Here is a 144,179-nt window from a genome sequence, read left to right as displayed (position 1 = left end):
TGGCAGTGTACATATGAGTACTAAGGCTTAAACAATACAATTATCCGTCTTTTGTTGGAAAATCTATCCATAGTATAGTAGGATTTTACATGAATAACAAAAAAATGTCCGCAGTATGAAACCGATAAAAATTATAGAGTATAGAATCTTACTCATTAAACTTTTATCTCAGTTTAGATAAATTAAAGGAATATGATACCTACTCCATGTCCATTTTTTTTAATTTGATTAAAACAAAACCATATTTTTTGTACACAAACATGCAAATAAACAGACCATAACACATTATCTGTAAAACACAGGTTTTTCTTGGCAAATTTTGACTCGAATCGACTCTGATCTCCGACCGGAATCAAGGCGAATCAAGCTTATTTAAACTCGATTCAGGTATATAAAGAATTTAGGCGAGTTTTAAGCTTTCTTCAACACCACATGTTAATGAAGTAGTCTACGAACAAACCCCCTCCTTGAAGCAATTGTTAAACGAACTTTTTTTTATAGAATCTCAACTTCCAGATGTTTTCTTACCATTTCTTCTTGAAAATTGTCTATTTTATTAGTTTTATTCAGTTTTTTTTTATTATTATTCTGAGAGATCTTCTTTCAGTTGTACCAGTTTTTAAATACAAAAATCTGGCTTCCGCGAATCGTTTTGTTGGGAAATTCTCACTGTACTATATACCAAAAAACAGCACTTATCATTGATGGGACAAATTTTTGAAGTAAATGAAAGTGTATGAAAGTTTTTTCCATGCATACAATTTTTTACTGACTGCCATCGCTTACAAGATGATATTTCGAAATTATCCCATTTAAATCTCGGTGTTTTTTCTTTTTGTCGCAACTTTTATGACATTATCTTTGACTACAAAATAGACAACCAACTTTGTTAAGCACATTGAATTTAGCCTATCCTCAGTAACCCAGTAGCTCAGAATTCCAACACCCTTTTGTTCTCAAATCGCGTTTTACCTCATATGTAAGACCAATCTTGGAATACTGATCCATAATCACTTACCCTTTTTATAACATTCATTCTAAGAGAATTGAAATGGTTCAAGAAAAGTTGTTCTCAAATCGCGTTTTACCTCATATGTAAGACCAATCTTGGAATACTGATCCATAATCACTTACCCTTTTTATAACATTCATTCTAAGAGAATTGAAATGGTTCAAGAAAAGTTTACAAAGTTCACTATTCAGAAATTGTTAACTTTTAGGAATTCAATCACTTGAAAATAGACTCTAAATGTATTTTGTGAATATTATAAGTAAAATATTATCTTATCATACCAATACACTCTTTTGTTGTCTTTAATGAATTTGTATGCTCCATCGCGACAACTTCGAGTTTGTTGTTTATTTCTAAGAAAATGTACATAGAGTTAATTTAGCGAAAAATAAACCCATAACTTGCTTGTTAAAGAAATAAACATAATTTTAAATTTTATTGATTTTGACTTTAAAAAAAAATAGATAAACATAATCTTAGCCTCAAATTAAATTTAATTTGAACAAACTTTCATTCAGGCTTAAAATCACCGTCGAAAGTAATGGACATTGCTTAAAAGACAATATCAGAGTATATAGGTAAAAATAGCTAACTTTTCAAAAAAACAATCCCAAAACTTTGAGTACTGATCTATAGTATGAACATCAAACAAATTAATCAGCTTGATTACTCATTTTGAAGAACGTATATCTAAGTTCTTAAAAAATCAATTGTAGAAATCTTCGGGTCTATATACTGAATGAAATTTCAGATTCAATTCTACATACAAATATCTTCTTTTTTTGTAATTAGGTATAGGTACGCATTAATTTGTATAAATGTACCTTAAAACCATAAAATACAATAAGCTATATACTCCCAGTGTTGAATCATTCAACAAAAATGCAACCTTTGAAAATTAAAAATGCATAGCAAACATTTTGTATCTCAAACATTTTGTATCTGAATGAATTTATCTAAATGGAAATAACTAAAATGTATGCACTTCAGGTATACAAAGAAAAACAATAAGCAAAAAGTCAAATATACTCGTATTTCGTATAAGGTAATTAGTCAACCCAAAACGAATAGAAAAGCAATTGTTAGATTGCCAATGACGCCTATATAATTACATAGGTGTGTTACACCTACTCCTACATATTATAACACAGACCGAGAGCACTCAACGCGCACCTCACTTTAGCCTTCAAATAAACAAACAGGACATGGTCTGAGCATAATAATTACCTATAGGGGAAGGAAGTAAACAAGATAGGAATGTACATGTATACTTCCCGGGTATAGTGTAATTTCCGTGGATTTTTTTGTTTTTGCAAAAACAGGATATGTTTGAGTATTTCCTGTCCTTTTGAGAATTGGGTTTTTTAACACCAAATTTCATAGACTGTTTACTCTTATTGGCGTCATACTTAATCGAAAGTAAAAACAATTAGCAGAACTTTTCTTGAAAAAATACCAGTTGTATATCAAAAGGGACATTTAAATTTAATTGATTGATAAGTCGAAAGAAGACTCATCGTTTTATTGCTTCAATTTTGATTCAATATTTAATACAATCTGTGCAAAATTATAATTAACAAGAACTTAATAAGAGGAGTTTTCTTATTTTTGCTGCATTTAAAGGGGATCCAACGAAAGTTCTAAAATTCTCTTTAGATAAGTGCAACTTTTGTTTAAAATGCACAAGACTAAATCTCGTGCAGAACAAATGTAACTTAATTGATAACTCTTAACAAGCCTCACAGAAATAAATTAAACCTACATTTTGAGTCCTTTATTCAACACATTCATCTTCGTTGCTCAGAAGAATATGATATGTTCAATCCGAGACATTGAAGCGAACAGAATTTTAAATATAAGTAGAGATTTCAGAAACTTTTTAATTTACCTACCTAAGTAAAGGGTGATTTTTTAAAAGCTATATGAAAGTTTAAAAAAAAAAACACTTACAAGTCAGAAAAATGGATGAAATCTTTATTTGAATCTATAGTACGGTCCATATAATTTAATGTTTTAAGATTATTTCATGCAATTGTTGACCTTGAATCTCCCTCAAATGGTCAATCCGCTTAGTCCAATTTTGGCATACTCTTTCCAACATTTCGGCCGGTATATCTTACAAATAAATATTTCAATGTGTCAATTGAAGCCAGCTTGCCTGTATAGACATGAGCTTTAACAGAGCCAACAAAAATAGTCTAAAGGCGTTAAATCGCTCGATCCAGGCCGGTCTCGAACGTGAAATAAAATGTTCACCGAACTCGCCTTTCAATAAGTCCATTGTTGGGCGTGCTGTGTGGATTGTCGCACCGTCTAGTTGAAACTACATGTCATGCAAGTCAAGCTCTTGCATTTTGGGTAACAAAAAGTTGGATATCATCTCACGGTAGCGCTCACCATTCACAGTTACGTTACGATTCGCATCATGTTTGAAGAAGTACGGTCCAATAATGCCACCTGCCCAAACTGTGACTAGATGCATTGTTAGCTCTCGCAATGATTTTCGTTCCAAAATTAACAATTCTGTTTATTTACATTACGTACCCATTGAGAAAAAAAATGAGCTTCGTTGCTGAAGACAATTTTTCGGTAAAAAAGTGGATCTCCGGTCAACTTTCCAAGAGCCCATTAACCAAAAATTTTACGTTGCAGTAGATCGTTCGGCTTACAAACAAACTAATAAAACATATATTGTATTATTACATTTTAAAGTTTGAGATGTGAAAAGTACAGGTAGACCTATTGGTTTTGTACGTGAGTACCATTTTTTTATTTTAGTTACTTTATTTATTTACACCAATTATATAAACATTAGTATATTTTCATTATGTAAGTAATAACAAGAATTTTAATTATTTGAATGAGCTTAAAAATATAAACTTAACAACAACTTATTTGTATCATCCAAGTATGTTAAAGCACTGGAAAAACTTTACAATCAAAAGACAGCTAGCGTTCATAATAGATGTGGCTAATCAAAAGAGATCCAAATAAATCGAGGACTACGTCAAGGATGCAATCTCAGCCCACTGTTATTTGCGTTATTTCTTGATGACTTGGTTGATTGGCTTCCTTGTGGAGTTTGAGAGCTTAAAAATAAAAGTTATTATGTATGCTGATGACATTGTCATTTAGGCAGAGTCTTCAGCTTCTCTGCAGCTCTTGGGGACTTTAAGTAAATTCTGCAAAAAGATAATGGTATTCCAAAATGGTGCAGTACGGACCGCAAGATTAGAAAGCTGGAGATATGATGGAGTAGTGTTGGAAGTAGTCAAGGATTATGTTTATCTGGGAATGACTCTCACGTTTAATTTGAATAGGGACAAACACCTCAAAGCCAAAGCTGATGCTGCTAGAACGGCCATTTTCTCGAATTGGAAGAAAATATTAATAATAACAACATATCAACAAACGTCAAATATGAAGTTTTTAACGCAACTGCAAAAATAGTTCTGTTTTATAGAGCACATATCTGGGGTGTTCGGAAATACGAAATTGTTGAAAATTTGATTCGATTCTTCCTTAGAAAAGTATTTCTCCTCCCTCTAAGTACGACAAAGTACATGTATCATTTGGAAACAGGGCTTTCGACACTCTTTGTATCAACATTGAATCTGAGCGAACACTATTTGATTAAGGTGATTAATATGGACCAAAACAGATTGCCAAATATTATGTTGAGAAGTGTCATGCGTCGAAAAACTGGATTTTACAAGGATTGGATTGATCTTGCTGCAAATTGTGGTATTATTCTAGAACTGAATGGATGTACTGGTCTCCAGATGAAAAAAACACATAAATTGTATGCCACGCAGAAACGATTTGGTTAATTTTTGCTCCTTATGCAATATGGGAGTGAACGAAAGAGTGAAGAGCACCTTGCTCTTTATATTATTTATAAATGATATCGTTGAAGCTATTGGAGTAGGAATTGAGCTTGGTCAAATATGGGTGCCATGTGTGTTATTTGCCGACGACATAGTCTTCCTGGCGGAGTCTTTTGATGGAATGCAGAGAATGATTAACCGACTCGAAAGCTATTGCGGTCTTTGGAATCTTTCAGTTGATTTGGAAAAATCGAAGATGATGATCTTCAGAAATGGTGGCGGCAGATGTTCTCGGAATGAAAAGTGGAAATAACAAGGTCAAAATATTGAAAGGTATGTTGATCACCCCGAACCTTAATATGAAAAAACACTTTCAGTTATCGGAGGCGAAAAGAAAAATCTCAGCAGTTTGGGGTCGTTACATCGATAGTAAAAACGTCGACCATAGCGCGAAGATCAAACATTTCCGATCAAATGCAGTCTCTATTTTGCTGTATGGTGCGCAAGTATGGGGATATTCCAAATTCGATGATGTAGAAAGGTTTCTGAGATTCTTCTTTTCTAAATTACATTTTGATTATGTAATGAAAATCTTGGAGATGGAAGAGGGAAGACTACCTTAGCTGATCCTGGAAAACATCATTTTATGAAATGGGAATCTTGTCAGAAAGTGTAAGGAACTAGGAAAAGGATTTGGGGAAAATGTGCGCATTCATTCTTATATTAGCCCGGGTGGCTTGAGGAGCTGTTTTCAGAATTTATTGGAAGGAGCAAGTCGCTCTATGTATAATAGTTGTTTATTGGAAGCGCAATCTTCGCAACACCGGATGATTTACAGCCAGTGAAACTTTAATCTTTATGAAAACACATACTTTCTAAACAGATTTCCACTAAGCCTGATAACTTTAATATTAAAACTAAGAGGAGAAATAATTAAGCTCAAGTACATTCCACATCGGCCTGAATTGACAATTTTGTGCGACCTTTGTAATCTTAAGGAGAGAGAAGATGTATACCATCCCATTGGAAAGTGTCTCATTCTAAGAGAATTCCGGGTAAGACACTTTGGAAACACTTCTATGGATTTAAACGAAGTCCTGTGCGTTTTGAATGGCGAATTAGGCTGGGAAGTTTTATATAGATATGCAGTATCGGCGCTTAGATATAGATCACAAATTATAGAAAGCAGTTTTTAAAGCAAAATAAAAAAAAAAACAGCAATTAAAGCTATGAAATCTTAAATTGTATTAAAAATATTAAGTATAATTAAAAAGAAGTGTCAATCTGGTAGACGGCCTGAGGCCAAACCATATTAATCTTATGTTAAAAACAATGGTTATATTATATTATGCAATCAATAAAAATGTCTACTACTACTACTTATACACAATCCACTTCGTCCAATATTAAAGGAGATAAGGAGACGCTTTTTTGGAGAAAGCGTTCTAAGTGATAATAAAACAATAATCTACCTAAAAGAAGATTAGTTGCTGACCACCGAGCCAATGATCTATAGAAGAAGAATCATAGATGAACATTTTTAAACTACCTCTTTTGTATTTTTGTGTCTACTAAAATTCAAGGCTAATTGAAAGCATAATTTACCCTAAGATAACTTTCACGGAACAAGATATCATTTCTTAGTTCTCGAAAGGAAACATATAGATCTAAAAGAAATAAAAGAAAAAGGAAATCAATATGATATCCTTTATATAAGTAATAGCAAACATCTTCCGTCGGTTTATAATGTCTGATTGCCAATAACCTGACAACCAACATTGTACGAAGGCATTTCAATGTTCCATCCTAGTTTGCTTACTACAAATCTTGTAAATTCTTTCCAGGATGTTCCAGGATGGGCCTAACATATGAAACGTAAAGGGATTTAAGTGTGAAAGGATCCTTTAAACCGAAAGAATTCTGTGAGACGACGTGTATTCGTTAAATTAATTAAATTCTAAACGCAAAAGTTCTGCTTTTCCTAGCTCTATGGAGCTTGATGGAGAGACCTCCCATAGTACTGAAGCTACATGCAATCTTTTTGCTAAGTTTTTTTCAGGCGAATTATAATATAGATATTATACCTAATAGTGAAAACCTGTATAATGCTATTAGTTCTCAAGTTGATTTTAATGTGTTTTCTCTATCTGATCAAGAGGTATTTGAAGGCTTAGTTTCTCTTGATGTTAATATAAAAGCTGGAGTAGATTTGATTCCTCCTCTTTTGATATCGGCATGTGCTGTTTCGCTTTGTAAAGGTCTAAAAATTATTTTTAATAAATCGCTCCATTCTGGTGTTTTTCTAGAAGAGTGGAAAATATCATCCATCAGCCCTATTTATAAAAGTGGTCTCAAGCACTTAATTAAGAACTATAGACCAGTCTCAAAACTTTCAGCGATTCCAAAACTTTTTGAAAAATTGGTGTTCAATAGACTTAGTTTCACGGTGAAAGACATAATATCTTCGAGACAGCATGGATTTTGTAGTGGTCGCTCCACTACTACGAATTTGTGTCTGTTAACAACTGTTTTGTTTATCTAAATAAAAAATAAAAATTGGGTGGCGCGACAGTCTGTTGAGAACCAAGGCCTAGTGACTTACAACTCCCAACCATTCCTGTGTGCGAGTAATGTTATCAGTTTTATATGCCGACTCCGAACGACTAATTTCGAGAAAGCACTTTTTCATGACAATAGTTACTCTTGGAGAATTTGTCAATTCCTCGCAAGAGGCAGTAACCGTGAAAAGACTTTAGATGGCATAGGCAGGGATCGAACCCAAGACCTCTAGCATGACAGTCCAACGCACTAACCATCATGCCACGGGTACTTACTTTTGTTTATCTGCTTTGGAAAAAAGAATGCAGGTCGATGTTTTGTACACGGATTTTGTGAAAGCGTTCGATGGAGTCCATCGTAGACTTCTATTAAGAAAGTTGGAGAGGATGGGATTCAGATTCGGTTTTCTTTAATGGTTAGAATCTTATTTGTCAAATCGAAAACAGATTGTTAAAATCGAAGGCAATCAATCCTTTTTTATTGAAGTCTTATCAGGACTGCCTCAGGGAAGTCATTTGGGACCCCTCCTTTTCAATATTTTCATCAATGACATTCCGAACTGTCTACAATTCTCTATTTGTTTGATGTTTGCAGATGACTTGAAACTATATTCCCAAATTTCTTCAGTTGAAAACTGTGTTAACTTTCAAAAAGATATAGATGCGTTTTTTAATTGTTGTAAATATAATCATCTCGAGCTTAATATCTCTAAATGTAAAATATTTAGAGCTTCTCGTACAACACCTAAAGTGCTGTTCAGTTACAGTTTTGGCAATAAAAGTCTTTCAACCGTGAGTGAAATAAAGGACCTTGGTGTTATTTTTGACACTAAGTTTTCTTTTTCTGAACACATACATTTTATTATTTCAAAAGCGAAACAACACGGAGTTATTTAAAGATAGTTATACTCTGAAAACGATTTACATATCTTTAATATTACCCATACTGGAATACTGTTGTGTTATTTGGTCTCCTTTTTATCAAAATTCTTCAGACAGGATCGAAAATATTCAAAGAAGATTCACTTGTAATTCAAATATATTCATGATAAACTATAATTTAATTGTAGTCAACAGATTATGTATCCATTGATGAATAAAGAAATAAATAATAGTAAAAAAAAAAGTTTGCTTACTACAAATCTTGTAAATTTTTTCCAGAAATTTAAGTGTGTAAGGATCCTTTAAACCAAAAGAATTCTGTGAGACGACGTGTATTCGAAAACATTTTAAGTAGAATAGGTGGAATTCCATCAAGGCCAGTATTCGAATCTTCATTTAGGCTAGATAGCGCAGCTTTAGATTCCGATATTAAAATCACACAATTTACATATTGATCAATCGGGCAGTTTCAAAAATTGTTGGAGTCAATAAAATTAGATTTGAAAAACTCAGCAAAAGCGTTGCAAATTTGCTTTACCAGTCAGGCTAAGTTTGAAGAAGAAAATTTAAAACTACGCAGTATCTTATAAAACTTAAGTTGTGTTAATTTTGTTTGATAATTTCACAAGAGCTTAATGGCTCAACACATCGTACAATCGTAATATCCTCCTGCATTCTATACAAAATTAATTCACAGACAGCTGGTACAAGGAATATATGTTAATCGTGCATACATAATATCCCAAATAATGCTAAGCACTGTAATTCAATCCTCAACAATCAACATAAAGAACAAAAATAGAATAATCAACAAAAATATATCCGATCCGAATCGATACTTATGAATGCATCCACTTATACGAAAAATTAGTTAAAATCAAAGTGCATTTTCGAAAATACACACCAAACCAAAATGAAATAGAATATCATTTACAATTCATTTAACCATCACCATTGTTTATAAATATCCTCCCTCCCAGACTAATTCAGGATCAGGATCTACCAATCGTGCATTTTCAAAAACCGAATCGAACCAAACTGCCAGCAGCTAGCAGTCAGCAGCCAGCACCCAGTCCATGTCCCAGCTCTTAAGTAGGTAAAGATAAGCAATAAATTTGAACTACTGACCTAAGTTAGGCGCCGTGTCTTAATGCACTGTGTACTCAGTCATAAAGAGCGAAACATTTTTAGGCGACACAACAACTTATGATGTAGTGATGGCGGTACGGGCATTGGGTACCTGTTCGATATTCGAATGACTTGAATAATTGAATAGTTTCACACTCTGAAACCGCACTTGAAAAAGGAAACAGCGCAGGGTAGCGTCTGAACTGTGGTCCTTTTTACAGCACTAGCACAGCCTCTGTCTGACGGTGATGGCCCTCTCTCTCATCTTTCCGTCTGTGACGACTAACGACTGACGAGGCACTTGTCATCAAGCTGGGTTTATACGATTGTCGATTGTCTCATGGTGACAAGTGCATACATTCCATTGTCTCGATGTCTGAAACCTCTTTTCGAACATGTTTTATTTGTTAAAAAAACAAGGGTATTTTCGCAAGATTGACTTGATAGTGTTTGTTACACTGATAGTTACGCAACTACCTGATTCTGATCGAAGGAATATCATGGATCATCTTAGGCGAGGTTGTTCTTTGAAATGTTTGTTCAAGGAGAAGGTGCATGTCCTTTTGAGTGTGTTCTTTTGCCGACAGCAATAAAAAAGATATAAAGGATGTGAAATTCTTTGTTTGTGGTATCGAGAATCAAAAGGAACTTTTATATTTTGTCCACTTCCTTTTTTCGTATTTAAGGAATCCTGTAGAATGAAACTATCGCCTTGGTCGTATGTACTTGCCTTTAATATGTGAGATTTGCATGAGGGCGGTTTGTTCGCAATTGTATTTACAAATTTGTTTTTTTTTGTTTTAAAAATTCTTTATTCTATTCCATAAACATAAATTTCCATTGACCAACTTTTTAACTTCCCGTAGGATGTGTACTTTTTTAACACACCTCGTATATGTACGTTCGTACGTCCGCATGTCTGGAAATCTGCTTTCCTTGTCCATATCTCAAGAAATAGTGGAGATGTCGACTCCAAATGCATTTTTTCTTGTTATACCGATAATAATGCACAAATATGCATAAAGGATTTGTCTTTCTTAAAAGTTTGTAGGTTTTCATGTTGGGTTAAAAAGTTATCAGTTGAAGTATTCTTAAACATTTTTAAATTACCAACAATATTTTTCATATAATGAATTAGTTTAGTTTTAAAATCTATTTTTGTTAAATAGATTTTTAGTCGAATACAAATAATTACCAATTTTAGTAGCATCCTTAAATTTTTACAAGTTGGATGAATTAAATTAATTTGGGAGACATCAAAAACCTAACATCAATTTTAATAAAACTTTATGAAATAACGGAGTGTCGGATTTTTATACAAAAAAACTACTGAATATCGAAAACAATATTTTCTGTGAAATAAAAAAGTTTGAAGACAACATTTTTAATTTTTGAAAAGCTATTTGAGTTGAAAGTAAATTTTTACCAAATTGTAGTACTGTTTTTTTTTTAGGTTTTTATTTTTTGTAAAAAAAAACTCTCAATTAGATTTTTCTCAAAATTTTACTAAATGTTGAAAATAATATTTCTTAAAAGATAAAAGAAGTTTAAATCGAATATTTCAGAGTTTTGAAAAGATATTTGAGTCGAAAATCAATTTTGACAACTTTTATTAATTATTTTGTTTAGGTTTTTATTTTTTGTAAAAAACTTTCAATTCGATTTTTCTAAAAATTGTTCTCAATGTTGAAAACAATATTTATTTTAAGTTAAAATGAGTTGGAGGCCATAATCTTTCAGTTTTTACCAAGTTTTAGTTCCGTTTTTTTAGGTTTTTATTTTTTGTAAAAAAACTGCCCATTCGATTTTTCTCAAAATTTTATCAGATGTTGAAAACGTTATTTTTCTTTGCACAAAATTGTTTTGGTGCTAAAATCATTTTGTATTCCTAAAATTTTTGAGGTGACAAATTTTTATTTTAAGTTTTTTTGATTTATAAAAAACCGTTAATTGGATTTAAAAAAAAAAAATTGTTGTTTGGTATAACGTTATAATACATTATCTAAAATTTAATTCAAGTTTCTAGCGTTTTTAGTTCGTAAGACATTTAGGGTTAACCAAAATGTTCACCTTTTTTTAAACTGCTATGGTAAAAAAACCACCCACGCAATTTTCTTGAAAGTCCTCTCTGCATCTTTCTGCCTATTACTTGTATAATAAAATTTATATGAAGTCGATACCTCTTCTGGTTCTTGAACTATGGACGCCGAAAAAACGTCGCGAACTTACAGACGTACGGACATACGGACGTACGAACGTACGCACACTCGCACGCACAGACAGCTTTCTTAAAATCTTTTATTTCGTCTCTAGGGACCTTGAAACGTCGAGAAATGTCAAAATTTTCAATTTGACAAATGGGACCCATTACAATAACTTCCTATAGGAAGTTAATAAATCAAAAAACGATTTTATTTTCGAAATAATTTTATGCAACTAAGAATAACTTTTTTGACATCTCGTAAAATTTTGAGACAAATCGAATTGTTAGTTTTTTTTACAAAAACCTAAAAAAACATTACTAAAATTTAAAAAAATTCATTTTCTACTTAAATAACTTTTCAAAAATTTAAGATATGGATTTAAAATTCATTTCATGTTATAGAAAATACTACGTTCGATTTTTTTATAAAAATCTAAGTTTCAGTTTTTCTTTTCATACAAATTTTGATCTACAAAAAATAGTACTTAAAATTTTTAAAAATTGATAGTGAAAAATCTGATCTGTATTTGTTTATATAAGAAGTAAAAACATCCAAAAAATGCTACTAAAATTTGGTAGAAATTGGTTTGAGACTATAAATTTCGTTAACACAAATATATGTTGGAATCAAATTGTTTCATCAAATGCAGAATATTGTTTATAATTTTTTATTTATTTTTTAGACAAAATTCAACTGACAACATTTTTAACAGAACACGAAAACCAAATCATTTTTAAAGGCAATGACAATGTTGGATTTTGGACTATAGCCAACGAGACGAGAGGCGCACTAAATGTTAAGGATCCGCAGCTATAGTATCTTTCGGTTTCGGTAGGCTTTATTTTTAAGTAAAGTTTTTTTTGTTTCAATTCGCAAGCATTGGTTAATCTACAATGAGAAGGTTCAGTTTCCTTGTTACTATGATAAGTCTTTAGTCAAAATTGGGTCAATTGTTAATGAGTCTTTTATATTGCTACTGATAAAAGTCGTAGCAAATTTAATTTTATTTGTTTTTTTTATATATCGAAAATTTGGTCTTTAAAATGCTTTCAAAATTTCATCTTTTATAGTCTAGGAGTACTTTATCCCTTATTACCACTTTTTAAGATAGTTTTCATTTAAATATTCACTGATAATCTTGAGGCCAAACCAAAATCTTATGGCTTAAAGTAATTCGTATGCTATAAAGGTAAATCAATTGCGCAATTGTCAACATAATTCATTTTCATTGATTTATTTAAGCTATTTAATGTAAGTGATTGGAACAAAATTGCAAGAAAAGTAAATTAAGTCAAAACCTTAAATTTGTACATTACCTTCAAATAAAATTTACTTTTAAGATGTCTCAAAACTTGCAATTCAAATATATCCTAAGAAGAGTTAAAATTATTGTGTTAACTTGCGACCACCTTGTACATTTCAATCAATCTGTAATGGGAATGTTTTGGCATTTTCGAGTTCTTTATTTCTATGTCTTAACCCAGATGTCAACATAATATTCAAGTCCGAAAAAATTGTAAACTTAATGAATTCATCTCATTTTTTTGTAACATATTTTCCATATTATGCAGATCACATTAATTTTTTAGTTACATACAAATAAACTTACAAAATCCCTAACAATCTTAATTAAATTAGATTAACCCAAGTAAAGATAAGAAAATAAAGCGTTTTAAGATGAGATCAAGTTTACAAACTTAAGAAATCTAAATGCAAAAACATAATTTAACAAAATCTATTGGTCTCGAGACACTAAGACTATTTTGTTTTTTTGAAGCTCTTTGCGCAGCACTTAATTAAAATTAAGTCCATTTCTTAATTTTTTCAATCAACCTTAATTCCAAAAAATAAAAAAAAAAACTGACTCCTCCCCAAAATTCTCATAATGTCAATTTTATCGTTGATTGTGTTTTTTTTTTTTGAAAATCCAGACATCGTCCACTCCATTACTTCATCTTTGGTATCACCCTGAACCAAGTTAGAAAAAAAATATCAATTAAAGATGATATTGAAATTTCGAAATCCGACAAAAAAACTTTTTGGGGTTATTTTGGATACATTTCTTAAATCATTATCACTAAGGTCAAATTTAAATAACTAGTAATAGAAATTCGAAATAAAAATGTAAAACGTTTCTATTTACAATAATTTTATTAAAAGTACTAAGGTTCGGTTTTGAGAATTTTTACGGCTTGTGTATCAAGACCAGATCAAGAGTTTATATTTTTAATAAAGTCATTATTTACACAAAGTTGCTTAAGACAAAGGGGAAACGAAATAAATATGCCCCCCACTCGTCTGGTTCTGTTTCTAATAAAGCTGTCGTTGCGGTAGGCGAAAGTAAAAAGGTTGTTGATGAAAGGCGCGCTGATGATGGAAATGCTGTTGCTTCTAATACTGATGTTGCTTTTGATGCTAGTGTTACTGCTGGTGTTGTTGTTGTGGAGGGAAAAAAATCTCTTGACTCTGATGGTGTCGTTGCTGCTACTGTAGTCGGTGTTCATACTGGTGGTGTTGTTGCTAATACTATGCAGCAAAGAAAGGAACTAAATGTCAAAACAATTCGTGTTGTTGGTACAGATTGTATTGATGATACAAATGCTGAGATTGATGTGATAAATCCTTATAAATGGTTACATATTTCAAAATTCAGTGCTTTAACTAGCGAAGAATCAATTAAGAAGTATGTGGCTGCAAAAATAAATTGCGATAAAGGTGAAATAAAATGTTTTAAGCTGGTGAAACAAGATACGAATGTAAATGATTTGGCGTATGTTACATTTAAAATTGGATTTCCTGTTCATTTATTTGATGTTGCCCTAAATCCATTGAACTGGCCGAAGAATGTGTTGGTAAGGCAATTTGTTAACTTTCCAAGAAACTTCAAAGTCAAAAAATTACAACAAATGGAGATGCATCTGGATCAATCTACTCTACAAACTTAAGCATTTCAAATAACTTAGATCTTATTAATGTTTACTACCAAAATGCTGGTGGCCTTCGAACAAAAACTAACGAATTATATATTTCTAGCTCTATGTATGAATATGATGTAATTATTATTACAGAGACATGGTTAAATGCGAGTTATTCGTCTTCTGAAATATTTCACTCTAATTATAATGTATATCGTTTAGATAGATCATATACAGAATTTTTAAAAAGAGGTGGTGGAATTTTAGTGGCAGTTAAATCCACTTACCCAAGCAAAAGTATTGTTTTATGTAAGACTGGAGAAAATATTGAACAATTATGTATTAATGTTAGCTTTTTTGGTAAAGATATTTTATTTATTGTAAGTTATATACCTCCAAAGAGTACAACAGATATATATGAAAGTCATATTTATAACATAGAAAATATCGTAGGTAATTTATTGGAAAATCAATACCCATTTATTGTTGGGGATTTTAATTTAGGAGATATTATATGGAATTATTCAAATGAAGATAAGTGTCTTATTCCATTTAATATGAAAAAAGATTATGAATATAATTTTATCGATTCTATGTATTCTTTAAATATTTCTCAAGTTAATCATATTTATAATTCACTTAATAGAATGTTAGATTTAGTTTTTGTAGATAATATTAATATTGAAATTATTCAAGTGCAATTTCCACTTTTAAAAAATTCAATTCATCATGTTGCAATATGTTCTATTTTAAAATTTGAAAACTGTGTTAAAAACTCTGTACTTTTGTCTAATGATGATTTTTTTGATTTCAACAAAGGAGATTTCGTTGCACTTAACAATTACCTTCAGTCCATTGACTGGATGCATGATCTTTCCGGTTTATCACTTCAAGGTGCTTATGAAAAGTTTATAGATATTTTTTCGGTTGGTTTAAGACAATATATTCCAAAAAGGAAATGTTTGAAATCATTTAAAACACCTTGGTCTAATAAACGATTAATTAATTTAAAAAATGTTAAGAATAAAGCTTCTAACAAATTTAGAAAATCAAATTCCGAAGCTGACAGAAAGCTTTTCTGCCGATTTCGTAAAGAATATGATTTTCTAAACAAGTATTTGCACAAGCAATACATATTGAACATCCAAACCAGTATTTCTTCGGATTCCAAAGCCTTTTGGACTTTCTTAAATGAAAAGAAACGTTCTTTAACTCTTCAAGAAAATATGGAATTTGATGGTAGTATTTCTTCTGATTTACAGAGTTCATGTGAACTTTTCTCAAAATTTTTTAAGTCGGTTTATATTCAACATACCAAGTTAAATCTTCGTCAAACAGAAAATGTATGCATTAACAATGCTAATATCTCAAAACTTCATCTCTTTGATTCGGACATTCTTAATGGTATCTCAAAATTAAAATCTAGCTCAAATCCTGGTCCAGATGGAATTCCATCTCTGGTTCTGAAGCAATGTCAATTCACATTAGTGTTCCCACTACTAATAATTTTTAATAAATCTCTCTGTACTGGCGTATTTCTTGATGAGTGGAAGTTCTCATACATAAGTCCTATTTACAAAGCTGGTCCGAAAAATCTTGTAACAAATTACCGCGCTATAACTAAGCTCTCTGCAATACCTAAATTATTTGAGCTGATAGTAAAAGATCGTTTGTATTTTAGTATAAAAGAGCATATTTGCATTGAACAACATGGATTTATGTCAGGCAAGTCTACTTCAACAAATCTCATGCTTTATTGTAAATATGTCGTCGATTCATTAGAATCTGGTTATCAGGTAGATACTATCTACACTGACTTTATAAAAGCATTTGATTCTATTTGTCATGAAATTCTTTTAGTTAAACTTCGAGCTTTCGGCATTCGCGGATTGCTTCTGAAATGGATTTCCAGCTACCTTTATAAAAGAACACAATGTGTGAAATTGGGGAAATTCTTCTCTAATATCATACAAGCTTCATCAGGAGTTCCCCAAGGTAGCCATTTGGGCCCACTTCTTTTTAATATATTTGTAAATGATATCCCCTCTCTTCTTAAAAATGCATCTTGTTTGATGTATGCTGATGACATGAAAATTTTTCTTTGTATCAAAAATAGAATTGATCAGCAAAATCTTCAAAATGATTTAAATGTTTTATCTGATTGGTGTGATAGGAATATCCTTCCATTAAATATCACAAAGTGTAATGTGTTTACGGCACATCGTATTTTAGTTCCTATGATCCACAACTACCATATGTTCAACCAGATTCTTGATCGCAAATCTGAGATTCGTGATCTTGGAGTCATTTTTGATCCGAAGTTGTCTTTTTCGTTACATATTGATTATGTAATTGCAAGGGCTAATTCAATGCTTGGTTTCGTCAAGCGAAACTGCAACGAGTTTTCTAACCCTTATGCTCTGAAATCAGTGTACATGTCATTAGTTCGTCCGATCCTTGAGTACTGTTCAATTGTTTGGTGTCCTTCTACTTCCATTGGCATAACTCGTATTGAAAGAGTTCAAAAGGCTTTCACAAGATTTGTTGTTAGGCAACTAAAATGGAGAATTGATACTCCTTCATATCCGTCAAGATGTGCTTTGATTGGACTTGATTCTTTACAAAAAAGGCGTTCTGTTCAATGTGTACTGTTTGTCCATGATGTATTTTCATACCGTATCAAATGCCCACAAATCATTTATAATTTTGAAATCTATATTCCGGAAAGAAGATTGCGTCTTCGTCATTTCTTTAACAATCCTAAACATAGATGTAATTATGGTTGCAACGAACCATTTACTAGATGCATAAAATTTTTCAACACTATATGTAATGAACTTGATCTTTCTACAAACAGATGTGAATTTAAAATCCAATTGCAAAGTATATTATAAATTAGCTTTAAGTATTTAATTATATTTTTATATCAAAATTGTCAGTAATCTGTAAGACTTATATCTGTAGATGAATAAATAAATAAATAAATAAATAAATAAATAAATGAGTTTAACCGTTGTTTCCGTTAAGCTAAGTGAGAATGTTAAAAGAAGGTTTTTGCTACTCAAATTGTCGAACATCTTTTTTTCGTTTTTGAAAAATATGACCAAATGGAATAAAGAATGACCATTTGCCCAAGTGAAAAAATAATGCCCAATTTTGGTCACAGGTGACCAATGTGGCAACTGAGATCTCAACAATTTAAGATTTGCAAACGATGTTGTTTTTATTTGTACAAAAGCTACACAAATTCAAGACATGTTGACGGAACTAACCACTTTGTGTACAAGTTATCGACTTCAAATAATCAAATCGAAAACTAAAGTCATGACAAATCACACAAAAGATGATATAATATTGGAGGAGGAAAAAAACTTAATGCGAAATAGATTTTATATATTTGAAACAGCTTACATAATTCAAAGACACTAAAGAAGTGAACAGACGCATCACAAATAGCTGGAAACAATTCTGGAGCTTTAAACATTTTTTACAATTGGACCAAAGTGCAGACACAATAATATATATCTTCAAATCTACTATTCTACTGATCCTTACTTATATGGACTATAAGAATGAGTTAGATTGCAAAAACACTTGCCAAGCTGAGGATAATCGTATGTCAGACCAAAATGGATAGGAATACTTTGAGCATACGACCTAGTCAAAGGGTACAAAATGAAGATATTCCCATTGGAACAAATAGAACAAGAGGGCGGGAATGGAGCTGGGCAGGTCATGTATTTAGACTTCAGGGCCCGAGATGGAAAAAAATGACAACGAAGTTGAGACCAGGCCAGCGGGACGACCCAATAGAAGATGGAGTGATAATCTAATAAAGTGTTAGATTATCATAATTTTTGCTTCCAAATGTTTTTTAAAACATAGAAATTCATTTTTAAATTAAAAAAAAATGAAATCAAAATACTTGAGGAAATTAAAGCTTATAATAATAATGTAGTAATATCAAGTATTCAAACAAAAACACAAGCAGAAAATTGTATGGCTTAGGACTGGACCATAGTAGTTTTATATGCAGATGTGTTCATAAAAATAGCAGTGCTGGTCGCACTTTTTTAGATTGTCTTTTATTTAAATAACGGAAATTCTTACAATAAAATTAACTTGTTACTTGCATCTAACGGTCTTTCATTTTCATATTAGAGACTTTTAGTCTGAACTGAAGTTATAATCTACTCTTCCCGGTGAACACACATAACACATTATTTTAAACTCCCTGAATATAGAGTGTTCATAAAAATAGCAATGTCTTTTATTTTATAATTAAAAAGTGTTGAAAATTCAATTTCTTTTATTTTTCGGTAAGTACCTAAATATTTTATTAATTAAAGTTTTAAGTGTTTGCAACATACTAGAATATACAAAATTAATAAATATTATTTCGAAGAAATTCGAAAACTAATTAGAAAACTGCGTTTGTAGGGGAAAACTTACCAAAATATTCAAGACATCCTAAATTGTTTAAAAAATAAACCGGAAACGAGAGGCTCAAAAAGGGTGACTACTGACAAAAATTGACAGAACACATTTTTCAGTTAGCAAAACAGAAACCTTCCATAAGCTCTAGGGAAATAAGAAATGGACTTCTTACAATACGAAGACGTCTTTTGGAAGCGAAGTTAATAGCTCGAAGTCGACGCAAGGTACCAATCATGACGAAAAGGCATGTGGCAAAGAGAATCTAGTTGGCCAAATGCATAGAGATTGACCAAAAGAGAAATGGATTAATATTCTATGGAGCGATGCCATCAAAGTCGTTGTTTGTGGGTCCAAGGGTCGCCGAGGGTAACAGAAAAGACAACAAAATGCAGTACACTTTAAACACAGTGAAGCAAGGTGAAGCAAAAATTATTATATGGGCTTGCTTTTCATATGACGGGGTCTGGGCTATTTATCCCATATCGGGGGTATAATGGATGCAACCGAGTAGGTTATGTTACCCTGTGCTGAAGAGGAAATGCCGTTGGTTTGGGTATACCAACAAAACAATGACCCAAAGCGTACCGTCAAAAAGCAAAAATCATGGTTTGCTCAGAAGAAGTTATTTTTTTATGGAGTGGCCAGCTCAATCCTTCGACCTTAACCCCATAGACGGGATTCTTGGAACGCAGTAACAGTCGAGAGGTGCAGTATTTAGTGGACTCTATGCCACGTAGATGCGATGCATTGGTTATGCAACAAAATACTGAATTGAAGCTAACATTACTCATATAGTTTCATATAACTTATTTCTTACTTCTTACGTTATAGATCTAGTACTTTTACTGTGATAACGCTAACGGTACAAAATCGATTGTACTTATTTTCTGTTATTATGAATAAAATATTTTAGTTTGTTATAAGAAGTTTAATGAAATATATTATGACGTTGATATTGAAAGACTTTTTGAATTGGAGACCACTTCTTTTCTTATGAACCCAAATGTATGTATGCCTGACTTATAAAAGCAAATTAAGTGACGTATAGCAACATCAATGACAAAATTTAGAAAACTAAAATATACACTTTTCGACGTTAAGTATATAACAAAAATAATATCTAAATTTTCCCACAGGCATCAAACATTATCACTTCGCTGTTAAATCACCTCCATGAAATACGATTTACAAAGGACAACCGCCTCCTGTTTGCGATGCCGAAGTCGTAGTCTGTAGCCGGCCGGTCGGGAAGGCCGGTTGTTTCTCGACTTATTGCGCTTGTTATTTGCAGACATGTCAAGATACAACCAGCAAATTACAAAGAAATGTTTCTAGGTATGTTGTTGTTGTTGTTGTCGTTGTTTTTGTTGTTGCTGCATGTATAATGACCGTGCCAAGAAGATATATATGTACTCGTATATTTTGTTTTTATATTTTTGAGGATTTGGCTTCTGTTCTTTCCTCGCAGCTCGCAGGTCAAGTCGGGTAATCGATATCGAAACTTATCTGATTGTATCTCATGAAAAGTTTTGTGCAGATGCCGGCGATAAAATCGCGGGCGTCTCTTTGTTTTTTTTTTGTGTTTAATTTGTTTGCCGTTTGCGTTTTATGCTTGTCTGTATGTCTGTATGTCGGCAGGAGGTTACTTGTCAATATGAACGACAGTACTACACAATTAGCTTATTTAAAATCTTTTTACTGATTTAGTGATAAAAGCACCAATGCAAGTGGTCAATGTGTCGGATGCAACGAAAAACTTGCTTTAATTAAAACCGCACTTGGATGCATACAAAATATTGCAAAATATCTCTAAGATTACTTATGTTTAAGGTTATATGAAAAAATAATAAATGTACGTTTTAAAATCATTAAATGAGCTCTAGACTTCATAACAAGTATTTTGAATTTACAAAACAAGGAATTAAGAAACAACATCCAAGAAAAAAACAAAAAATATATTCAAAACTAAGAATAAACAAAAATTCAAAATGAACCCCTCTTACTTAAGAGGGGTTTTTGAGGCTGACAAAATTTAAATAACATGATGTGTATCTTACATATTTCAAAGGCTGCTAGGTTTTTGGTGCATTTCACGCACATTTTAAAAAATTGTGTTAAAACGTAGCATTTTTCCAAAAATAATAGTTTCTGTTTTTATTGGCATTTCTATATATTCGAGACCGCTACAAAAATATAGATGCAGAAACCCAAAACAATGAAATCTTTTTTCGTAGAAAATAAAACATTATTAGATAAAAAGATTTTTCTGGCTTTTTTGACGTATTTTCGGGAGTGTATTATTACTATCGTTATCAGTCTGCTTAGTCGTAGATTAAAGATGATGCTAGAAGACAAATTCTAGAACAAAACTGTTTAGCGTGAACTTTTTGAAAATATTTTTATTTTCAAGGAGTCAACAAAAAATAAAAATTGTAGAGTGAAAAATGTTTGGTTCTAGAATTATTTTAGAAAATAGATGCAAATAAGTACATACCTTTTCAAAAATTAAAAAAGAGGCTGGGATGCGACCCACATTGATAACTTCCCATCTTGTTTGTCTTGCTTAAAAGGCTTGTAGGTTTTCGGGTTTTGTTCAAAAAGTTGTTAGTTGAATTATTCTTACAAATTTTAAAATTATCAACAATATTGTTCATATAAAGAAATAGTTCAGTTTGAAAATCTAGATTTGTTAAATAGATTTTTAGTCGACACATTTCTTTTACCAATTTCTTAAATTTTTACAAATTGGATGAATGAAATTAATTTGAGGACCGAACAACAATTTTTACCAAATTTGCGTACTATTTTTTGTAGATTTTATTTTTTATGACAAAACGTCTGTTGGATTTTTATAAAAAAAACTATTGAATATCGTGAAATAAAAAAAGGTTGACGACAATATTATAAATTTTTAAAATTTAAAAAAAAAATTTACTTAGTTTTAGTATTGTTTTTTTGTTAGGTTTTTATTTTTTGTAAAAAAATAGATTTTCCTCAAAATTTTATTGAGTGTTGACAACAATATTTTTTAGTAGATAAAAGTAGTATAGTAGTAGATAAAAGCCAATATCCAAAGTTTTGAAAAGATATTTGATTCGAAAATGACTTTTTACCAACTTTTATTAATTTTTTTGTTTAGGTTTTTATTTTTTTAGAAAAACTGTCTAAATATACTTGATTGGTATCACGTTACAATATATTACATTAAAATTAATTCAAGTTTCAAGCATTTTTAGTTCCTTTGATATTTAGGGTTAACCAAAATTGTGACCTTTTTTAAAACTGCTATGGAAAAAAAACTTACTTACTTACTTAAGGTGGCGCTACAGTCCGGGGCGGACCTGGGCCTTAACCAACAAGCGTCTCCAGCCAGCTCGGTCCCTAGCTAGCTGTCTCCAGTTTCGCACGCCAAGTTGGTTGAGGTCCTCTCACACCTGGGTGCGCCACCTGAGTCGCGGTCTTCCTCTACTGCGCCGTCACTCGGAATTGGATTCGAAGACCTTCCGGGCTGGAGCGTTGATGTCCATCCGCTCTACATGACCTAGCCATCTAAGCCGTTGGACTTTAATTCTGCTAACTAGGTCAGTGTCGCTGTACAGCCCGTACAGTTCGTCGTTATATCTTCTCCTCCATTCTCCATCTATGCGTACGGGACCAAAAATCACCCGAAGAATTTTTCTCTCGAAGACGCTCTCATCTTTCTTTGACAGGGTCCAGGCCTCAGCGCCATAAATAAGAACCGGGATGAAGAGTGTCTTATAAATGGTGATTTTACATGCTCGAGAGAGGACTTTACTTCTCAATTGCCTTCTAAGTCCAAAGAAGCAGCGATTTGCAAGAGTTATTCTTCCTTTGATTTCAGCGCTGGTGTCGTTGCCTGCATTAATAGCGGTGCCTAGTTAGACAAATTCCTTAACTACCTCAAAATTATAGCTGTCCATGGTGACGGTTTGTCCAAGACGTCGTCGTTCAGTGGCCTTTTTTGATGACAGCATATACTTGGTCTTGCCCTAATTGACCACTAAACCCATCTTCTTCGCTTCCGTCGCAATGCTCAAAAACGCTCCACTGACAACACGCTTTGTTCTTCCAATTATGTCAATATCATCTGCTTATCCGAGTAATTGGATGGATTTTTGGAAGATTGTGCCTCTAGTGTTGACGGTTGAGTTTTGCACAATTCTTTCCAGAACGATGTTGAAAAAGTCGTATGACAGTGCATCGCCTTGTCTAAAACCTTTTTTGACATCAAATGCATCGGTAAGATCTTTTCCGACCTTGATAGAGCAGCGTGCATTCTCCATCGTCATTCTGCACAAACGGATAAGTTTGACAGGGATGGCAAAACTAGACATTGCTCGGTAGAGCTCTTCTCTATAGATGCTGTCATACGCGGCTTTAAAATCGATAAAGAGATGGTGGGTATCGATTTGAAGCTCCTGGGTATTTTTCAAGATCTGCCGTAGTGTGAATATTTGGTCGATAGTGGACTTTCCCGGTCTAAAGCCACACTGATAAGGACCAATCAGATTGTTGACGAATGGCTTCAGACGTTCACATAATACGGCAGAGTGGATCTTATACGCAATGTTAAGGAGACTGAGCCTCTGTAGTTGGTGCAGTTTAGAGGGTCTCCTTTCTTATGTATCGGGCATAACACCCACTCAATTTTCTTGAATCTTTTCGCCTTATTATCTGTATAACAAAATTTATTTGAAGTCGATATCTCTTCTGGTTCTTGAGCTATGGACGACGAAAAAACGTCGCGAACATACGGACGTACGAACGTACTTAAAATCTCACAGACATCTTTTTTAAAAATCTTTTATTTCGACTTAAAATGTTCAATTGAACAAATCGGACCCAAATAAGTTGGGAAGAAGCTATAGCATGGCACTCACAACTCACAAGTTGCAGAATCTCTTTTCAAAAAGCAGATTTCTTTGATTTTGTAAGATCTTAAAACTTTTTTTATTAAATAAAAAATCAAGTTTGAAAACAAAAAAAAAACATTCCAATTGTGTGAAAAGATCGATTTTAGTTGTTTTTTAAATTAAACCGATTTTTGGTGAATATCTTTAAATTGATAATAAATCTTTAAATGAAATTTTAACTTATACGACTAAACTGTATAAGCCTTATGACCACTTCGACCCCCCCCCTCCATTACATCCGACGGTTTTTACTTTTGAAGTTGCAGACCTTAGAATTTATCAATGATATTGAAAAATTTCAAACAGCAAATTATGGACAAAATGGCCATTTCTAATTACTTTTTAAAAACTGAATGTTGTAATAATTTGTAGCTATAGGTAATTTTTGGCCAAATACCCTTAGTATACACAATTTAAAAAGAGGCTGGGATGCGACCCACACTGATAACCTCCTGCTCATCTGTCGATGTTTCTATAAGTATTATGTATATACAAAGAAGTATATATGTTACCGGAAGTGTATGTTATCCGTCGTTATATAAAATTCCTAGAAGATGTAACAATGCAATGAATTAATTTTTTCTACACACATTGCTTAGAATTTCTATACATCTCCTAAGCAGCAATAGGAATTAAATATAAATTCTAGGAGCTAAACTACCTAAAGAGGTGGCGTATATAACTTTAGATATATTTGCTCCACTGGATGCTCCAGACTCCAGAGGTTTCCAACAAAGTAATCGAAAATTTAAAAACATATTGGCCTACCTTAAAAATTATCCATGGTAAGTCCAGGCATTCGCAAAGCCAGGGAAGTGTGGAAAAGGCGAATCAGGATATCGAAGCCCGTTTTGCATGTAAAATTAAGGTAGGTATACAGTTACCACATGATTTCACGCTAAGCATCTAAACTGAAGAAGATTTAGAGAAAATCATTGAAACCCTTCAACAGAATGATGAAGAAGATCCCAAGGCATCAACGGCTAAACTTGATGTAAATATGATAGAACCAATTTCAGTCTGTAATAATTTATATCGGTGTAAGAACAGCACAGTAAAGATTCAACGATAATACAAGGGTACTGCTTTGTCTATTGTGTTCAAAAAATTTAGTAGTTCAAAAAATCGTCATTCTGCTAAGCAAAACCTGCAACAAAAGCAGGAACTTCTGTAAGGGTTTTCGTGCCAAAAGTCGACCGGGGACGTGGTTACGACGCTCGAAAAATAATAGGTGTAATCTTAAATAATACAAATAACAAATTTTATCAGATTGGAACAAAGAATGGAATCATAAAACAATTGTCTTCTAGATATGAATTCAGTGTATTCAGTATTCCGAATACCAAAAAAGTACCTAGTACCGAAATTTCCATACGCACAGTTGCGAATATACAATCAACTGGGACTGGACAAGGATTCTAAAAATGTCTTTTTAAGAAGGGTTGTAGCTCATCAATATGGATTTGCTTCAAAATAAAATATTATGTAATTCTAAGTGCCACTCCAGCTTACCCTGTAAAAATAAATAAGTTCTTTCATTTAAAAATAAAGTAATACAAAATTAAGAAAAAAAACTTTTTATTTCATTTTTAGTAGGTATGTTTTATTTTTCCAGATTTTTGATATACGAGTACATAATATTAATTTAACACATTTCCTATAGCGTTGTTAAGCAGTTGTATACAATTGCTAGGAAATATATACATCTCATAGGAAATATGTGTTTTAAATAATCTTTTGTAAGTCTGTTTATACATTTCCTAAATAGACTTGTCACTGTATAAATTTCCTATTCATAGTCATATCTTAAATCAAAGTTTAAAGTTAAGACCCCGCTTAAAAACTGGTGATATTCATAACCAATTTAGCAGCTCTGTTCAGTTAGAAACGGGTTAAATTATATTCTACTACAATCTTAATTCAATTTGAATTTGCCAAACAAATAAATTAACAGCGATATTATTTAAAAACAGTATTTTGTTGGTATTGTCTTTTTGATCGATGCGGTGTGGCATGCGACCCACACGGAAAGCTTTCCATTCCGTTTGTAGCTTGGCTTTAAACTTTAACATAAAAATCAGGACAATACTTTGTGTGAGATATATAAATTAAAGTCAATATTTTTCTTTGCCCTCTTAATACTTTAGTCGAAAACCATTTCTTATCAGTTTTTTGTTGTTTTTGTTGGTTTTCGTGTTTTGTTAAAAATGTTGTCAGTTGAATTTTTCTAAGAAATTAACAGTTTGATTAAACGATATTTCTAACGATTTAACTTGCATTTCTTAAAAGTTTTAATTTTTATATAAACAAATACGTATTAGATTTTTCTTAGAAAATTTAACACAGAATGAAATCAATTTGAAGTCAATAACTTCATTTATTCACGAGTGACGGAGAATCGAGTATACATTTTTACCAATTTTGAGAACTATTTTGTGTAGATCTTAATTTTTATGAAAAAAACTGGCTGTAGGATTTCTATACAAATTTTACTGAATGTCGAACACAACATATTCTATAAGATGAAATTAGTTTAAAGCCAATATCTTATATTTTTGATGTTTGCCAACATTAAGTAATGTTTTTTAGGTTTTATTTTTTTGCAAAAAAAATGACAATACGATTTTTCTCTAAATTTTAGCAGTTTTCAAAAACTTTATACATTGTTTAATACAATGGTTTTTTAGATAAAATCATCGGATATTCTTCTTCTTTTTTAGACGGTCACCATCAATCTTAATTCGAAATCGGCTTTCTAGAGTTTAAGCGTAGGAACTTATGTCACTTACGTATTATGTACATATATACGTACATAAACAAGTTCATATATTAATTTATTCCTTGTTTGAAAACTGTTTTTAACAGATAGTCTGTATAGGCTTCAGCTATACCAGCATACAGAAAAATGTTCCATGTAAATAATCATATTTTCAACAAAGTCGTGCTAACAAGTGACAAAAAGTACATTGAATCAACAACAAACAGCCTGATGTATTTAAAGTGAAATACAATTCCAAGAAAAAAGACCAGCAGCACTCATTCAAGCAGCTCTCGACCTCTCGAGCTCTCATCTTCAAGGGCTTTCGACACTTAAATAAAAATCGTGAAGAAAATAATTGAAAGGTGTTTAATCGGGATTTATGTGTAAATATAAAATATTTTATATATCTCATACTACGATGCATGTAGCAAGTCTCATGGACTTGAATATTAACATTATGTCAATAAATGAAACCTGAAACTCTCAAGAAGAACTTGAACCATAAGACACATCCACCTGATAAGCTGGTACGTTATGGCGATGAATATTCAAAGTGTCTACAACTGTGTATGCATAAAATTAAGTTAGAACTTATAAAAGGTAAGAACACTTCTTCATTTTATTAACATCTTCAAGATTGTCTATATTTGTTTGAGCTAGCGCCCCATCATTTGCATGATTTACTGCAATGTACTTTGTGTATGGTTTTCTTTAACACTTCTTATACTCGTAGCTTAACTTTGATGGATTTATCAGCTCAATAAGTTTGTTTTCTTTAATAAATTGTAATGACTGCATAGATGCAATAAATTAAATAAAATAAATATTAGTGTTGTAGATATAAAGCAGTTCAATAGTCGAGTCGTGGGCTCTGGATTTTTTTTGGTGGGTTATGTGAATTCCCTGGGCTACCCAGAGAAGTCTACTTGCTTGAAATCTCTTTTAAAACAAAATGGAAATTTATTTATAATAAAGCTACAACCCAAATTAATTCAATCATGATATTGAAGATATTTTGAAAACATTACATAATCAGTTTTTTTAATTCAAATCAATTTAGACCAATATTTGTTTTTATTTTATAAAACATATTTCCGTAGTACAAAAATAAATATCTTGTCACACTATTATAGACAACATTATGTTTCCTTGTGTGCTTGAAATCGCAATTTATAAATAGTTCACACCAAATTATAAAAGCTTAATAAGCAGCGACTTAGCAAGTGTACGAGCAAAGCTTTTTTTACTTGCTCTGCTTAGATTTTAATCGCGAATGATCTGATTAGCAAATCTCCACAGATAGTTATTCTTACTTACTTCAAAACTGAAAGTCTTCGAAAAATTCGACCGAAAAAAAGAGCGATTCAAGAAAAAACTCGCAAAAACAAAGTTAAACTTTATGGTACGGTGGTCTGAGCTTGAATGCCAGATCCTTCTTTTATTTTCTTCTTTCTCTTTCTTGTTTTTAATTGTACATTTTTGTTACATTAAAAGATGGCCGATGATTTTTAGTGGCGGCAAATTTGAAAGTTTAAGAATTTCAGTACGAATTTAGGATCTGGACATTTTAAGCTATAATGGCAATGATTTTTTATTTACATTTTAGAATTTTTAGTTCAAATTTAGGTTTTAAGTTTTAATTCAAGTTTAGACTTTAAATTTTATATTTAAATTAAAGTTTAAGTATTCAAAATATCAAATTATAAATAAATGTAGTTTTAAGTCAAAAGTTAATTTAAATATAGATTTTAAGTGAATTCAAAAAGTGAGTTTAAGAAAATTCAATAATAGGTTGATGAACTGCTTGTGATTCAACAGCAAGTATCATTCTTGGTTTTATTGGAGTGATTCTCCTATGATAAGTTGTTTATGATTTGTCTAAGTGAGTGTCTTATTGAATACTATTCCAAGATTCTTGGCTGAGTCAACAAACTAAATAGGGTTATCATTGATTAATATTGGAGAACAGCAAAATGTGTCTGTAGGGTCTAGGAGTCTAGGACTAAGCATTTTGATTTAGTAGGATTTAAACAAAGTACGTTTGATCGAGACCAGAGCAATGTCTTAACAAGATCTTCGTCAACTGTACATAAGCTGTACATAATCGGCATATATATGTATGGATGAGTTAATGCTTAGAGACAAGAGCTCATTAACATGCATTGTAAAAAGTAGTGGGCCAAAAATGGACCCTTCGGGAACACCTCGATTTAGCGGAAGAAAACTTGAAGTTTGGTTGTTAGCAAATACTGCTTGGTGTCGAGAACAGAGATATGAGAAAATAAGTCTGACTGATTATGGCGTAAATTGAAACCCATCCCTTAATTTTATGCATAAATTACGGTGGTTGATAATGTCAAAGGCTTTGGAAAAATCCAAAAGAGTGAGAAAAGACACGAAGTTCTTATGTACACCTTCTCTTATTTCTTTGACCACATTTATAAGGGCAGTAATGTAACATTTCGAGTTTTTAAAACAGGAACAATTTTAACACGTTTCCAGACGGTAGGAAAAACTCCAGGTTTTTAGAACAACTTCATCATCAATTGCTTTGCTGAGAAGCTAAAGCCCCTTGTAGAAAAGATGTCAGTTTCTAAAAATTTAGAAAAGTCTGCGCTATCATTGAACTCAAATGATGACAGAGATGTGAAATTGGTATTTAGCTCATCACAATCAATGATAGTAGAAACACTGTTTAAGCGATTACCTACCCTAATCTCAAGTACAACTTTATTTCTTAAGTCAGTTTATAGGTAGACCTTATGAAGTTCGTCGAGTCTAAAACGTTTCAAAACGGTGTAAGCTAGATTGCACTTACAAAAATTTTGTTGTTGAACTAAGAATGGTCAATGCATTTAAAAGTTTTTATTTTGTATAGAAAGTGAATGTTGAAAAAAGGAAGCTAATGTTTCCTTCAATAAAAGAAACTTGGTCGTCGACAAGCTCTATAAAGAAAACTAGAGACCATTTAAGAAGGTTATAATAAATGCTTTTAAAATCTTTACAGCAATAACAGTGCTGCTTGAAACAAAAGGTTCGCACTCACTGGTAAGTTAAGTTCAATAGGTTATGGTGTGAAAAACAGGATGCAGAAAGTTAGTTAAAGTGAATAACTTTGCTCAAAAATCCATCAAGAAGGCTACTAGTGTCCTTGGTAAAGTGAGTAGGAGTGAATGTGTTTACTGGATGTAAGTTAAAAGCTTTCATGTCATCAGAAAAAGTGGATTCTAAAAAAAAGGTTGCTATTAAAATCTCCACTTAAAATGATATAATCATGGTCATTTAAAATTTACTACCAAAAGACACTCTGCGCTGGCGAAAATATTTGTAAGTCTCTGTTTATTTTTACTTACAACTTAATACTTGGGGCATATTTTGCACAGTTTCTATTGAATATATTTTGTTATGTTGTACAATAGTGTTTTTTAATTATTTTTCTTAAAAAAGGGTGCATTTTTCCAAATTCAGAAGATAAAGTATACTTATACAGGGCTGCCTATGGTGATCACCTTAGACAATACCATTCATTGTTCTAGTTTTTATTAAAAAGGAAATAATAAAAACACGTCCTTTACGTTTGCGTTTTTTGGGCGAATTAATTTTTCATATCATTCGGGGCCACCGTTGATTTTTTTTGGCGCCCGCGTGCCAGAGACCAAAATACTGCCTTACCTTTTGTCAGGGAGGGAGGTTGGTGGTAGATACTCTTGCAAATCCGAATATCAAATCGAAGATTAAGGATGCATTTGTTAATTTATGGTGAAAAACATATTTTTGTACTTGTGTGCGAGTTTTGGTCTTCTTTTTGATTGGAGATTTCAGCAATACATTTATTGGGACTTGCCATCACGGCACGTAGCAGTCAGAGTTAGAAACTCGGCAATGATATTATTTTTTAGGTTTGCAAGAAAATGTATTTCTTGTAAGGGAAAACTAAAACGGAGTCTGAATTCATAAGACTGGGAAGTCATATATTTATTTCACAAACATTATGAAATGTGTATCTTTGTGAATCTTGAAAAAAATATACCAAACCATCTTTTATTTATTCTACATTTAACTGCTGAAAATTTTGATTTTGCTCAAACTGTTGACATTAAAGTTATTTATCAATTCAATTCTAAAATTAGTAAAAAAAACTATTCGTAAGCCCTTATTTAATAATAAACATAAATGTTTGTTGCCATAACTTATTGGCGCTCATAAATATTTTTTTTATATGTGGCTTAACAGCTTTAGAGCCGTCATCAGCGCTCAAAAACTATGAGCGCTTGGTGAATACTTTACTTAAAGACACAAACCATTTTTTCTCCTTTCATCTGCGCCCTTGGCGATGATTTTCTCAACTGTGTATTTTTGCTGTTCTTTTAAGTTGTAAAGGTAGTTTGTTTACGTTTTTCATCGCTAAAATAAGTAATGTTGAAAAAAATATTCAGATTTTTAGTAAATTGTGTGAGCACTACACTAAACAAGTTGGATTAGATTAGATTGAGTTAGATCGATCTCTTAATTTTCCGCTTCTAGGCGGTTGGCGCCCCTGTGCCCCGCACATTTCTCACAAATGGTAGCTGCGGCCCTGGTAATCATTTACCATCTTCAGTTCCCGATTGAAGATCTTTCCACAATTTACTATCACAATTATTATCTATTGCTAAAGAATTAAAATAAACTCATTTGTTGTAGCTATAACCATAAGAAAGAAATCACTCAAAAAACCATACAAAATTTCAAAATCAAAAAGGAAGTAAAAACGGGAAAATTACTTCATAAGAGTTTCAAATTGAACATAGTACTTAGAAACTAACGAGTATATGATGGCTTTGTCTGGGTCGGTTACTTTCAGACACCCTGTATTTTGGACGACCGACGGCCATATATTTCAAGAAATATTAAAAAATTATATGAAAACAATTATTAATTATTATAATAACAATTCGACTTAATTATACACCGCAATTGGTATTTTCGACTAGTTTTTAAGATAACGACGTCGTAGAAATATATTTATTAGCGCTCCGTGCGCCAAACTTATAGACCACTTTATCTTCAGAGGTGAGGCACAATTCTGACGTTGTTGTTTTCAGAGTGAGCACAATCCTCATAAGACTACGTTACATCTCACAATATTAACTTAAATAATGTTTACTGGAGACGAAAAGAATCCCAAAAACAAAAATCGTGAAAACCAAGGTCCCGGAAAAACAAAATCCTGAAAATCCAAAATCATGAAACTCCAAAATTCCGTGAAGCACAAGTCCCGAAGCTCTGAAATCCCAAAAATGATGATGTTATGAGTTCTTATTTATATCGCAAATAAGACTTTAATGATAAATTAAATTTAAATTTAACACAGAGTCCTGAATTGTGCAGCGAAACAGTTGTGTCCTCTTAAAAATATAATATCCATCGCGTTTAACACGAAGACAAAATTGTACTTTTATATTGTTTTGCTTATTTTGTACCAACCATTAAATTTTGGTTAAACTATATTGAAAGCTTACTGAAAAGTCGCTATTAAAAAACAATTACCTTTTGTAGAATAGTACATTTGGATTTTACTTATGCCAAAAAATGTAAAATTCGATTTGATTTAAAACCAACAGAAAAAGAAATCCCAATAATAAAATTTGTTAGGATTTTGAAATTTTGGTATTTTAATTTTTCGGGATTCTGGAAATTCGGAAGACTAGAGTTATTAACTACTTTATTTTTAAAATCTAAACCAAAGCTATTGTGAATGGTGAACGGATGATATACAGTGATGCGCAAAATAATAGAAACGATGTACGTTTCATCTACGTGTATTTCGAATACAAATTTAGATTGAATTAACAGTTTCTGGATCGTCTATTTAGAAAAACAAAGACAAATTTGTTCAGATAAATTAAAGGGTGGTTTTTTTGGTTATAATCTTTTTGGAAACACTGGTTTAAACAGTTGACGTTCGTTTCGTGTTTTGTTTCACTGTCAAACATCTTCGGTTTGATCTATAATTTAATTGTCTTGCAAATGAATCGTCTTACAAACGGACAACTCTTGCAAAATATTGAATTTCATTATCAAAATGTGTGCTACCCTAATCTCAAGTACAACTTTATTTCTTAAGTCAGTTTATAGGTAGACCTTATGAAGTTCGTCGAGTCTAAAACGTTTCAAAACGGTGTAAGCTAGATTGCACTTACAAAAATTTTGTTGTTGAACTAAGAATGGTCAATGCATTTAAAAGTTTTTATTTTGTATAGAAAGTGAATGTTGAAAAAAGGAAGCTAATGTTTCCTTCAATAAAAGAAACTTGGTCGTCGACAAGCTCTATAAAGAAAACTAGAGACCATTTAAGAAGGTTATAATAAATGCTTTTAAAATCTTTACAGCAATAACAGTGCTGCTTGAAACAAAAGGTTCGCACTCACTGGTAAGTTAAGTTCAATAGGTTATGGTGTGAAAAACAGGATGCAGAAAGTTAGTTAAAGTGAATAACTTTGCTCAAAAATCCATCAAGAAGGCTACTAGTGTCCTTGGTAAAGTGAGTAGGAGTGAATGTGTTTACTGGATGTAAGTTAAAAGCTTTCATGTCATCAGAAAAAGTGGATTCTAAAAAAAAGGTTGCTATTAAAATCTCCACTTAAAATGATATAATCATGGTCATTTAAAATTTACTACCAAAAGACACTCTGCGCTGGCGAAAATATTTGTAAGTCTCTGTTTATTTTTACTTACAACTTAATACTTGGGGCATATTTTGCACAGTTTCTATTGAATATATTTTGTTATGTTGTACAATAGTGTTTTTTAATTATTTTTCTTAAAAAAGGGTGCATTTTTCCAAATTCAGAAGATAAAGTATACTTATACAGGGCTGCCTATGGTGATCACCTTAGACAATACCATTCATTGTTCTAGTTTTTATTAAAAAGGAAATAATAAAAACACGTCCTTTACGTTTGCGTTTTTTGGGCGAATTAATTTTTCATATCATTCGGGGCCACCGTTGATTTTTTTTGGCGCCCGCGTGCCAGAGACCAAAATACTGCCTTACCTTTTGTCAGGGAGGGAGGTTGGTGGTAGATACTCTTGCAAATCCGAATATCAAATCGAAGATTAAGGATGCATTTGTTAATTTATGGTGAAAAACATATTTTTGTACTTGTGTGCGAGTTTTGGTCTTCTTTTTGATTGGAGATTTCAGCAATACATTTATTGGGACTTGCCATCACGGCACGTAGCAGTCAGAGTTAGAAACTCGGCAATGATATTATTTTTTAGGTTTGCAAGAAAATGTATTTCTTGTAAGGGAAAACTAAAACGGAGTCTGAATTCATAAGACTGGGAAGTCATATATTTATTTCACAAACATTATGAAATGTGTATCTTTGTGAATCTTGAAAAAAATATACCAAACCATCTTTTATTTATTCTACATTTAACTGCTGAAAATTTTGATTTTGCTCAAACTGTTGACATTAAAGTTATTTATCAATTCAATTCTAAAATTAGTAAAAAAAACTATTCGTAAGCCCTTATTTAATAATAAACATAAATGTTTGTTGCCATAACTTATTGGCGCTCATAAATATTTTTTTTATATGTGGCTTAACAGCTTTAGAGCCGTCATCAGCGCTCAAAAACTATGAGCGCTTGGTGAATACTTTACTTAAAGACACAAACCATTTTTTCTCCTTTCATCTGCGCCCTTGGCGATGATTTTCTCAACTGTGTATTTTTGCTGTTCTTTTAAGTTGTAAAGGTAGTTTGTTTACGTTTTTCATCGCTAAAATAAGTAATGTTGAAAAAAATATTCAGATTTTTAGTAAATTGTGTGAGCACTACACTAAACAAGTTGGATTAGATTAGATTGAGTTAGATCGATCTCTTAATTTTCCGCTTCTAGGCGGTTGGCGCCCCTGTGCCCCGCACATTTCTCACAAATGGTAGCTGCGGCCCTGGTAATCATTTACCATCTTCAGTTCCCGATTGAAGATCTTTCCACAATTTACTATCACAATTATTATCTATTGCTAAAGAATTAAAATAAACTCATTTGTTGTAGCTATAACCATAAGAAAGAAATCACTCAAAAAACCATACAAAATTTCAAAATCAAAAAGGAAGTAAAAACGGGAAAATTACTTCATAAGAGTTTCAAATTGAACATAGTACTTAGAAACTAACGAGTATATGATGGCTTTGTCTGGGTCGGTTACTTTCAGACACCCTGTATTTTGGACGACCGACGGCCATATATTTCAAGAAATATTAAAAAATTATATGAAAACAATTATTAATTATTATAATAACAATTCGACTTAATTATACACCGCAATTGGTATTTTCGACTAGTTTTTAAGATAACGACGTCGTAGAAATATATTTATTAGCGCTCCGTGCGCCAAACTTATAGACCACTTTATCTTCAGAGGTGAGGCACAATTCTGACGTTGTTGTTTTCAGAGTGAGCACAATCCTCATAAGACTACGTTACATCTCACAATATTAACTTAAATAATGTTTACTGGAGACGAAAAGAATCCCAAAAACAAAAATCGTGAAAACCAAGGTCCCGGAAAAACAAAATCCTGAAAATCCAAAATCATGAAACTCCAAAATTCCGTGAAGCACAAGTCCCGAAGCTCTGAAATCCCAAAAATGATGATGTTATGAGTTCTTATTTATATCGCAAATAAGACTTTAATGATAAATTAAATTTAAATTTAACACAGAGTCCTGAATTGTGCAGCGAAACAGTTGTGTCCTCTTAAAAATATAATATCCATCGCGTTTAACACGAAGACAAAATTGTACTTTTATATTGTTTTGCTTATTTTGTACCAACCATTAAATTTTGGTTAAACTATATTGAAAGCTTACTGAAAAGTCGCTATTAAAAAACAATTACCTTTTGTAGAATAGTACATTTGGATTTTACTTATGCCAAAAAATGTAAAATTCGATTTGATTTAAAACCAACAGAAAAAGAAATCCCAATAATAAAATTTGTTAGGATTTTGAAATTTTGGTATTTTAATTTTTCGGGATTCTGGAAATTCGGAAGACTAGAGTTATTAACTACTTTATTTTTAAAATCTAAACCAAAGCTATTGTGAATGGTGAACGGATGATATACAGTGATGCGCAAAATAATAGAAACGATGTACGTTTCATCTACGTGTATTTCGAATACAAATTTAGATTGAATTAACAGTTTCTGGATCGTCTATTTAGAAAAACAAAGACAAATTTGTTCAGATAAATTAAAGGGTGGTTTTTTTGGTTATAATCTTTTTGGAAACACTGGTTTAAACAGTTGACGTTCGTTTCGTGTTTTGTTTCACTGTCAAACATCTTCGGTTTGATCTATAATTTAATTGTCTTGCAAATGAATCGTCTTACAAACGGACAACTCTTGCAAAATATTGAATTTCATTATCAAAATGTGTGCTCTGTTAAAAAAGTTAATTGCGCGATTCTTCCATTTTATGGTCAGTTTAATCGACCCTATTTTGGGCTATTGTGAGAAAATTTCGCACCAAATTTAATTTCTTCGACATTAAACCACCAACACGCTTACGTAGAGTGTGAACTGAAGAAAATATCGCAGCTGTGTCGGTCAGTGTTAATGCTGACCATCAATTATCGATTCGTCGCCGTTCGCAACAATTGGGCCTCTGTTACTCAACAACGTGTACAATTTTTCGGAAGGATTTAGGTGTGATGCCTTTCAAAATACAGCTGGTGCAAGAATTTTTGGTGAATGGGCTCATGAAAAGTGTGCCGAAGATCCACTTTTTTACTGAAAAATTGTGTCCAGCGACGAAGCTCATTTTTGGCACAATGGGTACGTAAATAAGCAGAATTTTCGATTTTGAAATGAATATCAGCCAGACAGTGCCGGATTAGCCTCAAGGCAAACTAGGCAGCTGCCTAGGGGCCCCGCTTGAGCTAGGGGCCCCTCGCTCTGACTACGAACAAAAAATTTATTCATGGACGAATTGACACCTCTTTGGAAATTTCCATCAACAAAGAAAGAGAATATTGGATACAAATTTTACAAAGACTAGTATCGGTTATCAAATTTGTATCATCTCGTGGATTGCCATTTCGTGGGGATGATGAAATTCTTGGTTCTCGGCATAATGGTAACTATTTGGGAATTTTAGAATTACTCGCCGAGTATGATCCTTTTCTTAGTGCTCATTTAGCTAAATATGGCAATAAAGGAAAAGGAAGACCATCATATTTGTCTTCAACAATTTGCGAGGAATTGATTGAAATATTGGGAAACCGGGTTTTAGAATTTATTGTGAACGAAATTATCGAAGCTAAATATTTCTCCATAAGTGTCGATTCCACACCAGACATTTCTCATACAGACCAGTTGACTGTAGTGCTGAGATATGTCAAGTCAAACGGAGAAGTAGCAGAACGTTTTCTGGCCTTTATTCCAATGGCCAATCATAAAGGGGAAGAACTAGCAGAAGCAATTTTGAAATTTTTAAATAAATATCATATTAACATCAAAAATGCGAGAGGGCAGTCATACGATAACGCTTTAAATATGTCAGGTTGCTATAATGGCCTACAGGCGCATATTAAAAAAATTAATCCTCTCGCACATTACGTTCCATGTGCAGCGCATTCCATAAATTTGGTGGGAGTGCGTGCTGCAGAGTGTTGCATTGGTGCAATAAGTTTTTTTGGATTTGTGCAGACCTTGTATAACTTTTTCTCCGCATCAACTCATCGCTGGGGAATAATGCAAAATAACATTGAAAACGGATTAGTTCTAAAAAAAAGTATCTTTTACAAGGTGGTGTGCTAGAGCCGACGCAACGAAAGCTTTATCAAAAGGTTTCCTCGATTTTCAGAAAGCTTTGCAGTCTATTATTGAAGACAAAACACAAACAACACAAACAATTCACGAGGCTCGTTGTTTGATCAAAGAATTTGAAAAAAAAGAAAATGTAATGACACTTTTCTGGAATGCCATACTGGATCGAATAAATGCAGTAAGCAAATCCCTACAACATCCAGCCATCGAACTTACAACAGCAGTCGATCTTTTAAAATCGCTCTTACATTTTTTGGCATCGCAGCGGGAATTGTTTGATGAGTATGAAATGCAGGCAAACCAAAAAACCAACATCGAATACAGTGATGAAAATCAGAGGGTTAGAAGAAGAAAAAAGTATCATGATGAAGGAAGTGGAGAAGAAGTCTTACTGAATGGAAAACAAAAGTTTAAAATTGAAACGTATTTGCCAATATTAGATATGCTGTACGGAGAATTATCGCGAAGATTAAAAGCCTATATGAGGAAATTAATTCTCTCTTCGGATTTTTAACAGATTTCATGACAAAGACGAACCAAGAGATCAAAGACGCATGTATAAAATTCATTGAATATTATTCTGACGACATCGAGCCACAGTTTACTAATGAGATGGTGCAGTTCAAGTTTTTTATGTTGCAATCAGAGGATGCACCAGAAAAATCTAAAATTGTGGATGCCGAGAAGTTACTCAAAATAATTTCAGATAAAATTATCCAATCAACGTTCCCAAATGTTATGATAGCCTTAAAAATATATAGAAGTTTGATGATTTCTAACGCGACGGGTGAACGTCATTTTTCAAGACTAAAACTTATAAAAAATTGTCTGCGTTCATCAATGTCCCAAAAGCGATTGAATTCGTTAGCAATAATGGCGATAAAAAACGATGTTCTGGATGAGGTCAATTTTCAAGACATAATAAGCAATTTTGTTTCAAAAAAAAATTAGAAAAGTCAATATTAAAACTTAACTTGGAAAAAACATTTTTCTTTCTTTTATTACATAATAATAAAACCAAAATTGAAACTTTTGCGTATGATTTAACTCTCCAGTTTTATAATGAAACCGTAAGTATACTTATACCTTATGAATGCAAGATAATTTCTAATAACTTGTAGTTAATCGAAATTGTCTGAGAACCATGAAGTTGTTATACATATATGCTTTGTTGAGATATCACTGCATATATTTACTACAGTTATTAATTTATATATCAACTGCAGACTGTTGTCTAAGATGTTTCAAATGTTTTAGTTAAGATTTATAAAATGACAGATTATAGCTGATTATTCCTCAGGAGGTTAACTACACCTTCTAACCTAGCTCAAAAAGAGCTTATAATATCGAAAAACCATCGGAAAAGGGCCCAAGAATTACTCTGCCTAGGGGCCCATGACATGGTTAATCCGGCTCTGCAGCCAGAACATTGCAAGAGCTAGCAACGCATCCAGAAAAAGTCACAATTAGCTGCGGTTTATAGGCTGGTGGCACCATTAGACCGCACTTCTTCAAAAATGATGCGAATCATAACGTAATTGTGAATAGAGAGCGCAACCGTGTGATGATATCCAATTTTTTTTTGAGAGCTTGACTTGCATGACATGTGATTTCAACAAGATGGTGCCACATGCCACACAGCACGCGCAACAATGGACTTAGATCGTCCGATTTAACACCTATAGACTATTTTTTGTGGGGCTATGTTAAAGCTCATGTCTATACAGACAAGCCCGCTTTAATTGACATATTGGAAGACAGCATTGAAGCATTTATTCGTGAGATACCGGCCGAAATGTTGGAAAGAGTATGCCAAAATTGGACTAAGCGGATGAACCATTTGAGGCGCAGTCAAGGTCAACATTTGCATGAAATAATCTTTAAACATTAAATTATATGGACCGTACTATCGATTCAAATAAAGTTTTCATGCATTTTTTTTAATTTCATGCGTTTTTTTTTGAAAAACTTTTCTTCCTATAGCTTTTAAAAAATCAGTCAATTAAGGAACTTTAAATTCAATCCCAAATGCACGGAGAATATATTTAAGGATTTTGTTGGAAACACTATTAGTTTTCGTTAGTTTCTTTCACCATCTGAAACAAGGCCAATTTTTGAAATAAATGAAAAAAAAAAACATGTGAGGCGGACTGATTTTGGACTCTAAGCATCGAAATGATGATGATCAAAGAGGACATGCCAATTAATGAGGATAAAAGTTGTAGAAACAATATCTCGGTATGTGTGTCACCAACCACCTCTTGTGGAATGATCACATACGCGATGTCGCCAAAAATGCCGAAAGGTGTTTGAGTTTAATTAAGCGATGCAAGAAATATTTCACCCCTTCTGATCTGGCTATTATCTACAAGACTTACATACGTCCAAAGCTTGAGTATAACTCCCATCTCTGGGCTGGTGCTCCTGCAACTTACTTAAGCCTCTTGGATAGTATTGAACGTAGAGCATTTAAATTGATAGATGATAATATCATCATAAGTTCATTTACTTCGCTTGAACATCGCCGTAAGGTCTTTAGTCTGACCTTTTTTTACCGTTATTTTAACGGCTTATGCTCTAGTGAAATAGCCAGTTGCATTCCTCCCCTTAAACAGTTCAACCGTAATACTTGCGCTTCAAGGAATGCTCATCAGTATACCTTCTAGCCCAACTTCGGCGGTACTGTCAAATACAGAGATTCGTTCTTTACCCGTACTACGTTCTTTACCCGTAGATGCGAGTATGCGTTTTAAATTAAATGCCCAACGACCATGTTTTTAAGGATTAGCAATTATTTAAACTATAAGATAATTATATTACAAAAATACCGTACCATTCGTAATTCTTTACTATTATATTTGTTTTAAATCAAAAAAGGTTAATATAAGGTCCGCCATCTAACGTTTTTCAACTAGTGTTTATCCCGCTGAGCGAATGTGGTTGTTAATACACTTGAACGACGCTAGAAACAACGCTTAGAGAAGATGCCGATTTTGCCAAAAAAAAAAGTCATCTTTTCAGCTGAAGCTCATTTTGATCTTGACGGGTTTGTAAACAAGCTAAATTGTCACATTTGGGGCACAGAAAACCCGCACGCATACATTGCAAAGCCTATAGACATAAAACGAGTCACTTTTTGATGGGGATTTTGTACCAGAGGCATAATTGGGCCATTTTTCTCGAAAATGAAAAGGTGTGTCCGTCACAGTCAATGGCAGTCATTATTGGGCCATATTGAACGAATTGTCGTTTTAATTATGGTTTTAAATTTGTTGTGTTTTATTTAAAAATGAAAATTATTTGCCAACACCAAACATATACTTCCAAATTGTATAATAAAAAAACAAAACAAACAGTGTCCTTTTTTTAATTAATATTGTAAGATTCAATTGTCTTTGAAAGCATATCTGAGTTCAGTTCACTTAGACATTTTAATTGAATTATATTCAATCGATCGTACAATTTTCTTTCCTCGTCCATCTTTCACCTTACTCTCGAGTACTTCGATCTTTGTATATGACAACAAATCGTTGACAAAAAATAAAATAACATAATAAAGCATGGGAATTTAATTTGAAATTATGGTAAGACATCTGTGGAAATACTTTGATTCACAAACAATGATTAAAAATTCCACTTGCTTCAAACCGTAACCGAAACAGAAAAAGATACAACAACAAAAAGCAAGAAAAAGCAACGAAAAATGATTGATATGCCAAGGGCTAAAACAAAATGAGCTGAGAAACAAGGCGTACAGATATATTTTACACATCAGCAGGAGGTGAGATGGCGCCAGTGATTTTCTGACCTCCCATATGATAATGACCCATTATTTCACTTTGACCAGCAGAAAGCCTAAGATCCTCCAAACTGATAAATATTTTATGGACCATCCACCGAAAGAAAAAAAACTGAAATTTTCGATGTATCTATCTTTTGATTTTATTTCTTCTTTTGTTTAACAGAAAATGGTTCTAATTTGCTAAGCGAGAGAGCGAGATTACTTTTTATTCAGTTGTTATATTTGGAATATTAAAAAATGTGTGGACTGTTTGCAAAACAATTTTTTAATTATACGATCTTGACGAATAACTTGGGAAAAGGCTCGTACCTTACCTACATCATGCGTCTGATGATATTTTGCCATAAGAAGGTGATACAAGAAATGCCGCAAGACTGTCGTCAGAAGTTTATTTAATTTAAAATGCCACACACATTGCATAGCAGTTCTATAAATATTAATGTTTTTCGAATTTTCAAGAAACGTCATTAAAAATGTACATTTTTAATTAGAGTAAACTCCTTTTTTTTTCTTCTTTTATTAAATTATTTGGTTTGAAAGAATTAATCGTTATTTTAATACCAATGTATATAAAGGGTATATAAAACAAATTACCAAATCATGCTACTTCTTGTGCTTTTTATCGCCTTATGGCAATTAAATTTTCTATAAGATAAAATCATATTAAATGGATTTTCAATTTTGTTTGATTATTTATTTTGTTCTTAATTTCAATCAAAAATTAAGGCACTGCGTCCATGATATTAAATGTGTGTGTAGATTTATAAGCTTTGTTGACTTTTTGAAAGAAAAAAATATCAGTGAAATATTGGCAGCGTTTTAAAGTACGTCTTCTATTAATTTATTAATTTACTTGGAGCCCTTTATTTTGTTTTTAGTTGTTTGATTAAAAAAATACAACCAAATATAGAGGCGAAAAGTGTGATATTTTACAACTATACCTATACACATTTTGGAACCTTTACAAGACTTACACTTTTATTATTATAACATTTTAAATGGAGTATTAATTTTAAAAGACTTTTGGATATTTCATTATAAACGGTGGTTTTTTAAGAGCTTGAGAACTTTAAAAAAAAAAAACGCATAAAATTTGCAAAATCTCATCGATTCTTTATTTGAAACGTTAGATTGGTCCATGACATTTACTTTTTGAAGATAATTTCATTTAAATGTGGTGGTCCATTTGGAAAGTCCAATTTTGGATAACTTTTTCGAGCATTTCGGCCGGAATAGACCGAATTTCTTCGGAAATGTTGTCTTGCAAAGCTGGAATAGTTGCTGGCTTATTTGTGTAGACTTTAGACTTGACGTAGCCCCACAAAAAATAGTCTAAAGGCGTCAAATCGCATGATCTTGGTGGCCAACTTACCTGTCCATTCCTTGAGATGAATTGTTCTCCGAAGTTTTCCCTCAAAATGGCCATAGAATCGCGAGCTGTGTGGCATGTAGCGCCATCTTGTTGAAACCACATGTCAACCAAGTTCAGTTCTTCCATTTTTGGCAACAAAAAGTTTGTTAGCATTGAACGATAGCGATCGCTATTCACCGTAACGTTGCGTCCAACAGCATCTTTGAAAAAATACGGTCCAATGATTCCACCAGCGTACAAACCACACCAAACAGTGCATTTTTCGGGATGCATGGGCAGTTCTTGAACGGCTTCTGGTTGCTCTTCACTCCAAATTCGGCAATTTTGCTTATTTACGTAGCCATTCAACCAGAAATGAGCCTCATCGCTGAACCAAAATTGTCGATAAAAAACGGATTTTCTGCCAACTTTTCTAGGGCACATTCACTGAAAATTCGACGTTGTGGCAGATCGTTCGGCTTCAGTTCTTGCACGAGCTGTATTTTATACGGTTTTACACCAAGATCTTTGCGTAAAATCTTCCATGTGGTCGAATAACACAAACCCAATTGCTGCGAACGGCGACGAATCGACATTTCACGGTCTTCAGCAACACTCTCAGAAACAGACGAAATATTCTCTTCTGTACGCACTGTACGCATTCGTGTGGTTGGTTTAATGTCCAATAAAGTAAACTGAGTGCGAAACTTGGTCACAATCGCATTAATTGTTTGCTCACTTGGTCGATTATGTAGACCATAAATCGGACGTAAAGCGCGAAACACATTTCGAACCAAACACTGATTTTGGTAATAAAATTCAATGATTTGCAAGCGTTGCTCGTTAGTAAGTCTATTCATGATGAAATGTCAAAGCATACTGAGCATCTTTCTGTTTGACACCATGTCTGAAATCAAGCGTGATCTGTCAAATACTAATGCATTAAAATCCTAACCTCAAAAAAATCACCTTTTACTTACAATAGCCGTGTTTTTTTTTGGTATTCTATATATAGTACAGTGAGAAATTGCTAAAATAAAAATAAATAAATTGCAACAGTCCGTAGAGAACCAGGGCCTAGTGACTTTCAACTCTCAACCATTCCTGTGTGCGAGTAATTGCAGGGATGGAGGGGACCTACAGTTTATACGCCGAATCCGAACGGCTAATTTGAGAAAGCATTTTTTCATGACAAGAATTACTCTTGGAGAATTTGCCGATTCCTCGCAAGAGGCAGTACCCGTGAAAAAAACCTTAAGTGGCACACTCAGGGATCAAACCCAAGACCTTTGGCATGACAATCCAACGCACCAACCATCATGACAGAATAATTCATCCAAAATTAAAAAAAAAAAATAGCCAAATTCAGACCAGATGTAATATCTGTTAAGCTGATTTTTAATAGTTGACTATCAAAATCAAGAAAATAAGTCTGTTTAAGTTGATAGTCGATTTCAGAGTTTTAACCAAACAATTTCACATAAAATAAAAACTTCAAGAAGAGGGTTTGTTCGTAGACTACTACATAAACATGTGGTGTTGAATCGAGCTCCATTCCCGACCGAAATCGAGTCAAAATTTGTGAAAAAAAGATTGTGTATACTGTATAGTTTTGTTTTATTCAAATCAAATTTTAAGAAAATATGGTGCTGAACTATTCAGTTCTTAATTGTTTAACACGAATCAAACTCATTCAATTACACTTCATAAGAAACATCGAAACACCATTTACCAAAAAGATTTATTAGATCTTAACTGATATTAACCTTTGGTGGAAACATAGCAAAACTTAATTATCTTTTCTATTGTTTTCTCTTACAAAAAACCCAGTTGGTGCATTTACATTAACAAAACTAAGTAATATCATCAGTAACAGATCGCTTTTTTTTCCCAATGGAAAAAATTCCAAATGCCATCGAGATACAAATGCAATATCAAAAGTACCAACATTTCAGAACGAAATCACATTACATCTATTCGAGACTCGTAGAAATGTCAAAAACCTATCTGTAGTAAGGTTCTACTTTTATTTATTTATTTATTATTTATTCATCAAGCAGCTCTTAAAGACTACTTAAAAATATTTAACAATATAGGTAAAAATATAACAAAATAAGTACATAAATACTAACCACCGAGATTGAGACTTAGTAACAACCTTTTTTTAAAACAATCTCTACTCATATATTAATTAATTAAAATCAATGGCATTACATAAAGAGTAAGCTTATCTTAAACAGCGAGTTAAGGGTTCATTGGTTCCATAGTAAACCCTATGAAAAGGAACATAAAATAAACGATTATTTCGTAAGGTACAATTTGGAACGTGAAAACTCACTAACGAAAGTAAATCAGGACAATTTATTTTATAATTAATTAAATCGCTTACAAAACAAGACATCAAAATATTTAGGGTGTGTTTCCAAGGATTGAATGCCTAATAACAGACACATCTTTGTTTATGATGGCATGTCGACATTCCATCGTAAAATCGGGATTGCTGTTCTAGTGAAGCGTTTCTGTATTCTTTCAATTCTATTAGCATGAGCAGCATACAAAGGATTCCATATAGGAGAGCAGTATTCTAATATTGATCGTACATAACAAAAATATAGAGATATTAAAGTAAAAGGATCTGAGAACTTTTAGAATTCCTTGAAATAAAAACGAGCATTGAATTGGCCTTAGAAATGATGTAACGGATATGGTTACAAAACTTGAGTTTTAAGTCAACGATCGCACCCAAATCTTTTTTTTTTCTGAAACCTTGGACAGAGCATAATATTTATTTTGTAGGAAAACAATATTGGAGACATATCAAGGTGAAACATCATACTATGACATTTAGAAACGTTCAAATGTAGATCGTTATTGGTACAACAAGCAACTAAATTATTAAGATCGTTTTTTTTTTGAAGTTTTATACAATCCGCTATAGATTTAACACGTAAGAACAGATTAAGGTCGTCTTCGTACATTAAACAAAAACTATTGCTCAAAACATTTGGAATATCGTTTATAAATAAGAGAAAGAGAAGGCGTCCTAATTGACTCCCTTGGGGAACAACAGAAGTTACAACAATCGGGTTCTAGGTGACGTTGTTAATACGAACGTATTGAACTCTATACCAGTAAGATATGAATCGAAACAATTTAATAAGTTAGAGCGAAAGCCTAACTTATGAAGTTTAGCAATTAATATTGAGTGATCGACCCTGTCAAAGGCTTTTGAGAAATCAGTTTAAACGACATCACATTGATATCCCTGTTCAAGAACACTCAATACATAATTACTAAAAATCGCGAGATTATTGTAAACTATTTTTTCAAATACTTTTGGGATAACTGATAACTTACAGATAGGACGATAATTAATGACATAATTTTTTGATCCAGATTTAAATATAAGGTAGACGTAATATATAGGTAGAGGTTTCAAGAAAAACCTTCATGGAGAGGGCGATTAAAGATAATTTCACGATTGCTTTTCATCTTTTAATTTCAATAGTTCATTGAGTTAGTCAATTACATGTACAGAAAAATGTGTACATATAATTGACTAACATTGAAAGAATCAGAACAACACATAAACAGAGGTCTTGTTTGCTGGCATGTTGGTTTAAAGACTGAACGAAAAAAGTCAGCAAGGAAATTACAGATACTAGACAGGTCACTAGAAATTTGTCCCATATATGTAACTGAATTTGGAATTCCAGCAGAACTTTTTTTTGCTATTAATAAATTTCCAAAACGATTTGCTATTTTTTTTTATTTACTTTACATACTTAATAAATAATTTTTAAGAAGGAATTTATTAAAAAAATTAAATTCACGGTTAATTCGAAGGCAATACTTTAACTTTTATCGGTAGTATACATACTGCGGATATTGTTTTGTTTTCGTGTAAAATCTTACTATACTATTGATAGATTTTCCAACAAAACACGGGTAATATTAAAATTTGCAGTAAAATTATAATAAGAAAAATGATATCAGAAGTTACCGTAGCTGGTTACTGTGGTATCTGAATATCAAGCTTGCTGTCTAATTACTAAGAAATCTTGTCGTACAAATTTCAAATCTCAATCGCCAGAAGTTACGTCAAATTTTCTGGGAAACGAACCTATTTTTCTTTCTAAAAGTTATAAGTGATATACATCACAGTTTTTTTTCAAACGTCTCAGAAGCTAGTCATAAAGGAAATATTTTGTTAAACCTAAGAATTTTGAAAAGTGCTGTTTCACAAGTGATTGCCAGGGGCCAGTTATAGCAATCATTGAAATAAATCAGGACGGAATAGATATTTGAATGAGTTTGAAATAAAAATTAAATATTGATCGATCGGGAATCCCAAAAATAATTATTTTTAAGAAAAAAAAAAGTTTAATTGAACATTTATATTTGCTCAAAATGTATTTTTCAATTTTATGGAAAGAAATGTTAATAAATCAGTTTTAAATATTAATTAAAAAGCACTACGTTGGACGAAAAATCATTATTGATTTATCTTTGTCGGTCCTGTGGTGGAAATTTAAAATTCGTCAATAAAAAAAACTTTTTATAAATCGAAAAAAACTCAACAAAAAAATTGTCACGTCGAAAATTTTACGGATTAAAAATGATTTCATCTCCAAAATAATTTTGTGCAACGAAAAATAACGTTTCTAACACCTGGTAAAATTTTGAGAAAAATCAAATTGACAGTTTTTCTTACAAAAAATAAAAACCTAATACTAAAACTTGGTAAAAATTAACTTCCGACTCAAATAGCTTTTCAAAAATTAAAAATATTGTGTTCAAACTTTATTTTATTTCACAGAAAATATTGTTTTCGATATTCAGTAGTTTTTTTTGAAGTTCGGTTCTTGATATCTCTCAAATTAATTTCATTTATCCAATTTGTAAACATTTAAGAAATGCTACTTAAATTGGTAAAAATTTGTTTCCGACTAAAAATCTATTTAACAAAACTAGATTTTCAAAATAAATTTTTTCTTGATATGAAAAATATTGTTGGTTATTTAAAAACGTTTAAGAATAATTCAACTGACAACTTTTTTAACCCAACACGAAAACCTAAAAACTTTTAAGCAAAACAAATCGAGAGACGGGATGGGAAGTTATCAGTGTGGGTCGCATCCGAGCCTCTTTTTTTAATTTAAAGTTCTATACGTATTGAAAACATTCCGGTATATTGATGGGAGTAAACGAGTGCACACTTTTGCTAACCGTTCAATTCCAAGAAAAACTAGCCGATACTAAAAAAAACCTTAGGTCTATAGAAATTCGGAGAAAAAAGCTCAGACTGTACATATAAATCGTATGGGATAACTATAAATCCCTTAGGCGAATACTAGGACTCAAATTTCAGGGAACAAATTTCCCCATGGCAAAAGAAAGCGCTTAATTTGTATATATTCAGTATCACTTTTAATCACAACCTAATTTTTTTTAGTATTTTTTTTTTCAGAAGTCCTTCCGTCGTGTCCATTTGAGGAATAAGTACCTAGATATATTTTACCCACTTAAAAAATACTTTTACGCGTGACTTCTGTATTCGAACAATATAATATAAAATGCGGCAAGATCACACAACCTACGCTATAACAAAAATATCATACTTTACCTGATACTGATGCGCTCACAAGAGATAGGCTTTCATCTAGGATTATGATTATGGTCTAGACCTATTGAGGATAAGTGTCCCTTCTGTGTTTATGAGAATTTGAGAGGAGTGCAATATGTACTCGACTCGATATATGTACCAAAATCCGCATAATGTGCAATAGGGCGTTAAATGGTTATACACCTTTTTCAAAAGGAAACAAACCGTCGTCGTCGTCGCTCGTCGCGTCGGCACAATTACTCAAATACCAATTACTTTTAAAGAAAACCAATGATGTGAAGTTGTCTTAATATATATTCTGTTTTATAATACTTGCGACCAGCCAGCAGCAGCGGTTAAAGCGGCATCGACATCGGCGTCAGAGAGAGAGCGGCTGATGAGTGTAAGAAAATGAAATGCTGCAACTAAGATTATCCTTTCTTAATCTGCACCTGAAGAGGAATTTTCGTCCGTTCAGCGATTAAATTGGATCACGAAATAACGCCTTATTCGTAACATTCTTAGGCTAACGTTAAAGTGTAAAACAAAATATTTAGAGCTATCGCTTCAATAAATCTATTATACAGTTAGGTATGGACCAAACGAGCTTGCGAGTCTCAAAATGATTTTTAAAGATTTCATAAACTAAACAATTTAAGGAACAGGTCTTAACTTCAAAAATCTGTTCATTTCGAAACAATATTTTGTTTTCATTATTTGTTGTTCTTAATAAAGAAATTGCAGTATGTTAATTACATTATAAACAATTTCGGGAAACAAGTTTGATGTCGAATATTTCATAAGTTTCTGAATAAAGTTATTTTATATTGCTATACATTTTTAAAAAGGTTGTGTCTTCTTATTTTCAAAACAGTTGTTTTATTTTAGATTCCAATGCAACAATAAATTTAAAAAAGAAAACATTTTTTATGTTTGTGTTGTTTTCCATTAAAGTTTTCTCTGTTATCTCCAGCTGGCCCCACTGACTTAATGATTGTTTGTATTGAGTTTTTAATGTTACTGCAACGACCATATTTGACGGACCAAATTTTTGCATGACCAAAAGTTACGGCAAAAAATACTGCCATGTCCCAAAGGCAGTAAAATTTGTTGGTCATTTGTAAAAAACATGAGGAATTCTTCCTCTTCTTCGGTTCTTAAGTTCGGCTCATAAGTCATAAGCATATCTAATGACAGTTTCCAAAAACAATGTTTTATTGAGAGATATTTTGAGATTTAACTTAGCCTCGAAAACCCCATTTTTGATTGTTTTTAACATTGGAAATTAGGTTTAACAATTTAAAATAGCATTTTGTTTGTGGGATAGAAAAAAAACGTAATTTTGTCAACAGTGTTATTCATTGCTTCTCAAACAAATTTAAAATAATAGTTGCATTTTCAGTTTGGATTTTGTATGTTTTACTTAACAAGTTTGAATATAAAATTAAAACTCTGAACCAACCTCATTATATTCAAATTTCTAGTAAGAAATGTTTAGTTTTCGAAATCAAAATAAAAATGAATAATATATATTATTACTATTTTATTTGTTCACTTTAAAGGAAAATCTTATATTTAAGTAATAAATAATTTTCTATTTTACTTAAATTAAATATTTTATGCAATTATATTTTAACACTTTGAAAATTGTTTGTCGAAGAAAAGTAAGCGTTACGGAGTTTTGAAAATACATATTTGAATTCGTTATTTAAAAAACAAAGTTCAGGAAAATATCTCAGATGGCAACATTAGGACAGATACCCTTTTGTGGGGTTGAGCAAACCCAGATGTTGCTTTTTGTATGTTCTTCTCAATGATAACATTCGATAAAAACCTATCTCTGAAACTCACTAGTTACTGTGGGCACATTTTTTGTTCTCTGAAAGCTTTATACAACGAAATAATTTGTTTAGAGCAATGTTGAAATTAAAATGGAAAGCAAGCTGCACGGGATAAATATCGAATGGTTATTTAAAAAAGTTATACTTTGCACACAAATAAAACCATAAATATTTAAAACTAAGTGCTAAAAAACAAATTTAGCTTTCAATTTAATTTCAAACATTTAATCGTCTGTCAAACTTGTTGCCTTACTTGGCTTTGAACTATTAACTAAACAAATAGGTACTTATTTTTCTTACGTTTTTAGGCATCGGAATTATAAAGAGTATAATAGAAATGTCTGTGCTCTACTTTTTGTAACTAGTTAAAAACTTGACACTTAGGAAATTGGCAAATTTGTACTTTTTACTTTCGATAGGAAGTTATTGTAATGGGTCCGATTTTTCAAATTGAGAATTTTGACATTTCTCGACGTTTCAAGGTCCCTAAAATCGAAGTAAAAGATTTTTATGAAGATGTCTGTGCGTGCGTGTGTACGTACGTTCGTACGTCCGTACGTCCGTACGTCCGTAGCTCAAAAACCAGTAAAGAAATTGACTTTAAATAAATTTTGTTATACAGATAATAATGCATAAAGATGCAGAAAGGGCTCTCAAGAAAATTGCGTGTATGGTTTTTTTACCTTTGCAGTTTTAAAAAATGAAAAATGCAGAACCATCAAGACGCTAAAGACTTGAATTAAATTTTATATTATATATTGTAACGTGATACCAGACCAGCATATTTTTGGAAAAAATCCAATTAACGGTTTTTTATAAATCAAAAAAAATGTGTCACTTTGGAAATTTTACAAATACAAATGACTTAATCTCCAAAACAATTTTGTGCAACGAAAAATACCGTTTTTAACATCTGGTAAAATATTGAGAAAAATCGAATTGACAATTTATTTTTATTAAAAATAAAAATCTAAAAAAAAGCATTACTCAAAGTTGGTAAAAATTGAATTTCGACACAAATGTCTTAAAAAAAACTTGAAATTATGGCTTCAAACTTATTTTATCTCATAATTAAAAGAAAATTTAACAAAAGTTATTAAAAGTTTATTTTCGACAGAAATATCTTTTCATAAATTTGAGATAATGGCTTTCAACTAATTTTAACTTATAAGAAATATTGATTTCAACATTTGGACATTTTTTTTTAGAAAAATCGTATTGACAGTTTTTTTACAATAAATATAAACATAAACAAAAAAATCAATAAAAGTTGGGAAAAATTGATTTTCGACTCATATATCTTTTCGTAACTTTGAGAAATTGACTTTAATCTTCTTTTATCTTTTGAAAAATATTGTTCTCAAAATTCAATAAAATTTTGAGAAAAATCGAATTGACAGTGATAAAAACCTAAAAAAAAACAATACTAAAGCTTGGTAAAAATTTACTTTCGAATCAAAAAGCTTTTCAAAAAAAATTTCATAGAAAATAGTTTTTTATAAGAATATAGTTTTTTTTTTATAAAAATCCAACAGTCCGTTTTTTCATAAAAAAAATAAAATCTACAAATTTGGTAAAAATTGAAGTTCGGTTCTTGAAATCTCTCAAATTAATTTCATTCATCCAATTTGTAAAAATTTAAGAAATGTTACTTAAATTGGTAAACATTTGTTTTTGTTTTAAACTACTTCTTGATATGAAAAATATTGTTGGTAATTTTAAAATTTTTAAGAATAATTCAACTGACAACTTTCTTAACCCAACACAAAAAACCTACAAAGTTTTAAGCAAGACAAATCGACAAACGGGATGAGAAGTTATCAGTGTTGGTCGCATCCCAGCCTCTTTTCTTATTTATTATTGGACCGCAGTAATTACGGTTCGGTGATCTAGCAAGCCATTTGGGAACTTTAATTTCTGTGTCTCAAACCAAGCCCAAGTCGTTATATCGCTAAAACGTCTAAGTCAAAAACATGTTACATGCATGGGCGTCTGTAGTGTCCTTAATTTAAAATAAAACTCCTGTAACGCAGTAGTAAAAAAATTCATCGGTTCTTGCCACTTAACCTCCTTAAGTATCCTCTTCGACCTATTGAACACTAAATATTTTTCTATTCACAAAGTGAGGGTTGTATAGCTTTTTTTTAGATCAATAAGAGCTGCTACTATTTTAAACACAGGTGTATGCAGAAATTTGGACGTTCAACTTGTAAATTTCAGTTTGTATGACTCCTACGGCCAATTTCTTGACAAAGTTCTAGTCTCTAAAACTCGGTTTATTGATAAATAATAAACTCATTTCTTCATCAAGTTCTCAAGTGTTAGAACTCTGATTTACATCTCTGTTTCAGGTAGAACTTCGATTAATCAGACCCTCAAATTTGGGGGTCTATGATATAGCTTGGTTTAGCAATAATGCTACTTCTTCAAGAGACCTAATTTTTAGATTAATTCCAGTTTTGGAATTAATTTCAGACCGCAAGGACATTTTATGTGTAATAGCCAATAATTAAATATTTTTAGAAAACACATAATGTTATATGGACGCTGACAGTTTCAAGTGTAAAATTTTCATATCTAAGCATTTAAACTCATTAAACTATTTAGGTGGGAAGACATCATATAAAATTATTATCATTTACAATGGCACACATTGAGTGTGTTCAGACTTTTTGAGTCTGAACGGATAGAGCTTTTTAAAATATGCCATAAAATAACATCTATTCTTTAATTTTGTTCGTAAAAAGTCAGAATTTTGAGTCAGAACTATCCATGGGGTGCTACAAAAAACACGTAAGTACTCAGTTCTACGAGTATTTAAGCGATATCTTAAATTTGTAGAATTTAAAAATGACTTCAAATCGAATCTTACAGACCTGATTAGATGTGAAGAAATGCTCGTGTTCTAACTATTTTTAAAATGGCGCTACTTAAATAAACCGAGAACTACTAGATCGAGTTTTTATTTTGTTTTAGACCTTCGTCGGGTAATTGGTCGTTAAATCAAATTAAATTTTACACTCAAGCTTAATCAATCCGAGGAAAATAATCTAAGAATGTACTATCGTTCTCTGTTAACCATATAAGTGCAACTCCTGTAACTTGCAAATTGTCCAAATTATAAAATCAAGTCTATACCTACTTCTCCCACAAATGTGGACCACAATTATTTGAATAAATCAAGATGGCTTCCAACTAATGCAATGCCTTGGTATGATCATTTTTCGATATGATATGTCTTTCTACCCCAACTATAACATAAATCGGTCACAGGTCGCTGTGCTGCTAAGAAGGAATTCATATGTCTCATATGACAGCCATTTGTGAATCTACTTATGAATAATTTATGATTCAAAAAAGAGCTCTATTGACCATAGTTTAATGAATTCACGCCTCACGAACTATTATATTTTGTTTTTATTTACAAAAGTACCAACTGCTAATTTAATGTAACACAATATTCCTCATAACTCAGACGTTGTACTTTAACTCGAACCTGCAGGAGTTCACCTGACAAATGATATATTGAAAAATACCATGTTATTCACGACACTTCAGTAGGTGAGAAATTAAATTTGCATAATAACTTATGTATTTAAGACGAAATTTACATTTAAGAATGAGAAGTCACGATCAATTTAAGGTGCTAAATTTAGCCTTTCACTTAAATGTTTGTGTGTTATTCTTGTTGGAATTAGTTAATAGTGTGAAGTAAATAAGATACATATATGTATGTACCTACTTAATGCGTAAAACCTTTAAAGTAAGGATAAGATTGTGGGGAAAATAGTAAGGTGCCTATAAACATATAGAAAATATTAGTACATTATAATGCAAGGTTAAATGGTGAATAAATTTTAGGAAATTTTCAACGACAGGTGGAAATGAACCACAAACAAAAATAAGCTTATATAAAATTCCAAAATAAGAGGAAAATTTGTATTTATTTAAAATTCGAAATTATAAAAAATTTGAACTTTTATAAAATCAAGTCAGTACCGTATGTAGTACCGTTGGCATGGTGGTTAGTGCGTTGGACTGTCATGCCAGAGGTCTTGGGTTTGATCACTGCCTATACCATCTAAAGTCGTTTCACGGGTACTGCCTCTTGCGAGGAATTGACAAATTCTCCAAGAGTAACTCTTGTCATGAAAAAATACTTTCTCAAATTAGCCGTTCGGATTCGGCATATAAACTGTAGGTCCCCTCCATTCCTGACAACATTACCCGCACACAGGAATGGTTGAGAGCTGTATATCACTAGGCCCTAGTTCTCAACGGACTGTAGCGCCACCCAATTTATTTATTTTTAAAATGAAGTCAAGTCGAAGGTATTGAGAAAGGAATGTTCCTAATTTGCCTTAAGGCACCCTTTTTTTATTCAAATAAACTGAATGAGGAACGGTTTATGCCTACGATCTCTTTGTAAGGAACGAAAAATATAGTCCACGTTAAATCAAGTTCAGTTGATCTTTGTTTCTTAATTTACAATCTCTTTTTTTTAGTACTTTAGCTAAAAGCAATCTTATAATTATAAGCATGACATTGTCGTTTGCCCGATTGACAATTATAACTTTTAAATTTTAAAAATATATACAAATATTATAATCTTTTAAAGAAAAAAGCAAAACGAAATAAATTACACTTAAAATCGTGTGTTTATGAAGTTTTTCTAAAAAGTTTTATTAAAAATTGTATTATTTAGATTCCTTAAACCATAGCTGTTCTATAAAAATGGTAAAGATTCATTCTGTTTCGCTCGCAGTTAGGAAGCCCATCATCATCATGGATCTCATTCCGCCTTCTTAATTTTTTTAATATTTGATTTTTTTTTTTGTATTTTTATCGAACACTAAAAGGGAGTATCTTGTATTTGAATTCGTGAACATTGCAACTATAGGGAAAGATAGAGCGTGGCAAGGCATTCCACATTCGTGTAGTACGGCTACAAAATTAATCTTTGTACTTCATAGTACGGCATGTCCTCACGATGCGGCATGGAGTTCAATAATATAAGCTCGCCTCCCATTTTGAAAACCGCAGATATTATTAACTTCCCATAGGTCTGATTTGACGAATTGTTAATTTTGACATTTCTCGACGTTTAAAGTTCCCTAGAGTCGAAATAAAAGATTTTTAGAAAGATGACTGTGCGTGTGTACGTAAATCCGTGCGTTAGCGACGTTTTTTTTCGTCGTCCATAGCTCAAGAACCATTGGAGATATCGACTTAAATAATAAATGAATAAATGTTGTTATACGAATTGTTATATAATGCAGGAATGCTTATTAATGTACCCTCGATCTCAACTTCGGTCGTACTGTCAAGTAATGCCTTGCCACACTCTGTCTTTCTCTGTCATTGCAATATTCAAGAATTCAAAACCAATGTGCACCGACACCTCCCTTCAAGCCCTCTCTCCATTTCCAAGCGCTCACACTGTATCTACATTATAAGGGTAGTACTATCGCCTTGGGTGTGCGCTTATTATAAAAAAAGAGGCTGGGGTGTGACCCACACTGATAACTTCCCATCCCGTTTGTCTATTTGTCTTGCTCAAAAGTTTGTAGGTTTTATGTTGGGTTAAAAAAGTTGTAAGTTGAATTATTCTTAAACATTTTTAAATAACAAACAATATGTTTCATATAAAGAAATAGTTAAATTTGAAAATATAGTTTTCTTACGAGTACATAGATTTTTAGTCGTAGCATTTGTATCATTTCTTAAATTTATACAAATTGGATGAATAAAATTAATTTGAAAGATATGAAGAACCGAGCATCAATTTTTTCGAAATTTGCGTACTATTTTTGTATAGGTATTTTATTTTTTTGAATAATCGAACTGTTGGATTTTTATGAAAAAAAAACACTGAATATATTTTTCTGTGAAATGGTTTTTGTTAAGGTTTTAATTTTTGGTAAAAAAACTGTAAATTTGATTTTTCTCAATTTTTTCCAAATGTTGAAAATAATATTAAATATTAATTCAAATTAGCTGGAAACCATAGTTTCAAAGTTTTGAAAAGATATTTGTGTTTAAAATCAATACCAACTTTCGTTAAATTTTCCTTTAAGTTTTTATTTTTTGTAAAAAAAAACTGTCAATTGGATTTTCTCAAAATCTTACAAGATGTTAAAAACCTTATTTTTCCTTGCACAAAATTGTTTTAGAGATAAAAGCATTTTGTATTCGTTAAATTTTCGATGTGACAATTTTTTTTTGTTTTTTTTGTTATTTATAAGAAAACCGTTAATTGGATTTTATTCAAAAAATATACTTGTTTGGTATCACGTTACAATATATTATATAAAATTGAATTAAAGCCTCTAGCGTTTTTGGTTTATGATATATTTAGGGTTGACCAAAATTTTGACCTTTTTTTAAACTGCTTTGTTAAAAAAAAAACACCCACGCAATTTTCTTAAGAACACAAAATTTATTTGAAGTCGATATCTCTTCTGGTTCTTGAGCTATGGACGACGAAAAAACGTCGCGAACGTACGGACGTACAGACATACGCACGCACAGACATCTTTCTAAAAATCTTTTATTTCGATCTCAAAATTTTCAATTTGACAAATCGGACCCATTACAATAACTTCTATTGGAAGTTAAAAAGAAATGACGCTCAAGAAAATTGAGTGGGTGTTTTTTTTACCATAGTAATTTTAAAAAAGGGTAAACATTTTGGTTAACCCAAAATATATCACGAACCAATAACACTAGAGGCTTTAATTAAATTTTGTGTTATGTATTGTAACGTAATACTAAACAAATATATATTTTTGGAAAAAAAAAGTCAATTAACGTTTTTTTTATAAATCAAAAACAATTTTATGCAATGAAGAATAACGTCTTTGTCATCTGGTTAAATTTTGAAAAAAAATTGATGTTTATATAAGCTTCAATCTTATATTGTTTCGACATTCAGTTAATTTTTTATAAAAATCCAACAGTCAGTTTTTTCATCATTATTAAATTAAAATTAAAATCTACAAAAAATAGTTCTTAATATTGGTAACAATTAATATTCGGTTCTCGATATCTCGTGAATAATAGAATATATCAAATTTCATTTATTCAATTTGTATGTAACAAACATAAGAACTAAAATGTTGACTACAAAAAAAATAGATTTAAAATCAAACTATTTCATCATATGCAAAATATTGTTGGTAATTTAAATTTTTTTAGAATAATTCAACTGCCAACTTTTTTAGCAAAACACGAAAACCTACAAACCTTTTAAGAAAGACAAATCAACAGACGGGATGGGAAGTTATCAGTGTGGGTCGCACCCCAGACTCTTTTTATTTATTAAAATTGATATTAAAATAATTTATTTCACAAAGATTATGTTCAAGAATGCTATTCGTAGCTCTATGAACTGAAGGAGTTGTTTGTGCGATACATTAGAGTCTACTTTTTTCATCAGTTTAAGGCGTTTTGATAAAAAGTGGTGATCACCTTGTTTTAATAATTATCATGTAGTATGGTGAATTTTTCGGAAGTTGGAAACATCTTTTTACGTAGAATTTGAATAGATTGTTTAACGATTTAAAATTACGTTACAATATATTATATAAAATTGAATTAAAGCCTCTAGCGTTTTTGGTTTATGATATATTTAGGGTTGACCAAAATTTTGACCTTTTTTTTAAACTGCTTTGTTAAAAAAAAAACACCCACGCAATTTTCTTAAGAACACAAAATTTATTTGAAGTCGATATCTCTTCTGGTTCTTGAGCTATGGACGACGAAAAAACGTCGCGAACGTACGGACGTACAGACATACGCACGCACAGACATCTTTCTAAAAATCTTTTATTTCGATCTCAAAATTTTCAATTTGACAAATCGGACCCATTACAATAACTTCTATTGGAAGTTAAAAAGAAATGACGCTCAAGAAAATTGAGTGGGTGTTTTTTTTACCATAGTAATTTTAAAAAAGGGTAAACATTTTGGTTAACCCAAAATATATCACGAACCAATAACACTAGAGGCTTTAATTAAATTTTGTGTTATGTATTGTAACGTAATACTAAACAAATATATATTTTTGGAAAAAAAAAGTCAATTAACGTTTTTTTTATAAATCAAAAACAATTTTATGCAATGAAGAATAACGTCTTTGTCATCTGGTTAAATTTTGAAAAAAAATTGATGTTTATATAAGCTTCAATCTTATATTGTTTCGACATTCAGTTAATTTTTTATAAAAATCCAACAGTCAGTTGTTTCATCATTATTAAATTAAAATTAAAATCTACAAAAAATAGTTCTTAATATTGGTAACAATTAATATTCGGTTCTCGATATCTCGTGAATAATAGAATATATCAAATTTCATTTATTCAATTTGTATGTAACAAACATAAGAACTAAAATGTTGACTACAAAAAAAATAGATTTAAAATCAAACTATTTCATCATATGCAAAATATTGTTGGTAATTTAAATTTTTTTAGAATAATTCAACTGCCAACTTTTTTAGCAAAACACGAAAACCTACAAACCTTTTAAGAAAGACAAATCAACAGACGGGATGGGAAGTTATCAGTGTGGGTCGCACCCCAGACTCTTTTTATTTATTAAAATTGATATTAAAATAATTTATTTCACAAAGATTATGTTCAAGAATGCTATTCGTAGCTCTATGAACTGAAGGAGTTGTTTGTGCGATACATTAGAGTCTACTTTTTTCATCAGTTTAAGGCGTTTTGATAAAAAGTGGTGATCACCTTGTTTTAATAATTATCATGTAGTATGGTGAATTTTTCGGAAGTTGGAAACATCTTTTTACGTAGAATTTGAATAGATTGTTTAACGATTTAAAATTACATACATTATTACAGATTCTGGTTCTGTAGTTATTGAATAATTGGAGTCGTTTAAAAAAAAAAAAACAATTTTTTCCATGACGAAGTAATGGCACTTTTCGCTTTGATCAATTTGTCTTTAAAATGGCTTTTTATACTCAGGTTCCTTGCTATAAATACACCCAGTTTTTGATATATTTTCATAACTTCGATAGGTTCATGGTTGAAATGCCATTTTTATTTCTATCTGCCAGATCCGTTTTTTTTTTATATATATCGTTAGATTCCACAACTTGCAGTAAACTTCGTGACTGGTTGATCATTAGTTGAAGGGTTTTTGGAGAGTAAGCAAAAAGAACATCATCGTCTGCAAATAGAAGGGTTTCAATTGAAATGAAGCAAACTCTATTCCTCCCGATAAATTTTCAATGACATCAATTAATAAAGAAAATAAATGAGAATTCAAGGGGCATCCCGGTTTACACCCATTGGTGTTTTAAACCAGTCAGTTCTTTCATCACCATTCCACACCGTTGCTTTATTCCCATCATACATGTTTTCTTACACTCTTCCTATAAATGCTTTGCTGTAGGGTTTGTTAAACAAGGCTTTTCTATCGATTGTATCGAATACAGCCTTGAAATCGACAGAAATTAAATAAAGTTTTGTTTTCTGCTCCAAAAGAGTTTATCGAAATTGGAAGCGTGAATAATGACAAAACCATCCCTTGCAATTTGTTTATACTTAAAATTTAGTTTCTTATTTCAAACTGTTAAGGTATGAGATTACACAGAAAATTATAGAATAATGAACAAATTTCTAATGAATTGAAAAAATTCTTTGCACTGTTAATATAGATATTTTTTGACACACAAACTACTTGACTTGATAAAGGGAGATTTTACTTGATACAACTGAAATTTAGATCTTTTTAAAGACTTTTATGTCTTTAAAACACATGTATTTCAAAAATTGCTTGAATACAGTTTCTAGGTTAGGTTAGGTTAAAGTGGCTGTCCATTATGGAATCAGACACACTTAGGCCAGTTTAATGGCCCATTGTGATACCATATGAATCTTGGAGGTTCCTCAATGAAACCAGTTTAAGACCTTTACGAAACTTTAGAGGCTGATTATAATGCTAATATGATTTAAATCGTTTAGATTGTTAAAAAAGAATTCTCCTAGGTAATTTTTCCGTTTTTGAGATAGAACAGGCATGTACAGAGAAGATGAAGAACTGTTTCCTCCTCATCCTCGTCTATGTTGTTTCACCTGGTGTTTGTACTGTACCGGTACTGGCGAGTTCATCCGCCTTACAGTTACCTGAAATGCCCTATCCTCCGAGAAAGATCTGAATCTGGAAGTTCTTCTGAATTTATTCTAAATACCTAAGAATTACGGAGTGGCCAATGTTGTTGTTAATCCACTGCGAAGAAGCGAAGGCGAATAGTAGAGCTTGCAGCTATTTGTTTGCTAAATGTATCAAGAGGTAGTAGGTAGAGTAAGGAGTTCAGATGGGGTCATGCGAACGATCCGCTTATACATAGGCTAGCTGAACGTTGGACTTTATTTAATTTGTCGCGGTTTATAGCTTTCTGTAAAGCTGGCGACCATGGTGCCACATCGTACATTAAAATCGGTCTAATTACCGATGTGTACAGCCAATGAGTGATTCTGGGTTGAAAGCCCCATTTATTGCCAATAGCTTTTTTGCAAGAGAGCTACAGTAGCTCTTTTGAATCTTTCCTGTACATTGCGTTCCCAATTTAGGTTTGTATCTAAAATTAGACCCAGGGATCTAGCCTTGTCTAAGAACTTTACTTAAATAAAGAAGAACTTTAATTGGATTCCTTTAATATAGGGAGGTTGACAAATGGAATTTTGTATCTCCTCGAAAATAAGACTAAATCGGTTTTGTGTTAACACGTCCGCACCGATCAGCCCAAAGTATTAGTCTGTCTAAGGCATTTTGTAAGAGTTCTTTTAAGGTGTTAAGATGCACATCCAGACTAGCTGGGATTTGAGTCACCACTAGGGTCCAGAGAGAGAGACTAATTATAGGTACAAAACCGAGTGTCGTTTATAAGTTTATTTTTTCTTAAATTTTGATGTCGAGTAATTTTTCACGCCTAAATTTAATAAAGAAAATAAGTATTAAAAATATGATTTATTTTATTTATAAGAAATAGATATTTATAAACATTATACATTTTACTTATATAATTATATGCATGTGTTCCTAAATTTTATTAACTTTTACAAACATATTTGTAATTGTGTTTTTTTTTTGTTTATATACATTCAATATAATAATACAATTTAATCTATCACAGATACATAACCAATATATGTACATTCATATTTTAATAAATAAATTTATGCATAGGTTATGTCTTACCAACAAAATATCCAGTATCTTTTTTGTAAGACTCAAAACATTCTTTCCAATTGCTGCTAGTTGGAAATAAAAAATAAATTAAAATGTAATTGATTTAAATTTGTTTTAAATTATTTATTTTTTTGGATTTACCTCTTTTGTGTGACTATGAGAGTTCAAATCCAGTATTACTGCATACTGCATAACGTAATTTGTCTCTAAGTGTTGATTTCTTTTGATAGTTTGGTAATTTTAGCAAATTAAAACATGTCGAAGAAGTTGGGAGTCGGTTGAGTGGATCCTTTTTGCGAATCGTAAAGAATCCACGAATAACACTTCCAATAGTATCACCAGTGTCTTCATCGTCACCTACTTCAACGCAGCGTATTGAAAATGGTGGTTCCAGATGTGCAAAGCCCAGCAAAGGTGGTTTCGAACAACTTGTTACGAACTTGAATAGAAAGAACAACAATACAAGTTTTCTTTTTAATACAGTTATAATACTTTTGAACTGAAATTAATATTAAAACAACAATTTTCCTTTTTGCTTTGTGTTTGTATGATATGCTAAATAACTCAAGGCCAATAAACAATAAGGAAGTGTAGTTATGAAGATAAAAGAAGTATGATAAATGGGCTACGAGGTTATTGTTTAAAATGAAAAACCATGGTTTTTCGAAAAGGAACAGGCCCTTGGCTACAAATGAGAAATGGGTTTTTGGGGAGGACACCATTAACACAGTAATAGAATAGCAACACTTATTATTCACTATTGCGAGCAACCTTAATATTTAATGACACCTTTTAAAAAAACTATCTGCTTCGAAGAATGCGATTTTGACTGTTTGGAACAATTTCTATGAAATAACTCTCATTTATGATAAGAAATCTTATTTAGCTCAAAACATCGAGTATTTCTCGCAACATCCAAAGCAATAATGTTATATGCTGCAGAATCCTGTGGCTGGCGTTAATTTGAATTTGCCGAAAAAACTCCTGAGGTACTTCTTAAAACCTCAATTTCGGCTGCCAAACACAACTCTAAATTACAGGCTCCTTACTGAAACTTATAAACTTCGTTTTAACCTTACTTTGAAAACCTAGCAGAATGGAAACCATTTTTAAACAACCTTCTTGAAAGGCTGGATTATAAGCTTAGAAATGATTATGTAGACAATGCAAAGAACTCACTCTTTAGAGAGACAAATTAAAATCTTCTGTATGATCTAGGCGAAATAAATTACTTTAAAGGAGGTTTCGAAATAGAGACACTATCTATTATTTTCTGAGCAAGAGGAGAACTAAATGAATAAATTAGGTGGCGCAACAGTGCGCTAAGAACTAGGGCCTAGTGACTTACAACGCTCAACCATCCCTGTGGCGATGCAATGACAAATTTTTCAAAAAAATTTGTTGGAGAAAAACGAAAGAACATCAATCTGGAACGGAAGTGATTGTCAAAGATATCTTAAACTCAATTTACATAACAATTTAAAAGTTGTAAATTTTTTAAGCTTGTCTATGATCTAGCAAGTATATAAAAATAACAAATCAGAAGTAATGTATGTGATTGGAAACTTTAACGCTAAGCTTGGAAAGAGACAAAATGAAGAAGAAAAGAAAACAATAGGACCCTACGGATATGGAGAAAGAAACGAAAGAGGAGAAAGTGTAATACGATGGATCGAAGAGATGAATTTGAAATTTGGTAACTCGTTTTTCAAGAAAAAGGACAACAAAAAATGGACGTGGATATCACCGAATGGTAAAATAAAAAATGAAATAGACCTTATTCTGACGAACAAAATTGAGACAGTCAAAGACATAACCGTGATCAACAACGTAAAGTTGGACAGTGACCACAGATTCATAAGACACTGAAAAAGAAACCGACAAGTTCATTTCATCCCCTAAATAATTCCCGACCAAAAATAGTAGATTATAACCAAACATTGACAGCAAAGATAAATAAATTATCAACCTCAAATCGTGACATACAAAACACAGAAAATCATAAAAAAAATCTGCAAAACTATCAATTATGCACACCAAAACATTAAATGATAAATTATACAACAACACAAAAATCTTAATCTCAAGAAGACATACACTATGAACTAATCAACAATTACTTGACCAAGAAAAAACTGAACTAGAAGAATTAAGAAAAACTATCAAACTAGAAATAAGGAAAAATATCAACAAGTTCAACGAAACAATAGCTAGAGATACGATTAGAGAAACAAAATCAATAAGAAGAACAAAATCATCACTTAACAGTCAACAGGAATGGATTATTAGCTTAAAAAGCCAAAATGCAAGCAACATAACAAATAGAAAAGAGTTAGACGAAAATGCTACTAAGTTCTTCGAAAAACTATTCTCCTCGACCAAGCATATAACTGAAGAAGAAAATATTGAAAATATAGATATCAATCTCCTAACAACGCATGTTTAGCACTCCCATGTTTAGCAAAGAAAATATTGAAAGGACCATAGACGATTTGAAAAAGGACAAATGCTCTGAAATGATGGAATCTCTACAGAAATGATAATATACGTGAAAGCATCGCTTTCCGAAATCTTAACATTTATGTTTAACGAAATCATAAGAACTCAGCAAATCCCTAAGCAATGGAGAGAAACAACCATTACACTTATACATAAAAAAGGAAAAAAAGACGATTTGAACAACTATAGAATTAAAGGTAACATTTTGACAAGCTGTTTTCAAAAACAATCTACCGGAACATCAAACAAGATTTTAACAATAAACAAGCTGGATTCAGAGAATGTTTCTCAATAACAGACCACCTACAGACGATGAATCAACTAGAGAAAGTGCAATGAATTTCAACAACTAATATACTTTTTATTCATAGACTTCAGTAAAGCATTTGACAGCGTTGAACACGATATGGACCCAAACGTTATAAGGACTATCAAAAACATATACAGAAACAATGTAGCAAAAATAAAAACAGAGAGTACAGGACGTGAATTTAGAATAACAAGAGGCGTCAGACAAGTAGACCCGCTTTCACCTCTACCATTTAGTGCAGTCTAAGAGGATATTTTTCAAAAGATGAACTGGAAGACAAAATATGGTTTAAGGATATGTGGACAACTTCTAAACAACCTAAGATTTGCGGACGATATACATAGTACTAATATCTACAAAAGCTAAACAAGAAATGACAACAGAACTTACTAGCTTCTGCAAGAACTATCGACTGCAAATTAACTAATCAAATACAAAAGTGATGACAAACCACATCAGAGAAGATATAATTCTGGACCTAAAAAAATAGAATACATAGAGGACTACATATACATGGGACAACTAAAATCTTTTATGGACCAAGAGAAAAAAGAAATCAACAGACGCATCACAAACAGCTGGAAACAATTCTGGAGCCTCAAACAGAATTTAGAACTGGACCAAAGTGCAGAAACCCGAAAATATCTCTTCGATTCCGCTATTTTGCCGATGCTTACAAACCCTGAGCTTGACTACGAAATCTCTTGACCAGCTAAGGATCTGTCAATCCAAAATGGAAAGAAAAATCCTCAGAATAAGACCCAGCGAAAGGATAAGAAATGAAGACATCCGAAACAGTACTCGAATAATTGACGTGATAAATAGAACCAAAAGACAAAAAAAAGGACATATTTCAAGACTAAAGGATCAAAGATGGACAAAGTTGTCAACAAAATGGAGACTGGAAAGCAGAAAACGACCAGGCCGACCGAGCAAGAGATGGAGCGACGATCTTTGCCAAATAAACGAAAATTGGTACAGTGAGGCAAAAAATGGAGGCTTATGGGCCGCTTTGGGGGAGGCTTACGCCAAAAACTAATGAAAAAATAAATAACCAAACTTTTAAATATCAATTATCTTACTTTTCCATTATCAAATTAATAGTTCTATATTTGTAATTTGTATCATTCTATCAAATAATTTGTAAAAATTATAATTAAAAAATTTAAAAATTGTATCCATAGATGTATTTAAATTATGTAAGGCAATAAAAAGCTTATAATAATAATCTGGCTGACGGCCCATGCCTTAATAAATGTATGTTAAATATTTTACACATGTTACAATTTGAAAAGTTTAATAAATCTTTTTAATTGTCTATCCAAAAAAAAAAGATAAAAGTTGAGACAACGAAAGTCAAAATGGTATGGAATTTTGAGTGAAATTGTTTCAGAGTGGCTTTTTGAATTGAAACTCGACCACAAACATGCGAGTCCTCACTGGATTCTCAAGACGACTACAAGCGGTTGGCAATGGCTACATTTCTAGTAAAAGATTACTTCTACAACATGAACAAATTAAATAAATTCTAGATTCGATTAGTGAATGGTTAATATGTACTAGCAGCGAAGAAAAACAACGTTGATAGCTTGAATTTCAGTATTCAAGTTCAATTCGAAGGCGAATTTCATTCGTACAAACCCGTTGACAGTGCGACAAAGGAAGATGAAGCGACTAACGCTCGGCTTAGCTGTCCTCTGTCAAAAAACTAATGATAATGAATTACGTGTTTCAAGCGAAGACCATTAAAGCCAAATTTAAAGAAGAAGAAGTCCTTATCCCACAAATTTCAACTGATCAATTTTAATTCAACCGGATTTAGTCCTCCGTTCGATTTACTCTTACGATGACAATCAATAAATCTCGAGGTCAATTTCAACTACCTATTTATGTTTTATTAATTCTCTAGTTTATTTGTCTTGTTTTTTATAATGCAAAGACTATCAAAAATGTGATACAATAAATTGGAATGACATAGAAACTTTTAAATTGTTTTTAGAAAACATAATATACAACAAAATTATTAAATTATTACCTTCAAAAATAATTTTCTTTCTTCCTCTGTAAAATCTTTAGCTAAAATATCCCATAACCATCCAACCACTCGGTGAGAATCATGAAATCCGCCATAGTATTGAGTGTGTTTACGCAAATCTCTCAAATCTAAGGGCACAGTGTCGCCAGATATTAGCCTCTGGAGTTCAGGAGCTGAAAACAACGACAACCATTCAGGATTTACAATGCTACGGAATCCACGATTGAATGCAGCTGTTTGTTCACGTATTTGAGTATGCATATGAAAGTAGGCCATGTAATGGATGTATATTATTCTGTAATAAACTTTTATTAAATTTCGGAAGCAATACACTAACAAAAATTATTTAGCATAAATATTTGATGTTTAAATAATGTGATTTTGGAAAGTATAACTTACTTATTATGATCAGTAACACCGCGACCCTTTCCACCAGGGTGTAATTCATGCGTCACTATTTTGCCCATTACATCTTGATCAACGGAAAAAGTCAGATTTAAATCCGATACATCTTGTTTGTAATGTTTTATGAAAGTTAAGCTTCTGTAAAGCTCATTATCCAAAGATGGTAATTCATCCATACAAGAATATAGAGCCTGCTGGGTTTGACCAAGCAACTGTGAAAGAAAGAACGATGCGAATGGGACATCCACAACTATTCCCTCATAGACGGCTTTTCCCAGCATTCTTCCTACAAACTCAAATAGCTGCAAATGATTGTCTTGCACAAATGATATCGGAGATGGATAGAGTCGTTCGTCCGATGTTGTTTTAAACAAGTTCAAAGATGGATCAAAAACTCTCTTGATGGTTTCCTCAAGGAATTCCTTGAAAACACCATCCTGATCTATGCCAGCTTCATGAAGACCCTGCTGATTGATGAACCTCACTCGAATTACACCCTTCAAAGCATGTGCCCGTAATGCTGCTAGCTGTCGATATCCATCTTCCACTATACGTTCTCGGTGTATTACAATTAAAGCCGATCTTGGTGATGCACATGCTGATTCGGTAAGACCAAGAACAGCCTTTTCATTTTGTACATATCTACGAAATAGCTTGACGCGATCTTCGTGAGGTATGATGTGCGGCATTTTTTGTAGTAAAATCTGTGCATGTTTTTTTCCTTTTTCCAAATCGGCCAAAAAATGCGAAGGTTTGATGTCTTGTATAAGCCAGTGATTGGGTGTGGCAAAAGGCCTACGACAATCTCTGCGATAGAGACAAAGCAAAAGTGTGTGCAGCGATACAAAAAGCGGTAACGATGTTAAATTTTTCCGATCTGTGTAAGAAATTTACAAATTGAATTAAAATCATACATTTAGAAAACGGCATTTATTATTACCAAGAAGGTTATCCTGGATGATCTTATATAAAAAATTATTTAGGAAATGGGACAATCCAACAAAGTCATTCAACAGAAATGGTTTTTGCTCGGTGTACATTTCATATTCGTCTAGTATTCTATAACGGTAATACAAAAAATATGTTTAAATATTTCTTACGCAATGCATTAGGCTGAAACACAATTATTATTCAATCATGGACGAATCATTATGTCGTCTTGTAAATATATTTTGGAATACTCAACTATGGTAAAAACGGATTATACTCTTTACTTTTCCGGTCTTAGTTAAATTGTTTATTTTGTTTCGGTTTTGACATTGCCAATGAGTGTGAATCTCTTTGAAATTTCAAATGGAATTTATTTTAAATTTTTGCGCATTAATTTTTCTTAGCAAAGTTTTAAATTTGATCTTCAAACAAAAATGTAATTTACAAAATTGTATTGTTTTAGAGAACGAAATTCAAATTTTATTATCCTAACATACATAAGTGTCAATTGGTTTCTTATAATTTAAATGTGTTTTTTTTTTAAATTTACATTTTGAAATGTGTAAAATCATGTTTGTTTGCCCATTCGTTCATTCGTTGTTCGTTTTCATGTGCAAGGCCCTTTACTTTGCTTGGCCAAATGGCATCAACATATGCTAGTAATTGGACGGACTTATGAAAAAAACAGACTTTTGGTCGTGCACCAATGAATTAACGAATATGCGTCGATTTTGGCATTTATTTCACATGAGAGTTGATTTCTTAGGTTAAGTACGCGCGATTATTTTATTCGTTGCGAGTGTGGATAATTTGGAACGCGAATAAAGTTTGACAGTTCGTATGTGTGAACTGTGGATGTTCGCATGTTTTGACTTTTCTTTCACATGGGCTTTTTATATATTCGCAGACAGCGAAAAATAGAGCTACCCTTTTCTCCATGTTTTCCTCAACCATGATCTTTCATACAAATCAAAACAGGAGTGGTATAATTGTGAGGTTATGTTGCGCGCGAACAATTTATTCGTTGAAGTGTGGATGGTATGTGGAACGCGAATAGAGCTTGACAGTTCGTAGCAACCTCAGTGCAATTCGTTACTACCAAATTGATTTTACAAAATTTTCTTATTTTAGAAAACAAAATGCAAATGTTATTACCCTAACATCAGTGCAAATGCTTTTTTATAATTAAAATGTGTTTTTGTCTGAAATTGACTTTTTTAAATGTGTAAAATCACGTTTGTTTGTCCATTCGTTGTTCACTCTGCTATGCAAGGCCCTTAAAGCCTTTTATGAAATCAAATTAATGGAGCGCGAATTTATATGGTCATCCTGCAAAAATTGACGATTTTGGCAGGGAATAAATATATTTAACTAATTTAAATTCCATTAATCACTAAAAAAGACTAATCGTCGCCCGAGAATTGGTTTGTTCCATACGCCACTTTTAGCGGTTTTGAGTTAGGAATGGATTCTATGGTAATTTTGTATGCTCTTTCTAAATCTGTGATCAATCCCGAGATATCCAACATCAATTTTGTTCCATATCCACCAAAATCAACATTTTCTAGAATTGTTTTGTGCCATAAACCATTTTTTCGCGTTTGGGACATTTTTTCCATATAATTTTAGTCAAGTTTTTTGTCAGAATTGTTTTGTTCCACGTGCATATTACGGTGACAAGGGACAGAAAAAATACTAAGAATGTTGAGAATTGGTTTGTCCTACGTGCACTTGTGTTTAAGAAATGCTATGTTTATGGGACAATGATCGCAAACAAAATTTTAGTATTGGTTTGTGACACATCCATTACAATTGTGTAGATATCCCGAGACAATTGTATGAAGTCAGTCAAAGCTTGGCTGCCAAAGTGGAAGATTTAAATAGAAGCAATTTGGATGCAACAAAATGTGTAATAAGCTATGACCTACAAAGAGTATTCAGCTTGCCAAGGGGAAACGCATCCGCATTTTACTATAAGAGGAAGCTTAATATGTTCAATCTAACTGCAACAGTAGTAGTTGCTATCCCTGGCATAAAAAAGATTTACTTATTGCGTAGTTTGGACAGAAGCTCTTAGTAGTCGCTCAGGAAATGACATTGCAAGTACATTAATACAAATTTTGGAAAGGCTTATCGAAGTATACCCCACCTTAAAATCCATCATACTATGAAATGAAGTGATTGATGTGTTCCGCAGAATAGGAACAAAATCAATTGCACCGCAATTAAAATGTTTCTAAACCGAAGTGGTGTTGAGATGATTGTCCAGAGATATTCCGAGCCGGGACATTCCTTAATTCCGGAGGTGGATTGCATTCATTCGGCAATCGATAAGTATTTGAAAAACCTTGAAATCCATAGTCCACTGCACCTAGTCAAGCTTTTAACAAGCATGAACACAGACAAAGTTGAACTTAAAATTATTCAAATGCTTCCTGAAGATTTTAAGGCGTATTCCATTTTGGCTAACAGAATGGACAGAATGGAAAGTACCCTTTTCCAAAGTAAAAATATTGCTTTATGAAAAAAATTTCGATTTTGAAATAAAATTTTAAAACTCGGTGAAAGAAAAAGAGTACAAAACTGTAAGTTTATTTAAGACAGCCACCAAGGGTGCACTACCAACAACGAAAAATTTGCTTTGTTCAAAATTAACACAAAGCTTTAAACCATCGATCTCAAAAGAAAAGAAAAAAGACCTTAAAGACTTGTTACCGTTTTTACCTGAAATTGATAAGCAATATCTTAAAACATTGCTTAATATTTAGAAACTAAAAAAGTGATAGCAGTAGAACTGCTTTTTTATTTTGTTTTTACCAAATTAATGTATTTACAATGTACTATCTTTTTAAGTAATGAATTAATAAGAATATTGTACTGTAAATGAAAACTTTGTTATAGCATTAGATCGCTTTAATTTTTGTCTGTTTTTTTTTGTTTATTTTTAAAGAAAAATATTTATTTTTTATTTAGCTTTTTTAATAAAGATTTTATTGAAAACAAATACATAATCGATTTTCTTTTAAAATTTTAGCATCCAACAACATGCTTTCTTGCCTTTCACAATATATATTGATGAGAATTGGTTTGTGCCATATTCATTTTTGTGTGTTCCACGTGTATGGAAAAAAAATCATTTTCAAAATGTATGAGGTGGGATACTAGCTAAAAAAGTAGACTTTTGTGCTGATTAACGTATGTTGTTAACAGTAAGGCAAAACACTTTGAAAATTGGTAGGTGAAATCTTCATAGGACAAACTTCAATTTAAAAAAATAAAAATAAAATCCTATCGCACAGTTTCGGAGTACTAAGTACGCGAACCTTTAAATGCGTTTTTCTCGAAAAAGTGCCAATGGCGTATGGAACAAACCAATTCTCGGGCGACGTAATGTCGTTATGTGTTAGAAAATACTAAAAAAGTAGATCATGGTATACAATAGGCCACAGATTTATTTTTTATAATAAGCACACACACAAGGGTATATTACTACCCTTATTATGCAGGGGCACAGTGTGAGCTCTAGGAAGAGGAGATGATTTAATAGGAGATATCGGTGCACATTGGTTTTTAATTCCTGAATATTGAAAGACAGAGTGTGGCAAGGTATTCCATATTCGCGTAGTACGGCTAAACAACGAATCTTTGTATTTGTCAGTACTGCAGAAGTTGGACTCGGGGGTATGCTGATGAGCATTCCTAGAAGCCCGAGTATTACGGTTGAACTGTTTAAGGGGAGAAATGCAGCTGGCTATTTAACTAGAGCATAAACCGTTAAAATAACGGTAAAAAAGGGTGAGACAAGAAACCTAACGACGATGTTCAAGCGAAGTAAATGAACTTATGATGATATTATCACCTATTAATTTAAATGCTCTACGTTCAATACTATCCAAGAGGCTTAAGGAAGTTGCAGGAGCACCAGCCCAGAGATGGGAGTTATACTCAAGCTTTGGACGTATATAAGTATTGTAGATAATAGCCAGATCAGAATATTTGAAACATTTCTTGCATCGCCTAAGGAAACCTAAACACCTTGCGGCATTTTTGGCGACATCACATATGTGATCGTTTCACAAGAGGTGGTTGGTGATACACATACCGAGAATATCGAGATGTTAAGTCTCCTCGGTGCAAGTGCCGTCCAACGATACAAGACAACATTGGGTTTTCGAAGCATTAAATTCCACGCGGTTTTTTAATTCCCGTTGTACTATGCTGTTTAAGTTGGAATTTAATGAGCTTATCATATTTTGTCGTTGCAGTTCCACATCCGAAGAAGAGATATGTGAGTCTGAAAACGAATATGAAAAGCTAAGAATACCATCGTCAGCGAAAACAATGTATTGGATTAGAAGTTGCATACAGATCATTAATACAAATGAGAAAGAGTGTTGGAGATAGAACAGAGCCCTGGGGCACCAAAAATGCTGCTAAGTGTTTAGGTTTTCTCCGAAGATGCAAGAAGTTTTGTACCACTTCTGATCTAGGTATAATCTATGAAGCCTATATTCGTCTGAAACTCGAGTACAATTTCCATATCTTGGCAGGAGCTCCTATTACTCACTTGAGTTTCTTGGACAGAATTCAAAAGAGAGTCCTAAAACTGATAGGTGACCGCTGCCTAACTGAAACTTTTGTATCTCTCGAGCACTGACGTAAGGTTTCATGCCTGTCATTATTTTATCGCTACTTTCATAAACAATTCTCAATACCGCTCAATATTTCCCATTCATTGCAATGTGCAGACATTTAAAACCAATGTGCATGGGTATCTCCTTTCTAATCCTATCCTCCGTTCCTAATTGCTCGCACTGTGTTTAATCATTATAAGGGTATTCATATCCCCTTGAGTGCGCGCATAATAAAAAAAAAAGAAGCCCATCTCTAGTAATGTTCTCAAGAACTAATATAATACTGCAACATTTAACTTTATCGTTAACAGACGTGGTTATAACTTATATATCATAATTTATGTTTATCAGATAAAGGTTTTGCCAATTTATTTGAAAATGATTTCGAGCAATTGGGAGCCGCGGTTGGCTCCGCAATTGGGGCCATATATAAACAATAACAATATTCTCTTCTAATGCGTTAATCGTCTAAGCTTATCTGCGTAACCAGGCTATGCTACAGACTCATGACGCAAAATAATGCGCTTTTGTTAGAACCAAAGGTCGTCGATAATACTACCGCCGTTTGTTTTTTTTTTAAGAAATTGTGGCTTTTTCAGGATAAAACGTCGCCGTTTCAACAAATGCTTGTAGATTATGATCCCTCCAAATACGAGAATTTTGCTTATTAACGTATACATTGAACCAAAAAAGAGCTTAATCGCTGAACAAAGGGTTCTTGTGAAAGTTGGAATCGGTGACTATCTTTTTTGGGCCCATTCACCGAACGTACGAAGCTTCGCAAGAACCCAACCATTATTTCAGTATTTAATTTGCACTACTTGAAAACTTTGTTCAGGAATAAGTCTATTTATTATAAAATGACAAACCCAAACCGGGCATAAATCAAGTGACAGCTGTCAAAAAAAAACCAACTCCCAAAAAAGGATTGCCAAATTGAATACCACACGTGCACAAAAAAAACTGTATTTCTGGTGCTTGATCTTTTGGTTGAAAGTGTAACGGTTTCAAATTTCTGATCATCTACTGACTGTTTTTAACTGAATCTGAAGATCTCGCTGATGTAGAGGATATGGTACGCCCTTGGCCTTGATTTACCAGTAAATGGACTGTTATAATATAATAACAGTAAATTGATTTTTATTTCCTATCTAACAATAATGTCGTTGTCAGAGCTGGGCTGTGAATCTTAACGCCCAGTTTCAGACAGGAGATCATTGCTGGCATTGAATGAACGTAATTACTAATCCAATGAGGAGGGATATATCTAAAACAAAGCCACACATTTTCCAAAAGATATAGCCTAATTCCAAGCTCTAAAAAATGCTTTTTTCTATTCACTAGGATCGAGACCTAGTAGAATAGATAGAAAAGGTTATGGGAAACTTATGTCTCGCATGAACCACTTTCGATAAAGTTATTTATTATACAAACTCTTATTTTTGCAAAAGTATGGCAAAATCAATTAAAAACTTGAGTTTTGAGTAATTAATATTCAAACAAATGAATGAAGAAGTCGTAAATTCCCAGTGAACTTTGTAGATTTCTGGAATAATGAGAACCTTAAATTATTGTTATATTCTCACTTACGTAACGTAATGCGTCATGCAATCTGAAAACAACATAAGCATACAAATTTGCGGTTGGGAGCCGGTGGGGTCAGATTTTAAAAGATCAGCATATTCCCGTATTCCACAGTACTGCCCAGCCGATGTTATAAGTTGCCAAAGATCGTAAAGTATTGAGTCATTATAACATATTCCTGTTCAAAAAATATTCATATTATTTATTTATTTAATTTTATCTTTAGTAACATTACCTGATAAAATGTCCAGTTTTAATTGTGATAGTGTTGTTAGGGCAGCAAAGAACATTGAACACACTTTTGATACCATCAAAAACTCAGGCGAGTCCAATTTTCTCCATTGTTTGCCACTTTTGTTCAAATTACCTTTGGTTGAACTTCTTTCTAGGGCCCTGCGCAACAAATTGCTGCTTGAGTTTTGAGGAGGCGGCTGAAATTCGAGTCTTTCGAAATTCTTATTGATTTCTTTGAGAACGTCTCCCAGAAGCAACTTAATACACTTGTGTCCCCACAACATATGGAATTGTTTTTTAAGCAACGGGACATTTTGATTTTGGGCTGTATCTTGGGAAGGTGTATACCAACCCAGAAGATCATGCCATTGAGAAAATACACCTTTTGTACCAACACTTTCTGGTATTTTTTCCAAAATATAAGTTGTTACTTCCTGTAACATAAAATATTATATTTAGGTTAATAGAAAACATATGCAAGCCTTACAGTCATTTGGGGATATGCCAGTAAACGAGCTTCGTCTGTATTTTCGATGTGGAAAAGATTCACAAGATTTCCTAAAAACGCCAATGATTTTGTTCCCTGGAAATTTTGTTTTAAATTACAAATCAATTTTTTTTAGTTTAATTTTCAATTTTTCTAACCGAAGATGTTTTAACAAACTCTTTGTGCCACCCTGAAGTTTCAGACATTTTGAGAGCTCTTTTGAGAATATTCATTGACTGCAGCTGTGCCACACATTGCGGTGCGTTCGTCTCCAAATGCAAGATTAGCGCAGGGATGGACAGAATGTCGGTTAAAAACTTTGATACTAAAAGCTCACTGAAATCTCCATCAATAAGAGGCCGGGTGCATAAAGTGATGATGGCTTTGATTGAAACTGGCTTCAGGGACAACTCTTCCCGCACACATCCTTTAAGCATTATACACTAGCAAAAGAGGGCACATAATTAAATTTGATTATAATAAGAGTTGATTGTGGTTTAACTCATAAATTACCCTCATAGAATGAAAAAAGGAATTCTGAATCAAGTATCCTTGTATATTGCAACATATTTTCTGAAGAGCTGGCTGAATTTTGTCCATATTTTTGTTGTGCATTAAAGCCCATGATCTTGGCGAAGTAAATACAATTAGAGTGTGCAAATACAATGTCAGCGAAATGCTATCGGTGTGGTTTTCTGTAAAAGAAATTGTCGATCGATCTCAATTAGAATCTTATCTGATATTTTTTTTAAACACTCGCTACATACAAATAAAAGAACGTGCAGCTTAAGAACACATCCTTAAACTTTTTAATAAATAAGTAATTAATTAAATAACTAGTTCATGTATTGATTCTTTGTTTATATACATGTTCAAATTTTAAAGAATTTAAACTATGGCATTACCTTTAGCTCAGTCAGCAAATTTATATGAATGTATCGTTTCTTAATAAAATAATAAAAAATTACAACTATGAACATCTTGAGATAGTTAACATTCAAACATCTTCTAAGACTGAGGCGAGGATTTCCTAAAAAGTTAATTCCTCCTTTTTCGAGTCTATAGCATATATAAAGGAAGGATAGGATTTGAAAGGAGATACCGATGCACATTGGTTTTGAATGTCTGCACATTGTAATGATTGGGAAAAGTTGTGTCTGGTAAAGCATTCCACATTCGTGTAGTGCGGCTAAAGAAGGAATCTCTGTATTTAACAGTACGCCCAAATTGGGCTCAAAAGTAAACTGATGGGCATTGTTAAAAGAACGAGTATTACGGTTGAATTGTTTGAGGAGAGGAATGCAACTGGCTAATTCATTAGAGCATTGCTTAGGGAAGTAGCGATAAAGTAATGAGAGACATGAAACCTTACGACACGGTGCTCGAGAGATACAAAAGTTTCAGTAAGACAACGGTCACCTATCATTTTTAGAGCTCTCTTTTGAATTCTGCCCAAGAGAATCAAGTGCGTTATAGGAACACACTGGCCCAAATATGGCAATTGTACTAAAGTTTTGGACGAATATAGGCTTTATAAATTATAGCTAAATCAGAAGGAATAAAAAACTTCTTGCACTGTCAGAGAAAGCCTAAACACTGATAATGGTTCAGTCTCGTCGATACACGTACCACTCATGGATAGTGGCATTGAGGGAGCGTTACCCTTTTGCGGCAGTACATTCAGCATATTCGTTTTCGAAGCAATAATTTCTACACGGTTTTTGATTCCCCATTATACAAATGCTGTCAAGATCAGAATTTAATAAGCTTATCATACGTTGCCGTTGGTAGACCACATACGAAGAACAAGGATGAGAATCTAAAAACGAATATGAAAAGCTGAGGGTACTGTCATCAGCGAAACAATTTAGTGGGTTATTAGTTTCAGACAAAAGATCATTAATAAAAATAAGGAAGAGCGTCGGAGATAAAACGGAGCCCTGGGGCACACCAGCGTTTATTTTGATAAAAGAGCTTGGTGCCAAACTTTATCAAATGCCTTTGAAATATCGAGTGCAATAATCATACTTTCTCCAAGACGATGTAAAGATTTGTTCTACTGCTCGGTAAAATAAACCATGAGATCAGCGGATTTGTGAATATCGAAAAACGAGCGTAGAAATCGACGAAGACGTAGTGCTACGCACATTTCTTACAAATAACCAGGCATTTTTACTACTATTGGGACATTAAAGTTTTTTTGCGGTCATTTCTGGCCATGCAAAAATTTAATGTGTCGTATATGTCCGTTACAGGTTTTTCTAGCTTGTTTGAACTTATCCCGGTTTTCCTCAGTTGGGTTGGCTTTGTAATTCCGGAAACGTACATTTTTGATCCTAATAACCTACATATTTACAGCTCGAATCAAACTATGAGTTTTCTTTGGGTTTGATAAAATTCCCATTCCACAAAGAATTAAATTTGTTACCATATCTGCAGCATAGTGACCAGTTAAAGAAGAATGCATTGAGACCGTCCCAGTTGGCTTTTTCATATTGCCAAACGGTTCTCGTTTTTTTTGGAATGAGAAACTTGCAGATATGACGCAATGGTCTGATGTCCTAAAGGCGATAATATACTGATAGTACGTTTATTAGGATCAGAGGTAGGAAACAAATCTAGAGTGTTGTTGGCGGATTGACCTGCAACGCCAGGAGTTTTTTTTTTTTTTTTTTTTTTTGATTTATTTATTATTTTAAAAACTCTTAACAATAACATTTTTTACTTAAATCATACTTAATTTTAAGCAATATTATACAGTATTATCTTTTAATAGAGGTTTTAATAAAAATTTAAATTTATTTAAGTTTTGCTCAGTCTTTAAGTTACTAGGAAGGCTATTAAAAAGTTGAATGCCTTTATATAGTAGGTTGTTTTGTGTTGCTGCTCTTCTATACAATGGAAGTCTGAAATCACCAGTATTCCTCAGATTGTAAAATGAATTTGTTATATAGTTCACGTTCCGTTGTAAATATGCAGGATACATTTCATTTTTGATTTTAAAAATCATCACAAGCGCATTAAATTTTAGTCTTTGTTCAATATTTAACCATCCGAGGACAGTAAGCATATCATTAATTGGTGTTCTATAATCGCACTTAAGCACTGTTCTCATTGCTCGATTTTGTAATACTTGAAATTTTCTTATATTTTCACTATTTGACATGAATATAATCGAAGAACAGTAATCAAAGTATGGAAGAATCAATGTATTATAGATTGTCACAGCACAATTTAGAGGAATATACCTCCGGATTCTTTTGAAAAAGCCGATTTTTTTTGAGATTTTAGCGCACTGATTATAAACATGTTGATTAAATTTGAGTTTATTGTCGATGTTAGTTAGGTGGTTTAACTCAGCAAAAATATCGATAAACCTTCCTTCGGATGTTATATGACCAGTATAGCGCAGCCACGAAGAATTGTAAACATTGAAATGGCCCGTAATAACCATCTCACTGTGCGGAAGATGGGATACAATTCTCTGGATAGAGTCGGACAGCGCATCGGATCCGTTTGAAGTCGAATTACTATCCAAACTTGGGCTGCGATAAATGAAACAAGTATGAATGATGCGCCTTTGAACAGTAAATTTGAACCATATATAATTAAAATTTCTATTAATACATTAGTCATACTGTGGCAGAAGCTGGTAGGCTACATCATTACGGACTTAAACGACTAGTTCATGGTGAGAAAATAATAATGGCACTAAAGCAATATGGACGTATACAGAACAAAGCTTTTCTCTTAGCCCCCGAATGTTGCTATATTCGACAAAAAACTTAACAGCCATCACAATACACAAAAATGCAAAAAAAAAATCAAAGCAAGACAGTTATCTACGCAGAAAATTTATTTTGATTACTTAAAGACTCCACATTTGGAATTATCTATTAGTGTTATGCCTTAATGGTAATCACACTGATCCGCTCCTGTACATCAACAAAAATTTAACCGCAATTTATCTTGCATTACTTACAGTCTTTTGCTACACTGCATGATTTAGCAGACAGTGCGCGCAGCAGCTGTGCAAGTAGCTGTGAGGGAAGTAAGAATGGGGAGAGCGGGGAGCACATTGGGAACTTGCTGTGTTGTTTCTATTTTTAATTAAATGGGTACACAATTGCTATTTTTTGTTCATTTGGCCGCATTTAAAGGTTGCCTAAAACGCTTTTTTTTAACTTCGGGAAACCATTTAAAATTCATCGCCTTAGACTTACCTGAGTTCGAATATGTCCGTGACAGACGTTTAAGCAAATCTTTGGATGACTGACGTAGGCCAGTAAAATATATCTCAATCGAAATATATTTTCGCTACCCGAATCTATATATATAAAAATCAATGCCACTTTTCGTTGTAATTTTATAACTCAACAATGCCTTCACCGATTTGGATAATTTTTTTGAATTATTCGTGGAAGTCTAGAGAAGGTTTGTACGTAGAGAAAATTAAAAAAAAGCTTCAAAAATCAACATCTTTCTATATTCCCATATTCAAACATTTTGTCCTTAAAGAAATCCCGATTTGTTGATTACCTTGAAAATGTAGAACGAAGCTGTAACAATAATTTAAGATATGAGTTTAACGATTGTAAGGCGTTAGAACAATTGGGTATGACCGCACCAAGTCGTAAGATACATGATTTTTTTTACTGTGAATTGCAACGTGATTTACGTTTATTTGTACAATCGGATTTAACTAAATTAAATATTCAACAAAAACATGTGTATGACACAATCATGCAAGGCATTTCCAATAATACATATATATTTATATATTTCTTGGATGCATCTGGTGGTACAGGCAAAACTTTCGTTGTATCATTGATTTTAGCGACTATTCGATCGGAATAGAAAATTGCATTGTCACTTGCATCTTAGGGAATTGCTGTAACATTATGGTCGGACCGCACACTCTGTATTAAAATTGCCATTGAAAACGCGTGATTGAAACTCCAACTTGCAATATTTCGACAAATTCTGCTATGGCAAAAGTTCTGCGATTAACGTCAATTCCTACTAATGAAATAAACGCCTGTTTGAAGTCATCAGTTCTTTGGAGATATGTACAAAAATTGACACTTAACATTAATATGCGTATTCACTTACATTATGCTGCACTGCCCATGAGTTATCAAAACAATTTTTAGAAATTGGTGATATCAAAATACCAATCGCCAGTACCAACGGATTGATCACTTTACCGAACAATTTTTGTACAATTGCGCAATCTATAGATGAGTTGGTTGAATGTGTTTATCCGAATTTTCTTCAGAATTACAGAAATCATGATTGTTTTAGAGAACGCACCAGTTTAGTACCGAAAAACAATCATATCAATGCCATTAATTTTCAAATTCAATCGAAACTGCCAAGTGCAGTCACGACATATAAATCAATTGACAGTGTTATGAATCAAGATGAACCAATGAATTATCCAATTGAATTTTTAAATTCATTGGAACCGCCTGGTATACCACCACATTGCTTGAATCTGAAAACTGGTTCTTTGATTATATTATTACGAAATATAATTCCACCAAAACTGTGTAATGGCACCAGATTGGCAGTGGAAAAGATATTGCCAAATTTGATTGAACCTACAATCCTAACTGGTAAATTAAAAGGAGAAGTGTGTTTAATACCGAGTATCTTTATGATTCCAACTGATATGCCATTTGAATTCAAAAGATTACAATATCCTGTGCCTTTATCATTTGCGATGTTCATAAATAAGGCCCAAGGGCAAACACTTCACGTTTGTGGTGTCAATTTGGAGGAATCATGATTTTCACATGGCCAACTTTATGTTGCCTTTTTCAGAGTCGGTACCCTCAACTGTTTATGTATTCATGCTCAAAATGAACAAAAAAACTAAAAATATTGTTTATCCAACTGTTTCACTTCTAAATATGATTTTAACATTTTCAAATCCCATCTGAAAGATGTCCTCTACTTTTAATTAATGTTGAAAACTGATAACAAGAACTAAAAGTTAAGTTAAATTATAGCTTGTATTAAGCTGAATAAATAAATGAATGTGTAACTGACAGACGTGCAAATTCAACAAACTGCTCACTATCGCGATTTGAGTCTCGAAACCTGATTTTTATGTTATCATTTAATATGTAGAGGTATTGTTTTGAAATCTATACGAATACATAGAGTTTGTGCTTCCGAAAATAACATTCCAACTTTCAGGCGTCGAATTTTAGCGAAACTTTACAACTTTTGATGCACTTTTTATGAGAAAATCGGCTGCTACGTGCCGGCAGACGAACGTTTTTGTTATCTCCTTTACTAAGACTACCTACAACTTTAATATCTTTTCACGCCAAAAAATAGGCCTTAGCTCTTAGACTATGAAGTTATGATTTGTAGCTAACCAATTTTGCAGGATATGATCATGAAACAACCTTTTGTTGCTCAATCTGGGGTTCCCCAGGGAAGTCATCTTTTCGCTTTTTTTTTGTTCATCCTGTCTATTAACGATGTTTTGTCATGCCTACGCCCAAGTAAAGTTCTCATTTTTAATGACGACATGAAGATTTTTAAAACAATGAAGTCCACCCATGATCGTATTCTTTTACAAACCGAAATTAATAGTTTCACATTTTGGTGTGGGAAAAATAGCCTTGCCCTCAACCTTTTAAAATGCCATACGATAACTTTTACCAAAAAACGAATCGGTAGCGTTTTTGAATATTGTATATGACAGAAATTTGATTTCTGTTCCAACTTAGAAATTACACATCACATTAATTTTACTGTCAATAATGCAAGTTCTATGCTTGGTTTTATAAAACGCTGGGCAAAGGAGTTCAATGATCCCTATGTTACTCTTTCTTTGTACAGTTGCCATGTTCGTCCTCATCTTGAATATGCATCGCAGGTGTGGACTCCCTATTATTATAGAAAACGTATTGAAACAATTCAACATAATTTCATTCGCTTTGCTCTAAATGGTCTTTCTTGGGATAATCCTTATAATCTGCCTCCCTATGATCATCGTATTCTACTTCTTTAAATGCAATCTCTCCATGAAAGGCGTGTTAATAATGACTTAGTATTTTTTCATCAACTCATTAATGGTGAAATTGATGCACCTTATTTGCAATCTTGTGTACATTTGAATTACCGAGGTGGAACTTATCACCTGCGTGCATTTGATTTTATACATATTGACTTCCACAGAACTAATAATGGGAAGAATGAAGCTTTAAGTCGTAAGGTGGGATCCCTCCCCAAGAAATCTAAAGGTTACTCAGTTTTTAATTTTTTGTACTATAATATTTCTAAGAACCTTACAATAGAGATATGTCTTTGTGTTTTTTCTAGTGATTTCTAGTCAGTCTCGTTATTGGTACCTTTGCAGCAACTACTTCATAGATAATGATGAAGGATGAGGTTCTTACCATCGGTGTACATCCACCTCACGATATTTAGGTTTCAACCACAACTTTGTTATTTACAAGTCGTTTGTATAACATTAATCCTCTAGTAGCTTTCCCGACAGTTTTCTCTATACACTTTTGTTTTATAGAACTTATTCAAAACTAGATGTATACATCTCAACTCAATTTTGAACTTTCGTCAGTAATCTCTTTTCTTATTTTAATTTTAAATACAGCGTCTTTTTCTCACGCAAGCTTTGCAAGCCTCTATTAATTAAGAACAAAGTACGCTAACCAACATTTTAGTTTGGTTTGTATATATTAAATTTATGTAGCTCTGTTTTGCCAAACAAACAAATTTACCTGGTTTTAAAGTCTCCATAACCAGGCAGCAAAAGTTCAATAACTTTTTTATGTGCGCAATCCATTGCAAGCTGAAACAAGTAATAAACAAAATGTCATCGTCCGTCCAATCAACGATAAAAAAACAAAATTTATATTTTTACCTGAGGCTCTTCTGCAGACACAAACTGGCGTAATTTGTTTTCAACGATTCGGATTCAACAGATTTGTTGACATACCTACAGAGCCGTTCGAACCTCTCCCGTTGACCTAAATCGTTTGGCTGGAACAATGTAAGGAAACAACTTGCCACAGTGTAAACCTCCGTACAAGGACTTAATTCTTGTCCGCAATCGTCCGATTGAAAATTCGTCACAATCCTGTCGAAGTCGTCTCTATACGCATATGAGGAACAAAGAAGCAAAAACCAATGTCTCTTTATGTAATAAATGTTCTTATTAGGTCATCAGAGATTATCCTTACAATATTTTCTGTTTATATTTCTTGCGAGCCAAGAATCCCTTGACACAGGACTGAATACAAATTGCGGCATTATCCCTTTTCTTTTCCAATGCTCTTTCTTCTCGGGCAAATTTAGTTTGCTCAAGAAATGAATCCTTTTGGGATTCAGCCAAGCCAAACATCGTGATTGTAGCCAAAAGACAATAATATTGTTGATGTTGTCGTATTAATTTTCGAATATTTTATTTCTCAATTTTCATTTTTAGTCCACAACATCAATTTAATCTAACATTTTTACTTATTTCTTGTTACCACTTGTAAAAATTATGAAGAAATAAAAAACAAAAAACAAAAATGTACACATTGGGTGTGACATATTGGATTACGATACTACATACCAAAAGGTGGCGCTGTTACGTGTACTAAATTTTTCTTGGAAAAACAACTGGGCTACACGAGCAAACTCCTTAAAGCTGCCCATAGAAATCAAACTTTTTTGCACACCGGCTTTCTGATACCCAGTACCCAGATTTCAATCGGCCACACACGGCACACCAAATAGTACACTCATTAGTTGTGAAAGAGATCTCAAAGAAGCTTGTAGCTTTTATTTAAACAAAGATTCGGATGCAGCTGAGTAGGAAATGTGCGAGCGCATCCCAATACTCATCACATCGATCGAGGCAATGAGTAATGACACAGAATATCTATCAAGAACTTTTGATTTTACTGCTCCAGACCATACACAGCACATATTTCTGCACACCTATTAGAAGTGTGGTGGCCATTTAATGGCTGTATATATTTTATTCATCTAAAGCTAGCCATACATGGCAGAGCCAATGGATAACAGCAGATTTAAAATTGACCGTGTGTGGGTAAACTGAGATGATTCGGTTTGCCTCCTTCGATCCTCCTTGATTTATATTTTCAACGAGTCAAAAACCAACGATCTGAATCCAACGATACAAGCAGTTCTATCTGTTTACAACAACTATCTTAGTCCACCTCATACAACTTTTTTGAAATTGGGGTTACATTTTCTTTTTCGGCCATGTTTTTCTGCTTACAATTTTCGTAATTTGAAGATATTTTTCACAAAAAATGTCTGGAAGTGTTTAATTTATTTCATAGAAATCGTTCTCTATGTTAATTATTATCCAGATGCACGTATACCCTTTGAGTGATGCTAGGTGCTTAGGACTGTAATGCCAGAGGTCTTGGGTTCAAACCCTGCCTGTGCCATCTAAAGTTTTTTTTCACGTTTACTACTTCTTGCAAGAAATTGACGAGTCCTTCAAGAGTAATTCTTGTGATGAAAAAAGTTTTCTGAAATTAGTCGTTCGGATTCGGCTAAAAATATAGGTCATCTACATCCCTGACAACATAACTAGCACACATAAATGGTTGCGAGTTGCAAGTCACTAGGCCCTAGTTCTTAATGGACTGTTGCCCCATCGAATTTATTTATTTATCTTATACCCAGATCCATTTACATTTGTTGTGCTGTAACTAAATAATATAAAAATAATCAATATGTCAAAGTGGCTGCGGCTCAGTTGTGTATGCCGGGCAATTTTGGACGAAGTCCAATTGGGTCGGGTCCAAACGGCTAGCAACCAATTGGCTCCGTCGTTTGTATCCTGCTTAAGGGAGATTTTTGGCGAAAACTAAAATTGATTAGCAGTCGATTTTTAGTACATCAATAAAGTAAAGGTAAAGAAACCCACCTCTGTCTATCAACTCCTACTCTCACCTCCTCTCGGTGAACATCGGGTGCCTAATACCTCAACTGGAGATTGGGTTCCAACCCCAGTGGAAAGTTGTTGGGGGCAGCAAACGAGAGAGGGGGGAGAGGTGTTTCCACTAAGGCAGCGGACGACTTCCCGAGATGGAATCAACTGTGGCGTCTACAGTTCCAGTAAAGTTCAACTACTTAGTGAACTAGGGCTTCTTCGACATATTTGAAGCCCAGGCCTGTAAGGAGCGGTTTATCCGGCTCCCCTTCCTTGGAGTTATACTAAAGATCTGGCCCTCCAGGTTGGGGGTTGTGCGTCGGGGTGACTTGCTGGCCACGTAAGAAATACCTTTAGTTGCGAAGCACCAACAAGCCTCGGATACGGGCGGATTTACTGTTGACAACCCACGCAAACAAAATAAGGACAACGAACAACGAACCAATATGCGCGCATGCCCCGATAGAGAAGAAAGATGAAGACACCAAAGACATATTCTTCGAGCTCTTGGACAAGACATATGAGCAGTGCCCTGGCTATGACATTAAAATTGTCTTAGGAGATTTTAATGCCAAGCTAGGAAGAGAAGACATCTTTGGTGGGATAATCGGGAGATACAGCTTGCACGACACTACCTCCGACAACGGATTCAGGCTGGTCGATTTCGCTGCGGGCGAGACGTTCTAGTAGCTTGTACGCAGTTCACGCATCTCAATATCCACAAAGGGACATGGAAATCTCCTGATCAATCAACCATCACATTGACCACATTGCGATCGACGCACGACACTTCTCCAGTATCCAGAATATCCGAACATTCCGAGAAGCCAACATTGACGGCTACGGATATCCCGATCCAAGCCAAAACAAGGAAGTACTGTGAGAAGATTCGACGTTAGACGGCTACAATCGCAAGAGACTGCCATGTCCTTTATCGATCGAGTCTCTAATAACCTCTTAAGGAGTCCTATGCTTCCTGCATTAAGCAATGAAAACCAGTGGCAACATTGCCCTGCAGCCATCAGAGATACCGCCCCTGAAGTGCTAGGTTTCATACGGCCACCACAGCGAAACCCCTGGTTTGACGACGAATGCCGGCGAGCGCACGCAGCGAAACAAGAGGCATACAAAACGGCGCTGCACAAAAGGACTAGAGCTGCTCGCGAGTTCTACGAGCAGAAGAGGAGAGAGGAACACCGGCTTCCTAGATGGAAAAAAAGCATGGAGATAGAGGGAAGTCACAACAGGAATGAGGTTCGTAAATTTTACCAAAAGGTTAAAAAAACCTCCCAAGGGTACCAGCCACGAACCGAAGCCTGTAAAGACGATCAGGGGAACATCGTATTAGAACCGCAGTCGATGCTGAGAATATGGAAAGATCACTTCTCCAAATTATATAACGGCGATGACGAACCGCATTCCGCTGTAAGGGAGATAGAACCACTCAACCTCGGCGACGCAGACCAACAATTCCGCCTACCCGACCTTGACGAAGTGAAGATAGCTATATCTAAACTTAAGTCAAACAAAGCTGCTGGAGCTGAAGGCATCGCTGCCGAACTATTCAAAGCAGCAGGCGATGACTTGGTACGGAGCATGCACCAACTAATCTGCAGAATATGTTCGGAAGAAAGCATGCCCGATGAGTGGAATCTCAGCATAGTGTGCCCGATACATAAGAAAGGAGACCCTACAGAGGCATCAGTCTCCTTAACATTGCGTATAAGATCTTCTCTGCCGTATTATGTGAACGTCTGAAGCCATTCGTCAACAACCTGATTGGTCCTTATCAGTGTGGCTTCAGACCAGGAAAGTCCACCATTGACAAAATATTCACACTACGGCAGATCTTGGAAAAACCCATGAGCTTCAAATCGATACCCACCATCTCTTTATCGATTTTAAAGCCGCGTATGACAGCATCTATAGGGAAGAGCTCTACCAATCAATGTCTAGTTTTGGCATCCTTGTCAAACTTATCCGTTTGTGCAGAATGACGATGGAGAATTTACGCTGCTCCATAAAGGTTGAAAACAACTTAACCAACTTTACAGAACCTTTCCATGTCTGCTGCTCTATCAAGATCTCAACGATGCATTTGATGTCAAAAAAGGTTTCAGACAAGGCAAGAAATGGCAAAACTCAACCGTCAACACTAGAGGCACAATCTTCCAAAGGTCCATCCAATTACTCGGATACGCAGATGATATTGACATAATTGGAAGATCAAAGCGTGATGTCAGTGGAGCGTTTTTGAGCATTGCGACGGAAGCGAAGAAGATGGGTTTAGTGGTCAATGAGGGCAAGACCAAGACCAAGACGACGTCTTGGACAAAAAGTCACCATGGACAGCTATAACTTTGAGGTAGTTAAGGACTTTGTCTACCTAGGCACAGCTATTAATGCAGACAACGATACCAGCGCTGAAATCAAACGAAGAATAACTCTTGCAAATCGCTGCTTCTTTGGACTTAGAAGGCAATTGAGAAGTAAAGTCCTCTCTCGAGCATGTAAAATCACCATCTATAAGACACTCATCGTCCCGGTTCTCATTTATGGCGCTGAGGCCTGGACCCTGTCAAAGAAAGATGAGAGCGTCTTAGGATGCTTCGAGAGAAAAATTGTTCGTATGATTTTTGGTCCCGTACGCATAGATGGAGAATGGAGGAAAAGATATAACGACGAACTGTACGGGCTGTACAGCGACACTGACCTAGTTAACAGAATTAAAGTCCAACGGCTTAGATGGCTAGGTCATGTAGAGCGGATGGACATCAACGCTCCAGCCCGGAAGGTCTTCGAATCCAATCCCGAGGGACGGCGCAGTAGAGGAAGACCGCGACTCAGGTGGCACAACCAGGTGGTTGAGGAAACTGGTGGCGTGCGAAACTGGAGACAGCTAGCTAGGGACCGAGCTGGCTGGAGACGCTTGTTGGTTGAGACCCAGGTCCACCCCGGAAATATTGGTTGTCCAACGAAAACTTAAGGAAACTTATTGTGGTTGTTAACGATGACCCAAATGAGGACACAAGGGTTGGACAGAATACAGACAAAATACAAATAACTGAAAAATTATAATAATTTTAACAGAAACATATAAACAAGAGAATTCTTAGGTGTGTTTACAGATTATCAAATCCATACGAAAAAAAACGTAAGTCTGCGGAACTTTGTGGAAATTTCAAGTAAGTGTAGTAAATTTTTTTTAGGAATTTTTTGTAAACGTCACTTTACTAATCCACGAACATTTTGGTTTTATTCATGGAACATTTTAACCCACAACTTATTGGCTGAAACACAAATGCGCTTCAGTTTCGGATTCAGTTTCACCACCTCGAAGCAGGTCCAACTTAACGTAGACGAAGCCAAAGCTGAAGAGTTTTCAGACATAACTCTTATTCCCTGGTTTAGTAAACTCACGGAATACAGGTGGAATAAGCGTTATTTATTAATTTGTCTGTAATTATTTTACTTTGCATACCGGCCTTAAATTGTTTACTTGAAAATCAGTTCCAATTCCGACTCATAACACACACATGCCAATGAACACTTCTAATTAATCAGAAACACCACTTCCAACACAAACCAAAACCAACTTCACTCAATTCTTTTCATGTTCCAGTTGACAGATGAAAAATATTTTGACAGACATTCTTTAATTTATATGAAATCCGTGAATTTAATTTTCAAGAAAAGTTTAATGCATACGAATTTATTTAACACAATAAAACTGCAAAAGTTTTACTAAATTAGTCGCACTAACTCCTCAATCAAATTCCCAGCCCCAACAATGAAGTCAGCAAAACCATCCAAAGCCAATAACTAAAAATTTACTTGAAATGATTTTGCTTGGTAATTATTGTAATCAATTATTATTGAACCTATTGAACGAAGATCCCACTAAACGGACCTGCAAACGGTAAAATCTAAAATCTAGGAAGAAAAACAGTTTTAAATTGGAAAAGGCGCCTAAAGGTTCACTTCCTGCCAAATAATAATGATATAATGGATGGTGGGCCTCTGAACGTGCTAGAATTAGAATAAAAATACAAAATCTAAATAAAAGGAAAAAACTTGTTAAAATTTATTCCAAGTGCTAATAGTCTCTGTTCTCCTAGTAGTGTGTTAAATTTATATCAAGTTTTTTTTTTGTTTGATATTGAATGTTGAAGCAGTTCTCACGCTGCATTGCGAATTGGAAGCCTGATAACAAATAAGTAAGTAGCCCTTCTGGCTTTAGTCTCCTTAAAATAATAAATAATTTATAAAATTATCAATTTCCATTTTAATTGTTGAAAAATATGAAAGTTAACAATTTCCTGATGTATAAAATACGTAGTTTATTGGCGAAAGGCGAATCTCGAAGGAATGAGAAGTTGCAAAGTAGCTAGCGGTACTTTAGAAAAGTACTGATATGCATTACCAGAACTTTCATGTGCAATGATCACGCATTATTCTTCTTAATTAAACTTAAATGGAATATAAATGAATTAAATATTTGTAATTGGAGTTTTAAAAGTTTCTGCAAACTTTTGAATTTTATACACATTTAAGACTTACAATGGATGCACTGGTTTGTATGCCGTGAGATGTAGGGTAAATCAGGTTAAAGGAAAGAGTCGCAAAGGGCAATAATTAAAAAAATGAGTTACGACTGGCTTTCTGAATCATCCTGAATTGTGAAAGATTTCAGGTTGGTCTTTTGAAAAATAAATTTTTGCTTAGAGAATCACGTTTAGTGAAAGCTACGTTCTGGTGTCTTCTTAACAGGTCACATTGAGCTTTTAACAAAATCGTGGTGATTTTTCACATTACATTCAATTTTAAATAAAATGTTTTTTGCGTTTAAACATTTTAAATTTTATAATTAATATATTTATACAAAAACAAAATGGGTTCAGTTGTTCACTACAATTTCTAAACTTGAATCCTTTATTTTTCAATTAAAAAGCACGTTATGTTCTTAGTTTTTGTTAAGTTTTGGTATCATTAATTAATTAATGCTTTTAATTGTATCAATAAATGTTTTAATTGATTTAAGTTAACAAAAAACTACTAATTTATTGGCACATTTTTATAAAAGTTAAAAATGATAGACAAATTTAAATAACTTCTGTTTAAGTACAGTGGATCCCACGACTTATCATATAAAGCGGATGTACCAATTTTTTTTGAAAATGCATAGAAGCAGATAAATTCATTATCATTTTATAACAATATTAAGTTCAAATTAAGCTTAAATAAAAAGCGGTATTTTAAATTATTAATTAGCAAATAAAATTATAATGTACATTATTATTAAAAGCTATAGGAAAGTTTAAAAAAAAAACACATAAAAGCCAGAAAATTGCATGAAATCTTTATTTTAATCGATAGTACGGTCCATATAGTTATGTTTGAAGATTATTTCATGCAAATGTTGACCTTGACTGCGCCTTTAATGGTCCATTCGCTTAGTCCAATTTTCGCATACTCTTTCAACATTTTGGCCGGTATCTCACGAATAAATGCTCCCATGTTGCCTTTTATTGCGTTAGTTGTAGCGGGCTTGTCTGCATAGACATGAGCTTTAACATAGGCCCACAACAAATAGTTTAAAGATATTAAATCGCACGATCAAGGCGGCCAATTGACCGGTTCCGAACGTGAAATAAAATGCTCACCGAACTCGCCTCTCAATAAGTCCTTTGTTGCACGTGCTGTGTGGCATGTGGCATCGTCTTGTTGAAACCACATGTGATGCAAGTCAAGCTCTTGCATTTTGGGTAAAGTAAATTGGCTATCATCTCACGGTAGAACTCACCATTCACAGTTACCTTACGATTCGCATCATCTTTGAAGAAGTACGGTCCAATGATGCCACCAGCCCATAAACCGCACTAAACTGTGACTTTCTGGATGCATTGGTATTTCTTGCATTGCTTCTGCCTGATATTCACTCCAAAATCGACAATGCTGCTTATTTACGTACCCATTGAGCCAAAAATGAGCTTCGTCGCTGAACACAATTTTTCACGCGATGAACTTTTTAAACCAGTGCAGTGTTGCCAAAAAGATAATAGCTAAAAAACCACCCTTTATTAAAAAATGCGTTTACTTACATTTAAAGTAGTTTCTTGCTCTGTGTCGAAATGACATCAAAAGGAAAATAAACGTATTCAGAAATTCTAAACTTGAATTTATTGCATATCCACGACGTTATTGCGCATCGGATCCCTTCCATAGTTCATAAGATAATTTCAAAATTTTAAAAACGAAAGTAGGATTCATAATGTGAGCAGAAATATAAATAAGGAGATGTCAACTCTAATTCCTTCTTATCTTGGGAATCTGCAAAGATTTTTTTAAAGAGACCACGATTAACGAAGTCAGGAACTTAGAAGAAGAAGCATCGCTACCGAAGTAATAACCGAAAGTTGAAAGTGAAAAAAAATAAAATGTAAGAATTAAGGATAAGGTGGAACCCAATATTTTTTTGTAGTGTTGTTAACCATTAGACATAAGACAATATTATAAATTGGGTTTTGTTCACAGACGGAACCTTAAAGGTTCAGATGGAGAATGGCGAAAAGCAAATGAGGTATTTTCTCATAAGCATACTCGGGTTAATGTAACCAACTGGCGGTTGGTTTGTCAAGGTAACATGATGTTTTCCAAGCTATGGCGATTGGAACATATATTTTGTGGAAGGTAAAATATGTTAAATACTCATTTATCAATCAATATCAATTTTTTGAAACACAACATGCGTATTCCAACGTCAGTAAAATCGGAACACAAGACAACTTCATCTTCTATCAGGACAACAACCCAAAGAATATATCGTCGTCGTTCTATGAAAACTCCCTAAGTCCATTTTCCGCAAAAATTAAATAAATACACTAAGTTCATAGGTTAGGTTAGGTTAGGTTGGAGTGGCTGTCCAGATGTCATTGACGTACGTAGACCTCAAGGGTCCATTGTGATACCACTAATGAGGTTACTCATGGGAGAGTAATGAACTTAAACCATTTGGTACTTTTAATAAAGTTAGAGAGACGTTTTGTGTCATTCGTTGCCAGTTCACTGGTATTAACGAAGAAGGGATTACCGAGAAAGTTATTCCTTCTAATGGAGAGTGCTGGACATGTACATAGAAGGTGTTGGACTGTTTCCTCTTCCTTCTCGTTCATGCAGCTTCTACAGAAGTCATTTGTGTAGACCCCTAGCCTCAGAGCATGTCTTCCTATGAGGCAGTGTCCTGTTATTACTCCAATTGTAGAGCTTATACTTTGTCTGCTCAGGGATATCAAGCCTTTTGACCGTTTTAAGTCTATGCTTGGCCATATTTGCTTGGTTCCTAGGCAGTTGGTACTCTGTGACCATTTAGCATTTGTTGATTCTAGATCATTGTTTGAGAAGATATTTGTTATGTTTTTGTCTAACATTAGGCAGAAGTGTTCCGTTTTTGACGAGCTCATCGGTTTTGCAATTTCCCGAAATGTCTGTGGCCCGGCACCCAAATGAGGTGAATATTAAACTGTTCCGTCATCTCATTCAGAGATGATCGAGAATCGTGGACTATTTGAAAATTTGTGAAGACAGACGCGAGAGATTTAAGAGCGGTTTGGCTGTCCGAGAAGATTCGTATATCCTTGCAAGATATAACGTTCTCTTTGAGCCAGGATAGTGCTTCTTTAATCGACATTACTTCTGCCTGGAATACACTACATTGATTGTGAAGTATTATAGACTGAGATTCAGTTGTTCCGAATAGATACCACTTCCAACTCCGTGATCGGTCTTTGAACCGTCTGTATAGAAGTGTACCGCATAGTCTTCCAGGGGTCTCTATTCTTCCCAGGATTATCTTACCGAATATTATTTTTGGGGTGGTATAGTCTAAGCGATCTGGGATAGATCTGAAACTGTCTAGAATAGTAGTATGTCCAGTATTGTTACTGTTCCATTGAGAAGTGGCTCTAAGCCTCACACATGAGTTGGCTGCCACCATTTTGGAGAAGATGTCAAGAGGTGTTAGGTTTAAAAGCACTTTCAGTGCTGCGGTTCGTGTTGAGCGAAGTGCTCCTGTGATGCACATACCTGCTGACCGCTGGACTTTGATGAGCTTATTCAGATTTACCATCTTGTCCAGTGTGGTCCACCATACGAAAGCTCCATAAATGAGTATCGGTCTGATTACCATTTTGATCCTATGGCCTTTTTACAAGTAAAAAGCGCTACAGTAGCCTTTTTTACGCTTTCATCAATATTTGCCTTCCAATTTAGTTTTTTGTCTAAAATGAGGCCTAAATATTTAGCTTGGTCGGAAAAGCTTAATGGTTTTCTTTTAGTCTTGGGTGGGCTAATCTGAAGAATTTTATATCTTCTCGAAAAGAGTATTAATTCTGTTTTATGTGGATTGACGTCCAAGCCACATTGCTTAGCCCATTTTGTTAGCCTATTTAAGGCATTTTGTAGGAGTTCCGAGAGAAGTTAGGGCTGCATCCCAGATACAGATATTACACTAAGTTCATGCAAATGACAAAATTTAAATTTTTTTCAAAACTCCCTAAAAATAAAATATATAAAGAATTAAAACTCCAAAATCTAATAATTTGAATGTTGATTTCAAACTTTTAAGGCAAATATCTCAAAACACAAAAAATGGACTTATGGAGTTTTAATAGAACGACGACGATATCTTATACAGCAAGGTCGTGGTTATTGTATAACTGTTCTAAGGTGCTTAAAACACAGAAACAGTCACCTGACCTTAATTCAATTGATCATAAAATGGATGAAATGGGATGTCGAGCTGCTCAAAAAAACTTTAGAAACATTAAGGGCCTTAAGATAAAATAAGTCTTGTAGTATGTTAAAAACTTGTCTTTTCACTACCTCGACGCTTTGAGAAAGCGTTTAAATCGAAAGGATACCCAACAAAGTACTAAATATTAAGTATCCAATTATGTGAGATTTGTTTAATTATAGAATTGCTTTTGTTTTTAATATTAGTTTGGTGTTTAATGGCTTAAATTGTAATTTTGGCTTATTTAAAATAAAAATAAATTTTATATAAAATAATTATAAAGTTTTACACTGTGTCAATACATTTTATTAGAGAAAATACTTTGTGAAAATTTATATTTCATGTGTCCGATCAGTCGTGGGAGGCAATATTTTTTCATAGATTGTATCCATTTTTCGCGACTTGGCATCCAATATTTTGACATTCCTCCCTAGCTTATACTACTTAAGCTCATATTAATTGACAGTGCAACACTTTTTCACGCATTTTTTCAAGGATAGCTGGTATCTCTCCAAGGCTGAGGGTGGGTTTTAAAACCATAATTCCGTTGATGGTAATAAACTCATCCATACCTGCAGCGGTCATGTAAATCCGCACCATAACTTCTTCGACACCTTTATTCACAGTAGACGTCAGGTTTATTCTTTGTAGAGCTCTGTTAGACTTTCTCCAAACGCTTATACTGTCAACAAACCAATAGAATCTGTCTTCATCGAAAAAAAAAAAAAACAAATCATCCCAGAAATTTGTTGACCTGTCTTTGTATTCGATCATGTATTTGACTTGCTTCTTTGTTCACTTTTGAAACATATGTAGGCTTTTGTCTGTAACTTTTTGCTGTACTTATTTGAATTTTTGTTTAGGTATACAAATAAGTAAAATGTATATTTTCATATTTAAGGACCCTAACATTTCAAATTATTAGCACCTTTAATAATAAAAGACGTTGGCGCCGTCTCGCAACCTAAATCTCATTGAGAACCTATATATCAAGATAAAAGTTTGGAAGGCTAAAACAAAATTTAAAAGGTTACAGTACTTCAAACGACGCTGTGCTGCCGTAATTTAAGCTTTCATTTATATTTTTATTTTAAAACTTTTTCTTAATGAAAGCAATATGAACTTTTTTTTTGTGATATCTTAATTACAAATGTTATTTACTTTTTATATTTTGTGGCTCCCGACATTTCGAGACGAAAACCAGTTTTCATCAATTTTTGCAGCTTTTTTGAAAGTTTTTATTTCCTACATAAAAAAAATAACGATTGGATTTTTTTAAGGACATTATTTTATGTTACAAAATTTTGCACAGAATTTAATAATTTTAAAGTCAATAACTTCATCTATTTTCGAAGTGAACATCGGGTTTTATCAATTTTTCGTAGTTTTTTGTAGGTTCTTATTTTGTATATATAAAAACTGAAAGTTGGATTTTTCTAAATTTTGTGAAAGGAAATAAGTTTGAAGACATTGGGTCTTCCTAATAATCAAATTTAATGTAAAAAAGTGTATTTGAAGTCGATACTGGTTCTTGAAATAAGGACGACTAAAATTGGTATCCCGAACGTACAGTCACACTACATGAATGTGGAATGCTTTACCGCTCATTACAATATAAGACATTCAAAACCAATATCGATCTTTCTAACCCTGTCCCCCTTTTTTAATTGATTTCATTGTGTTCAATCATTATAAATCTATTCATAACCCCTTGAGTGTGCGTACAATATAATAAATATTGTATCAACCAAAAAACTTCTATTCCTTAGTTAGTTCAGAATTAAAAATGTCTATTAAATATTTATTTTACCAAATTTGACTGAATCAATTATATTTTGTATTGTTTTTTTTTTGTTGTTGTTTAATCTTAGATACTAAGCAACAAAATGAAATACTCCAACGAAATGTCCACATCACTTTATTGTGAACAAGTTAGCACAGTAAATTCATTATTTGACAAATGGAGCGATTGCGAGCGAACGGTTGTCATTTATGCGCTAATAAAACGATTGCGCTACCCGAGTTTAAGATTTCTACAGAACGCATTAGAAAATACATTAACTCTAAATGCTGGCTTATACAACGGTGTACCAACATTCGATATAAACGCCAACAGTCCATTATATCTGGAAACACTTATAAATGCATATAAATCCCTTCCATCAAACGATAATACGGATAATACAGACAAAGAAGCCATTTACTTTGGCTCTGATTTTATGTTTAAACCCGATGGAAAATTGTATAACAAAAAAGAGGATGTACTCAATGAGATTTTAGAAATAGTACCACTTTTGAAACCAGGAAACGAAGAAGCCAAAGCGATTTATTTGTCACTTATTCCATTGGCTGTGGAAGACACTGGCCGAGATGTCGTTTCTCCGGAGTTGGTTCAGCAAATTTTTTCCTTTCTTCTTATTCATCCAGCAATTTCAAGTGACGACAGAAGGTAAGTTCTATTGAGTTCTGAGTTCTTTTTATGAGTTCCATTATCATTGTTTAAAATAAATAAAATTGGTTTTGTGTTTTTTTTAGATCCCTTAATCAGTGGTTACGGAATTTAGAAGAAAATATTCAATCGTCATGTGTGTCGGTTGGTCATCATAGCACCTACGGTCTTTCTAATAACACCGACGGCAGCTCGACAAACTCAACTACGTCCGTATCGTCATCAGTGGGTAGTGTAACTTCTAAAAATGCCTGGCAAGCAATCGCTCCTCCACAACAATCAAATAAAACTCAGCTACAATCACAACAACCAGTCTCCGACACACCCGACTGGAATGTCAATTTGCCGACCATTTCCAATAATCTCTGTGATAATTTTAGCGGTATTAAAATAAACGAATTAGGTTCTAGTCAAAATAGTTTAGGGCTGAGTATAGGAGGAACAGTGGGTGGAGTGGACATTAACAGTACAGTAAACACCAACACCGAAGACCATCATACGTCATTTTCCAGAAATGGCACAGAAATAATAGATTTCGAATCAAATACTTGCGATAGCTGCAGCTGTGCTCAGGTTGGGTTTCCTTCATCGCTTAACACCTGTGATAATTTCAACGAAAATCGTTGGAGCCTGGATGGTAAAATCTCTTGCATGAAAACAAGGCGCTCAAATAGCTTAACAACTGCAATATCTTCGTTTGCGTCTGCAAATCCCTTGGTGACTGCAGTTAGTGATAATTGCTCGAATTCGTCGGAAAACTTAGCCCATTACGCTCTAAAGCCACGCAGTTTCTCACTTTCTATCGAAAATCCACGATCCTCATTGATATCTAGTGATTCTGATTCAAGACTGGATGAGATAAAACCAAATTACCTTAAATTCTCAACACCCAATAGTGGAATGTCGAATATTGGACAATGGCTAAAAAGCCTGAGACTACACAAATACATTGAACTATTTAAGAATATTACATATGAATCTATGCTTGAAATCACCGAGGAATATTTACAAGATTTGGGAGTTACCAAGGGCGCAAGTCATAAACTAGCACTTTGCATAGAGAAGTTGAAGGACCGAGAAAACAATTTGACACGAATCGAACAAGATTTAATAACTGGTCAATTAAAACTTAATTTTGCAATCGAAGAGCTAGCAGGCATTGTTTTGACACCAATGAAACCTGTAGATGCAGTTTTAGAAAATGTAGCTTTCAAATTCTTAAAAGTCATTGATTTAAGTATGTTCATTGTCCTTTTGTTTGTGGAATAAATAAATAAATTGTTTGATATTTTCAGTTTCAAGTGCAATTCTTCAAAAAGAAACTTGTGGCGGCGGCCAGCCAGATGAGGAAAATGTTTCGGTATTGCTATGGATATTAGAACGAACAATTCATGGAGAAGCTTTTGCAGCGCACGTTAATCAACTGAAAGAGCTGAAATTCAAAATTGCCAAATTAAAAATATCCTTTGCTCCCAAAGCACACCACCTTAAGAGTTCAAGTAGTAGCAATCTCAGCAAGCCAAGGTATGTAAATTAAATCTTTTAATACATCTTATGTCTTAAAGTTATAAACAGTATAATAACTCCCAACATATACATTTTTGTTTTATAATTAACAAGAGTCTGGATGATGGAAATTATTGTGTGCGTCTGTTTGTTGATATTAGCAAACCATTTTATATAGTAGACTATGCCGTCCTTCTGCAAAAACTATATTTATCGGTTTTTCGAGGTTTTATTTTCAATTGGTTTGAGTCCTATCTTAGCTAAATTTGAGGACGAATTGATTTAAGAGTCTAAGCCTCTAAAGGGTCGGTTCTCGGGCCAATTATGCTCTTAATTTATTTTCCAACCTTCCTTCCAGCAAACACAAACTGAACATAAGCAAAATCACTAAGTAATGTATCTCAGAATAAAAAAGATCTTCCTGCCTTGCAACACCAGGAATTCTGCTCATTTTTCTGATAGGGATGAAACTTCGGTTGACTTGTTTTTCGTTGATGATTTTTTTTTAAATTTTTTTCACAATCAAATTTAAATTAGAATATTCTCACAAAAAATATCATAACACGACTTTAAAATTGTTAATGGTCAGCTTTTTGAAGATCATACTAGAGTCATTAATTGGGAGACCATATTTTGTATGTCAACTGAAAGGGACATCGGCTGTCTGAAATGCGATGCTTGTTTTGTTTGTTGCGAAACAAAGTCACACTAAATCCCAAATTTTGTCTAATCAACTGAGTTCTTCATTGAATGGACATAAACTGAGGAATCTGCTAACGTTGCCATTAAATAAGGCAAGAAATATGCCCTCTAACGATGTTGATGTTAACTTACTTCATTATTTAATTACGAGTATCTCAGTCCCATCAATCTCGCTTTTGCCGAGTTCATAAGAAAATATTTCGTTTAGAAAAAAATTAGATCGCCTTAGCTTCAGTTTTCGTTTCCTCCGGTGTTCCTCAAGGGTCGATATTGGGCCTCTACTATTCTTTATCCATGTCAATGAACTTCCAAGCTTGATAAAAAAGTTTTCCTATCACCTGTATGCCGACGACTTTCAACTTTTCTTCAGTAGTCCTCTTGGATTCATTTCGCGTGGTGCCTCTAATATGATGAGGACATCAACAAAATTTCAAACTGGTCTTACTTGAATGGTCTTTCCTTAACGCTATAAAATCAACATTCGTAGTGATTTTTAAAAATATTCTTGGTCTCTTACTTTCCCCCCAATGTGTAGACCCATGGAATGGTTTGATGATAGCTGTAAACAGGTCAAAGAAGTAAGTTTCCGTTGCTATAAAGCCAACCCTTCTGAGGAAAGCCGGAAAAAGTTCAAACAAGCCAGAAAGGCCTGCAACGCCCATATTCGACGGACCAAATTTTTACATAACCAAAAATTACAGAAAAAAAAACTGGCATGTCCCAAAGGCAGTACAAATTTTTGGTCATTTGTAAAAACATGAGGAATCCTTCCTCTTCCTCGGTTCCTACGCTCGTTGTCAATGACACTCCTTTTGTTAGCTCTTTAGAGAAAGCTAATCTCTTTGCTAGGCCGTTCGGCACCAATTCTACGCTGCCAGTGAGTGTTATGACTCCGCCTGTACTTGAGCGAGTTAGTGATTCTATGGGACCAATCTTTTTTCGCACTCGTACTGTGGCAAGAGTTTTAAGAGATCTAAACACACCTAAATCCGTTAGTCCGGACGGTATTCCCGCTATTGTTCTGAAGAGGTGTTCTTCAACGCTGGCAAAACCACTGCATAAGCTTTTTCATCTGCGCTACTCCTCAGGTCTCGTTCCGAGAGGATGGAAAACTGCATTTGTCCAGCTCATCCCCAAAAAAGGCGAATCTACCTCAACCTCTAATAACCGTCCGATTGCTCTTACGTCCCTTCCCTCCAAATCATGGAAACACTGATTAATTATCAGCTCAAGAAATATTTTCAACATCGAAAGCTTCTTAATGACCTTCACCGAACAGTGGAGAAAATCTTTACATCGCTTTGGAGAAAGTAAGATTGTTGCACTAGATATTATAAAAAACATTTGAAAGACCTTGAAATCAGACTCTCTTATCGAAAATGCGTGCTTTCGGTTCTCATGAATCCCTGCTTCATTGGATTAGTAATTACATTTCGGATCGTTCAATTCACTATTAGATGGTTTCAAGTCTGAAAACATAAAATAAAGGCTGGTGTGCCTCAGGGCTCAGTTCTATCTCCAACACTTTTTCTCATTTTTATTAATGATCTCCTGTCTGCAACATCTAATCCAATAAATTGCTTCGCTGACGATAGTGCTCTTAAATTTTCATATTCGTTTTCAGAATCACATTCCTTTTCTTCGGATGTGGAACTGCAACGACAAAATATGATAAGCTCATTAAAGTCCGACCTAAACAGCTGTATAATTTGTATGCCGTTTCATTACCGACAATGTCACAGTGTCTTGGGCCCAACAGAGGTTAACCTTGCTGGTTTCTATAAGTAAACTAAGCTCGCTACGGTATTGCTGTACAAGTCTTGAATTTTAATAAATATCGCTAAATCTATGCATTAATTTTTCAAATTGTTGGAAGAAAGAACGTTAGCGGCTTCAGAACCGGCCGGTACTTTTGCTTGAAAGACACTGCAGTAATTTGGAAGCTTTTTTTTTTATTCCTCTCCCGTTTTGGAACCATCCGTAAGACAGATACATAATTTATTTGTATGACTCAGTTTTTCATTCAGTCCTTGCTTGTGGGAATTTCTGTTTGTGCTACTGGGTTAAAATCTTTGTACGGCCGTTAATGTTCTGTCTTATTGCCAATGTCTAAGTTAATAGTGTTCTTTGTGTTCCTGTGACCAAAGGAAGCCCTACTATAGTAATTACAATGTTTTAGACGTAATGCACTTTTGGCCGCCAGTTCCTTCACAAATGTATCGAGAGGGGCTAGTAAGAGCAATGTATAAAGGGCTGCAGTTGGTGTAGTCCTCATGGCACATGTAGTAATTCAGCAACTTTTGTCTTATTTTCTTTTAAACATTTTGTCCATTAATGTCCCGTTCAATATTTATATAAATGTATTTGTTTAGTGTCATTCAGCAATACAAAATGTCACTTTAACTACCCTTTATTATAATTGTCTCTTTAACATTATTTTCCTAATATTTGTTTATGATGTACTTAAAAAGTTATAATTTAATAATTAGAATATTAAAAGATTACTTACAATTTTGACCAAAAAATAAAAATTTTACCCAGATGGAACTGCAAAGGACGTAAAACAGACCAAAAGAATGGCAGCAGTGATAAAATAAACCGCAAGAACTCAACCGACGTGAGCTTTCCACAGCAACTGCACGGGGGCACACAGGTAAGGCGAATAAAAACGAGTGTCTTATATTAAGCTTGAAACTTAAAACTTCTTTTTACTACCATCAGCGAACACCTGTAAATACGAACGCAAATCATGCAACTAGTAGCAATAACCAGTATAAAAGTTCTTCTTATCCAAATTTTATCAGTGGGGCTTCGATTCCGGTGCAACCATTTCATCATTCGAAAACACAAGTAACCACCAACCAACAATCGATGTTCGTAAACCAACCAAACTTTGTCCCCACTTCTTCACATCAACAGCAGCAACATAGACGGTCTCTTAGCAACTTAGTCGTAGTATCTTCAGCCCAAGGAAGTTTGTCACCATCAGCTACGATCACTTGTGGAGTTAGTTCTCCAATGTCGCCAAAACCGAATACACAGAGTTGCAATGATGGCAAGAACAGGAAAACTATGGTCAATAGAAATCAACAGCAGCAACAACAACAGCAACCACAACAACAACAACTTAGTGAATTGCAATCGAACCCAACATCATCAGGTAATGTTGCTCCAAAACCAATGGAAAAAACAATGGCTGCAGTTGTTTTGGTTAGTAATCAAAATAATAACAATAATAACAATAACAATAGCAGTAACAATAATAATAATAATGTACTAGAGGACTTTAGCAATTTTGAAAACAATAACAATAGCGTTAATATCAACAGAACGAGTAAAGTATGTAGCGTTGGTTTGTGTACTTCGTCAAATAATGCGTGTGCGTCTGCTTTATCTAATAATGTTTGTACAGCAATAACAAATAATTTTTTTATATCTCCCTCTTCTGGTTTATTGCTAGGCAAAGAAAAACACCTTAAAAATAACAATATAAGTGATATTAAAAGCTTAGAACAGTTAGAGTTCTTGTGTTTGCAAATGACCGAACAAGCTATAAACTAAGTTAGCAAAAAGAAGAAAGACATTACTATCGGGAGGGAGATTGAAACAACACTTATTCAAGGTCTATTTTATAACTATGTTATGTAAATATCTCTCAAGTCCCCTTTTGGGTCGCTTATGTTTTGCGATTTTAGAAACAACAGTAATAATTGATGAAATCGATTAACTGAAGAAACTAAAGATTTATATACAAACAAGCCAGATTTAAAACAACACAATAGAAATATGTAAAACTAAAACCCTTATGACTCCAAAACTTTTTTATATTTTGGGAGAAAAATGACAAGGATATAATTTTAAACTTGATATTATTTTTATTTATATTTTGTAAACTATTATTTACTCAATTTAGGTTTTAAAAGCTGCTTGAAGGAATTGGTAAAAGTATTTATTTTGTTGCTTAATTTTACAAAAATATTTAAAAGTAATAATGTGTTAATTTACCATGTAACATTATGAAATGAGCGTTATCTAAAATAAACGTTCAAAACAGTCATTTGATAATAAGCGAGGAGAGTATAACGTGTATGTGAATGTAGTCAGGTCCCTAACGACGATTGATTTTACTTAATTTATTTACCTGCTTAATTCTATAACACAGCCTACACTTAAAATAAGCTCAGCTCAACTTTTATGAGTTTCTATTAATTTGCAATGTCTTATCAAAATTCTAACGTTTTTTCATTCACCCACATAAACCTGCTTAAGTGTCTGAGTCAATTTACAGTCTAAACTTGATTTACGCAACTAATAGACTGTAATAACCGAGATTCTTGCACTTAGTGGGTAGAACTATTTTTTTTTAATACAAATTATAATTGAAATAGCTTATTTTCTCATACAGGGTGGGTCATTACATTTTATTTTAAATAGTTAATTGTTTTTAAAGATGATCGGACGATTACCCGGACATCCTGCACCTGATCAAAAAAATTTTCATTGCGACCTGAATACCTCAATTCAATTGTCATTGTAAACTGCTTCAATTCAGTAAAATTCCTTGGTTTCGTTTTGTACACCACCTGCTTGACATAACCCTATATAAAAAGTCTGATGTAGTCAGTTCAGGTGACCTTGGGGACCAACGGAAAGTGGAGTTCCTAAAAATAAATATGTTTTTGAATTTTCGTTGGAGCTTCGCAATAATTGGTCTGGCTATATGTGCAGTAGTATCCGTGACATCATGTGTTGTGCGTTGTACTGTCATGCGAGAGTTCTTGGATCGATCACTGCCTGTGCCACCTAAATTGCCTCTTGCGAGGGATTGACAAATTCTCCAAGAGTAATTCTTGTCATGAAAAAGTGCTTTCTCAAATTAGCCGTTGGGATTCGGCTTATAAACTGTAGGTCCCCTCCATCCCTGTAATTACTGGCACACAGAATGGTTGATAGTTGTAAGTCACCAGGCCCTGGTTCTCTACGCTTAAATTCCTTTTGGATGGAAATGACGGACTGTAAAGCATGTTAGAGTTGCATAATCCAAATTCTTCTAATTCTAGTTCTATAAATTATAAACTTGAAAAAAAAAAAACAAAATAGCAAATGCTCAACCCTGTACAGTGTACACTTAGTCCAAAAAGTCTCCGTACAGCAGCTTTCTTTTTGTTGATTCGAGACCTTTTGGACTAAGTGCACTTAAGGTTTTTCATTTTAAGACTTTGTTAAAAATGATTCAAATTTCAACTTTATAGAACAACTCAGAACTTTGACTTGAAGAACTCGTGTTTAAAAAAATGTTTTCAAGGAAATGTTTGAGCTCGTCAAATATGTTGCGGCATCTCTCCGAACACTTTTAGTTCTCCAATCACCAAACCCGCACTATTTCAAAGGAATTGTATTACACTCCGTTTTCGATGTAAACAAACTTCTCCTTGCAGGCGTTGGGTTGGAAACGTTATAAACATGTCTTAAGAAAATATGAAGGCCCCAAAATAGCCTCGAGAGCCCTGTCCATAAACAACATGAAAGCTACTGATTGTTCCAATATAAAAAATATAATTCACGGGACCTCGGCAGTGGTCTTAATAAAAGATAAGACTTTAAATCTTTATAATAATTTTTTTTAGTGTTGCTCCACTCTTAAGGTTACCAGTAAAAATTAATTAAACCGTAATCATAAAAAAACATTTTAATACTAAGCCTTCTTGTTGATTAGCAGCTCCCACATAGACCGAGTATAAAGGGTTTATTTAGATGGGGCCGATTGTCTTTTCTGAAAAGAGTTCTTGGTTTGTGGTTTTCTAACAAAGGTTCTAGGTTTGGTGAAGAACATCGAACTCTACATATGCACATAATTCTAAAATGCATGACAATATTGCAGAACTTTGTTTCATACTGAAGTTCTAGAAGATCTTTTTAATGGAAAACGGACTAGTCAAGATTTTGGAGATGTTATTATTAAAATTTCAGTAACAAGAATTGGTATCTGTATCGTGAGATTTAAAAGAAAGAACTTCTCCTTTGTCTAGGTGTCGTTCTTCACATCTGGGGCTTGATTATGAGGTTCACGGCGGATTGTTTTCAATTCGACGTTTAAAATTTGACTCGCTTCGTATTTTCTTATTAACGAATACGCGGCGATGCGAAAATAGTTCTTCCTATATTCCAGTGATTTGACACTTTTGGTTTGACTTTTTCTTCCTATACTCCAGTGATTTAACAGCTTTTCATACAAAATTGTTTTGATTGAATTTGTGAAATTTGCGGTAACTCACATTTTTATATAATTACAATCAACAATGGATCCAACCAAAAAAATGATATCAGATTTCAACTCGCCAACAAACATTATGACATTTCAAATTCGCCTTCGAATTCCTTAGCTGGTCCAATTCAAATCGAAGAAGGTGAAAGGGAATGCAATAATTGAAAAATGGCAAACTCGCTGGCAAAACAATTCGCTGCGAATGCCATAATCAGGCCCCTGGCTTCCACAGGACCTACATCCATATGTTTGATTATTTTATTATTGTTTTAATTAAAAATTTAGTATATGAAGCCTGATATTATTATTATTTTAAACGGATACCAGAAGGTAGTCTGAAGTTAATATTATTGTAATGTCCTGAACTTTGTGTTCTTATTGTTAGCGAGTGGTCTTGATTGTTTTTTTTTTTCGAATGCAGCTTGTGTTAGCTCGTTTAGTCTGTAAGCTCGAGGGTTTAAGGGTGTACAGAATTGTTAGGTTGGTAGTTGCAGATTTTTTTTTATTAAATATTATGTAGAAGATTAAGACGTCACCTTTTAAATTTGTCTGACCTAAATGTTAGCATCACTTCAAGCTATTTTCGAAGCCGCTGAAACTGGAAATGAAAGTGAATCTCAAAAATTTGAATTTTCAAATGGTAATTCACATGATCTGGAATTAATTGTGTTTATTTAAGGTGAAAACTATGCCATCTACATGGGTTGAAAATGAAAATGAAATATATAAAAAATAATAAAGCTGCGTTAGGACTCTGAAGCATTCCTTTTTTCCTTCTGTTTGCTTATATGAATACGTTTTTAAAAAGGCTTTGTTGCCTTCGGCATAATTCCTTGCTTTCAATACAATTATAACATTTTTCGAGAAGTACTTGAATTGACTGCAGCTATTTTTGTGATATTTTCAAATATATTTTATATTTTGCTGATAATAACGATAAACCAACTTCTTTGGTATATTTCTAGACAAAGTGTTAGGTCCCTTCGGCGAACCAATTTCGGCTTACCTGCTGGCTAATACTCACTAATGCCCTAGAACCACATTAACTAATATTATCAGTATAGGAAATATATTGCATATACAGATATGGCCAAAATAATAGCAACACTCTAATTTTGCTAGTATTGCGTGTAGTAGGCAAATATTAAAAAATTAGTGTTATATATTAGTGGTAAGTATGTTCTTTATCTATTTTTTTTAAGGTGTGCAAAATTTCGTAGTCCATTTACTTTAGGCTTCCCAACTAGTTGGTCATAATAATAGCAACACTTGATTAATTTACCAAAAAACAACACACTTTGATAACCAATCCATTTGCCGTATGCTTTAGGGTCGTTGTCTTGCTGGAAACGCCATTTAAGTGGCATATGTTTGTCAGCCCACGGTAGCATACAATTTTGCAGTATGTTCACATACGAGTCCTTTGTCATTATGCCATCTATAACGAATATGCTGCACGGTTGGGTGTGTGTACCGCGCATTGTAGGCCTCGCACTTTGGGCGACGAACAAACTGTTTCCCATCCATTCCGAATAAATTTATTTTCGTTTCGTCGCTCCATAGCACATTCCTTCGCCTGAAGTGTGTCGACTTTCATCTGATGCCTTTTTTGCCAAACAGATCCGCTTCTGGGTGTGTATTTTTCTTAGTAACGGTACCTTCCTTGGAGATCGAAGGTCAGGATCCTGCAAGATAAAACTAACAGTTCTAGAACTAACTAATGTTCGTATTTCTCGCTGCAGATCTTTTGAGGACATAAACGGATTCGTTTTAGCTTTTCTCACCAACATAGCTTTGTCTCTTGCAGTCATTTTAGATAAAAATAACATTTGTTTGCTCACAAGATCAAACGTTGAATAGATTGGCAATATAATAACCGTTAAAATAGTACAGCTATTTGTTCACATGTTCGCCTAAATAAAGTGCAAGATACAGTATTATCTAGAAGGAAGGAGCGTTGGTATTATTTTGGCCATCGCTGTATATTGAGTATTCTTCATTAATTACAAATAATATTGGTAAGAAAAAAACATACACGTTATTTACCTCTTCGAAAACAAATTAGACATTTCATGATTGTTACATAATATGGAACATATTGTGTTATTATGTTACATAATATGGAACATATTATTATGTACTTATGCTTGTTTAACTAAACAAAAAATATATAAAAAAAATTTCAAGATTTTTGAAGTGCCTCTTTAGGAAAAACAATTGTTTATTTAGAAAGAAAATTTTAAAAAAGAAAATCCAAATGATACAATTAGTGCAATACATATCTTAAAGAACGATTTAAGGTCCAATTTTTGTAGTGCTGTTTTAACTTAGTTAAGTCAAGAGTTGTTAAGATCAATTGTGCACATGATTTGGTTTTGCGTTTATGTGTTATCGAGGTTCACAATTAATTTAAATATAACATAGACCATTGGGAAAAGATCGTGAAACTTAAATCAAACATGTGTTCAACTGATCTTTGGTCTTACGGCTTATATTATTATTAATGATCAGTTTCCAAATATTCATTCTTTCACTAACAAAACTGCGAGGTTGACCAGTTTTTTTGAAACGTCACTTTTTATGCTCAATTTAAGTAAGTTTTAAGAAGCATAAATAAATATCAATTCAGTTTGGAAGTCAACCAATCAAAGAAAAAAATGTCAGTAGTTAGTTGAATACCATTTAGGAGTTATTGCATAAGTGGCTTAATATTTTTAATTCGTGGTGCAGAAAAGTTAATTTGCTTCTAATTTCAGAAAATTATGTTAAAGTTGCCAAATTATAGATATCATTGAAACCAATTCGGAACATTTCTTGAATTGACATTTGACTGTGTATCCCTATAATTAAAAATGAAAAATATCAATTGATTGATCGGAAATCACACAAAGATTTTTTAATCATCAAATCATTTCGCTGAATAGGTGATACTTTTGTTTTTAAAAGTGAAACCAGTCGTTCCACTGATTTGTGTTCTAGTTTCACACAATTCCAATGACAAATTTCTTTGAGTAAAAATTTGTCGATGGATTTCAATTTTTTTTTCAATGACAGACATTTTTAATGATCGCTAAAAATGTCCAATGATTGGCTTTAATGATGAAAATCAATGATAACTATGACAAAACTGACCCACGGGTCAAACAAATTTATTTTTTATATTCACCTAAAATGTTGTCTTGTTTATTCTTCTGATAAGTTATTAAAAATGATTGAGACATTAGCTCTAAATTGTTGTTAGTAACCACGAGGTACTAGGTATCTGGCGGCAGATTTACAGCTGCGGTAGAAATAATAGCACCATTGCGAATCAAAAAATCTGTTTCAAAAATAAAGTTAATTCTAATAAATAAAGAAACATTTTGAATGTGTCGTAGTATGAAATAAAGAAAAAACACCATGCTACAAAAAGAAATAATTTTTTTATTTAACAATTTGAGAAAATAGAGTTCATTTTTCTAAAAAATATAAAAAATATTCGGTAAAAAATAGCACCACTGCTTGTTATACAAATTAAACCTAAAACAATAATAAAAACTATTTTTTTTTTAATAAAAATTATTTGTATTAAACAAGTGTCCATTAGAATTTGTTGGCTATAACAGCTTCACATCGCCATCGCCTGGCCATGGATTTGATCAAGCCTTGGCACCTTTGGACTGAAATACTCTCCCAAGACATCATAACTGCATCCCAGAGTAACTGATTTCTTCTTGGTTTAATTTGGGAGACATATTTCTTCACGTTAGTCCATACATTTTCAATGGGGTTTAGGTCAGGCGATTGCGCTAGCCATTCCATTACATTTATTAAGCTGTCCGCAAACCATTTTTGTGCCTTTCTGCTGGTATGTTTGGTACTATGGGAAGACACACAACTCCATTGTATGAAAAACATGCCCATACCATTATGCTTGGGGTATTTGGGAAATTTGGGGTTATATTCCGCTTTCGCGGGTCTTCTCACATCTCAAACATCACAATTTTACTCTCGTCTGACCATAAAATGTTGCACCATTTCTCCGTTGGCAAATTTGAATGCTTTTTGGCAAAATTTGAACTGCATCTCTTGCAGTCAAAAGAGGGACTTTTCGTGGACTGCATGCCTTTAGATTGTTTTTTTTCTTAATCTAAGTCGAACAGTTTCCACGCATGCTGTTATATTTAACTCCTTTTTGAGCTCAGTTGCACGCTTGAAGGGATTTTTGTGGCTTTCTCGAACAAGGCGTCTGATGGCATTAGTTGTCATTGCAGGTTTTCGTCCACGAGTTTCACCTTTGGGAGCATATATTATTGTATTCCTTATCATTTTGTTGGAGCACCCCACTAAACGCCGAACTTCACTGTAGGATTTACCTTCTGCAATAAGTTTTTGGATGAAAGCTCGTTTCTCCTCCGTGCAGTGTTTTCCGCGACCCAATTCGGTTTTTTTTTTTTACAAAATTTTGATTTTGAAATGGACAGAAATCAATAAGACAATCAAAATTTGATATTTACCTCGAAAAATAATAATGAAAAAAGTATTTTTCTTGGGGAAACTCCAATCGGTACTATTTTTTTTATCAACAAAAAAACAAATTTTTCGGCAATATGGCCGCATAGAAAAAGAACCGTTATCATTTTAAAGACAGAGTTGCACAAGAGAGAGATAAATATTTTGCTGTAATTTTGTTTATGCTTGTAATAAAACTTTGACTAGTAGTGCTATTTTTTTACCGACACTGTATATATTTAAAATTAAATACAAACAAAGGTAGCCCTCCATGGCCACAGGATGTTGTGGGAAAACTTCCCGAAGCAAATTTATTGAATCTCTAGTCGTGTGGTCGGTCGAACCACCCTGTCAGAGAGAAAAAACTAATCTAGTTTTTTTCTCTCTGGCGTCGGTAATGGTCACTATTGACATTTCTAGCATTCTCGAAAAAAAAAGCAATTACCACATGGGCTGACAAGGCGCGACAAACAGTTTCCATGGGACAAAACAATGGCTTTCGGTCTTTCAGTCGAAGGTTATGGGTGCTTGGAGCCCAGTAAAGACAGTTTTGTTTATGACCGTTTAAATAAAAAAGAGCCTAGTCCTCCTAAAAATAGGATTCACAGTAGAAAACGCTCAAGCACAGCAATAGCTTCTTAAACGATTTGATTTTGAATGGATAGAACTTTAAATCCTTTTTTAAAGTTTCATGAATAATCGTTCTTAAAAGTCCCAGTGAGGCTGTTCTTTTCCGTATCGAAAGTCCTGAGTTTTAGCGTAAACTCTCTTGAACTACTTCAACATTTTCGGGAGTTCTTGAAGCTCGACTGGACCCTTGCTGAGGAGTGTTCAAAGCCGAAGAAGTTATGCGGAACCTCTGCACACATGACCGAACTTCGTCGTGTATCGAAGTGTGAATAAAACTGTTGACGCGCAGTTGCGTACGAATCGTTACTCTTGAAAAATGCCTTGATGGCGAACGCGTGATTCTCTCTTGAACAGTGCGACATTGTGACTGAGAAATCCGCACGATCACTGATTTCAATGACACCACTTCCCCTCGCACCGTTTAAAACTTTTTGAAATAATCGTGTTTAAAAAAAACTTCCACTAGACACCCTGTATAAGTTAGCTGAATTTTGATAAATTGTTAACTCAAGAATTTTGTGCGATCCAACATTAAAAACCTAAACCTTAAATTTTTTTTAAAGTAAGTGATATTGTAAATGGTTATGACAAAAAAATGATCCTTTTAATTTTTACGCAAATTTAATGTGTATATGAAATATAATTTGTATATTGGTATTGCGTATTATGATCTCAGTTTCAGAAAACATAAAAGTGTTGAAATTAACGTACTCTGTACCTACTTCAAAAGCTTATGCAGTTTTGACATGTAAAGTAAACTTTGACGAAAAAATTATAAATGATTCACAATTTTTCTTAAAGCAACGAATGGCTTAAAACCGTGTTCCCCAAAAAATGTCCCTACCTTATTGTGTGGGTGTGTTAAGGTTAAAACTAAAACCTAATCCAACGTGTAGTTTGTATTGTGTTGAAAATAATCTCCTAATTTTGTGTATGCTTAAACATTTGTATAAATTCAAAAATGCATGATGTGCTATTCTCCTTAAAAATGTGTCGGAATGTTTTACTGCTGAACTAAGATACATACTTGTATGTACGTACTTGTTTTGTGTTAACAAACAATTTATTAATAAACGGATTATCCTCCTATCGAATTTTAAAAAGTATAAAACAAAATAATACAACAAACAAACAAAAACGAAACGCTATAATATTAATGTTTTTTGATTTAATTAGGAAAATTTGGCGAAGTTAGACCAACTTGTAAAGAAATAGGCCTATGATGTGAAGAAAACAAATTTACTATTCAAATCTACATAAATGTTTTATTTTATTCGTTTGTTTTGTTTATTATTAAATTATTTTTCCATTAAATATTAGAAGAAAAAAAAATGTTTGCTGAAAATTGATTAAAAATTACAACTAATTGCTATACGTAGAATAATTAAAATAGCGCATTGCGACAATGAGACTGACTGAGGTTATTTTTCAAAATTTTTCCACTCAGAAAACCTGTGAGGTATAAAATTTAAGAAAAATAATTGCTGAATGAAATAACTAAACACGTAGCAAGTTTTTTTATTTCCAAATAAATGTAATATGTTATATTAAAAAAAAAACTAAGAAAAAAAAAAAACAAAACTATAAGTAAAATTTTATATAAATGTTTTACATGAATGTATAATGCTTTTTTTTGTTGTTCGTAGCTTTTGTTAATTTGAAATTAAAACAAACAAAAAACAAAATATTAAGAAACAAACAAATGACAATGTTTTAAATGTACCTTATTCCAAACTTTTCACATTTTTATAGTCAATTATATTTTATTTTTCTCTTTCTAAAATTTAATGTAGACACACATTAGTATTAAGTGTATAATATATAATAATTATTTTAATCGTATTAATAAAACCATTATACACATTGTAGAATTATACATTATATTAATATATATATTATACAAGTCCTTTTATTTATAAACAAATTATTTTATATTGTGTTGATACACAACACAACACTGATGATAAACTATTACAAAATGTATGATTTAATTGCCTAATATTAATTTCACTGTGGTTTTGAACTATTTATGTATGATTGCAAGAAAGTTATTAAAAAACACTTATTCTTTGTAATAATTTTTTTATTATTATTATTATTATTTAAAATAGAAAACAAAGTATCCAACAATAAAAACATAAAAATAAAACTATGTAAAGATTAAAATACTTCAAAGTATGTATAGATGTGGTAAAATAAACCAAGACTTCAAAGTTCAAGATATAAATAAAATATTTATGTTCTAACACATAAAAATTGACACAGTTAATAAATTACTTAATGTAAAGTGAAAAATATTTTAATAAAAGTTAACCTTGTTCTTAAATTATAATTTTTTTCTTTGTTGATTTAAAGACAGAATAAATTCAGTTACGAATATAATGTAGATAAATCAAGTTACCTTTTCATCAGTGTGGTTTACAATTGGATGTGAAGTTGGCTTCTCTAATTGGTGGGAGTTTGTTTTAACCCTAGAAAGATAACCTACCTCGAATTGACGTATAAATCATGTGTATCACTTATGGTCTATGAAATATGGTTATTTTTCTAGGGTTAATAAAATCGAATTTTTCTAGGTAACGAGTGCAATTTGTATTTTAAACTAATAATTCATACTCATTTTGTTGATTTCTTTTTTAGGTACACACAGCTATCGACAAAGAAATAGCACACTATACACAAATGCACACTATCATGAGCATTTGCTTCTTCTCTCTAGATTAACTAATGAAGACTTAAGAGCGTAACAAGTAGTTTTTTACAATATTCAAATATTTTTTAATCTTTCACTGCTGGACACAAACCCTTATGAAAAGGATTTTAACCTAAGGTTGGAAAGACAATTCAAAAGATCTTTGAGCTGGAAATTTGGTACTCTATCCCACAAAGTAGATATCAAGCGTTAGTTGAAAGTTTACTAAGCGGCTGACAAGCTAACTTTAAAGAGCTAAGAAAGTACTTGTTATTGCTAAAATTACAAAATTTTGAAAATTCTTTGCGTAGAGCTTGTTTTCTTTTTTACGATTGTAGGTACGAGTTGTATTTCTTTGCCTCTAAAAAATCTTTTTATCACTGCAATGTATTTTTTTCTTAACAATTGAAATAAGTTATTGAAGTTCCGAAGCCAACAAAATTAATTCTTATAAGGAAATTTATAACTGTGCTATTTCTTTGCCCAAAGATATATGTTTAAATGTTTAAAAACAAAAATGGCGGGCTAACACTCATAATTTACAATTTTAAAAAAAAAAACAACTATTGTTCTATGAAATTTGTCCCTTATGTGTAACATAGGACTCATATCCAGCTGTTTGGGTGGCGATATTTTTAATTTTTAAGCAAGTAACCATTACAAGTGCTGATAATATGCATATTAACAATGATACAGCTGCTGCAACCGATGAAAACATTGAAGTTGTTATACAAATTTCTGGAGTTTTTCTTTTTGAATATAATTTGATGTAATCGGCGGCGGTCTCTCCGTTACTTTCTGCATCTTCTTCTTCTTCTTGTAAAACTCTTAAAGATTGAAATAAATTTATATTTTCAGATAGGGAATTATTTGTGTTTGGTTTTGGAGTTGAATTCAAGACGTCACGCTTTGAAATAGCCTTTAAGTTTCTCCAGTGACACGGTTGGCTCTGAAAAAAAGATAAGACAAATTTTAGAAAATTTCTTTTAAAAAGTATTTGGATGCTTAATTTATTTGGGATTGAATTTTGTATTTATAACAAGCGCAGACTCAAAGGGATATTATTACCCAGAGACACAGTGTGAGCACTAGGAAGAGGAGATAGAGTTTGGAAGGAGATGTCAATGGCATTGGTTTTGAATTCCTGAATATTTCAATAACTAGGAAAGAAAGAGTGTGGTAAGGCATTTCACATTCGCGTAGTACGCCTAAAAAATGAATCCCTGTACTTGACAGTACGACCGAAGTTAAGCTCGAGGGTATACTGATGAGAATTCCTAGAAGCGCTAGTATTATGGTTGAACTGTTTCAAGGGGAGGAATTTTTGTAGAGCCCAAACAGTTAAAATAACGTTAAAAAAGTATTAGACGAGCACGAGAAACCTCATGACGATGTTCAAGCGAAATAAATAAACTTATGATGATATTATCACCAATTAATTTAAATGCTCTCAAATCAATACTGTCCAAGAGGCATAAGTAAGTTGCAGGAGCACCAGCCGAGAAATGGGAGTTATACTTAAGAATTATACCTAAGGAAACCCAAACACGTTTCGAAATTTTTGGCGACATTTCGTAAGCGATAGTTTCACAAGACGTGGTGGATGATGCTTTAACGATAAAAGATAGTGTTGTGTATCCACCCAAAATAAAAGAAAAGAAAAGAAAAACAATAATTCATTCATATGCACTGCGACCTACATCTGGTTCATACAAATTATGTCGGTCACAACAAAGTGACAATATCGTTTGTAGAACTAATCATATTACATATCGCCACAGTCGGTCGGTATGCATAAAATATGTATCGTAGATTGTTTTGTTTATGAATGCAATTTGAGTCCAAATATTATGTCACGATTCTTTCCTCAAGTGGATTTCAAATCGATAATATTCGGGTGTCAATAACTGGGGTCATAGACTTAATAGTTTATGACACAGACAAATCTATGAAATATAAAAATTGAAAATTATAAGCGGCTCTAATGAGCTAAGAGTGTAAAAGATAAAACCCTATCCACTTCTATTCCATACTTTTGACAATAAACATTACAACAGAATTGGATTTCGAAGCATAAAATTCCACGTGGTTTTATATTCCCCATGGAATTTAATGAGCTTATCATATTCACAATTATTGTAATAGGCGTTTTTCTTAAACGACAATTGTCACTTTTTAAGTCGAGTCACTTTCTTTTAAGAGTCCGTATTGCGTAGCTTAAAAGCTATTATTTGCAAACCACACACATTCCACATAAACAGATGATTATGAGAGATTGATATTCGAAAGAATAAATTCAATTTTAAAATTTAAATACAACTTTTTTAGTGAAATTATATAAAAAAGGTACAAATGTATGGATTTGGACTGTTTATTTTGTTAAATAACGCTTCTTAAGCTTTAAAGAGGATAGGTTGAACGAGAATAAAAAACTAAACTTCTTGAGAGAAAGAAAAAAAATAAGATCGACATCAAATCTTTTACATTTACCAGATTCAAAGTAAGTACGGACAAGTACATACATACATTCAAGGTTGATTCATTGGACATATCATTCTATTTTGTTATATTTCAAGACAAGGAGTCCTTATTTAACCTAAAGTACTTTTAGGTTAAATAAGGAAATTGAAGATAAGGTACCGAAAAGAGCATGTTATCGGTGCCACCAATTTTAAAGCTTGCAGCTGCTTTAAGATTTTTTGCTGAAGGCAGCTACTAAAAGGGTGAATGCAAATGGGGGAATTGCACAAAAAACGATGAGCCGCATTCTCAAAGAAATGCTCGAAATTATGGAAGCACACATTTGACCTCGTTGAATAAATCCTCACTAAAAAAAAGACAGGTTTAAGCTTTTTTTTATGAAAGGCTGGGGTTCCGGGAATAATTGGACGTGTAGGTGGCAGCGACATAAAAATTCAAGCACCAAAAAAGATGAACAACATCGTAACTACAACAGGAATAGCTTGAATAAAGGCTATCCCCTTTTTAATAACACCATTCAAATCCGTCCAAGAAGGAAACAGTCAATGAAGTTTTACTTTAAACTTGGCATCAAACCATACCTTTTGCCACTCCTTTACCGTTTTAACCATTGGCCCCCAAGGAACTGATTGCAACGGATTCAAAATGTTTTTTTCTTGTTCTGTTTAGGGGGCGCCTCTCCTAAAATTTGTTGACAATGAAGGATTTAACTGTAGTACCCGTGGCATGATGGTTAGTGCGTTGGACTGTCATGCAAGGGGTCTTGGGTTCAATCCCTGCCTGTGCCACTTTAATTTAAAAAAATTAATTTTCGCGGGTACTGCCTCTTGCGAGGAATTGACAAATCCTTCAAGAGTAATTCTTGTCATGAAAAAGTGCTTTCTCAAACTAGCCGTTCGGATTCGGCATAAAATTGTAGGTCCCCTCCATTCCTGACAACTTTACTCGCACACAGGAATGGTTGAGAGTTGTAAGTCACTAGGCCCTGGTTCACAACGGACTGTTGCGCCACCCCATTTGATTTGATTTTGAAGGATTTAACTTCATTAATTCTATGAGGAAAAACTTGCATTTTTATTTAATTTTTCACAATGCGTTTGAAAACTTTCCATCGGCAGAAAGTGGCGTTTTCCTCGTCATAAAAGGAAATTTAAACGACAGCTACAATAGCGATGAGAAGGATTTCAAATTTGGATTGCACTAACCGCCAAATGTCAAGTAGAGTCACGCTAAGTAAAACGCTATTATAAGAACGCCTTTCGCAATACCAATTTGTTTGTGTGACAATTGTCATTCAAATAAAACGCCTACTACAATCAAAGTGATTTTGTCGTTGCAGTTCCAAACTCGAAGAAGAGGGATGTAATTCTAAAACGAAAAGCTAAGAGTCAGCGAAACAGTATGTTGGATAAGAAGTTTCAGACAGGAGATCATTAATAAAAATGAGAAAGAGTGTTGGAGATAGAACAGAACCCTGTGGTACTCCAGCATTTATTTTGTGGGTTTCAGACTTAAATCCATTCAATACTTCTTATTTTGAACGATCCGAAAGGTAAGTACTTGATGCCAAACAGTATCAAATGCTTTTTAAATACCAAGTACAATAATCATACTTTCTTCAAAGCGATGTAAAGATTTGCTCCACTGTTCCGTGAAATGAACCATGACTGGAATTTTTTGTATAAAAAGTTATTTGAATCGAAAGTATGATTTAAAATTTATTGAACAAAACTGAACCAGATATCTAATCATAAAACTCATGAAATAAAAATAATTACACATTCCAGTAAACGTAAATTATACTTAAGCTTCAAATCCTTGAATGTTGTTTTTTAAATTTTTCACTTAAGAACACAGGCAAAAAAACTTACTGGACATCTTCCATGACACATCCGGACATCACATTCTATGTATAGAGCTGGTGAACCCGTAAATCGGAAAGTCTTCATGTAAGCATACACTTGTGTCTCATATATACCTCCATCTGACCAAGATCCTCGAAATCTTGAAATAAGCTTCTCATTAACAGGACATCCATATTCATCTATGAGTTGAATACGCTTATTTGCTCCGTTATGAGCATAACAATCATTTACAACAATATCGAATCCCTCTAAAATGAAATTGATTTGAATTAAAAATAGAAAATAACCGGTCTTAAAGTTATTTAAAGCTTGAATGTATATTCATTTCCATACCATATTTGCTTCGCATGTAAATTATAAGTGTCAATGGATCTCCAACACGAACAGGCCCTGTCACACGTGATCCACCTATTCCGTATCCATTTTGAATTTCCATAAAACACTCAGGAGGACTTAGTGTAAAGACGACAGGATTTCCAGTTGCCACCCTAAAAATAATAAATTCCTCGGAACTACAAATGTGTGTATGTTGGAGCTTCTTCAATTGATATTTTTTGTTTACGAAAAGTTCTAATTGAAAATAGAAAACAAATTTCCTTAATACTTACTCCACATCAAGAAAAGGAAATGTAACTGTCTTCCAAAAATCATAGCCATATTCACAAGTGACCTTAAAATGTTCATCAAATTCTTCCTCGATCAGAGGATTATATTGTACACTAACAGTATTCCACATGAAATTCTAAAAAAATCCATTTTTAAAATTATGATGTTTTTAATAAATAATGATGTTGTGGTATTTCCAGAGAAAAATGTCAAGACTGATGAATTAATCGAAAATATTACCGTGGGATTCTTTCTTTTTTCATCGTGCAGCGCATTTTTACCAAGCGTCCCGCACCTATTTAATTGTATATAGAATTCGAAATAGTCGCTTCCTGTTCCATTGATGTACATACAATCTGGATCATACGCGTATCCTACAAAATATGTGAATAGTTAATTTTTTGAAAATAATTTATTGATTATAGTTACCTGCTGAGTAAACAAGACCATTAAAAGATCCATTGAAACCTATTCTAATTTTCATGTAATCATCTTGGCATTCAGCTTCAATATCTAAAAAAAGAAAAAAGAAACGAACACAACTTTGAAAGGAAGTTTATGTTTTTAATAACAATCATTTTAATTTGACATTACGTTGTACTCGAGTGCTATTAAATCTTAAATGCTTTTTAGTATAATCCAATTCCCAGTTATCGGGCTTCCAATTTTCACTGTCATAAATTGCTGTGTGATATGCACTTTTATGTGCAATGGAATTTGGTGGAAAATGCTCTCGAGGAGATAGATGTGTTCTTGAAGGTCTATATGAAGTAATGGGTACATATCCTGTGGAATCAGTAATATGATCTTCCTGGAGAGACAAATAAAAATTAAAGTTGAAATAAGTGCAGTGTTTTAAATAAAGCTTAAAAGTATATGGAACTTTAATGCCCATGTCTTGCTTAAAATACATTCGGAAAGGTTTATGAGTACAATGCGTGCAATCATCATGCTTTGGTAAAAGCAGTTCATAAAGAAAATTTTTTGTAGAAAATATGTATATTTCTATCAACGAAATTTTAAAACTTGGCAGAAATACGAGAACTAAAACAACGAAGAATAAGGAAAATGTTTTTCAACATGAAAACGAAAAAATTTTCCAGATTGTGTATTTTTTAAACTATGTTTTTTCGGATGGCCAGGCCTACATTACATTTCAAATTTTTATAATTATGAACTCAGCCAAGCTTTATTTATTATTCTTATTATGAAATTCAACAATTTTTAGTACAATTTACTTGGCTTACTTTCAACGTATTTAAATTTGTGAACGAATACATTTGTGTGTTTTAGATGTTTGCAGATCCAAGGGGGTGAAAGGGGATCACAGGGGTCATAAACCTCCCCCTCTGGAAGATAATTTTTTTATTTTCGTAGGAATACCCATTAATTTAAAACTTATCGTATTGCGTAAAGGGATATAAACCCCCTTACATTTTTAATTATTTCTTCTTTATATATGTAAATAAAATTGGTATTTTAAAATTTAAACTTTGTTGCTAAAACACTACTTTTAACTGAGGACTAGACCAGCAATATGATAACAATCGGAAATCCAGCCTTAGTTCATCAATTCATCAAATTTTGATCAACTAATTATCCAAGGGGGGGGGGGTCATATAAGCTATAAAGCCTTTGTTAGTTGCACACGTAAAGATTTACTCTAATGATTTGTTTGTAATTTATGTAGTGATACGCACCAAAAAGCAGTTTCCTGTCAACAACAATTCAAATCTTTGTTTTCACATAAGGAATTTGGAAAACTTTAGTGATGGCTTTAATAATTTTCATAAAATATTTTCTGTGAGAAAGAGCAAATATTCAGGTTCTTAAGAAGAAATATTCAATACGAGATTGCCAACTTCATAGTAAGTTGCCTTTAAATTCCTGAAACTCATCTTCGATTCCATCTTGTTTTTTGTGTACCCACATAAATAGTAGTACCCGTGGCATGATGGTTAGTGCGTTGGACTGCGGTTTCATGCGGTTCAATGACGATTCCTTGGCAAATGCCATAATCGCCGAGCAAACGGGACCAAGGCCCTTGTTAGTGACGAAGGTTGAGCTTCAGATCATCTTCAATTCAATAAAAAAAAAACAAAAAGTCAGCAGGTGTCGATGGTATATCCAACGTTGTACTAAGACATTTACCGACGGAAGCAATTGACATTTATACCACACTCTTCAATAATGCACTGAATAATGCATATTATCCAGTGCATTGGAAGACCACTGTGGTTCATCCTCTCCCGAAAAAGGGAAAGGACAACTCCAACCCGTCAAATCATCGGTCGATAAGTCTTCTTCCGAGCATCAGCAAAGTTTTCGAAAAGATCATTAATAGGGCTCTGACTTAGTGGGCTGCGGACAACAAAATAATTCCGGATAAACAGTTCGGGTTCAAGGCGGGTCATGACACAATTCATGTTGCGTCTTAACTCGTTTCTGATATCCAATTGAATAAATCAAAACAACAATGCACAGGTGCTGTTCTAGTTGATTTGGAAAAGGCCTTTGACACCGTATGGTTAGAGGGTCTTTACCTAAAACTAAGCAGGCTTGGCATTAGCAAGCCATTGTTGTATATACTTTATGATATGCTTAACGGTAGAAAGTTTGTTGTCAAGAGTGGCAATGTAACTTCTACCACAAAATTCTCAATTAAAAATGGTCTTCAACAGGGAGCGGTGAATTCGCCGATTCTCTTCAGCATTTACACCAGCGATCAGATAGGTAGTCTTACAAAGGCAATTGCGTACGCCGACGATCTAATTGCGTACAGAACGGCCCGAAAGGTTGAGGTTATTTGTATTCTCTTGCAGCGTGATTTCAACAAGATTCAGCGATATTGCGACGACTGGAAACTGAAAATAAATGTCCATAAGTCGGAGACAATTCTGTTCCGGACTCCGTTGGCTGCAGCCACGAGGGATACGTGTAAGAATTGGCGCAAGATGGTCAGCGTTGATCTTCACGGGCAGCCATTATCGAGCAAAAGTGTGGTAAAGTACCTCGGTATATGGTTAGATCAGTATTTATATTTCGACAGACATATAAATGCTGCTCTGACCAGGGCCCAAGGAGCCTTCGCTCTGACAAAACGGCTGTTTTTTAGCAGTCGGCTTGACCCCAGCGTGAAGGTAATTTGCTACATGGCCCTCATACAGCCAATGACGTACTTATGTACTAAGTTTCGTTTTCTTCCTTTAGATAAAAAAACGTTCACGCAAAACAGTATTATTTTAGAATTTGTCTTTTCGCACCAGCTCCAATCTACGAGCAAGCAGGTTCACAACGATATTAATAAATATACTCCCAAAGATTGACTCAAAAAAGTACGTTAAAAAAGCCAGATAATTCCTTATATAAGATTTTGTTTTATTTTTCTACGAAACAGATCACATTTTCCTGGGAAATTTTATCGTTTTCTGGGGTTTGACAACTTTATTTTTTTAGTGTTCAAAGCAACTTTTAAAATTTTATTTGAAACACGCATGGGCGCTGTTGACAGCTTTAGAAAAACAAAATACAGGTTTTAAAGGATTGAGGCCCCTCAGGACTTAACAGAATCAAGAAAATTGTAAGCAATCATATTACTGACCCACAAAAATATGGCTTAAACCAAAAAAGGCACAAGGCAGAACCAAGAACATCGAAAGGCGATTGATTCTACGGTTTGTTTCAAAATTCAATCTACCAGCGACTAAAATAAGGGCCAAAAGCTGAGTATAGGCAGAATAACAACGGCCCAAAGGATAATACTAAGAAGTGATACTATCCAGAGAAGAAAATTAAAAATACACCTGTTTTGAGGCAAGTACACAAGGAGCATCACAAAATCAAGTGATTTTTGCAAGAGAGTATGTTGCTTAGAGCAGTGAATTGAAGCGTGTTTTCTTATTGGGTGAAAAAAGGTTCAACCTTGACGTTCCGTTGGATACAATTTTTATTTCCATGATCTGAGAAAGGATGAGCTTATTTTGGAAAGTCATCATAGCTGTACATCAGGTGGAACGGTGTGGGAAGCTATAACCTACTATGGCACGATCGTTTTCGTTTTTGTCCACAATATTAAACAGGAACAACTTTAATGCCCATGTTCTGCATTTCACTTATGTTGAATACACTTTGCGAAAGTGAATTTGGGTGTTCCACAATTCATCATTATTAGAATTAGATTTTCGAACATGCAAACAGATGTTCCGTATTTCAGTTTGTTCCATTTTTTGAACGCATTCAAATCACATTTTTTATTTCTTTGAATTGATCTTTGATAGCTTCCTTCTGCTAGAAATTGGAGGGTTGCAACAAGTTTTTGCATTAAAGGAATCGTCGAAGGTATGTTTAGAACATATAAAAAGTGTCTTTAATCTAAAATAACAATGAAAGCTTAAAAGAATTTACTAAATTTATCAGAACAATTCTACATAATTTTCACACACTTACATTGTGTCGGGTAAATCCAATATATTTGATTTGTCTCTCAAAATTCTTCTTATTATTTTTTCTCTTGAACTCTGCTTCCTTTTTTCATTTAAAATTGCCAATAATATTGCATCCATCTTTAAAACAGCAAAAAATTTACTTCAGAAACAAAAGAAAAATGATGACCCTTCCGTTCTGACTGTTCGAAGCAATTTCGAAGTTTTTGAAATCAATCGAATTGAAGAACATGCTATTTCATTTCACGTGAAATTGAAAAGTGATGTCAATTCACTTTCGATCTAAAGTCGGAACATGGGCGTAAATGTTTGCTGAAACAATATTTTCCAAAATGTTGGGCCTCTGCCTAGGATTTTCCAAAACTACAATACATCCACACTTAGAGGGTTGTTAGAAAATGAATTCAATCAGAAAACGTGGAAATGTCGCCATGGTCCCCATATTAATCGGACCTTAACATAATTAAAAACTTTTGGCCATGGCTTCCTCATAAAGTTTATAAAGGTGGCAGACAACTTAAAGACAAGTACACCTTGATCGATTTTTGTGATTCCCGTGTCCAAATTTCCTGATTGTTTAAAAAAATTGTATGTTTTTATTCCAAACAGTCTTTTAGAGGTTATATCCGAAAATGGTAGATGTAGTCATTACTAATGTTAAAAAACGTTATATATAAATGTTAAACAATTAGTTAATGCACTTCAATATATTTTTTTTTTCAAATTTTGAACGTGGCCTATTTCTAGTGACGGACTTTTTCTTTTTAAGTTGCTTGTTTTTTGATCTTTGGGAATTCTAACGCTCGCTTCCAATTTAACATTTAATATTATAAATGTGTAGTGGTGAAATACCTAAATATTCACAGGAAGTAAAAGTTTCCCTGTACAACACTTCCACCACCTATAAAAAGCGAAAATCCATTCCAAAATGCGTGGCCTCATCCTAGTGGTTGGAAGCGTATATAATATTGGGAAAAACGCTACGTTTCAACACAATTTCTAACATTTATGCGTAAAATGAACCAAAAATGCTCTTAACTATTGTATTTTAGCTCTTAAATATAAAATATTTAGAAAACTGTTGGAATCTTGAAATGCTTTCATATGTAGGTAGTCGTCCAAATAAAATAGTTAGACCATATTTTGCTGGACAACGTTATCATTAAATAATCTAATAACTAAAGTTGTCGCTTTAGCCCTTCAAATATGTAAATGTAAGGTTAAGGTACACATTATGAGTATGTTATTTAAATTTTGCCAACCTCCTTTAGAGAACTCTTCTCAAAAATTCATCTTTATGTTAAGGGCGTGACCTCGACGAATTTGTTTGATCAAAATGAATAATTGTTCAAGGGCGTCCTAGCATGTAACTTCATACATCGTAGATCTTTAAGTTTTTTCAATTCGAAAAAGAAAATCAGTTTAAACAAAGTGGAAACTTCCTATTTTATCGCTTAACTCGACTTCATATAAATATTGGCTTTTTTGTAATACCAATGGAATTATTCATTAGTCAAGGCATCAGTCACTTTACGCAGATGAATTTTAATAAAATAATATGAGTTTGTTTTCACACAATAAAGTGCTCGTATATCCATTTCTTGAGCAAGTTAAAGATACAAACACAAATATTTACACCTCAACTCAACGTCCATATACATATACATATATATATTATATATATTTATGAGGCCTCATTTTCATATCTTCTTACCTTATGTTTCGATTCTGATAAAAGTCCAGCTCTTTTTGCCAGTTTAGGAGGTGCAATTGTAGGTGAACTATTCCGTAGTGGAGGCAGCAATGGCAAGTGAATTGTTTTGTTGCTTCGACTCGTTACGCTCGATGTCTTACTTACTACAGAAAACTCAGTCGTAGAGTCTATAGGTTCTCCAAGGCATTGTGAAACTAGCTGCAAAGTAAGAAAAACAAACAAAAATGTTGCATTAAGGTTTAAGATATGCGATAGTTCTGGATTAAACTTATTGAACAGTTTCGATTTATAACAAATATTTGAATGCAACTCTTTGCCTTTACGGCAACATAACATACTATGCTTGCAAAAATTAAACTGAAATAGAAATCATCTCAAGAATAGAGATTGATTCGCATGTTTTTGTAGATATGTTGTCAAGATTATGTTGTTTCTGTGTACTTGTGCTGTACAGTACATCCGGCAATAATCAACGATTTCAAATTCAAAAATCCAAAAAGGGATGGGATAACAATGAAATTTAGAAATAAGAGATCAAATCACAAATCACTGGACAGAATTAGTAGGGCTGGTAGAGACTTTATGAAGGCATTGTGATGAAAGAACTGAGATCATGCCAGCAAACACGAAAATTAAGCCAAGTTAATAGAACATTCTTTCTTTTTTAACGTTAGTCTTAGGGACAATAAAGTTTTAGTTTGTTGATAATTACAATATGAAGACAGACAAGATGTTGAAAACTTACATTTTAATAATAAGTTTAAAATACTTACAGAAATAAAAACAATGAAGTCTCTGACATACAATGAGAATGGCCTGTTTTTTCTCCGCGGGTTAAGATGTAGATTTACATAGTATTTTTTAGGAACCTTCATATCTAAAAAGATTAAAATTTAATAAAAAGGCAAATTTAATAAAGGCAAAGGCAATTAATTAAGATTAAAAGAAAGTTAGTTATTGAAAAAAAATAAAAATATGTTTTTTTAAAAATTCCATAGGAAGTTATTGTTATCGTTCCGATTTGACGAATTGAAAACTTTGACATTTCTCAACGTTTCAACATTTTTCTAGAATCTAAACAAAAGGTGTTTAGATAGATGTCTGTGTGTTTGTATCTTCTTACGTTCGGGTTACCCATTTCGCTAGTGCATATCTTAAGAACTAATGTTGTCTTACAGTTATAAATATAGAAAAATGCATAAAAGACTTTCAAAAAATGTCAGTAACGCCAGCGACTTATTAAATTGTAACGGGTTATCCATTTTTCGGTTTCAAAAGTTTAGACCTGGAATTGTATACATCTGTCCAACAAAGTTGTTAAACCAATTTTGTTTTTTTTCAGTTGAGAGTCGGACACTTACGAAAGTTGATCGCTTAACTATCGCCACAACGCATACAAATTGTTAAAACCTACTACAAAAATAGTGATTCTACCACAGCGACATATTGTGCTTTAATAGAAGATTATGGTTCATTATAATCGTTTCACTGTGCAAGCAATTGGCAAAATGATGAAGAAATTTAAAGAGACTGGATTGGTTACAGATATTAAGAGGTCTGTGAATCATCGTTTCGCTCGCACCACTGAAAATATCGCTGCTGTAAATGAAAGTGTTGCCGAAGACCGGAATATGTCGATTCCTCGTCATTCTTAGGAATTAGGACTGTCATTTGGGTCTACACCAACATCAAAATAAAGTCTAGCTTAACAACAACAACTGAAGCCAGCTGACCATTCAAAACGTCTCAATACGACGGACGGGTGCTTGAAAAAAAACTGAAACAAAATAATTGAATATTCTTATCGTCAAAACAATTGTATGCAACAAAGAATAACTTTTTTGACATCTGGTAAAATATTATGAGAAATTAAATTGAAAGTTTTCTGACAAAAAATAAATATCTAAAAAAAAAAATACTAAAAGTTGGTAAAAAATTATTTTCGACTCAAAAATCTATTAAGAAAATTGAGTTATTGGCTTCAAACTGAATGTATCTTTTAGAAAATATTGTTTTCGACGTTAATTATCAAATTTTTATAAAATTCCAATAGTCAGTTTTTTTTTTACATACAAATTAAGGTCTAGAAAAAGTAGTACGCAAAATTGGTAAAAATTAAAGTTCGATTCTAATATCTCGTAAATAAATTTAGGTATTGTATTCAAAATAATTTCATTCTATGCAAATTTTTTTTAGAAAAATCCAATCTGTATTATGTTACATAAGAAATAAAAACTCTCAAGAAATGGTAGTAAATAAATTGGTTTTCTATTCAAAATCTTGTTAACAAAAATATATTTTGAAATCAGACTGTTTCATCAAATACAAAATATTGTTGGTAATTTTTAGTTAATTTCGTAGATGAATTCAACTGACAACTTTTTTAAGAAAACGCGAGAACCTACAAAAACATCAAAAAACTGATAAGAAATGGTTTTCGATTGAAGTATTACGAGAAGAAAGCAACATTTTAACTTTAAATTATTTATCTCAAAACATGGTTATGAACATTTTGTAAAAGTTTTAAGCCAGACAAATTGACAGACGGGATGAAAAGTCATCAGTGTGGGTCGCATAACAGCCTCTTTTTTTTTTTTTAATTTCGACGAATGTATCAAAATACATGAATTTTGCATCTTGGGATTGACGCCTTGATTCATCTCAGTTTCAAAAATGTATGATTGATTTTTCATCTTCAATTTAATTGAAGGTTTATAGCAAAAAGTATTTATTCTGAAAAGTTCTTGTATGTACATAAAACGAAGGAGTTAAAAATAGTGATCAAAAAGTAGTGAAACTAAGAATGGACTTTGATATCGGAAATGATTTTTCGACAAAAGTAAGTTTTCGATTAATGAAAAGTACCATCGAATTCGTGTTGTCTAAAATTAAAAATAAACTACTATTCATTCAATGGAGAAGTTGTATTTGTATTGGTATAACATTTTTACTTTTCACTTAGCAAATTTTGTGAAATATTTTGTACTTTACTTTGTACGATATTATCTTTTTATGAAGTTGTAAATTGAAAAGTGTTTCGTGAAATACGCTTCTGGTTCGCAAAATTTCCAAATTCCATCCACCTTCCTTGGTCGAGAAGTTTTGCTATCTATGTGCTGATTTGGCAATCAATATCTAACACATGTTAGGTAACCCAGGGGCACCATAAAATTCCCGAAGGGTCGCCCAACGTGTATAATAAGAAAACTCAGGGTTTTAACCTCTTGTCGACGTACATACCTGGCTAAACACACCCCATAAACAAATTGATCAAAGAAAATTATCGATTAAACATTAATTTGTACTGGAACAAGAAAGTTCGAGCCGTTAATTCTAGTGACCAGAGTATGTTTTCGCAAATTAACAAGATCTTTAGGAGGAATTATCAGAACGACCTTCCTTGGCTTAAGCTTTAGAGGACGACAGAGAACAGAGACGTACTTCTGACAACAGGAATAGATCCAGGAGACACCGCCGCCGTTTTGGTTGGTGACTTTTTTGTTGTCAAAGATCCGCAGGAGAAAGCAAGTCAGCAGGTGTCGATGGTATATCCAACATTGCACTACGACATTTACCTCAGGAAGCTGTGGACATTTATACTACTCACTTAAACAACGTTCTGAACAATGCATATTATTCGGTCCGTTTTTCTCCCGAAAAAGGGAAAGGACAACTCCAATCCGGCGAATTTCCACTCTGTCCAAGTGGGGTGAGAACAACAAAATAATTCAGGATAATCATGACAGTATGCTGCGTCTAAGCTTGTTTGTGATATCCAGTGGAACAAATCTAAAAGACGATGTGCGAGTGCTTGTCTGGTTGACTTGAAGAAGGCCTTCGACACCGTATGGTTAGAGGGTCTGTATCTAAAGTTAAACAGACTTGGCATAAGTAAACCACTGTTATGCTTTGTGACATGCTTAATGTCAAAATTGGCAATGTAGCATCTACCAAAATCTTTGGTATTAAAAATGGTGTTGAACAGGGAGCGCTTAACTCGCTGATCATATTTAGCATTTAAACCAGTGATCCGATAGCAAGTCTGACTCAGGCAATAGCGTACGCTGACGACCTAATTGCGTACAGCACCCCAAAAATTGAGGTTATCAACATACTTTTGCAGGGTGACTTCGACAAGATTCAGCAATATTGCGATGACTGGAAGTTAAAAATCAACTTTCAGAAATGCGAAACTATTCTGTTCAGGACTCCGCTGTATGGAGCCTCAAGGGATACGAGAAAGAACTAGAAAAATCAAGTGATAGTTGGACCAAATCGACAGCCACTGGCGAATAAAAGTGTAGTAAAGTACCTTTGCATCTGGTTGGATCAGTACTTGCATTTCGACAGACATATGAGTGCTGCTCTGGCCAGAGCTACGGGAGCCCTGACAAAATTGTTGTTTTTTAGCAGCAGTCTTGACAGCAGGGTGAAGGTGATTTTCTACATGACCCTTATCCGGCCGATGCTTACCTATGGGTACCCGGTATGGCTCAACGTTGCCCCATCTCAAATGGAAAAGATTTGGGTGTTTGAGAGACAATGTCTGCGACGTTGCCTTGAACTTCACAGAACACCAGAGCCGGAGTACAAACATTACTATTCCAACCAGGTTCTATACAACAGAACCAACATAAACAAAATAGGGAGGCGGTTCCGCTAATCTACCACGTCTCAGCCGTAAAACTGTAGATAGGCGACTCCTTTACAGTCGAAACGTCCTCCCACTGGACGGAGCTCAGTAGGACTGTTTCAATTAGGAACCGAAGAGATAGGGTGATGCAGGAGAACCAGATTTGTTGGCTTCAAATTGAGAATGTCATTTAAAGTTGTCTAAGGCGTTTGGTCTTGTCCGACTTGCATAAATTAAAGGATTAGGTAAGGGGCTTAGATTGAAGTAATTTTAAGTAGTATTATTGGTTTTGGTTAGTTTTATGTAGCTTAAGTATTAGAATTTAATTTAATTTATTATAATTTAATTATAATAAGTTTCGGGTTTCTTTTTTATTTAGTTTAAAGTTTAAAGATAACAAGTTTTTTTTTATAAATTTTCTTTGTCTTAGATTAAAATCTCGTTATTTAGCATTAAAATTATTCTTATGCCCAGTAGTTACAAGATAATGGATTAACGTAAGATATTTTTTAAGTTTTTGAAATTTACTCTAGTTTTTGAAGAATTTTTGTTAAGCTTTAAGATAGTTCTAAGATTTTGATAAAAAAAAACACCCAGTAGTGTTAAATTTTGCTGGCATTAAGGAACCTAAAAAAGGGACTTGAATGGAGTATTTGGTCCTACTGACAGTAATCCATTTTCTATCTTGTCCGAGAGTCATCACGTGGAGGTATTATAAGCACTTCCATCGGTTGACGATGAACTTAATGACCTTAAACCTTTAAAAGATTAAACGGCTCTACTACATTGTAAATGTAAATGCGATGTACGATTGGAATACATCTATTGTATAAAAGCCTCAAGATCATTAGCCACTTTTTGTGGGGACATATTGATAAAGTTGTGATATTTTACATAAATTCTCATCAGGCTTAGCCTTCTTGTTAATAAGAGACCATGAGTGATACTAGTATTCGTCTTTAATTCAAATCCGATATATCGAGGAGGTAGTCTAATAGCCAATAGGTGTTTTTTCATATATTTCCTTATCTTAGTTCAAAAGAGTTAAAGGCTGTTTTAAGGACTTTAACTAAGGAAGGCAAAAGTGGGTCTGTCAGTGAAGGAATTGAGCGTGTATCACATTTATTAAAGGATAATATAGTAAAGAATTAGTTGTTATGTATGGTGAAGATGTAGGTAAAGTTGATATTTGTATATGGGGAGAATGAGATTGATGTTGAACTAAAGGTAAAGATGTGTGATCTATTTTGCCTGACTTTTGGTTGAAGGCTGCTGATAGTATAAAATGAAGCTCAGTCATTTTACTTTTACTCGTGGGCACAACTAGAGATAGGTGTTGTTGCCCTATTGTCCAGGAGGAGAAGACTGCAGACTGCAGTGACCGGAATGCATTTTAAGAACATGCGGAAAATTAATAAAACTTAATTAATTATGAAAATAGGAACTAAAAAATTTATTGAGACTGGTAGAATTAAATGTTTTATCACAGGATTATAAGAAGTCTAAAACAACCCGTTTTCAATTCATCCAAGACGTTTGTATTGGTATTTATTGTTAAGATTGAAATACAAGGAATAAGGTGGATCCCGAAGTAGCGAAGATGTTAAACAGCCCTATCATGAATTGCATCGTAATCGGACATTTTTACGAATCTTGAAAAACTGTATCATGAAATCCATTCGTACTGCAAAATTGTATGAGATTTTCCACTACGAACGGATTTCATGATACAGCTTTTCGGGATTCGTAAAAATATTCTATTACGATCGAATTCATGATAGGGCTGAATAACTTGTTATGGATTGAGAACTTAAAGTCAACTCTATAAAAAGAATGGAAAATTGAAACTTCTACAATAAGTGAAAAACAAATAATTTTTTGAATGGATTAAATCAATACCTAGAAGGTAACATTAAATGCTTTACTAACGAATTTCCAACAATTACCGTAAATTGAACTTTTAAAATCTTCAGTAGGTTCCTAAGACCAATCAATATCTATTTTTCCTATTCTTAATCTCTAAGGACATTTTTTAAAAAAAATAGCTTTAAGTCCTAATGCTCAGTAATAGCCCTATTCTGCTAATCGTTCATGTAAAGGAATAAGTCAAAAATAATTGGTAAAAACTTTTTATTTTACAAAATAGATTCTTGAAAGATAAAAACTTTTTTCCAAATTAACGACCAACGGTTTTATTATAATAATGTTGGCAACAAATGATCACAAACACACCCGTCAGATTATACAATAATATACCAATTCGTTTAATTTAAAGAGATTTCTTAGTACACCTAGACTTTGGACTTCTCTTGAAATATACAATTTGTAAATTCAAGTACCTAAGAAAGTTAAAATGTAATGATTATTTATTAAAAATACCACTTTTATACTTGAATTTAAACGAAAAAAAAAACACACACAAATGGCTTAAAAATACAAATTTCAACAGCCCTTTTGATGGATCATAAGTTAAAACCTTTAAACCATTTATCAAAAGCACATTAAATATACTATATTGAAATAAATTAATCATATCAATTAATTGAAATAAACACTCACAATTACGTTTCATTTTTAAATCTTGAAGTGTTTATTCGAGTGTGCGTATTAATCTTTTATTACATCATTTTGTACGATTTTGTTTTTTGGAAATTACGAAATTTAAACGAATGAGCGGGATAGATTTCACATATTATGATTTTATAAATTACAATCTTTAAAATTATTGCACACAACACTTTTCTTAAGCGAGACGTACGTAACTTTTTCCGTTGTACCTGGTGTACTGTATGATTCAAAGGCAAACTTAAACTCAAAGAACCAAACTCAAGGCATTACATCTAAGAGTTTTCTTAGTCGACGATAAAGAAAACAAAAACTTAAGAAAAATCACTCAACTATGACCACTAGGGTTTTTCTTGTGAATTTGTTTTGTTTTTATTTTGTAAGTTTGCTTTTCTTTGCATTAACACGTGTTGGACGGTTATTTAAAATTTTAATAAGTGAAGACGATCAAAGTGGTGCTATGTCGACGCGGCGATGAAGACGACTTGGGAAAATGTGAAGCGAACCGCAAACCACCAGGACTTATATCAAGTAAAACGCGTTCTTAGAACATGGTGGTTCATGGTCTTTGAAAGTCTTACAATTTGTATACTAAATTTAAAAAAAAATATTTAAAGGGCAATATAAGCCTTTTATTATATTTAAGAATTACAACAATTTTTAAGTAGTTTATTGTTTTTTGTTTATTAAACAAATATGTACATATGTTTTTAAAAACTTGTGCCTTATATTCATAGGTCTATCATTTTTCTTTGTTTGTAAGGAGCCGTAACATTAATCTGTTTTTGTTTTATTTATTATTTATTCATGACCTTGAACATCTTCTTCTTTAAACAAACAAAACTTTACTATTTTGATTTAAACTATGAATTTTGTTGTTGAAATAAATATGGAAAAAAGGGCAAATTTTAATTTAAAAAGAGAGGCTAGGATGCGACCCACACTGATAACTTCACATTTTGTGTGTCGATTTGTCTTGCTTAAACCTTTAACAAAATGTTCATGGTAATATTTTGTGTGAGATAAATAATTTGAAGTCAACATTTGTCTTTGTTTTTTATAGAAAGTTGGCTGTTAAATTCTTCTAAAAAAATTACTAAAAATCACCAACAAGATTTTGCATATAATGAAATAGTTTAAATTCAAAATCTATTTTTGTTAACGAGCTTTTAGTAGAAAATTGATGTTTAACAATTTTAGTAACATTTCTTTAAAGTTTTTATTTTTATATAAGCAAATAGAGATAAGAATTGTCTAGGAACAATATCTTACTTTGACAACACAATTAACCACAGTATTTTTGAAAACAATTTACGAAAACTATATTCTCTATTAGATGAATTTGTTTTAAATCAATATCCCAAATCTTTGAAAAGATATTTGAGTCGAAAATCAATTTTCACAAACTTTAAGTAATGTTTTTTTTATGTTTCTATACAAAATCTGTTAATTTGATTTTTATGAAAACTTTACCAGAAGTCAAAAACGTACGTTATTTTGAAGATACAATCTTTTTGTTTTGGTTATAAAATATTTGGAGGTGACAATTATTTTTTGTTTTACGTATCACGCTAACATTATTGGTTTGTGAGATATTTTCGGTTAACCAAAATGTTTCCTTTTTTATTTGCGACATATAGGAACTATGTATATGGCAAGTTTTGCATTCGTAAAAAATTTCGAACTCGAGATTAAAATCAAACATTATATTGCGATGGTAGAGAGTCGAAAAAAGTGGGTCCCGCGATTCCGTCCTATCTGTCTGTCCACGCTCCTACAGCCTAAACCATTGGGTCGATTGAGTTCAAACTTGGAAATTAAGGTTTTTAGAAGATTCGCGTGAGGTGTGCTTTTCATTTTTTTTTAAATCAAAACTAACAGTGACGCCCATACAATTTTATTGGTACAAAAAACGTATTTTCGAATTTTCTCAAAAACAAACCGATAGATTTGTTTTATATTTTCCCTAAAATTTTATTTTTTAACTTGACTTCTTTAAGTAAGAAAAACATATTTTTGTATTGCTTCGAAAAGGTAACGCTCACAGAACCGTTTTTTTGTTTTTTAATTTTCTCAGAAACTTATGAACCTATTTCAATAGGTGCCTTAACAGTATTTATTTATCAAAAGTGCAATTTTGTATTGTTTGGATTTTAAAAAAAATATTGATTTTTTTTTTCAAAATTTTTATATCTCAAAAACGGCTCAACATTTTTTTAAGACATTGCAAAATTTTTAGAGGGTCTCCTTTCTTATGTATCGGGCACACTATGCTGAGATTCCACTCATCGGGCATGCTTTCTTCCGACCATATTTTGCAGATGAGTTGTTGCATGCTCCGTACCAAGTCATCGCCTGCTGCTTTGAATAGTTCGGCAGCGATGAAGTCAGCTCCAGCAGCTTTGTTTGACTTAAGTTTAGATATAGCTATCTTCACTTCTTCAAGGTCGGGTAGGCGGAATTGTTGGTCTGCGTCGCCAAGGTTGAGTGGTTTTATTTCCCTTACAGCGGAATTCGGTTCGTCATCGCCGTTATATAATTTGGAGAACTGATCTTTCCATATTCTTATCATCGACTGCGGTTCTACTACGATGTTCCCCTGATCGTCTTTACAGGCTTCGGTTCGTGGCTGGTACACTTGATAGGATTTTTTTTACCTTTTGGTAAAATTTACGAAACTTATTCCTGTTGTGACATCTCTCTATCTCCTCATGCTCTCTTTTTTTCCATCTAAGAAGCCGGTGTTCCTCTCTCCTCTTCTGCTCGTAGAGCTCGCGAGCAGCTCTAGTCCTTTTGTGCAGCGCCGTTTTGTATGGCTCTTGTTTCGCTGCGTGCGCTTGCCGGCATTCGTCGTCAAACCAGGGGTTTCGCTGTGGTGGCCGGGTGAAACCTAGCACTTCAGAGGCGGCATCTCTGATGGCTGCAAGGCAATGTTGCCACTGGTTTTCAATGCTTAATGGAGGAAGCATAGGACTCCTTAAGAGGTTATTAGAGACTCGATCGGAAAAGGACATGGCAGTCTCTTGCGATTGTAGCCGTCTAACGTCGAATCTTCTCACAGTACTTCCTTGCTTTGGATGGGATCGGGATATCCGTAGCCGTACCTTGGCTACAACGAGGTAGTGGTTCGAGTCAATTTTGGCCTCACGGAATGTTCGGATATCCTGTATACTGGAGAATTGTCGTGTGTCGATCGCAATGTGGTCAATCTGGTTGACGGTTGATTGATCAGGAGATTTCCATGTCACCTTGTGAATATTAAGATGCGTGAACTGCGTACTAGCTACCAGAACGTCTCACCCCGCAGCGAAATCGACCAGCCTGAATCCGTTGTCGGAGGTAGTTTCGTGCAGGCTGTATCTCCCGATTATGCCACCAAAGATGTCTTCTCTTCCTAGCTTGGCATCAATAGCCAGGCATATGTCTTGTCCAAGAGCTCGAAGAATATGTCTTTGGCGTCTTCATCTTTCTCCTCTGTTGGGGCATGCGCGCATATTAGGCTTATGTTGTCGAATTTAGCCTTGATGCGGATTGTCGTGATGCGCTCGATCACACTGTTGAAACTCAAGAGTTTTTGCCTGAGCCTAGTTCCAGAACAAATCCACACCCAAATAGACGTTGTCTTTGTTCTCGGTGGCAGTCAACGTAGTAGATGGCTGTAATATCTGCCTTGCAGCAGTTTAGGGCTTCCGCTAATTGTTCCGCTGCACGTGGTCTGTTAAGAGACCTAACATTCCACGTACATATCCGAAGTTCGTTGTCCTTATTTCGTTTGCGTGGGTTGTCAACAGTGAATCCGTCTGTATCCGAGGCTTGTTGGTGCTTCGAAACTAAAGGTATTTTTTACGTGGCCAGGAAGTCACCCCGACGGCCCTGGAGGGCCAAATCCTTAGTATAACTCCAAGTAAGGGGAGCCGGATAAACCGCTATTTACAGGCCTGGGCTCCAAAGTAGTAGTTCACTAAGTAGTTCAACCTTACTGGAACTGTATACGCCACCGTTGTTTCCATCTCGAGAATTCGTCCGCTGCCGCCTGGATAAGGAGAGGTGCCTTAGTGGAAACACCTCTCCCCCCTCTCTCGTTTGCTGCCCCCAACAACTTTACACTGGGGCTGGAACCCAATCTCCAGTTGAGGTACTAGGCACCCGATGTTCACCGCGGGGAGGCAAGAGTAGGGGTTGATAGACAGAGGTGGGTTTTGAGAAAAACCTGTGGACGCTTGTGTCCTCTTGAATGCACATGTCTACCATTTGAACATCATATACATACTCGTATGTATAAACAAATTTATTTAAATAAAACCGGTCTAACGATTTTCAAAAAAAAAATTAAAAATGAATTTATATCTTCGAAGAAAAACTTGTTTTACAGGTTTATTTTTAAATTTTGAAGAAAAACTTATTTTACAGGTATATTTTTAAATCTTATATAGGCACTTTTTTTTAACTGACCCAGTCGTGCATTTTATTTTTAAGTGCTATTGTAAAAAAAAAAAACAAATAAATAACAATTTAAACTTTTTAATTTTAAAACTTTGCATATTTTAGAATTAGTAGAATTTTTGTACTTACAAATGTATTCATTTATTAAACAAATAAATAGAAAAACGACTGCAAAAATTATTAAAAAGATATTGTCAATGATTTACCAAACATTTAATTCTTAGTTTAGATCTTTACCTAATTTAATTTTTCCGCAAAACTTTAATTTAGTGGTAATTATTATTTACCATTGTACAAAAAAGCAAATCTATACGACGGCCTCTTAATCGAATACTACAATGCTTCGCTGTTTCCTTTTATTGCACTACCAGAGCTACCTTCAGGCACTGCTTTATAATTTTGATGATCGCTGAGTCAGGTACGGTTTTTGGGATTTTTGAAGTGCTGTATCTCATAAACTATTTCTGCTCCAAATTAAAACTAAATGAAGTATATGTGCTCGACTTGATTTAATATTATTGCTAGTATTAAGTTTGATTTGTTCAGAAATTAGAGGATCCTCAAAAAACGGCAAAATTTCCTCCTGTAAAGAAGGGAGGGTATGATGTTACTTGCTCCGTGTCCATAATGTTGTGGTTCTCGGCGATAACTTTCTCCACGTCCGACATAATTTGTTTGTTTATCTGGATAACTATCACATTAGTTGGAGCTTAAATTGTAGTCTCACACAACCACTCCCCGTCCCCATTGCCCATATAGAGCAATGACATTACTTTTTAATTCATCTGTACTACAGACAATTTTACAGAATTCATGATTCAACGTAGTCGAGCCATTACAGTCTGTTGGCATACAATTTTCTCCGATTTTTAGAAGAGCAGTGGCATATTGTCCTGCTTTCAAACATGATTTTATTTCATCTGTCGGTGTACCTCTAGTAATTACCGTCTAAAGTCTGTCTAAAGTCACCAGCTTAGAGAGCCACTATCCCTCCCATGATAGCCCGCTTGTTCTTGATGTCTTTCAGAGTACGATCTAGTGATCGATGCTTCAACTGCTTTTTTGTGGCACATTTCACTCAAATCTTTGGTAATTTAGGAGTGAAAGCGATAAGATGCTCGAGAAATTAGTTTTTCCCGTGGGAATGCGTTATTTTCCCGAAGTCAAAAGTAACTCATGACCTTTCTTAAGACTCAAACAATTTCCTTAGCAAATTTCAAATTTTGACAAATTAATGAAGTCTAAAGATTTGTTAGTAGTTTAACGATATTCACCAAAAAGCAGTTTACTGTCAAAAACAACAAGTCAATTTAAAATTTGAAAAAAATATCATTGATGTTTTAAATTATTTTCATTGAATCTTTCATGAGAAAAAGAGCAAATATTCAGGTTCTTGAGAAGTAACCTTAAATAAGAGATCACCAATTTGATATTAAGTTGCCTTTAAATTCCTGAATTTCGTGTTCAATTCCAACTTATTTTTTTGACGCACATAAATATGGTGTAAGGATTTCTTAAATTGTTTTTTTTTTTCTTTCAAAATTGATTTTTTATTAAAAACAAAAACTTAAAATTAAAAAAATTACTTTCCGAAGTCAATTTGCTTTTTGTTAGAACTGGGATTTTAACACGAATTTTGTATTGAAAAACAATGAACGTTTCATATTTATTAATTTAATATACAGACAAGATTTTAATCTCTCTAGAACTGAAGTGAAAAGATAACCTGCATCCTGTAATTTGTGGTGATATGCCACGCTAAAGTTTCTTCTTAACTTATTTGTTTACTTAATTTGTTTTTATTAATTTTTTTTAACCAATTTTATTAAATTCAATTACCAAACATTGTTCTTTTAACATTTTTCAACTTTTGTTTGTAAGCAGAATGGTAATGATAGAAATAATATAGCTACCCAAAAATTGAGTCATACTCATTCGAAGTGTTTTTGGTCATATCTAAATACTAAAAGAAAATCAGTTGGAATTTCTTCCAGTATTTCTTACAATGGTATTTTTTCTGAAAATTTAGAAGAGTATTTCCAATATTTCTTACAATGGTATTTTTTCTGAAAATTTAGAAGATATTTGTAATAACTTTGCTTTATTTTTCTAATCGAACTTTTCTGATTTGGGTTTAGATTATAATGAAACACTTAGTTTCAATTCTAATATTAATGTTGGTGGCCTTTGTTTATCGACAGTTGATGTTTTAAATACTTTATCTTCGCTTAATAACAATTCGCTTAATAACATTTGTCTTTGTTGTTTAGAAAATCGTACTCAAGTGGATGTACTACAAGGTAGTAATCTTGGTAGACTCTTTTTCATTGTATTTATAAATGATTTACCGATTGCATTAAAAGTTGTAGATGTCTTTTGTATGTTGATGATCTCAAGATTTTTAGTTCTGTAAGTTCTTCATCAGATGCTAGTAAAATTCAATTAGATATTGATAATATTACCAAGTGGTGTTTCATGAATGGTTTAAATTTAAGTACAAAAGTGTTGTATTGCTACGTTTTTTAAAACAAAGTATCCTATATATTTTCATTACAAAATTGAGAATCAGTTCTAAATGAGGTTAATAATTCGAAAGGATCTTGCTGTAATTTTTGACTTGAATATGAATTTTTCTCTACAAATTGATAATTTTATTTCAAAAGCTAACTCAATGTTGGGATTTATTTCAAGAACTTCTAAGTCATACGAAGATCCTTATACTTTAAAAACTGTCTTTGTACGTCTTGTAAGACCTTAACTTGAATATTGTTTCATAATATGGAATCCCTTTACATAATTAAGTATTTTAAGGATTGAAAAGGTTTAGAAGAGATTTACAAAATCTGCTTTACGAAAGCTTTATAATTATTCAAATATGCCACCTTATGAGACCAGATGTGCTTAAAACTTTAAGTATCTAGAAGAAAATTATATTCAATACTCTTTGCTTACGATTGCTCAACTCTAACATAAATTGTTCATTTTTGTTGTCTCAGTTTAATATGTATGTTCCATTTCGGAATTTGCGTCATAGAAATGGTAATTTTCTACATATTCCTTTTCACAGCACAAATTATGCGAAACATAATAATTCAATAACTGCTTCTTGTATTGCTTTTAACGAATTTGAGTTTGTAATTGATTTTAATAAAAATAGATTAGATATTAAGAATTTGTTGTAAAACTATGTACATATGATTTTAACACTGTCAATTTGTAAATATAATATTTGATTTCAATGTAGTCTCCATAAAGTATTGTAACTTGACGAATAAATAAATAAATATTAAACAGAAAAAATATCACATTTTTCTGGCAAACTTTCTCATTTTCAGGATTTTCACATCTTTTTTTTTTATAGTTGACGGGCACTCAAGAGGTAACTGTGTTTAAAGTTTAAACACAGTGCGAGCTTTAGGACAATAGGGAAGGATGATAGAGGAGATACCGATGCACAATGGTCTTAAAGTTTTGAATATCAAAATGATAGGGAAAAACAGAGTTGGGTAAAGCATTCCACATTCTCGATGTTCTGTTAAAAAAAGAATCTCTATACTTGACAGTTCGTCCAAAATTGAGCTCAAGGTTAAACTGATTTGCAATTCGAGTATTACGGCTGAATTATTTGAGGGGGGCAATTCAACTGGCTAATTCGACAGAACACTGTTTATAAAAAATATCGGTAGAACAACGAAAGGCATGACACATTGGGGTGGTGTTCGAGTGACATAATTGTTTCGGTTATAGTTCTATCGCCTATCATTTTCAAAGCTCTTTTTTGAATCCTGTCCAAAATACTTAAACTTGTTTTAGGGGCACCTGCCCAAATATGGGAGTTATATTTAATTTTGGTACGAATAAATGCTTTGTAAATTTCAGTCATATCAGAAGGGGTACAAACATTTCTTGCACCGTCGCGTGGGAGAAATCCTAAGCATCTAGCAGCATTTTTGGCAATGTAGGATATGTGAACATTCAGAACTGCCAACAAGAACAGAATATATACGTGGCATGCACCAAAAACCCTCTTAAATATGGCAGTTAGAAAAATGTTTGAAACTCGGAATGCTTTTATGTGCAGGGAGTCCTCCAAATTAAATAGTAAGACCAACAGAGCTGAACAAAAGTGTTGCAAAATAATGTAATAGTAAAAGTTTTCACTTAAGCCCTTGAAATATATACAAATACAATATATTATTTAAATTTTTGTCAGCCTTCTTTTGAGATCATTAAAAAACATTTGTAGGAGGTGCTTAATAACATATCTTTATGTTAAGACCCCCTATCTGATTAATAGTCTAGATCCGCCCTTGTCCTTAATCTACTTTATGAGAAAAACTGGAGACAGTTAGCCAAGGACAGATTAATTTGAAGAATGTAATCATGTCTACCCTAGACTGAAGGACCGGCTTTAGTGGGTCATTTCTATCCTAGAAGAAATCTAAAACTTTTAATGATATATTTTTTTTGTAGGGCGCTGCACAATTTTACAAGATAAAACATGGTATGTGGAGCATACATTAAAATTTAGTAAAAATGATAAATATCACCAGAGTAGGCACAGGAAGTGCGTTTATTAACAATAAAGCAGAGCTTGTCCACTTATAAATATTCATCTCTTGGCTGGCGTTTGGGTTGGAGGAGAAACATTTTGATTTAGCCAGTAATGCACCGTTGATTCTAACCTTCCGTTGGCATTGAAAACCAACATTATAGACTTTCTGTTTCTCTAAATGGGGAGGCCTATGGAATATGTAGATACTATAACTTACGTAACTGTAAAAGAATTTATTAAAAAAAATCATATATTTTTTAATACTCACTCCGTTAGTTATTTTGCTTTGTTTTTATCGTCTTTTTTATATTCGCTAAGACATGATGTTTAGATAAAAATCAAAACAAAATGAACTAAGCGTTCCGCAGCAATGTTAGTTTTTGAAGTACTTTGCTCTCTTCCGAGGTTAGATGAACTTCCATGACAAGGTTCTGTTCTGTGCCTTAGTCGTGTCGTCTACCAGAATAATTCTTTGCTGTTTACCTACTCGTTCATTTATTATCTTTACCTTTTTTACTGCCATTCGCCTAATTAGTACCGTTTGAAGGTAACCAGCAAAGTGTGAAAAGTAACATCAATGAAGTTGTAATAACGATTATCTTAAGTCACGATTGTATTTTGCAATTTTTTGAAATGTCTTATACTATTTTTTGTGTTATGATATACGACTTGTCCCCATAATAAATTAAATACCTGCCATTGCGATGATGATTTGTTTAGGTAGCCAGGTTAGTTACGATCTGCAAGTAACACTAACAAAAGTGGTAAAATGTCTGGATGTTCGATTTACTCGTACAATGCACAATCTACTCGTAGGTAGATTTATAAGTCTGAAGCTTTGTTGTGCAAAAACAAAATTACAGAATATTGGAAAATGTTGTTCATGCATCGTTAAGATCTCTTTTATGCTAAGACGAGAATTGCCAAGAAGTACACGTCATGTTGATATAGTTTTCTTAGTCCAAAGGCATACAGAGTGATGAATCATAAAAGTCATAACGGTTGCAAGTGAACGCGTGAACGTAAACTGCGTATAAACAAATAAAATTGAACAATAAGCGGAAATCCACCACAATTATTGACTCATTTTAGGTATGATAGATGTTATCCAATAGGGGTAGAAGAAACTTAGCCATCGGATGTCTTATTTTGGACTTTACTGGTACTTCCAAAGATGATTCTTAAGTATGCACTGAAAAAGAAAACTCTCTTCGACAAAAATTGGGTTAAACTTGCCGAAAATTGTGGAATGACGATTAACTTGTCAGAATGTAACTCAAACCAGTGGAAGAAGATCTTTTATGAAATAATCCAACTGACTGATGAAAATGAAAGATATGCCTTTATCGAAAAAGCTCGCAGTTCAACAGACCGAAAGTATTATTCATTAATCAATTACAATCTTAATGAAAATAACTACTTTAAAAGCTGTTCCTCGTGCTACAACATAGGGACCATCTTCAAAATTAGAGGTGAACTCATCAAATTAAACTTTACTCCACATCGAACGGCGGGGAACTGTAGTTTATGTAATCTCTAAGAGAGGGAAGACATCCTTTATTTTATTGGAGTTTGTCCAGTGCTTAAAGAAATAAGGCGTCACTACTTTGGTAAAAATGTTCTACTAATCGAGGAAGTAAAGAGTTATCTAAATGGTTTCGACTGGCAGCTTCTATTCAACTATTATAGTAAGGCCTATGCTTATAGAACAAGGATAATCACCGAAAGTTTTTAATTAGCTATGCAATAATGTATGTTTTAGCATTAATTCAAATTTTAATTTTTGTTTTAACTAAACTAAAAGTCATTCCGTTTTAACTAAATTCAAAGTCCACGAAAATAGTTTTAAAAATTGTAATATTACAAATATTTGGCAAAATGTATCAGTTAAAAATCAAATTAATGTTTAAAAATTATAAACGAATTATTATCACATAATATTGTATACTACAGACACACGACAAACTTTGTTATGTCTTAATTTATTCATGTTCACTATTCAATACAATGTATACAAATTTGTTTTTCATGAATAAAATTTATCTATCTATCTATCTACTACCAATTTGTACATTTCCTTTCCAAGTCTTATAACTAAATAGAAGTTAATCGTAGCCATCTATCAAAAGGTACCTGAAATTGTTTAGACCTTTGGTTTTCAATTCGAAATAAATCCAACGGCGGATCATTTTTTGAACAGGCTAACAAAATTTAAAAAACACGATGACGATGACTTGGTTAAAAGATTTGTATTTATTTAAAACAAGACTTTAGATTCAAGAATCCGTTCCTGGAAATGAAGCTAAGATGACGATTGAAAAGAAACTTAAGCTTATTGAATTGCGTCGTGAAATAGCTTCGCAAGAAGAAAATTTTGCAAGTCATTCGTCGCCTTCGTATCAACCGTCGTTTAAGGAAATTGGATATTCCTTACCATTGTTTTCTGGTGATGATACATACGATGCTAAGAAATGGATCAGTACTTTTGAGCGAGAATGTCATTCCGTTCACGGTGATTAGTGTGTTCAAATTAAAAAGCATTCCGCATCATATTCAGCGCAAGTTGCCAAGCATTAAAATGAATCAAAACTCAAAACCTTAAGTCAACTTTTCCGTTGGTGACTCCGAAAAAATGCTTGTTCAATGCTACAATTGCTCTGGCATGGGACATTTTTCCTTTTCTTGTCCACATCCCACTTCTGAAGTTGTGGACGATGACTTGGTTTAAAAGATTTGTATTTATTTAAAACAAGACTGTTTCGTCTCAGAGATATTTTTATTTGTATATATTTATTTTTAATGATTTTCTTATTCTCTATTTTTACTCTGACATTGATTTAATAAAAAATAATAAGCAGCAAGTTGAAACTAAACATGTAGGTAGATAAGAAATGTATGAATGTGAGATATATGTATACAACTTAGGATGGTATAAATACATATTTACAAACTTAATGTTAATCTTAACCCTACATTCAAAAGTTTCAAGAGCTTAACGAAAACTTTAGTTATTTATTTTAGAACACTGTTGTCCAGCAAGACATGGTCTAACTAATTTGGACGACCACCTATGTACATACATAAGAAAGCATTCTAAGATTTGAACATTTTTTTAAATATGCCATATTTAGGACCTAAACTACAATACCTTTGAGGATTTTCGGTGCGCTGAAATATTTAATATATAATGTTTTTTTTATCTTGTTATCGTTTTTATAGTTGCAAAAAACGCAATGAACAAGAGATTTTTAGAAAGATGCCTATGTGTGCGTGTGTACGTACATTCGTACATCCGTACGTTTGCGACCTTTTCGTCCATAACATAGGGTACAGGAATTAATCCAGAAAAGGCTAACAAGAAAATTGCGTTGGTGTTCTTTTTACCATAGCAGTTTTAAAAAAGGTGAACATTTTGGTTAACCCTAAATATCTTACGAACCAAAAACGCTAGCGATTTGAATAAAATTTTATATAATAAATTGTAACGTGATACCAAACAAATATATTTTTGAAAAAAAACAATTAACCGGTTTTTTATATATTAAAAAAACTGAACAAAAACTATTACCTCGAAAGTTTTACGAATACAAAATGATTGTATCTATAAAACAATTTTATGCAAAGAAAAATAACATTTTTAACATCTGGTAAAATTTTGAGAAAAATCGAATTGATAGTTTTTCTTATAAAAAATGAAAACCTGAAAAAAACATGACTCAAAGTTTAAAAAAATATAATTTCGACTCAAATATCTTTTCAAAATTTTGAGATTATGGCTTCCATTTAATTTTAACATATAAAAAAATATTGTTTTCAACATTCTGAAAAATTTTGAGAAAAATCGAATTAACAGTTTTTTTTTACAAAAAATAAATCCCTAACAAAAAAACAGTACTAGAACTTGGTAAAAATTTACTTACGACTCAAAAAGCTTTTTTTCATAGAAAATATTGTTTTCGGTTTTTAGTAGTTTTGTTTATAAAAATCCAACAGTCCTTTTTTCATAAAAAAAATAAAAATTGATTTTCGGTTTTTGATATCTCTCAAATTAATTTCATTCCTCTAATTTGTAAATTTGTAAGAAATGATACTTAAATTGGAAAACATTTGTTTTTTACCAAAAATCTATCAAAACTAGATTTTCAAACTAAACTATTTCTTTATATGAAAAATACTGTTGGTAATTTAAAAATATTTAAGAATAATTCAACTAACTACTTTTTAACCCAACACGGAAACCCACAAAGTTTTAAGCAAGACATATCGACAGACGGGATGGGAAGTTATCAGTGTGTTAAGCATTCCAGCTTCTTTTTACTATAGCTATCAGTCTGCTTAATGTTGTAGAATCTCTTTTCACTTCAATTCACAAAGCTTTTATATTAAATTAATAGATATGAAACGTTTATTGTGTTTTCCAATTAGCCATTAGTTTACCGAAATTGTCACTTTTGTTGTTTTTGTATTGATTTTTGTTTTGTTTTTGATTCATATTCTTGAAATTCGTCGAAATTACAGTTATAGAGCATCCAAAGAAAATTTACTTCAAAAAGTAGATTTCTTTAATTTTGAAAGATCTTAAAAGTTTTTGTATTTAATAGAAAATAAAAAAAAAACACTTTAAGAAAGTATAACACTATTTATGTGCGTCAAAAAAAATTAGATGAAGTTGATGACGAGTTTTAGTAATTGAAAGACAACATAATATCAAATTGGTGACCTAAGAACCTAAGTATTTGCCCTTTCTCTCAGAAAACATCTTATTAAAATGAATTGAAGAAATTAATGTTAAGTGTTTCCAAATTCTAAATTGTGTGAAAACAAAGATTTTCGTTTTTTTCTGATACCAAACCTTTTTTTGCTTAAAATTGTTTAATTACTAAAAAGAATCTTAAGATGAAATCGTCATCGTCATTGGTCAAAAGTTTAAGAACTTTTGCTGCGTGATTGGATAAGAGCTGGATTTCGGGTTGATATGTCCAGTCCTCAGTTGTC

The 144,179-nt window shown here is 33.1% G+C and overlaps 3 protein-coding genes across 5 annotated transcripts; 1 reads left to right on the top strand and 2 right to left on the bottom strand.

Annotated features, from left to right (window-relative positions):
* Nucleotides 1-61,062: 61,062 nt before the first annotated feature.
* On the bottom strand, nt 61,063-82,962 carry LOC129946106 (ubiquitin-protein ligase E3B). The gene is made up of 13 exons (XM_056056147.1): nt 82,640-82,962; nt 82,321-82,551; nt 82,178-82,248; nt 74,931-75,112; nt 74,576-74,860; nt 74,418-74,513; nt 73,932-74,364; nt 73,703-73,874; nt 67,489-67,607; nt 66,543-67,425; nt 66,144-66,438; nt 61,441-61,738; nt 61,063-61,361 (listed from the first exon to the last, which is right to left on the bottom strand). Exons 1-12 carry the CDS (start codon nt 82,798-82,800, stop codon nt 61,454-61,456), a joined length of 3,213 nt encoding a protein of 1,070 aa, XP_055912122.1. The 5' UTR covers nt 82,801-82,962; the 3' UTR covers nt 61,063-61,361; nt 61,441-61,453.
* A 5,022-nt stretch (nt 82,963-87,984) lies between these two features.
* Nucleotides 87,985-110,463, top strand: LOC129945355 (protein Smaug). 3 transcript variants are annotated; one of them, XM_056055041.1, is made up of 8 exons: nt 87,985-88,571; nt 95,017-95,594; nt 95,681-96,831; nt 96,890-97,118; nt 100,344-100,455; nt 100,524-100,652; nt 100,722-101,012; nt 110,365-110,463. In XM_056055041.1, the coding sequence occupies exons 2-8, from the start codon at nt 95,032-95,034 to the stop codon at nt 110,401-110,403; spliced, it is 2,514 nt and encodes an 837-aa protein (XP_055911016.1). In that variant the 5' UTR covers nt 87,985-88,571; nt 95,017-95,031; the 3' UTR covers nt 110,404-110,463. The 3 variants fall into 3 exon arrangements, with proteins under 3 accessions (XP_055911016.1, XP_055911015.1, XP_055911014.1); XM_056055040.1 differs by having other exon boundaries at nt 100,524-100,962; XM_056055039.1 differs by having other exon boundaries at nt 100,524-101,012.
* Nucleotides 110,464-111,013: 550 nt separating this feature from the next.
* Nucleotides 111,014-124,126, bottom strand: LOC129945113 (uncharacterized). The gene is made up of 10 exons (XM_056054773.1): nt 124,123-124,126; nt 123,762-123,865; nt 122,989-123,186; nt 117,427-117,643; nt 117,262-117,345; nt 117,073-117,206; nt 116,835-116,968; nt 116,560-116,714; nt 116,233-116,474; nt 111,014-112,829 (listed from the first exon to the last, which is right to left on the bottom strand). Exons 1-10 carry the CDS (start codon nt 124,124-124,126, stop codon nt 112,452-112,454), a joined length of 1,650 nt encoding a protein of 549 aa, XP_055910748.1. The 3' UTR covers nt 111,014-112,451.
* Between the last annotated feature and the right edge of the window lie 20,053 nt (nt 124,127-144,179).

Source organism: Eupeodes corollae, chromosome 2, assembly GCF_945859685.1.
Source record: "Eupeodes corollae chromosome 2, idEupCoro1.1, whole genome shotgun sequence".
Taxonomy (NCBI): domain Eukaryota; kingdom Metazoa; phylum Arthropoda; class Insecta; order Diptera; family Syrphidae; genus Eupeodes; species Eupeodes corollae.
This window is presented reverse-complemented; position numbering and strand designations above follow the sequence as displayed.

Bases quoted from the DNA above. Each gene is read 5' to 3' on its own strand.
- LOC129946106 (XM_056056147.1), bottom strand. From the start codon at position 82,800: ATGTTTGGCTTGGCTGAATCCCAAAAGGATTCATTTCTTGAGCAAACT. The intron at 67,608-73,702 runs GTAAGTGAGAAT...TTACCGTTATAG, and splicing joins TGCATGACGCATTACGTTAC to AATACTAGACGAATATGAAA. The intron at 66,439-66,542 runs GTAAGTTATACT...AGTTTATTACAG, and splicing joins GGTGTTACTGATCATAATAA to AATAATATACATCCATTACA.
- LOC129945355 (XM_056055039.1), top strand. From the start codon at position 95,032: ATGAAATACTCCAACGAAATGTCCACATCACTTTATTGTGAACAAGTT. The intron at 95,595-95,680 runs GTAAGTTCTATT...TGTTTTTTTTAG, and splicing joins ATTTCAAGTGACGACAGAAG to ATCCCTTAATCAGTGGTTAC. The intron at 96,832-96,889 runs GTATGTTCATTG...TGATATTTTCAG, and splicing joins CTTAAAAGTCATTGATTTAA to TTTCAAGTGCAATTCTTCAA.
- LOC129945113 (XM_056054773.1), bottom strand. The intron at 117,346-117,426 runs GTAATGTCAAAT...TTCTTTTTTTAG, and splicing joins TAATAGCACTCGAGTACAAC to ATATTGAAGCTGAATGCCAA. The intron at 116,715-116,834 runs GTAAGTATTAAG...TATTATTTTTAG, and splicing joins TTTCCTTTTCTTGATGTGGA to GGTGGCAACTGGAAATCCTG.